The 109,282-nt window shown below is 41.9% G+C and overlaps 8 protein-coding genes and 2 pseudogenes across 13 annotated transcripts; 3 read left to right on the top strand and 7 right to left on the bottom strand.

Annotated features, from left to right (window-relative positions):
* Positions 1-8,675: 8,675 nt before the first annotated feature.
* On the bottom strand, positions 8,676-10,060 carry LOC133917455 (expansin-A13-like). Its single transcript, XM_062361354.1, has 3 exons — positions 9,710-10,060; positions 9,320-9,641; positions 8,676-9,197 (listed from the first exon to the last, which is right to left on the bottom strand). Exons 1-3 carry the CDS (start codon positions 9,843-9,845, stop codon positions 8,885-8,887), a joined length of 771 nt encoding a protein of 256 aa, XP_062217338.1. The 5' UTR covers positions 9,846-10,060; the 3' UTR covers positions 8,676-8,884.
* A 1,844-nt stretch (positions 10,061-11,904) lies between these two features.
* Positions 11,905-18,037, bottom strand: LOC133918770 (chloroplast processing peptidase-like; annotated as a pseudogene).
* Positions 18,038-18,847: 810 nt separating this feature from the next.
* LOC133918768 (uncharacterized) lies at positions 18,848-27,044 on the bottom strand. Of its 4 annotated transcripts, XR_009909837.1 has the most exons (13): positions 26,801-27,044; positions 26,472-26,690; positions 26,177-26,261; positions 24,401-24,476; positions 23,657-23,833; positions 23,191-23,296; positions 22,278-22,387; positions 22,085-22,174; positions 21,919-21,999; positions 20,470-21,279; positions 19,872-20,035; positions 19,431-19,769; positions 18,848-19,315 (listed from the first exon to the last, which is right to left on the bottom strand). XR_009909837.1 is itself a non-coding variant. In XM_062362818.1 (12 exons), exons 1-11 carry the CDS (start codon positions 26,979-26,981, stop codon positions 19,943-19,945), a joined length of 2,028 nt encoding a protein of 675 aa, XP_062218802.1. In that variant the 5' UTR covers positions 26,982-27,044; the 3' UTR covers positions 18,848-19,769; positions 19,894-19,942. The 4 variants fall into 4 exon arrangements, 2 of the variants coding, with proteins under 2 accessions (XP_062218802.1, XP_062218803.1); XR_009909836.1 differs by having other exon boundaries at positions 18,848-19,769; XM_062362818.1 differs by having other exon boundaries at positions 18,848-19,769; positions 19,894-20,035.
* A 29,652-nt stretch (positions 27,045-56,696) lies between these two features.
* On the bottom strand, positions 56,697-61,409 carry LOC133917819 (uncharacterized; annotated as a pseudogene).
* A 3,466-nt stretch (positions 61,410-64,875) lies between these two features.
* LOC133918767 (protein neprosin-like) lies at positions 64,876-67,957 on the bottom strand. The gene is made up of 4 exons (XM_062362817.1): positions 66,431-67,957; positions 66,014-66,067; positions 65,762-65,914; positions 64,876-65,533 (listed from the first exon to the last, which is right to left on the bottom strand). The coding sequence occupies exons 1-4, from the start codon at positions 66,545-66,547 to the stop codon at positions 65,174-65,176; spliced, it is 684 nt and encodes a 227-aa protein (XP_062218801.1). The 5' UTR covers positions 66,548-67,957; the 3' UTR covers positions 64,876-65,173.
* An 829-nt stretch (positions 67,958-68,786) lies between these two features.
* Positions 68,787-71,066, top strand: LOC133918766 (uncharacterized). Its single transcript, XM_062362816.1, has 2 exons — positions 68,787-69,622; positions 69,945-71,066. The coding sequence occupies exons 1-2, from the start codon at positions 68,920-68,922 to the stop codon at positions 69,986-69,988; spliced, it is 747 nt and encodes a 248-aa protein (XP_062218800.1). The 5' UTR covers positions 68,787-68,919; the 3' UTR covers positions 69,989-71,066.
* A 12,804-nt stretch (positions 71,067-83,870) lies between these two features.
* LOC133918765 (protein CfxQ homolog) lies at positions 83,871-88,099 on the top strand. Its single transcript, XM_062362815.1, has 7 exons — positions 83,871-84,163; positions 85,411-85,521; positions 85,623-85,721; positions 85,815-85,925; positions 86,023-86,323; positions 86,695-86,834; positions 87,186-88,099. Exons 1-7 carry the CDS (start codon positions 84,026-84,028, stop codon positions 87,735-87,737), a joined length of 1,452 nt encoding a protein of 483 aa, XP_062218799.1. The 5' UTR covers positions 83,871-84,025; the 3' UTR covers positions 87,738-88,099.
* Positions 88,100-88,682: 583 nt separating this feature from the next.
* LOC133918763 (pentatricopeptide repeat-containing protein At3g16010-like) lies at positions 88,683-92,977 on the bottom strand. 3 transcript variants are annotated; one of them, XM_062362810.1, is made up of 4 exons: positions 92,763-92,977; positions 89,916-91,914; positions 89,559-89,769; positions 88,683-89,322 (listed from the first exon to the last, which is right to left on the bottom strand). In XM_062362810.1, the coding sequence occupies exons 1-2, from the start codon at positions 92,842-92,844 to the stop codon at positions 90,098-90,100; spliced, it is 1,899 nt and encodes a 632-aa protein (XP_062218794.1). In that variant the 5' UTR covers positions 92,845-92,977; the 3' UTR covers positions 88,683-89,322; positions 89,559-89,769; positions 89,916-90,097. The 3 variants fall into 3 exon arrangements, with proteins under 3 accessions (XP_062218794.1, XP_062218795.1, XP_062218797.1); XM_062362811.1 differs by having other exon boundaries at positions 89,620-89,769; XM_062362813.1 differs by lacking the exon at positions 89,559-89,769.
* A 15-nt stretch (positions 92,978-92,992) lies between these two features.
* Positions 92,993-96,560, top strand: LOC133918764 (U1 small nuclear ribonucleoprotein C-1-like). The gene is made up of 5 exons (XM_062362814.1): positions 92,993-93,132; positions 93,467-93,509; positions 94,099-94,140; positions 94,242-94,512; positions 95,982-96,560. Exons 1-5 carry the CDS (start codon positions 93,125-93,127, stop codon positions 96,305-96,307), a joined length of 690 nt encoding a protein of 229 aa, XP_062218798.1. The 5' UTR covers positions 92,993-93,124; the 3' UTR covers positions 96,308-96,560.
* Positions 96,561-97,270: 710 nt separating this feature from the next.
* Positions 97,271-98,337, bottom strand: LOC133917454 (N-(5'-phosphoribosyl)anthranilate isomerase 1, chloroplastic-like). Its single transcript, XM_062361352.1, is given in 4 exon segments — positions 97,271-97,434; positions 97,437-97,495; positions 97,834-97,994; positions 98,092-98,337. Coding segments are annotated over 4 exon segments (615 nt in total). The 5' UTR covers positions 98,323-98,337.
* Between the last annotated feature and the right edge of the window lie 10,945 nt (positions 98,338-109,282).

Below are 109,282 nucleotides of genomic sequence, written 5' to 3'. Positions count from 1 at the left end.
ATCAATGCCATGCATGAGGAACTTAAAAATTTTGAACACAACAAAGTATGAAAGCTTGTCGCATCTCCTCCGGGTCATCGGTACTAAATGGGTTTTCAAAAATAAACAAAGTGAGGTTGGTGTTGTTGTTAGAAACAAAGCTGGACTTGTAGCTCAAGGTTTTACACAGGTAGAAGGGATAGATTTTGAGGAAACTTTTACTCCGGTTGCTAGACTAGAAGCCATTAGAATTCTTTTAGCTTTTGTTGCATCTAAAGGCTTTAGATTATATCAAATGGATATCAAAAGTACTTTTCTAAATGGCTACATAAATGAAGTATATGTTAAGCAACCACCTGGTTTTGAAAATCCTAAATATCAAGATTATATATACAAGATGTCTAAAGCTTTGTATGATTTAAAACTAGCCCCTAAAGCGTGGTATGATAGGCTTAAAATATTTTTGCTTGAAAATGGTTTTGAAAAGGGAAAAGTGGACAAGACTTTGTTTGTGCTCAAGCATGGTAATGATCAACTATTTGTTCAGATTTATGCAGATGATATCATCTTTGGTTGTTCTTCTAATGCTTTGGTGTCCCAGTTTTCAGAAACGATGAGCAGGATTTGAGATGAGTATGATGGGTGAACTAACGTACTTTTTAGAACTTTAAGTCAAACAACCAAAGAAGGTATACACAAGACCAGCTACGACATTTTGAGATGGAAAATAGCAAACCAATCATGACACCTATTGGAGCAACAACGACACTTGATCCTGATAAAGATGGTGAGCCAGTTGATCAAAAAGAATATAGAAGTATGATTAGATCACTTTTATATCTCACTGCTTCAAGGCCAGATATACAATTTGTTGTATGCTTATGTGCACGATTTCAAGCTTCCCCACGTGCTTCACATTGATAAGCTGTCAAACGGATTCTAAGGTATCTTCATGGAACTCAAGATTTTGGCATTTGGCTTTCTGCTTCTTCATCTATTAGCTTTAGAGCTTTTTGTGATGCTGATTTTAGAGGTTGTAGAATTGATAGAAAAAGTACATCTGGTACATGTCATTTCATGGGTAATTCTCTTGTTTCATGGTCATCTAGGAAACAGTCATTTGTTGCTACTGCTGAATCTTAATATGTAGTTGCTACTAGCTGTTATTCATAAACTCTTTGGATAGTTGCTACACTTAAAGATTATGGGGTTAATTTAGAGAGAGTTCCACTTTTTGTGATAACACTAGTGCTATAAGTATTGCTAAAAATCATGTGCAACATTCTCGGACTAAACACATTGATATCATATTTCATTTTCTTAGAGACAATGTTGAAAAAGAAAACATTGAACTTGTTCGTGTGAATACTGAACACCAATTGGTAGACATTTTCACAAAACCTTTAGATTATTCTCGGTTTACTTTCTTCGGGGAGAACTTAGTGTTATTTATCCTATGGGATTATTTTGAGGGGGAGTTCTTATTTCTTGGAACTTGTTGAAGTTTATAAAAATAAAAAAACAATGAAATATGATGAGCATCATATCTGATGCATATGTTACTTTTCAAGCCAGTGCTTATGCTACATAGGAGTTTTTGCACTTTCATATATATATATGTGTGTTTGTGTGTGTGTGTAACTGTATAGTTTTGTCATGACTTTTTAAATCGAATAACAACTTGAATTAAAAATTTTCATGGTTAAACTTTTTTTTTATTACTTTGATCTTTGATAAAAAAAAATGCTATATGTGAAAGAATCAAAGAAATGAAAAGGTGTTGAATAATAGTTGATAGACAAAAGATCAAAGAAGTATGCACTGTTGCACTTTTTCTTTTCGAGACTGTTTATCATTGCACTTTGATATGAACTTGGAAGAAGTCGTGTAAGACCGTAATCATTGTTTTAAGCTTCTAATTATCTTTTTGACATAGACTTAGCATGGTTGGATAGATTAAGGCTGATGGTGCATATAATTTCTTGCAAAAGAATATGAGAAGTTATTGACATCAAAATTGGCATCTTGTTATATGTCTTTTTAATTAAAACAATGATATACTTTTGATATTCATGTTTTTGATAGCATATAAATTGAGGATTTGAGTGATTGAGATTGGGAGACCATGCCTTACAAATAAATCATTAATTATACTTGATAAGTTGTGCTCACACTATATTTTGACATATGTAGACGGGTTGGTGCAAATATTCTTGATAGTGTGGCTTGGTCGAATATTTGTTATATATGTGGATGATTTTTTATGCTCATTGAAATGATTGAAATAACAAGACTTGATTGTCTCTTTTGAATTTTTGATGAAATCATTGCGAAAAGGGGAGAGAAAGTTGCTCATTTGCAAGGGGGGGTGGAGTTTTTTTTTTTTTACTCTTGTTTTTCTCAAAGGAAGATTTTTTTTCTTCAAAGGATTTTTGTTGATCTTTTGATTTCACTTTGCGTTTGATTTTAAAATAAAGCATGTCTGTTAAAAGGTTGCCAATGTTCACATGAGGGTTGCTAATGTTTTCATCAAAGGAGAGATTGTGAGATCATGTGATGAAAAATTGGTTTGATTGATGAAATTGGCAGAGCAAAGTGATTTAGCATAATGACATTTGGTTGATGTTCTTGAGTTGCTAAGATATGCTTGGATAGCATAGTTGGTTTGATACTCTATCATTAATTGGGAATGCTTATGTTAGTGTGTTGGTTTTGCTTGGAGTTTGCGTGGTATTGCGTGAACTAATCTTGAGTCAAGTCAGGAAGGACTTGTGCTTGTACTCGATTGTTATTTGATTCATGTGCAGGTGTTGCTCGAAGGCGAACGTGGTCGATGACGGATCGACAAACTAAGTTCAGGGAGGAACTGAGGTTCGGCGACTAGGTTCAGGAGGAACTGAGGTCGTGGTGATCGAGGATGTCATGCGGGACGTTCGAGCTTAGAAAACAATGCATATGGAGACACGCCTTCATGATGGATGCAGGAGGCGATTTGATCATGAGAGGATGTGAAGACTAATTTGTGTTTAAGTCAAAGCAGGCACGAGGGAGTCGAGTGGTGGCTGGACTTGAGACAAGAGTTAGTGTCGGAGATGGACTCTGAGTTGGTTACGTACATGCATGTATGCATGATTACGTAAGAGTTGTTGGCTAATTAGCTTAATTAGTGAAAGTTGTTTGTGCTCTTGTGATTAGAGAAGGATAGAGACTAGATTGAATACGATAGGGAGTTGTAGTTCGATTTGGCCATGTTTGTGCATGTGACTACCCTATAAATAGAGAGGTCTATTGTATTGGGTAGGATTGCGCAGAACAATGCAGCACAACGCAGCATAGAGTTAGAGAAACTCGAGAGTGACCTATTTTGAGATTTTGTGGAAATCTTTGTTGGATGATTTAGAGAGGCATCTTGTAAACTCATCTATGTAATGAAAATCAAGTTTCTTAAGTTGATGAGTTGCTAATTCAGAATTTTCTCTCTGTTCTATATTTTGCATGACCTGTTTTGGTTTTCAATTAATTTCATGTTTCTATGAAGTTTCATATTGGTTTAATCCATCCAAAACCTTGCTAGAATATCTAGTGTTTGATCTGAAAAAAATTCGAGTGGATTTGGATTGATCTCGAGTAACTTTTTGTTCACTCAACTAAATTTTGATCTACTGGATACTGGTTGATACAGTCTTCTTCGACCAAGAATAACTTTTGATCCACATATCCGATTTACTCCATTGTTCTTGGGTTAGTTTTGTATTTAAATCTAGTTTTTGCTGACCAAAGTTAAGAGCAATCCGACCAGCAGATTTTTCTCTACATCATTTTTACTAGAGCTTGTGCAATCTGTTTCAAGTGGAATACCGAATTTAAATCGAGTTTCGATTTGGGTGAGTTAATCTTTGAATTTGGTTGCCGCAATCATTCAACCCCCGCCCCCCCCCCCTTTATTGGGTACTTTGCGCATATTTGATCCTACAGTGACATTGAGTAGCCAATTAAAATACCAACATCTCTGTCCTAATTGAGATGAATCAATTTTTAGGACATGATGTATATAATCATATTTCTTCCCAAATTAACCAATCTAATCAAAGCTTGGGCTTCAATATTGATCCATGTTATCCTAAATTGAATCATATTTCTAACCTAAATTGGTACACCTTATTAAAAAGATAGATTAAGTAATTAACAAGCGAGAGGTATCTATGCAAATATTTTGTTTAAGCACCAAGTGTGTATTAAAGAATATATGAATCCCTCCATTCTTGCATATATGGTAATAAAACTATATTTTACAAAGCATGGATTGTTGTACATAGAGCGATAATATGAGCATGGATGTCATCCCACATAAAAATATATAAAAGCATAACAGAATGTCCTCGTTACACATGACCTTAGAAAGGATTTACAACAAAGCATAATAAGTAGTTTCTGACATCATGTATAGGTCAAGAACTGAACAGCAAGAACATTTCTTGTATAAATGTGCTCTCAGAAAATGTATAACAATTAGCCTCAAGACTATCATAGTCTTGCTCCCTAATTGTTCTATCAAATACATCAGAGATTAGGCAATGTTTCTAAGCTATCAACTAGTAAATAGAACCTGGACAGAGTTCTCAAAATTTAAAGCCTCATCAAGGACAGTGCTGTTGTGCCAAGCCAAAGCATACAAACTCAGAATAGAAGAGGCAAGTCACTGGCGAGACAAAGATAAAAATGAACAGGAAATTGCAAGATGACAGTAACTACAATTTGGATTAGCAATGTATCTAGCATACTATAGACTCACAACAGCACTAATCCATGGATCAAAAAGCAGGCAACACACTAGAGATCCAATCCATCAAGTGTTTCTTGGTGTACAGGAACAGAACCGAGAATCACACCAATTAGCCCCCAGGTGCTATCAATTTCAACCAAACAAGTAGAGAATTCATAGGCCTAAGCTAGTATACTCAAAGAACATGCCCAATCTCAGCACATCTATTCATCATCAAGCAAAACCGTATATGAACTACTGTTGTCCAAAACATAGAAAGAGGTCACACGAAAGTGGGGTAGAAGGGCGGCCGAGTTCTTACTGGATTCACACTAGCAAAGGGGAGGGAGGTCATCGGGGAGGAGTGTGGCAGGGTTGTTGGCACCAAATTTGATGGTGGCTCATCGATGAAGTGGAGGGCGGCATGGTGCCAAAGGGGAGGGAGGTCACCAAGGAAGAGTGCCAGCGGTGCCGGTGGGCTTGACGATGACAGCAAGAGCAGTGGGGCTCTGAGAGTGGCGGGGACTAGAGGGAGGCAGTGCTCCGAGTGTGGCAACGTGTGGAAGAGAGGGCAGTGGGTCGATGGTAGCCTGGTGCTCAAAGGAGACTTGGGATTGATGGAGGAGGCATGCTGTGGAGGGCGGAGGGTGGTAGGGCTCTGAGAGCAGTGGGAGCTGGAGGGCAACGGGGCTCTGAGGGTGGCTGAGAGGCTCCGGGTGACGAAGAGGCATGGTGGAGTGGGGTGGCGGCGAACCCTAGCGCAAGCGGGTGCTGCGGACAAGTGGGAAATGACTTAGGCAAAATGACACGGAGGAAAGCGGGGACTCAGCCTATATATACATATATGGTCATAGGTGATAGGTGAAGAATGTCACATGTCACCTAATATCTTCAGTCGTCATCTTCTACTTATAATAAGTGATGGATGAATAGTATCATCTGTCACCTTTTACTTATAATAAGTGACGTGTGAAATGTATCACCCGTCACCTTTTACTTATGATCTGCTGAGGAGGAAAATAAGAGCGCCGGACAATCCAATGAAGAGAAAAATATTTTGCTGAACTAAAATTCAAATAACTTGAAACCTAAAATACAAATTTTCATTAATATTACAAATTTAATATATAAAAATTCAAATTTGACATTTAAATTTAAATTCACAGTTTTCGTGCTTTCTTGACATGGAGCCCTTTGTTATAGTCGGAGCGCAGGTATGGAGTTTTCTCGGTCGGCGAAAGGTGTGGCACGATTGCAGTAGCAAGAGGGAGGATTTCATCGAATTGATTGAACTCCTCATCAACGACATTTGCAACTCTGACGATGCGTATTTTTCCAGCAAGAATCACATGATATTTCTTCTTTGTTGTGTCAATCACATAAAAGACTTAGCGAATAACTTTAGCGAGTACGAAGGGTTCAGACTTGTATCCGACATGTTTGAGATCAATGCTAGTGAATCCATACTTGTCATTAGTGACGCCCTTTACCCCATGTACTCAACAACAACGAAACAGGGCTACCTTGAATCTCAAGTAGTTTACCTCCCAGATCTCCTCTATTTGACCGTAGTATGTACCCCTTTGCAAGTCATTGTCATAAGCATCTATATGGATACCTCTGTTCTGGTATATGTTCTTCTCATCTTGGGCAACATTGTAAAATGTGTATCCATTTATATCGTACCATTGATATGTCATAATTGTGTATATAGGGCCTGATGCTATTTTTTTATCAGAGCACTTGTAGGAGTACTCGATTGCCTGATTCGATCTCGAAACCAAGTCGTGAACCTTTGTATATGTTGCCTCATAACCCAAGCTTCGGTCTGCCTTGGATTCTCTTCAAGTAGCATTTACTTGTGCTCATCGACATATGAGCACACTTCGCTCATTTGTTGCAACATAAGGAAATTAGACGGTTTGTATGCCATCGGATCATGAGTTATTATCATCTTCCCCAGAACCCCTATACCTACGAGCATCCCCTCGTGGCGAGACTTAGACACGCCAATTGGGTTATTTGGATCAATATAATCAACAAACCACTCCAATGTATCCTCCATCGAGTAACCACACACGATGCATCCCTCAAGAAATGATTGATTCCCCTTACGTATGACTTGAGAATACTCATATATCTCATATGGAAACATGTGATGTAGGAACACGGGGCCAAAGTAGTGTATCTCCTTCACAAGATGAGCAATGAGATGTACCATGATATTAAAAAAGATGGTGAGAAATACACCTCAAGAATACATAGAGTCTTAAAGTGTCCTTTTTCTAGCTCCTCCAGCGAGTTTGAATCGAGTACCTTTTGTTCAATTGCATTGAAGAAAAAGTACATGCTCAAGATAGCCTCGTAAACCTTAATTGGGAGGATATTCCTTATAGCTACCGCAAACAGTGATATCGTCATTACATGCCAATCATGGGACTTTATCATGGAGAAATTCATTTTCAGCTCTTTTACCGAAACAAGTCTTGCGATGTTGGACGAGTAACTTGAGGAAACTTTCACACTATGCAAGAATTTGCATAATTCTTTTTTCTCTTTCTTAGAGAGAGTGATAGCTGTTGTTGTTAGGTGTTTTCCTTTGTCCGTATCATATGCATGGAGCTCTAGCCTTAACCCATTTCTTCAAGGTCAGCTCATGCATTCTCATAATCTTTTTCTTTCCCTTCATTTGGAGCAATATACCGATCAGACTCTCGCAAATATTCTTCTTTACATGTATGTTGCTGATAAAGTGATGAACATTTAATTTTTTTCTAATACTCTAGCTCGAATAGTATTGATTTCTTGTTCCACATCCCTTTTTGTTCATCATCCTTGGAAGATTGTTTTTGCTTGTAAGGGGCAACATTGATATTCTTAACCTGATTGAGGACATATTCCCTGCCGAAATGCCTGGAGGTAACGTTTTCTCCCTTGTGCCATCGAACTTCTTGTCCATGTTTAGATACGGGTACTTCTTGGGAAGGAAACGTCGATGTCGTTTGTACACTATTTTCTTTGAGTTGTTCAATCTCAAACTGCAAGTGACATCTAAGCAATGGGGGCAAACTTCACCTTTTTTTTTAAGCAACAGAACATCACTATTTTGAACAGATAAGATAAAGGATAAATTAAAATTCAGAATACTGTTCACCGCGGGTACTGTTCATGCAGGGGTTTATTCTTAGGGTACAACCCTACCCACCCACTGAGAGGACGGTAAGTTATGGATCGACTGCTTATCGCCTTCTCAGAGGGCGGTAAGGGCCTAACCGCCCTGTGAGAGGACGGTAGGCGTCTATTTTCGTAAATCTTTTCATCTGGGATACATTTAAATAAATTTTTATGTTAAAAAATATAAAAATAAAAAAACTCTCTACCCAGTTTATCAGGTTTAGACCTAACAGTGCAACCCATCGGCTTAGTCACTCTCTCTCTCCTACGCCTTGTCTCACGCGCCCCGGAGGCCTCGTGCACTTCAAGCCTTCTGGCCCAACCCGCCGCCGCCGCCCCGGCCTGCCGCGCTCTGTCGGCGTCTGAACGTGAAACCAGAGCGCGGCAGCGGCGAGGTCAAAGCGTTGCTTCCGGGCGTGTAGTTGAGCTACATACGTAAAGCTGTGAGAGCTAACCTTCGGAAGTCTCCTCAACTACGGATGTTGCTTTGCAGTGTACGTAGCAGAGTCAACAATTACTATTCAAGCAAGCTAGGTAGATTAACTCAATTATACGTATATATTCTACTTGCTAGTATCAGAAAGAAATTTGCAACTTAAGTTCTCAAATGCTGTATCGATGGAACTTCTAAGCTTCGAATTTTGGGTTATCAAAATCGTTTGGATCAGCAGCATGCATCGGTTATGATGATTAACTCAGCCACTAACGCAAGAACAATTAAATGACAAGAGTTATAAGGAGACCTAATTTAGTACTCAAATTATTTGGGGGTATACCATAATGAAATGAATGGACCGGGTCTCTTTATGTACATCACACACACACAAGCGCGCAACTCACAATTACTACTTATAAAATTTTAAGCAGGCAAGCTCCTATAGAAATGGTAAATCAGCCCTTTTCCATGTCATGACCAACATCTAACATCTTCACGTACGCATGGAATGAATGACGACTTTGCTAGCTCGATCACTTGAACTGCAGGTTGCTCGCAAACGTCTGGCCGAACTTCCAGTTGGGCGGCACGACGTTGGCGAAGACGATCGTCTGGCCGTCGGTGATGGTCACCCTGAAGGACAGGCCCTGGCCGTTGTGGTAGGCGAGCGAGTGCCAGTTCGCGCCCCAGTTGTGCGCCATCGGCATCCAGCCCGCCGACTTGGAGCCCTTGATGTCCATGGCCTTGATCGACCCGGGCCCCGCGACGTTGGTCACCAGCACCAGCTCGAAGTAGTCATGCCCGTTGATGCTGAAACGCACCCCGCCCCTCTTCACGCACGGAACCCTGCAAGTTAACGTAGCAATATTTTGCTGTGAGATCTTGTGCTCAACATGCATGCATGCGGTCGTTGAAATTTACATTCTCGAGACCGTGCAAGTTACATTTCCGAGACCGTGCAATGTTACCTTTTGTAGATGACAGGGATGATGCCGCCGCGGTAGATGCCGATCTTCTCCCATGCCGGCTGCGCCATGTCGAAGTGCGGCCGCGGCGGGTTGCACCACCCGCCGTTGTCGCTGGGGAGGTCCCAGTTGGGCGGGCAGAAGTTGGTGACCGTGATGGTGACCGACACGCCGGGCTTGCACCACGTCCTGTCCGTCTTGCGGTCGCACACGAGCTTGTAGCACTGCCCGCACGACGCGCCGTTGTTGAAGAGCGCCGTGCTCAGCGCCGCCGTGCGCGTGCCGTACCCCTGCGCGTACAGGTTCCCGTACCCGCACGCCCCTCCTGCACGTACGCACTCACTTCACGATCTTTTATAGAGAGAGAGAGAGAGAGAGTTCGCGAGCGCTTACCCATGGTGCCGGAGGCGTCAGCGCCGCCGTAGAACGTGGCGTGCGCCCTCAGCCACTCTGTCTGCTCGGCCGCGGCGACGGCCAGCGCGCAGCCGAGCGCGAGCAGCACCGCCGCGCAGACGTAAGCTCCAGCCATGTATTGGCTTATCACTCAGTTTTCTCTAGCTAGCAGTTGCAGGAGATGGTTGGAATGGTTGTGTGGTCGATGGATATGAACGCCGAGGCAGCCGATACGCATGGCATATATACACACAAACGTAAGCTTACGTGCAGTACGACTTGCAGAAAAGATTGGCGTGTGGCGACTGGGCACAGCAAGGTCCAGCCGGCCATCTCAAGCCAAGCATCGCACATGCACTCGCATGACGTGCGGGTGTAGTAGGGGTAGCGCTGGAGCAGGAGCAGGATCAGAAGGAGACACGCACGCGCTGACATGCGCACACGTATCCACCAATATTTTGCTTGGTTCGCCACTGCTGCTAGAGGTGCAGAGGCGTCCAGCCCAGGTGCTGTGTTGCATAGAGAGGGAGGGACGTACATCACTATAAAAATAATTTTATATATCGGTTTATCACTGTTAGTTTTTTATAAATCTGATAGAATATTACTATCAGTTGTATCAAGGATTGGCATAAAAAGTTATTAAAAAAACTAGATGAAACTTGATTATCATTATCAGCTTTAGCACGAACCGACAATGATATTATAACCGTTGGTTTATATTATGAATCGGTAGTGAAATTTTGACTATCACTGTTGGCTCTAACCACGAATTGGCAGTGATAGTATCACTGCCAGTTCATGACTTGAGCCGATAGTAATAGTATCATTACCAGTTCGTGGCTAGAGCCGGCAGTGATAGTGGATGACAGTTTATTTTAAAAAAATATATAATTTTTCATACGAAATTAGATGATGACAAATTTTATATCAAAATTGTAGTCCTCGATAAGATCTACAACTTTGTAGTTGAAAACTTTTTCATTTGAAATCATTTAGATATCCAAATAATTATTTAAAGTTTCATATAGAAGTAGTCAAAAGGATTGCATATGCTCATGCTATCATTAGGACTTCTATAGTTGGATTGTAAGTACGTATTACGCGAGCTAAGAGATTCTGAGTTCGAGTGTTACGAACTGTACGTGCGCGAAAAATCGCATGACTTGCAACGGCCCGAGCGTGAGGTTCCTCGAAATTTCAATTTTTCTAACCCAAAAACATCGACTCAGCGCTCTAAACCCTGAAACTTTCAACCAGCAGTGATAGTCGGCTATCACTGCCGACTAAAAACTTCAACCAACAGTGATAGTTGACTATCACTATCGGCTGAAACCTTCAGCCAATAATGATAACACCTTTCACAGTGATCCTCGAGTCGATAGTGATAGTTTGAGACTATCATTGTCTCTTATCCATTACCGGTTATAAAACCGACAGTGAATAATGTTTTAAAGCTGACGGTGCAAAAGGGTTTGTAGTAGTGGAAGGAGATAGGGATGAGGCGTGCCCAAGCGCATGCAAAAGGGAAGGACCGGGTGCCTTATCGTGGCCATTTTGATGTGCATAGCGATGCCATAACTGGGTCGTCGCCGTTTCGGGAGGGAATCTGGACGGAAATGGATTTTGAGGTTGGGCACCATCGCAAGCAAACCAGTGGAAGATGCGGGAGTTTGTTAAGCTCTCTCTGCCTGAGTACAGACGTACGTCACCGCGTTCGGATTTGGGAAGGCAAGGCACGTGGATGGGTGGAGCTTGCTGATGGGGATTACGGAGGTTCTTGTTCCTTACAGGGGATTACGGATGCTTGTGTCTAACCTGAATATTTGTAAAGATACCGGTAACAATGTACAAAATGTTCGACTACACTTTTCGCGTAGCATCATTTGTTTCTCACCGGAGGATATAATCCAAGTAATTTCTCTGCGCTGTTTAACCTACAGTAAATCCATCTGTAATACTTGTAAAAGTAATAGTTGTCTAATTATATTACCTATACAGTTATTAATCAGACATCTATATTATGATACCCATCTATAACAAACGCAAAAATACTAACACTTATAAACAGACAGAAATAAAACATATCTATAATAAAATTTAACAACTGTGATAACCCATTGTAAAGTATGGGTTTTTTTTTCCAAGAATGAGCGTGCATGGTTATGATGTGCAAGGGTTACATAATGCTTTGAAATCTCGATTTCAACAATTGAATCATTTCCTTTCCAGTTTCATGCCCTCGTTAGGTCAAGAATCTTCCAATTGACGGAAGATAAATATCAATTTTCCCTAATATACAGCAAGCAAAACCTTGAGGCAAAATGGTTTCTGTGCTTTTTACCATTCCATCCAATTTCAAGGACAACGAAATGTATTCCCCTTTATGATTTCTAATAAAGCTGCCAACAAGTATTCCTATATAGGATTCTACAAAAAGAGGAATACTCTAAATTAGCTCATGTGAAGCTCCAAACTACAAACCACAAACCACAATAACTAAAGGATGAACATCTACTTCGTCAATTTGACATCAATGAGGGAGACTGATTTCGTTTCAGGGACAAAGCAACCTTTGGCAGTACTCCCTATTCGACCAAGAGACCAACACTGAAAGATAGATCTCCCCAATATGTATTTTGATGGAAGATGATGCCTGGAAAGATTGTGCAATTGTGCTAGTCACATCAGTTAAACTCTGAAATGAAATAAGTGACAACATGAGAAAAATCAACAGAAATTTGAATTATATTGACATATTACCACACATGTGAATCATAATTGTTATTTCGATTATCTCCCATTACAAAAATTGAGTTTTCAGGTACTTGCTGCAAGGAAAGATAGCATCAGCATGACTAAGTAGATTAAAAAACATGACAAATATCCATGTCTACTTACTTTATATATCTTGACAATTAACCACATCAAATTTATATATCAGAATAGAGGATAGAGGCATCATTCAAGGGGTCAGATCTACTATGTTTCTTTCCAATTTTATGGTGGGTTTGATAAAACCTTTTTTGCTTTGTTCATAAATAATCGAAAAAATATTTTTTTTAATATAACCTGCTTGTTTTATTCTAATAAGTCTTATATGGAAATGCTGCTGAAGAGAAAATATATCTTATTATCTCTCAACCTATATCGAATTTTAGAAAGCAAAAGGCAAGAATTTTCTTCTTTTTATTTAATGCAGAATAAGTGTTAAAAGTGGGTCTAATAAGTCATAACCTATAAATTCATGTAACAAACAACAACAGATATACAGCCACTGCTTGGTGTCCGTAGTGCAACAAAACATAATTAGTCATACAATTGAATTAGTCGAGTTTTTTTTTTTCTTTTTCTTTTTTTTCTTTTTTTTGCCATAGGAAGTGTTGCAGAATGTGTGTAGTTCATATTACATACATAAACCACACAGAAAAAGCGTACACAATGTTATTTATGCAGGGAGTTCACATGTTGTTCATGAGAGGCTCGGAAATATCTTACCACCGGGTTCATGTAATAAGAAGGTGGCTCAAGAATGAATTCTTCATTTCTAGCCTCACCGTTCACAACTAGTTTTCCTTCATGAACCTGCAACACATCAAGTTGTTGAATTTGAACATAAGCGCAGGGGAAGTGTGAAGGTTAATAAGATTGCAAAGTTGTTTCATATGTGTATTTAAGAATTCTAGTTTTTCAATGGTACATAGAAAATTTATAATTTTGGGGTTGGGGGTTGTTTGGGAGTGGTATTGCTCTAGAGGTGAATTTAGTTCAGGTTTCAGATCCAAATCTCATCTATCCAAACAGAACATTTGAGAAATGTACTGAAATTCACATACAGTAAAGAATACTACCAATGAAACAATAAAAGCAATAGATAAACCAGAAAAACAAATAACGCTCGGAATATTTAGCCACATCCTAACCTGTAAGCGGGAAATATTTGCTTGTTTGGCTTAAAGAGAATAGCGCTACAGAAGATGAATTCATGGACATAAAGAAAATAATTCAGTCTTAACTCAAGGGATATAGCTGTAACACCCTACCTCCAACTGAGCCTAAATATCTGAAAATAGAAAATTTTAGCAGCATTTCCTCTGAAGAGCGGTATAACTGACCACCAGAAACCAATCTCAGGCAGTCATAACAGATATAACCAACATATAAATAACCTTCACGACGCTACCAGCGTCTCACCACAACATATACCAAATCAATCGTCAACCCATCAACAAAGCTCAACTCAATCACCGGGTGACTATCGACTTTGTGGTGAGGGCGTGCGTGCAACTACCCAGATCCAACCCCAATGCACGTCAGCAACTAAACATACCTGTAAAAGATTTAACAGGGGGTGAGACAAGCTCAGCAAGTAACAGCTATGTATATAAACACATCTCACTTTATTTTGAAAGTATTTGGAAATACACATCCTTCTCACATCAACAAGCCAAAAACTCATGGTTTTAAAGAGGTTATCACTTTCAGAATATTTGTCGAGGAAATAACGACAAATTCTAACCCGTTCTTCCACCCAAAATGGCATTCAAATCCCCAGAATTCTGTATTCTCCAACAAAAACATAAAGAGAGATGTATGAATGCCATGATGCAACTCCATTTGAGAGTTGGACGATGCCAACATCTCATGCAACTCCATGTACCGGTACGAATCACGCGCGATGGCAGTGATCGGCCTTTATCACCATATGAAGTGCATAAATGCATATGTATGCATGTGAATTGACGTCAATTCTGTATTTCTTTTTGAATAGCTCAAGATGAAAACCACAACTGATTCATGAAAACAAACTGATTTCATGAAGACAAAGGTACAATCCAGATTAATAAGGAAAGCATTGTTTTAAATAATCAAAAGCAACAACATCCATAAATTAAATGGATTTGAAAATAAAACCATATATTTCAAATCTCTGTTTGCAAAGGAAGTAAGACATGAATATAAACATAGCATAGAACCACACCCCCAAGTTACTTGCCTTTTACCAAAAATGACGAATCCAAAGCAAAATCACGGCCGCCCAGAAGAGGTACCACCTGTACAGGTATGCTATTAGCACTAAAACATATTTAAAACACATAAAATATGAAGCGTCAACCCTACGTCGGAAAACGTCACGTCTACGCCGATCTTTCGGACACTGAACAGAGAACTGTATTACATGAAATGATGCAATATTTCCAATTCAGGGTTGAACTAAAATCCTCATTACTTAGATTTCACTTCGAATAACTGAATGCTGCAACTCGGATGTCGTATCTTCGAGTCAACCACGATTATCAAAATGAATCGATCTATTGATTACATGAAATGATACGACACGAATAACTGAGTTGATTTAATCCAACCACAAACGGCCAGAAAATTACCGAAAATTCGCCTTCAAAAGTTTGACGACAAATTCGACGAAATTCCAAAATTTCCAACTTTTTTCCCTCTTTTTCTTTTTTTTTTTCCTCTTTTTTTTTTCTTTTCTTCTTCTTTTTTTTTCCCTTTTCTTTTCTTCCTTCTTTTCTTTCCTTTCTCTTTCTTCCTTTCTTCCTGGCTTCTCTCTGCTCTGTGTCGCTGGGTGGCTTGGCCGGCTGGGTGCTGCTTCGGCGGACACACAGAGAGAGAGAGGAGCAGCCAGCGCCGGCGGCCGGCAGCGCGCAGCGACCGACGGCGCGGCACGGCAACGCACGGCGCGGGGCGCGTGGACGGCGGCGCAGCGGCAGCGCCGGCGATAGCAGCAGCAGCGGCGACGGCAGGCGCGCGGCGACGCAGCGGCGGCTGCAGGGGCGCGGCGGCCGGCGGCTGGGCTGCGGCGGCCGGCGCGGCGTCGGCAGGAGAGGGAGAGAGAGTTCGCGAGAGAGAGAGAGAGACAAACGAGAGAGAGAGAGACGCACGGCTCACTGCTCGAAGTGTCTGGATGGATCGGATTGAGGACCGATCCATCCAACACTTATCCTTTTTTTTATTTTTTTTTTAAATAACGAACGGTCTAAACTCATTGGGCTCGCTACGGGTCTCAAAGTGCCCGGAACGGATGTATGAATAGCAAAATGGGTTCGTCTCGACGAGATGAACGCAATCACGGTCTCCGATCGGCCATCCGAGCGACGGATTAAAAAGTCAAAATTTTGGTCAACCTCTCTCTCTTTTCTTTTTTTCTTTTTTTTTTTTCAACCTTCAGTATTACAATAGCTGCACACAGAAGAACTGTTTCAGATTTTGAAACAAACCTCAACATCTCCCTCCCTGGCAACTACTCTTTTTGATGAAAACGACATTATCAGTATACCCAACCTCCTGAAAGGGAACATTCTAAAGATTTCGAATCAACAAACAACACATACCATCAAGAAACACTGCACATGTGGGTAACTTGTAAGTGCCTGTAGCACTGGCGGGCTTTTGAAAATTACTATGTCATTTACACATGGCTGTCTAAAGTAGTAGGTAACCTGAGAAATATTCACATGGTCAATTTATGCAATGAAGTGAACGACAACTTTTCTTACTTAGTAAACATCAAATATGATCTCCAAAAAATATAAACAAATAATTAATAAGAACAAAAAAATGAAGGTATCCAGGTGAATTGTAATAGTGGCACATAGTGCACCATGCAAATTTAAATCAACTCGACGCATTATGCAACTTACAAAATACTAAAGACTAAAGTGGATTAGTCTACAAACATGAAAAAAAAAGGTAGATAAAGCCAAGCAATATTATGTTTACAGTGCTTTTAGGTACTGCTTGACAGAACCACACCATCCTGTTAATGATCACCGTCACATGAGATTTAGTTTACACTGATACATGTATAAAACTTAACACAATTGAAGTGGAAGCACTATAATATGGCCCAAGTCTTTGAACTGAATTCATGAATTGTATCCCAAACTAAATGGCTCATATCTGAACTTTAAACTGCTCACATGAGATTTAATTTACACTGATACATGGCGATGATATGTATGTATTCAGTACATGCAGTTTTACTGAGATCCAAATTGAAGAAGCAATATAATATGCAGTTATGCACCACTAATCTGGTATGCAAGATATTCTTGTTCTACTAATTCATATGGAAGTGAATTTGATGAATATTAATTACAGAAACCTCTCGTCATTTCAACCACTACATGTTCGCCAAGAGCAGCATAACACATTTTGCCTTTTTTCCTTTTTCAAGAATATACAACATAAGCTTTGAGTCTGCAATAAGATGAACCTCAAGTGAGCTTATGAAGTCAGGATGAACATAGCATTTAGGATCACATAGTTTCTGGTTGTTATTCCATTCAACAGATCTCTTGCCCAGCATGGAGAAAGCATTTTCTCCCTGCGTGCTGAATGCGCTCTTGTCAATGACAAACTATAACAAATTAGACCATCATATTTCAGAATACAACAGTCGATACACACCAAGTGCTTCTAAAAAGTGGACAACCCAGGTTATCAATCCTTAAGTAAATAAATTGAGCCCAGATCATACAGAAAGTGAAATGGAAAACTTAGGTCTTACCTTTTAGGCTATCAACTCCCAAACCAAAAAGAACCCATAAGCAAACAGGCAGTAAATCGGATTCAAACTAACATATAATCAGAAAGAAAATACTGCCAACAAATCATTGATTCCACTTTCATTAAATTCGCATTACTGATGAATAACAGCATACATGTGTCAAAAAGCACAAATTTATGCGACATATTTAGGCATTTGAATTTTGAGCAACTTGAGTTCCAAGCTGCAAGCCTGCAACCAGAACTCAGCGCACGATGAACACGGAATGAAGAAAGAGGAAATGCACCTTCTCGGCGCACGATGAACACGGAATGGAGAGCGAGGGGATGAACCGCGGCTCGGCGACGAAGGAGCGGAAGGCGAGCTATATGGCCACCGCGGCCAGTACTGTCTTGGCGTCCTCCGTCGTCACGTTCATCCACTCCGGTAGCAGCCCGTTCTTCTTCTCCACTTTCTCCCTCTCCTCCTCGTCCTCCCCACCGCTGCCGCCGCCCCCGCCCCCGCCCCCGCCATCGGGGCCCACCAGCGGCAAGTCGGCCGGCACCGCGGGGGAGCGGACCCTCCGCCGTGCCCGTAGGTGCGGACAAGGCGTGGCTCGGGAGGGGTGCTTTTGGGGAGGGTTTGAGGAGGCTGGCGGTGGCAGGAATCTGGGAGGTGGCGGGGAGGAAGTGGATGGAGGACATGGCTGCAGAGTCCGGTGGGGAGGACGAGGCGGTGGTCCTCCGGCCGCGTGGCTCGCCGGCGTCCGCGTCGGCCGCTGATTTGGGTTGGGGATGGGAGGGAGGGATAACAAAAGGGTGCGATGACATAGATTTTGGGAGAGAGAAGTAGGTTAAGTGGTGTTATATTTGTTTTAAAAAATATTTAATTAATTATATTTGCTCGGATATGTTAAGCTGAGTTTATATTTATTGATTGAATCTGAAGCTATATAAATAAATATAAGAGTTAAATATTATCATTAATTACTTATATAAAAATAATTTTATAACAGTAATAAATAAATCTAATTATAAAAACGAATGCAAAACATACATCTACCAAACTAGGCAGCAAAGAAAAGCTGGACTCGAACCAGACTATAATGTATATTTACTTTCGTCTCGTCGAACTTGACTGGAACAATGTACTTAGATAACCAAACACGGGAACTTAATGGCCGGTGTGGTAGCATGGGTATATGGACCTTCCTGCGGGATGTTCTTTTTTTCTTTTTTTCAAAAAGAAAAACATTGCACCCCTTTTGGAACTGGCAACGGTCAAAAATCTGGGAACATTTTAGTGGCATCTGAACCAATCAGAACGGTACTAGTTATGTATAGCTTGAGTTGTTTAAACTTAAAGATGTAAAAGAACAGGTTTAGAAAGGTTTTTAAGCCGGCTAAATTAATGTGTTTCGAACAAAACATGGATATCATCTTTATATGTTCTACAACGGTGTATCATGCAAATCGAAAGTGCTTCTGAAAAATGGAAAGAAGCCTTACCTATATTACGAAAAGATTTGTCAATTGCGTTGGCGAATTACATATCTGATAATAATATGGTCTTATCTCTAACAAAATATTCTGCCATAATCGTCCCACCCAGACGACCAAGGCAAAACAAATAACTTCCTCAGACAAACACAATAAATGAGAGTATATATAGTACATGCTCTAAAATCTAACTCAGCTATAGAGCGTTATAGAAGGATCAGAACGACAATATAATCCTTCAAAATACAACACACCATACTGGTTTATAAAATTTCATACGCATTGATGTGGTCAAAATGTTCGGTAGGGTAACATATTGGTATCATTCCTCCAGCCCAAGGTGACAAGCTACAAGCTCCGGCAACCTTTGGAAGAAACCACCTTGTATACTGGTAAAAAGATCACTTTCCACTTGTACCAGAGATCAACCCAACAAATAATATCCATGGCATGTCATTGGGACTGGACCCTAATACGTCTTCCCTTATCCAGCATACCCGGTGTCCTGATTACTCATCCTTTTATTAATATACCCTTGTTCACAACAGCTACCTTTAGGTAGTGATGATGAACCCATTGTGCTGCCATCTGCCAGCCCTGCTGATTGAAGTTATCAACATTGACGGCGATGAAGAGTAAACTAAGGAACTCAGGATCGCTATTAATCCAACTGGCCCGTTTAGTGGGATGTATAATTATATATGTTGTGTACCTTCCGTGTGATTATGTAATCCAGTTGTACATGACTAACAAAGTATCTTTATCAGGGTAACCTCTAATTGATGTAATGATTTCCCCCTGCTGTACACAATTCCTTCTCACCAAGCTTGTCTGCCGTGGGGAAGCCTAAGGAAATGTTATCGACTGAACATCCATTTGACACCGATTACAGAAGACTATTGAGCCCTAAGATGGACATCCATCCTCTGCCATTTGAACAAGCTTTTAAGCAGTTTCCATTTGACGTTTGTTCACACAATGTTGTGGCATGCAAAGACTGTTTAGCATCCAAAACTTTGGCATGACTTGGACAGTTTGCATCATTCACCACCTGCAATAGGTTAACATGATAAAGCAATAAAATAAGATAAGCAGAAGCGCACAGATGAAGATAAATTGAGTGATAAAAAATCTTTTGCAAAGGGTATTTTACAAGAAGTTGCTCATGTCCCAACCATGAGTATGCACCCGATGTTACATTTGTCCAAAGTAAAGCTCAAGCAATCATAGATATGAACTGTATCCTCCACCGAGAGGTACTCTTGGACAGAATACTGCTTCTATGGATAGGCTAGGGCAACATCTGAAACCAATACTCTGAAAAGGGAAAATATTAGATCGAGTGCAATGAAAAATTTATCTGAAGGAAAAATTACTGCTATCTTTTATTTAGGGTGAGAGCAAACACAGCTGGTGATTATATTATACAACAAAATCAGCCAGTTCTAGGAAAATGCTACATAGCATCAGTCAAAGCATCACATGCAACTTACTACCAGGCCTCCTGAATCGTAAATTCAGGATGCCACTAATTTCCTATAGAATGCGTGATATACAGTAACTGCCGGTAGTAACTTACTGTACAAGTAGCAGCGATAGGTTGTCTCACTAGGCATGCAGTAGTTAAAATACCATTACTAAACGAGTTAGTGGAAAGGATTAATGGAGAAGACTTCTCTTAAAGATATTGAATTACTAAACCGCATAAATAACTCCGAGTAAAGTCAGGTAAGTCTGAGTGAAATACTTACGGGTATACACATTATGTCACCTTGAGAATTGGATAGTACTGGTAGTGTTCGTCTTGCAGCAGCTGGAATAGATCTAAGGATCTGAAGAGCCTTCTGTGCTGACCGCTGCAAGTATCTGGAGTGCTGCAGGTCATTATCAATCTCCATCTTGCTACTGGAAGCTTTTGAATCATTCAGGTTCACTTCCACTGAACAGATGTTAGAAACTTCAGCAAGGAACAACCAATCTGTATCAACCATGTGCCGAATTTCAAGACTTACATCCTGATTCACAGTACAATACTTGGAAATATATCCTTTATTGTCATGCAAACATATTCCATTGACAACATCTTCCAGAGCTTTCCATGTAATCAAGAATCTTCTCATGAAGTGACATGTTTCACCAGGACAAAATCTCAAAACATTACAATCTGGGAATTTTGTTTTCTCCAGGCCCTGTTCTTCATGTTTATGTTCTTTTGTAATAAACTTATCATATTCTTCTGCTCGCAAGAAACAGAGATTTTTTAATGTAAAATCATCTATTATGTTGAGATCTTTTGCTTTGCTCATAACATCTATGGAAGATTTAGAATACAAAAAAGGTATGCTTGAACACTTCTGTATAACGTGATTAGAGTGTAAACGTGCTTCAAGGACCATCTGATCAATCTCAGGTACTGAAGGTGCCTGCTCTTCATATGAACACTTGTAGGACAACTCAACAGAAGATGAATCCATCAAGTCAACAGAACAACAAACTAGTACTTTTGTACCTTTAGACTTTGGAGCAGCACAAAGGTAACAACCAGCTACAGTAAGGGCAGCCTGCATGAGATCCAAGCATTTCTAAATAAATAGAAAAGATATTCCTTACTGATAGCATAATGGCTGATCATGTAAGCATATATGTTTTATCTTTTATGTATCATGTGCCAGCATATGAGCCAAATAGTGTCTATCCTACTCGTACAGTTCATATATGCAAGCCAGTACATAGACTGATTTGAACTTGATTACAGAAAGTTGCAAAGTAGATGAAAGGTGATTCAGATTTTATAAGGAGAGATCCAAGAGGATCATACATCCAGAAAAGACTAATGTCAATAGTTCCCACCATAAAACACAACTGAAGAAAAACCTTCCTCAATGGTGCACAATTCCTGGCGAATGCATGTGCTGATTGAGCAATACATTGAAGAGAGAGAGAGAGAGAAAAAACAGAACTGCTACAGCCGTAACCAGTTAACAAAAAGCACAGAGATGCAAAGCATGTAAGGTAGGTGACTAACTGAAAGGGTCCAAAAAGGGTCCCCAGGGCTTGTTTTCAAGTTGATTACTCTTCAAATCAAGTGTTTTTATAGGATCTAGCAAAAAAAAAAAATGAAAAAAGCTAAAACTTGCATGTAAGAATTACTCATTTCAGAAGTTTGCAAGACAACACTGAAATAATTAAGTTGAAAGAACCTTGCATGGAATGGTACGGATATAATCCATGAGCAATCGAGCAGATCTACCACGAACTGGCCTGTGCCTTTGTGAAACAAACTGCAATGGAGAAAAACTATCAATTGAACATGTGACAAAAGGTGCTAGTACCAAACAAAAAAAAGGTGTCTAATTTAATATATACCTGCAAGATATATGTTAAATATTGTGCAAGACAAAGATCGTCAACATTTAATGGATCGAGTTTTTCAATGTCAATAACAGCATATCCATACTGCAATCAGTAAAGAAATTTAAGGAGAAAGAGTCAGCCTAACAGATACAATAATCACCTAAGACTAGGAAACTTCACATCTAAGTAGAGAACAAGGTTAGACCTCCAAAATTGTCACAGATTGCTTTACAATCATACTGCAGGCACTATCAATATATGTTCGTGTCAACCGGCATGCATTGATCAGTTTGTGAACTCCTGACAGAAAGGTACCTGATATAAACAAGAGCTTGTCAGATGAATGTACATTCATGCACTCCTACAAGGCACGTGCAAAATATATCTGCAAGCAGGCTAACTGGTGCAGATGTTGATCTCTTTAGAGGCTAACTTCGCACATGCTCCTTCCAGACACAAAAGACGATTGTTTCGGGATGTTTGCAGTCAAATTTTTAAAATTTAGCTATCGATAACCATTTTAATGCTAAGATTGAACATGTAACAGTGACAACCTCTATATACATTTTATCCCGGAAACTAGTTTCTAATTTATAATTTTTCTGTACTCTATATTACAAATATATTAAACAGAAATTAATGGTCAAAGTTGCTTTACAGACCACGCCATTGTTCAAATGATGTACTTTTATCTTAGTTCTTGAATACAAGATTTAACTCAACCCAATAAGTAGTTATTATTCTAATGAATTACTAAACTGTGAGTGGACAATGAGTCAGTTGTTGCAATAACCAGCACAGCATCTAATCACGGATAATCATGAGTGAACATCAGACTCAAACAAAGGGTGAGCTTTAGCTGTGCAAAATATAGCCATGCTAAACCTAGCTCAGCAAATTTGTCAAAAGTCTATGAACTCCACATTTCAAGTTGCAAATATATTTCACATTGTGTAGTTAATTACTTGTTAACTAAAAACAAGCAAAGCTTTGATAAAAAAATCTTTCTCACACGATATACCATTTTTAAATCAAATAGATAACAAACAGATTATGAAAGCAACACAAAAGAACTACAAAAATGAATCAAACATGGCAGCTTAAGTAAAGCTGCTAACCTTCGGTGGATAAATTTCTTAGAGATGCCCGAATTCGGTTTCTAACATACAGCATACTATTATTTGTTGGATCTTCCACCCAGGATTGATTACTCCATTGACATATCTGTGAAAATGACTAACAAATTAAGTAACTGCCACATTAAAGAAAAAAGATCATTCTTAAACAGATTGACAGCAAGAATCGTTGGAGATACACCTCGAAAGTGTCCACAAGAGGATTATGTTTTAAGAAAAGAGGTTAATCCACATAAAGAAGAAGAAAAAATCATTATGATTGAGACATTGTTGAATGTTAGCAACAGCACAATTCATTAAAGACAGGATGTCTAGCTGAACTCCAGAATCAGATGTTCTGATAAAATGTCAGTCTAAAAGAGAGGATTGATTATAAATTTTTCGTTAAATTATCTATCCACTGGTAGCATGCATTACTAATTCCATATATACTGAGGTTTAGGCTTACCTTATACATGTCATCTTTAGAAAAATCAAGCATGGGCCGCACAAGAAGAATGCCATACCGTTGAAAATTATCTCCATCATATTTCAAATTAGGTGCAAACAATTGAGACACAAAGGCTGTGCCAGCAAGCCCTAGAACCCCACTGTTGCGAGATAGTCTGAGAACAAAGAGTTCTGCCTGCATTTACAAGACTGGACTCATTCAGACACAAATAAATACCAAATCAATAAATCATACATAAATATCATGAAATTGAAATGCACATCATGCAAGTATACAGCATATTCATCAATCCCTCAATTTGACATTGCATTGAAAATTGTTACAAATTAAAAGTAAAAGGCTATTCAGTCTTAAATCAAAACCATTAGTTCGTACTTCATAAAATCAGATATACATTTGTTTGCCTAAAAATAAATGGGCAAAAAAGACATGGTAGCAAATAATAACACGACAGTTCCAAAAGCTAGTGTACAAGAGAGCATGTACCGCCAAGTAGGAACTATCACCAACCGACCAGCAATAGGAAATTTTCATCAACTGACAAACAATATTCCCAGTCATCACATATAACAGAACAAGAGAAAATTCATAATATATCTTCGATTACGTAACCTATTATCATTGGATACCACATTTTTTTACTACTGCGAACAAATTCTTATTTGTTAGACCACAATCCAAAAAATGGGGATGGCTTCTCAATTAACAAAAAGCAAGAAACATAAATCCGCCTTAACAGACCTGGTCATCAGAGTGGTGTGCAATAAGCAAGATTCCTATTTGTTGCTTTATACAAATATCCAACAGTTTTCTGTACCTGAATTTATTAACACATGAGACTTCATCAAGCGGAAGATGTTATGCGAATAAATTGACACAAAGAACTGGCACTGCAAAGGTTAGGTAAATAGATGCAAATATTCCACAAAAGCCACAACATTCATTTCTAATCTATCATGTTATGCAAAGTTGAATGTTGCGGCTTTTGTAGAATGTCTAACTCCCAGGTTGTATAGTTTTTTGCTTGGGTTGAAAAGACCTGTTCATTTGTACAAAGAGCAAGAAAATGTTTTGTACAAAAATAGATTGAGGAGTGCACACTAGAGCAGGTGGAACATATCAGGAGTAGAATTAAGGGGATGTTTGGTTGGAAGACACAATTTGTGACATTTGAGCAAACTAGACTTTCTTAGGTTGGTGTTTGGTTCATTGGCAAACTCATGGCATGCCATTCTTTCTTAGCCCTACGCTCCACATGTCATAGACACGATCTTAACAAATTTATTCCACAACTGTCGCAAAGGATTTGTCCAACACAAAATAAGTATGGCATGCCATACTTTGCCACAAAATGTTTGGCGAAGTGTGGTTTCCAACAAATCAGCCCACACTGCGGGGACTTGTTGAGGGTGCAGATCATTTATTTGTACAGATTTTGTGTGAACTCACTAGTACGAAAAATTCGTCTCATCTGTTCTATAAATATCATCACTTTGGGATTGAACCAAAGATGAGATTAACCAAAGTTGCATAAAATTATTTTGAAGTACTAGTTGCTACTACTGAACTATCTGCATAATCGGTCTAGTACCACATGTAAAACTGCTCCACAGTAACTTATCAAGTAAAATACACATGGCTGTTGTTGCACTAACAGTGCATCCAGGACCAGGAGAAACAAGGAACAATGCAAATTTTCATAAACCCAAAACAAACAAACGAATCAATAAAGAAAGGGTTGACTATTGGAAAGTGGGGAGTGGTGGATAACAGGGTGCACATAATGGGACACAAAACAGCCCAATAGGTTTGTTTCCGGAAGAAAGCCCAAGGATGTCCTGTGAGAGATTGTGGGCTGCACTCCCTTCTTCTTAGAGGACTGTGTTAAGCACCGAGTTGGCTGTAAGACTTTTGCGTGTTCTGATTTCTGAAAAATAAAATAAAAGAAGAGAGAGCGCTGGCTACTGGACAAATGCTCAAGACGCAAGCAGCAGCCCAAGTGGCTCTCCAATATCCCAATCAGTGGATAAAAAGTGCCACACCAGGAGGGAATGAACAATTGAACACACAAGTGACTTTAGCATGTTGGTGAATATTGAGTTAAATAGACCTTGATCATATAACACATGGTATGTAATGATGTTTAATCGAGGAATTGGGAAGGAAGATCATCTTATTTTTACAGAAACCAGAATTGTGTGGACTACGGGACCACTGCGGGATCTTTCTACAATAACCACACCACAAAGTTACAAAAATTCTACGAATCCCATGTTTTCTAGCTTCTACGAACATGTATGGATAGCTCAACAAGAACACAAACAATTATGTGCTACATGTCCTTAGCCTTATCCAGCCAATCTTAAAAATTTGATATACATTTCCGATAATACCAGAGCAAACTAAATGTGAGAAAGCTTTCCACATTTAACCACTAATGCCGAGTCAAACCAAGTTAAATTATCCTAGTAGCACTGTGTTAAACAAGGGGCAAAGCATGACAAGGGAGACAAGTACCTCACTTCACGGGCCGCCTCTTGCACATGCCCTTGCTTCGGGCGACCATCTGGCCACTCACATTTAGCAATCTCGCATTGAACACCTACAGCAAAATCATATAACTTCAAAAGCAGCCCAAGGCCAGAGTTGCGACTCCAGTTATAGTCTCAACGCCCTAAATCTTCCAACTCAAACAAGACCTTAAGATTAGTCGCCCATCTTCAGCACCACAACTGCAAGGTGTGCAGGTGCTGCAACAAGACGTTCCACTAATTACACAAAATACTATTCCACGAATTAAGCATAAGATTACCCATGCCACGCACGCGGTCCCGCACTAGCTGCGCCTCCTCAGCGCTCTCGGGCCGTAGCCCGTGGTCGACGACGACCCCCAGGAGTCCGTCCACGAACCGCGAGGCGATAGAGACCTCCTCCCCGGATTTCCTCCCCGACCCACCCTCCGCCGCCTTCTTCCATGCTGCTGCGAGCACACACAGCGCCATGGAATCCGGCCCGCCAGAGACCCCCACCGCTGCAAGCATCCAGGCAGGTAACCAACCAGCCAAGCGGCGTTAGCAGGTACGAATTCGCCGAGGCGAGACTAAACGACGGGGGCGGAGAGGGATGGATGAAGGGGCGGACCGATGCGGTGGTGGGGGTGGATGCCGGCCAGGGCCATGCGGCGGGCGAAGGAGGCGTGGTACGCGGCGAGCGAGGTGGAGAGGGTGGCTGAGGCGGCGGAGGAGGAGCGGCAAAGGAGGAGGCGGCGGAGCGGGAGGCGGGGGGAAGTGGAGGGGCGGAGGGAGAGGAGGAGAAACGGCATCGCCGGAGTTGGGGGAGAAAACGATAACGGCAGGGTTTACGCCCTTGACGACTGAAAATGGGGTTTTTGCTTTTGTTTCTGGGTTAGACGACGGCCGCAAATAAAATAGGCCCATTGGATCGGTCAGTCGCATTTTTTTAAATATACTCACCCAATCATAAATACTTAACTTTTAATCAAGACCCACCAAATTTTTAAAATTTTAACCGTCAGTAACTTCCAAAATATTTAGTTTAAAACATAAAATTCATACGTGTAGTGTCGTGGATTAATCTCTAACAATAATTCCGATGTGTATCAGTCGATAAGCGCGTGAGCAACGCTTATGTTGTGTGTATGTTAATGCGTATGATGAACTCAAGAACATTAGGGTTATCTAAATTCAGGTCTCCTGAAAAATAACAGCTTTACATCATGTGTATTTGGTTATGAATGTTTATGAACTGGTTACCGATGAGTTCCTCTCCCTGTTCTCCTCTTTATATACAAGAGAAAGAGAACTTACAAGTAGACCCCTTTCAGCAGACTCATACCTAATTAAATATTCTTTTCTTAGGCCATCATCACGTAGAGCGTGCGCGTTGTACCTTACGCATGTGGTACTGTGGGGCCCATCCCATCATCTTGGGCGCCTCTACTCTTACCTTACCTTTAGTGTGAATGATCTATCGAAGTGCATAGTCCAATGCTCGTCTGTCTCTGGTCGATGTACTTGCTCGGGCTCAAAGGACGACCATTCGACCACAAAATCGACCAGTGCTTGGGACTTGATAGCCGTTCGGGGGATGAACTAGAGATCAAACTCCCCAAGCTCTACTGCCCACTTTGCTATTCTTCCTGTCGCATCCCTATTGTGGAGAATTCTCTAATCAAGAGCAATGAGATTACCTTGCTTTTGTGGGCTTGAAAGTAGTGTTCGAGCTTGCGAGAGGCCATTAGAATGGTGTATAGCAGCTTCTGAGCCTGTGGGTACCGAGCCTTCGCATTGTGTAGGACCTCACTGACGTAGTACACTGGTCTTTGAAGACCTTCTCACTCGACAACCAGTACCGCGCTCGCGACCTGTGGGGTAGGTACAATATAAAGAAAGAGCTCCTCATCTGGTTGAGGTACGGTTAGTACAGGAGGGGAGGAGAGGTAACTTTTTAGATCTTGGAGGACCGTTTCCGCTTCTGGGGTCCACCGGAAGTGGTCGCTCTTCTTCAGGAGCTCGAAGAGTGGTAACTCCTTCTCTCCCAACCTTGAAATAAACCTGCTTAAAGCTACCACACATCCTGTTAGTTTTTGGATTTCTTTTAGCCTAGTCGGGGATTTCATTTGGTCGATGGTTCTGATCTTGCCAGGGTTTACCTCTATTCCTTGATTGGAAATGAGGAACCCGAGCAGCTTTCCTGATGGGACTCTAAACATGCACTTCTTAGGGTTCATCTTCATGCGATACTTTCGAAGGTTGTCGAACGTTTCATGGAGGTCTGCGACCATGTCATCCTTGGTTCTACTCTTTACGACCACATCATCAACATATGTCTCGATGTTTCTACCAAGCTGTGGTCAAAGAATAAGCTGAATACAATGCTGGTAAGTGGCACCAACACTTTTTAAGGCAAAAAGGCTTTATTACATAGTAAAAGACCCCGAAGGGTGTTACAAAAGCAGTCTTCTCCTCATCTTTCCTATACATGCTAGTCTAGTGGTACCCCGAACAGGCATCTAAGAAGCTTAGAAGATCATTGTTAGTGGTTGAGTCGACAAGCTGGTTGATCTGGGGTAGAGAGAATAGATCTTTTGGGCACACCTTGTTGAGGTCGGTGAATTCGACGCATATCCTCCAATTACCATTATGTTTTTGGACCATGACTGGGTTAGCCAGCCACTCCGAGTACTGTATTTCTCGGATAAAGCCTTCTTCCAAGAGTTTGTCGATCTCCTCACGAAGTGTTTCCTTTTGGTCACCTGTGATTTGACGCGCTTTTTGTTTAACTGGTCGCGCGTCAGGTCATATTGACAACTTGTGCTTGATCACGTCCCTATAGACTCCAGGCATATTAGACGGACTCCATGAAAAGACGTCCACGTTCGCTTGGAGGAAAGTGATGAATGCAAGTTCCTATTTGGGGTCAAGGACGACCCCTATATGGACCGTCTTGATCGGGTCAGAGTTGTCAAGGCATACTGTCTTGAACCGCTCGTCCTGGTTGGAGGCGATGTGAAACTTCATCGGGCGACCACTAGGCGTAGTGTTCTCTGGTTGCGACCCGGGAGTTAGATCGACCATGTCGAGGCTCCTCTTGTCACAGTGCAGGGCCGTCTTTGCGTTGCCAAAGATGGTGATGGCCCCGGTCGGACCAGGGATCTTGATCGCCTGATACGTGTATTGGGTGACAACCATGAACTTGGCCATCGCTGGTCGCCCCAAGATGGCGTTATAAGCGGTCCCAAAGTCCGCCGCATCAAACAAGACCTTTTCGGTCCTGAAGTTACTTGGCGAGCCGAAAGTGACAGGCAGCTCGACCTACCCCAAGGGCCTAGCCAAAGAGCCCGAGGTAATTCCAAAGAAGGGAGAGACGGTTTCAACGCACTCCTTGGGATTTGCAGTGCGTCCAACGCGTCGGTGAAAATGAGGTTGATGGAGCTCCCTCTATCGACCAGTACGTGACCCAGTCGGATGTTCTGCGTTCGACCATAATAGAGTAGCGACTATATCGCTTAACACTCGTGGGGTGGTCGGCCTGACTGAAGGTAAGGGGCACCTCCGACCACTTCAGACATGGGCTTGGGCCCGGCATGGTCGCTCACACCTCTCATACCACCGACTTGTATTCCATGTTTGAGGAATATGTTGGGGCACCCTCGAAGATGTGTTGTACCATGTGATCGGCCTGCTGGTACCCCAGTGCCGACTGGTCAGGGTCGGCACCATCCTCACCATTCTCGTCATGCTTGGATTTACGCTCTCCAAGCTCCTTGTTGATGATGTCCCTCATAACCTTACACTCGGTTAGGTCATGGGCGTCTGTGCTGTGGATCGGGTAGTAGCCACGGGCCTTCCTCCCCTCCTTTTTCTCGAAGCACTGGCGTGGTTGGTCGGTCTGCTTGATCGCTGTGACATCGGACAGTCCTTCCTTTTGTTTGTTCTTCTTTTTCTCCTTCCGGCCGATCCCTTTGGAGGAGGTGGGCTGGTCGGAGGTCAGGCACGACCTGGCATCAATCTGATGCTCTTGGGCCTTGGTGGCATGTGCGTACTTATTTGCGAGCTCAAAGAGCTTTATAGTGCTTCAGATTTCCTTTGTGGCCAGCTTCTCAACCATCTTTTGGTCTCTGATCCCTCTCTTGAATGCTATGACCATGGATTCAACTGTGATATTTGGAATGGTGTTTCGGCGCTCGGTGAAGCGCTAGATGAAGTCTCGCAAGGACTCACCTTGTCGTTGCCTGACCTAATACAGGTCGTCCTAGATCCGGGTCGAGCATATGTCCCCTGAAAGTTGGCTACAAACTGATCGTACATTTCCTCCCAGGAGTGAACCGACTCGCGGGGAAGGTTCATAAGCCAGGACCGGGCTGAAACGGTCAAGGCGGTTGAGAAGTAGTTGGCTATGACTTTCTCGTGGCCTCCCGCAACTTGCACCATGGTGGTGTAGATTTGCATGAACTCCTTGGGGTTAGTCGCGCCATCATACTTTTTGGCTAGGACCAGCCGGAACTTGTCCGGCCAACGCAGCTCTCACAGCCGGGCTGATTGGGTGTTGCATCACATTCCGTAATGGGGAGTCACCCGCTGATGGGCGATGGCGCGTGTTTGGGAAGAGAGAGACAACAGTCATGTGGTCTTGGGGATGGGATGGAGGAATCGGATGCCTCCCTGCGTGGGGAGAGGCGAGTTGTAGGGCTTCTTGCCCTTTTCCTGCTCTCATCGGGCGCGGTCGTCCTACTCTTGGGTGGCTACTTGGCTTTGAATCACGTTGCGGAGGTCGCGTTGGCGCAGAGAGTCGCGCAGGGCAGAGGGTTGGTTGTTCCAACTCGACGGGGGTCTCCGAGCGCTCCCCATTACCGAGCGAGGATGGGATCTTTCCTGTCGTGGGGTCTACCGCGATTCTTGGCGATCATGACCTTCACTAGTCCTAGCAACGGATGTGGTGTTTGCTGCCACGGTTTGTCGTCAGGTGGTCTCAACCAGAAGGGCGACGTCACGCAACCATAGCGCTAGTGGCGAACCCTATGGTACTACTACCGGTGGGTGGCTAAGAAGTGTTCGCACGGTCTATAGATTCTGTGTGGGTGTCATGGCCTCATAGTCGAGCTTCCGGGCGCAAAGTGACGACGCATCACGAGGGGGGAGCCCTCGGCATTTGTGTGGCATGACGGCCTTAGTGACGATGCTGCCAAAGATTGTGTCCTCTGTGGCAGCTCCTCCGGGTGATGTTGTAGTGGTTGGGGCCGTGTCAGAGCGTCCTCGTGTTTGATGCCGGTCTGGTTCCCCTCTGGGCGTGTGATATGGGGATCATTGCCGACACCCGGAACACGGGAGCCTCCGCTACCCCCCATTGCATGAACTGTCATGCAAAGTTCCTGTTGAGCCTCGGAGCCTTCGAACTCTGATTCGGTGTCCCATGCCTGGAGCACACCGGGCTCATCTGGGTCGTATCCTATGATGAATACCTCACGGTGATCGGGGTCCTCGGAACGGGACTCAGCGGTTGCCGTGGATCTAGTCATGGGTAGCCCAATCTAATCTCCAACACTTACTGAAACACAGAAACACACCTCCTACCTGGCGCGTCAACTGTTGTGGGTTAGTCCCTGACAATGATTCCAGGGTGTACCGGTCGATGGATGCGTGAACAATACTTGCGGTGTGCGTATGTTTGTGTGTGTGTGATGAACTCAAGAACATTGAGGTTATCCAGGTTCAGCCTCCCAAAGGATAACAACCCTATGTCCTGTGTATTTGATTATGAATGTCTGTGAACTGGTTATCGACGAGTTTCTCTCCATGTTCTCCTCTTTATATACAAGAGAATGAGAACTTACACGTGAGCCCCTTTCAGTAGGCTCATACCTAGGTAGATATTCTTTTCTCAGGCCATCATCACGCGGAACGTGCGTGTTACACCTTGCACCGGTGGTATTGTGGGGCCCGTCCCATCCTCTTGGACGCCTCCACTCTTACCTTACCTCGGTAGCCTTGCTTGTCCCCTCTCCGTGCGTCGCAAGCTTATCTGCCAAGCCATTCCGTCCCAGCTTTCCGTGAGTCCGCCTGCAAACTCGTCCATTTATCTGGTTGTTCTGCAAACTCTGTCACATCTGTTCCACAAAACCCCACTCCGTAGCATTTAATGCTATGGGACAGAGCACTGCCCATCTGCGCTGGCCACGACTTTATTCGCTGGAGGAGGTGCCTTGGGAAGAAAAATCATTTGAGTAGATATCAATAAATACGATTAGATAGGTTAGGTATGAATGTCCTGCGACTAGCAAGGGTTGATCGCGAGATCATATTATATCACAAGGAGACTAATCGCGGAAGTCTCGCGCTGGTTGTGCGAACCTTGACCCGGTTACGTGAACCTTGACCCGGTCGCGCGATGAGCCAGGGTTTAGGAAATATCCCCTGTCGGTCACCATATCTCCTGTGGGGACCTTTAGCCAGGACGCCCCCTTACTCAATACTCCGATATGTAGATATATTTTGAAAAATACTTTCATAATGTTATATTTTTATTAGATATTATATTTATATTCTAATAGAAAATAGTGATCAAAGTTGTATGTCGAAGACTGTGAAAAATAAAAAATATCATATATTTTTTACGGAGGAAGTATTTATTTTTATATTAATAGGCTCACACAAACAGTACGGCTAGAATCTGTAATATAAATTTTTCGCGGTTCCTCCAGTTTCATTGAATTCATATGATTTTTTCGTGGACTTTTATGATGTTCTTTGATATTTATTTTGTTTTTCTGAGCTATTTCTGTTCAAGAACTCCTAGAAATTCTATCAATTTAAAACCCTCTCGAACAGGATCAAATCAACCCTATTCTTTTACCAAAGGCGGCCAATACTTATTTTGGGTCACACCTCGGACCAACTTGGCCGCCGGCTTGCCTGACCCGTTTGCATGCGCCGAGACGGATGCGTCGACATCGTTGTTGCTGCTTTGTTAACCCCCTACGTTGTCACATGACCGCCATACCTACGTGTCGCAGCCTCGATGCTCTTCTCCATACCACACAGTCGTGCCCGCGGCTTACCTGGCCTGTTTGCGTGCGCAGGGTCGCATGTGAGCACCCACGGTGGCAGACACCCGTGTCGGCGTCCCCCACTGTCGCGGTGTTGCCGCCCTACCGGCGTGTCGTGGTCTCGACGCTGATATCGACGCCACACAGCCATGCCAGCGGCTCGCCTGGCCCATTGGCGTGTGCGCACCGACGGCGCGGACACCCACATCAGCGTCCACCGCCGTCACTCCTCATCCTTTGTTAACATAGGAGCTAAGCTAGGTTTAATTGGTTAAGAGTGCGAAGGTATGTCTAGATTATCTGAGTTTGAGTTTTCTTTTACACGAATTTGAATGTTTATTTTTAAAAAATAGTTATGTATATTTTGGATGTTTTGACGTTTTGTTGGTGTAGAAGTTGGAAGTTGTATTTTTATTATTAAAAAAATCCTTCGTTAACATGAATTTTTAATATGAGTTTCAGTTTTTATAATTTTCATTTGACATGTGCTTTTTATTTAGGTATTTTGCTTCCAAGTTCATTTAGAAATCAAATTGCTAATTTCATTTATTTATTTTACGGCCATTGTCTAAAAAACCGTGAGTATAATGGTTTGTGAAAATTAACCCTGGTATTTGTACTTATATTAGTGGTATAAGTGTATCACAAAACCTTACCCCAACATTAACACAATTTTCTGACATGCAGGTCCGTTTGTAGCCCTAGGTGGCACACATGGCTCATCCACCTCGACCTATCGCACAACCAAGGGCTCAAACGCAACGCATTCGCCGGTTCGTGCGCCGTGACGTTGCGTGGCCCTTCTGCTGCCACCCCTTGCAGCGTGCAGCCCTTGTGCTGCTGCCCCCTCTCCCTGGAGGTATTTTTTTATTTTAATCCTTTTTAAACTAATATTTTAAAAATAGCAAATGTGACACTAAAGTTTTAAGAATTAGTACATCTTATCATGTCAAAGTATATGACGTGACTCATAATCACACCAATGCATGTGACACGATCAAGGTGATCACGTTGACATCCCGTCCCGACGCCTTGTCACATTATCCCTTTTATCACGCTAAGTATATGGCACAACTCACATTTTGATCCGATCATATGAGTCACGACATATACTTTAGCGTGATAAAAGAGGCTAATTTCTAAAAATAATGTCACACGTGTTTTTTGAAAAATATTAGTTTAAAAAGATTAAAATAAAAAATTCCTCTCCCTACCGCCCCAGCCGCAAGCCTGCGTGACCCTCGCTGTCTTGTGCGCTTTGCCGCCAACTTGAACCACCCTCGCCGTTTCCTGAGCAATCACAAGCGGTGAAGGTACACACGGTCTTCACAATCAAGTGGAATTTTGTTGCACCTCTCTGGATAAGATTCATTGGATTGTCGATCATGATGAGTTGTAACTGCATGCGGCGATTAAACGGGGTCCAGTGGTAGGATATGGGGAGTTGCAACCGCATGCATCTTGTAGGGTTGCAAGTTTTGTTTCTTGTTTTAAGCGATAGTACTTCCTGTTGCAGAAGACGATCAGGATATATACATCATCTCACCATTCATTTAGACTACTGGTTCATGTATGCACGAATCCTGCGTACCATATACTTGTATGGTCTTTCTATCTACTCCATAGGTAAATGAATACAAAAGAATTAAACTGCTGGCCGGTTCTTGTATACAAAAATATTGCACAACATTAAGCTAACAGCTTTAATTTTTTTTTCTCATCTTTCTTTAGTTCCTTTCTTTGTGTCCCTCGAACTTTATGTGTTCATTGTACTGAAAACGGAAGTATGTACATGTATTGGATATTTATGCTTAGTTGGTAATATATGCTATTTCAATGCCTGCATTATTGCACCATAAACTATTTAAGCTTACATTTTCGCAAGAAGCATCCATACTAACATTGTTACATTTTCACATATTTGCATCACCCATACATACGTCGATCGTCTACTCAGTACTGTATTGCCATTAAACATGGTTCATTCGTCCGAAATACACTAAACACGGAAGACCAACTGAAACACACAACAACTAACCATATAACACTACTACAGAAATAAGTTTATATGCTGATCCATTACTGATGGTTACTTACGAGCCGGCAGTAATAGAGTATCACTGCCAGTTTGTATCAAGGACTGACACTAAAAAGCCATTTGAAAAAAATCGGCAGTGAAACTTGATTATCACTATCGGTTCGTGGCTAGAGTCAGTAGTGACAGTAGATGACAGCTTATTTTAAAAAAATTATAATTTTTCATACGAAATTGGATGTGAATAAACTTTATATCAAAACTGTAGCTCTCGATGAGATCTACAACTTTGTAGTTGAAAATATTTTCATTTGATGTCATTTATATATCCAAATAATTATTTGAAGTTTCAGACAGAAGATGTCAAAAGAATTGTATATGCTAATGGTATCACTAATACTTCTATGGTGGGATGGTAAGGACATATCGCGCGAGCTGAGAGGTTCCGGGTTCGAGTGTCATGAACTGCATGCACACGAAAAATCGTGTGACTTGTGATTTACACGAGCGTGAGGGTTCCTCAAGTGCAAAATTTGTTTTTTTCAATTTTTTGACCCCAAAAACATCGATTTGGTGTCCGACTATCACTGCCGGCTGAAGCCTTCAGCCGGCAGTGATAACCCCTTCACTACCAGTCCCTCGATCGGCAGTGATAGTCGGGGACTATCACTGCTCGTTGCTCACTGCCGACTGTAAAACCGGCAATAAAACCCTTTTATAGACCGGCAATAAAGGGTTTTTTTATAGTGTGACCAATAAAAATACATGGTGTGCAATGTCGCTCTCCTCGAGCTAGTGAATGATGTGTGCTTCCCTTCCTAGCATGCTGCAAGAAACAAGTTCATTGGCCCTTGGAGGAGTTGGATGATGCCTGCACTACCATATAATAGGTTATCAGTGTCGGTTTAAAATCATCATCAGTGGCGGTTCTTGAATCGGTACTGATTACTCGGCATTGATAGTCACCGACTATCAGTGTCGATTCTGGAATCGACACTGAAAATACTACTAGTGCCGGTTCTTAATTAGAACCCGCATTGATAATCTGTTCCAAAAAGCGATGTTATGAAGAAAAAAATGAATTTGTTTTTGCAACCAGCTAGTGATCGAGACCTGAGTACCCCACACGCACACATTGTCGTCGCATTTTTTCGCGTATGTGCGTTCTGTTGGATTTGAAGCCACGACCTCCTCCCTCACATGTACATTCCTTACCATCTTACCTATCTCTCATTGCTGATAGCACTACGAGATATTTTCCTTTTGACCCCTCATGCTGAAAGTTTATCAAGATTATTTTGGCATCTAAATTACTTCAAATAAAAAAGTTGTAAACTACAAAGTTATAGATCTCATCGAAAGCTATATTTTTCATATAAAGTTTATCTCCATCTGACATCGTATGAAAAAGTTATGAATTTTGAAAAATTAGTTGTCATCAACTATCAGTGCCGGTTCGTATCACGAACCGGCACTGATGAGTCCCTTCATTATCAGTGCCAGTTCCAATCACGAACCAGCATTGATAGTGACTTTTTAGTGTCAGTTCTTAGCGTCTCAGCCATTGTTCACATGTGTGAGTTTAACAACCGGTACTGATACGTCTTCAGTGTCGATTTTTGCACAACCGACACTAATAGGGCACTACTTATGGCATGTTTTGTAGTAGTGCTGGCCCTTTTAACCATCACTAGTACTATGCACGTGCAACACATACAGGTAATTTTTTATATCTACAGTTCTGATATGATTTTATAGCATCAAGAATAAAAATAAACGATACAACAAGTAATATATGTTTTTTTCTCAAAACAAAAGTAATACTATATGGTTAAATAGATAGTCACGTTCAAATATAATATCATAGCTAATTTATCTTTGGAAACATCTAATGCCTAATGCACTTGACAATTTCTCGTACTCGGGAGGAGATGTTATCTTCACATTTGTCCCGTTATGCTTCAGTAGGTCTACCAAAAATTGTTTCGTCAGTTGATAGCCATCCTGTATGTGCAGTGCATGTCAATAACAATGATCAATGTGAATTTGTATACCATTGTGCGTTAGATCAGACTTACTCTATGAATTATTGGTTCTAGTCTTTCTCCATTCCATACGTGCATGAACTCGATAACGAAGAAACCAGAAGTGTTTCTATATAATAATTAATTATTACATTTGCAATTCACAAACGAATCAATTATAGCGAGGTTAGAAATAAGTTACCAATCATGAAACTGAGGAACACCACATGATAGCTTGAGAGGCCATCTCAAGATATCAAAATTCATACCAGGGTTTGCTACTTCCATGTCAAACTGAAAGTTCTGGGCAATCTTTTCATGTTTGGGCTTATAGTTACATAAATTGAATATTTGAACCACGAGGGCATAGGAAGCGAGTCTAGTATAAATATAGTTCTATTATCCATGTCCAGTACGAACATAATGTAGCTACTGATAAGAGCATGTGGTAATATGCACAAGTTAGGTGTTAGGAAAGCGTAAACAATGACACTACAAGCGATACAATCTTAACAACTCGCATTTAGAGCTATGGTAGTATATCCCAGGCCAGCTATCAAATATTTTCGCCAAGCATTGAACGTCAAGATTTCCACAGAGCGACGACAATCGATAGAATTCAGAGACCATATGGGATAATAAATAGAAAATTTATAAATATGAAGAAAAGAGTTAATATGTAAATGTAGGACTTACACAAAACTGTAGATCCATATAGTATCACTCAACAGATGGATCTCGTCGCAAGTGAGCATCTGTACACCCATGTTGAAACAATCGTAGTCCACTAGCTTATGAACATTTAGTGTTTTCTGGAGTTTTCTGAGGCTTAAACTAATGGGATATAGCTTAGAGCTTTGCACCCATTCTTTATTATAAATAAAAAATCTTATGTTAGGTATAACAACATAAGGATAATAAGCAGAAACGAGGATATTATATGTAAAAAGAGAGGTGTACTCCAGAGTCTCGGCATGCTCCATAGACAAGATATATTTGCATAGCTCACCTACTAATTCATCTATGTTTCTTTGCACGATGGCAATGAAAAGAACATATGGTGATGATTGGTCTTTAATTTGATTTGATAAGTTTGACCATTTGGCTCGCTTGACAACATTCTAAAATGACAACATCATTTGAACTTTGTTTTTGTTCATTGTAACATTCGAAACTTGGACATCATTTCCTTGTGTCTAGTTCTGAGTCCAATAGAATCACAGCTATTTTTTTTTCTAAAATTGATCATATCATGCTGTACAGTAGTAATCAAAATTATTGTTTGGATTTTATAAATAAACATGCAAATAAATTTTGTTATCATGCATGAAATACTTGAGATACACTATCATATAGCATATCTCTTGTCCAGTACTCTATGTAATTTAGCATGAACAACCCGCAGGATATGCTACAAATTAAAAAACTTCGTATAATAGTTATTTAATTAATGAAAGGTAATTATTTTAGTAATAAATTATGTTGTATACCCGCCTGTCTGCATTGGCTCATTGAATTGATGCTCTGTAACAGTCCATATTGTAACCTATAGGTCCGATCACTTGTGTCCTTGAAGCTTTTTCAACTGTGATGCAGTATTTATTTATCTCTAGAAGCCTATGAGATGTTACATACAAACTATTAGCATGATATGTACAATAAAAAAAATCTTCTACTTCATAAAATCAAAAAGATATGCTGAAGTAATATATATACTTACAGTAATCGTGAGTTCTTTGCGACCCATTGGTAAGCCCAATGAATCGAGCACACATATCTCATGTTTCTACGCATTGATAACAACAAAGTACCAGTGGCATTCTTCGATGTTAATTGGAATGAAGATCTAAAGTAAAGATTTTTTTTGTAAGTATAAATATTAGACACATATATTAACAGATAATTCATAAATAAGGGCTTAATTGTTATCATGTCACGATTGAGATAATTATCCACCCTTTTTTCAATGATGTCACTGTTAGGATTTATCTCATCCACTACAATGTTACCATCCCACTTAAGAATGCTTGAAATATAAATATTCTCTAGGAAAACCTTTGCACGAGACTTGTACTGGAGATGATATTTCTTCCTAATTAAGTGGATGTATGAACTTATGACCTGTTACATTTTAAAATTTTCACAAATTTAGATTATAGGTTTATGTTTATATGTAACTGCTTCACATAGATGCACTTACGTCACCATTCAAGAATTCCTTTTGATCTAAAATGCACTCGAAATGGTCCTTGTCTATGTAAGCATCGCCAATTTGCACAAGTATTTTCTTTCGAGGTGCGGATTTGATGGATTCAACAATTATAATGTTATAATCGGTGCAAACATAATCTGCAATAAAAGATGGGAATGAATACCTTGCGAGACAACTGTAGTGGTGTGGGTTTTCTTTGGTTTATTGTGACTAATGTATCTAAACTATCAGAGAGCTGCTCCCATAACTCGCGGACCTAATCCTTGGTTAGCACTGAGCTGTAATCCACCTTCACCGTGCAAGCGCATCAAAGATCCGTTCCGTAAACTCCTCAAATCCAACCATTCCTACAACATTAGGTGCAAAAATCCAGACATTTTTTTTTTTACCAAATGGTTCAGCGTTTGAGTGAAATGTAGAGCTCACGGATGCACTGGCCGAACCATGACCGGAGGAGGTAGCCGTTGATGACGAGCCGCTCGGACCTCTTCTCCACCTCGGACTTGCCCTACCATGGCCTGGTTTAGGAACTGAAGGCCCTTGAGCGCGTGCATGGTGGCGGTTATGGTCTTGTATAGTCGATGTCGGTCGCCGTGGAGCAACGCTAACAGAGGGACGGCGCAACGTGTTGCACCTCAGCTCGGCCCGCTCGACCTTCGTCTTCGACGACATGCCACTGGGGTTGGGCTAGGGTTGAGCCCGCGCAGCCTCGTCGGTGTGGCAGCAGACGCAGAGGTGGTGGGGTCAGCGAAGCTCATGGCCCAGCCGCGGTAGTCCACGTGCCGACGCTTGCATGGGGTTGGAGAGGGGAAGACGGAGGCGGAGACTGTGGAGGGGAGAAAGACGGTGATCTGCTTGTCGTGGGTGAAGGTGGAGGCATGAGAGAAGAGGGGGCGTGGCTGCGGGGTTGGGTGCTTGGGGGCGGGCACGAAGGCATCGTCGGCGATCTCGCCCTTCTCCAGTGCGCGGCCCCGGGAGCCCGCGGATGCCAGCCTCGTCTAGTACGCGGCCCCGGGAGCCCGCGGATGCCGGTTTCGTCTGGGTCTCCTCAGCCATGACGTTGGCGCGAAGCAGGGATAGCCGCACGGGAGGAGATGATGGAGGCGCAGGGGACGGGGACGGGAAGGGGGATGGAGAGGAGGATCCGCAAAGCACAGGGGAGGGGGATCCGAGGACTTGCTTGTAGTGGACCTCCATGGTGTAGGAGAGCAGCATGGGCGTGATGTCCCCCGCGTCGGGGCGCGAGACGACGACGACGGAGGCGCACGGAAGATCGTTGAACACCAGTGTCGCGTCGGGCACCTGGAGTGACGCCGACACTGCTGCTGCCAGGACCTCCAGCTGTCGCTCCGGATCCGAGGGTGGCGACCTGGGTGGGGGCACTGGTTCTGATGTGGGATCGGGTCGAGGCAGACAGACAGAAAGATGTGACGCATTGCGGTGGGGAGGGAAGGCCGTAAGATTCGATCCGGAGGGGTTGGATGGGGCACTTGATATCAAACACATTCACGCCTTTATAGTTTAGATTTTACCCTGTGACAGATGTCTTCTTTATTTTCTTCTCCAAAACTGCGACGAGTTGGAAAATAATGAGGTAAGTATGCTCTACATGTCTGAAGAAGCAAATGATGTATAAACTGAAGTACAGATTTGCATGGACGTAATTTTTTGGCAAATTATAATTTACAAGTTCACAAGATATGCCGATGCTTGAACTTTGTATTCAAGGAAAGTGAATTACTTCCCCAAATCAAGAAACATGCAGACCAGATCACAGCTGTGTAGCTAAATGAATCGTTGCAAAAAATGGCCTCACACAAGTGCCCAGCCTATTACTCCATCCGATCATAAATACTTATTGCTTTAATTACAATCCGATTAAACTTTAAAACTTTGTCTGTCAATAGCTTCCAGAATCTTTAGTTTCCAAAAATCATATATGTAGATTTGTCTTAAAAAATAATTTTATAATATTATATTTTTATTAGATATTATAATTGTATTCTAATAAAAAGTAATGGTCAAAGTTACACATCAAAAATCATAAAAAATTAAAAATAACAAGTATTTATAACCTGAGGAGTAATACATAAGTAATATTACTAGTAATCCGGAAAAGACACAACAGGAGTGATGCTGCACAGGAACAAATTTTTGCCAAAGCCAAACACCGACGGGAGTGAATTTGCCCAACACCGCACAGTGAGTACCAATAAATTGAAGCCAAACCAACAGGTAGCGCGGAGATTCACTCACCTATTGTACTGCTGGCCAGCGACGACGACGCAAAGGTGGACAACGGCAGTGGGAAGGAGAGGAGTTGCAGGCGTAGGAGTCTACTACATAGCCGGCGCCTGGATCAACAGGGCTTGTACAAAGAACAAGAGTTCGAGCTGTAATCCAACTCCGACCAAAACAGAGACCCAAATTAACAACTCCAACGAACCACTAATCTCAAATCACACACGTTTCATGCTCAATAGATTGAAAATCCGTTCCGATTTGACCCAAAACTCTAAAATGGAGCACCCAAAAGCACCAAATCCTAAAGGAGGGGACGGCAAGGGGAGCGATGTGGTAAATGAGAGGGAAGGCGAGGTAGCTGCTTGGCCTGCGATACGAGCAGAGACCAGGGAGCGCGAGTGGTGCTGCTAGGGGCAGCGGCAGAAGGGCTACAAGACGGCACGGCGCACGAGCCGACCGATGCGTCGTGTTTGAGCCCTCCTCGGCGTGATCGGTATTAGGACTTAGACTACTCCCAATGAGAGATTTCATATTTATGTTTTTAAGAGTGTCACATAAGCAAGAGTGCATTTAGTTGATGGTTGAAATAGTCATCTACAATGCATTGTTTCATTTTATTGTTTCATATGCAACACATGCAAGAGAGTAACTATTTTGGAAAGAGTGTCTAGTGGCTTCATTAGATGAAACTCCTTTCTTCTTTCTCTTCGTTACTTCTTTGCCACATCACAAAAATGCTGACATGTCGCTCTATTTAATGAGAATGAAACTCCCATTGGGAATGGTCTTAAATATGCCCCTCCATGTCACAATCCAAGGTGGATGAGCCATACGTGCCACCTAGGCCTACAATTGGGACCTGTATGTAAGAAATATTGCTTTAAGTTTGGGGGTGGGGTTTTCTAATATACTTGTACTATAAATATCGGGGTTAATTGTCACAAACCATTATACTTGGGGTTTTTTGAGACAACGACTATAAAACCTTGAGTTTTCTAAAATTTACTCTTTTTTAATTTTCCTAACGAATTTAGTCAAAGATAGCTCCTCGCTCACCTGAAGTTCACATATTTGCGAGGTTTCGACTTCACCTTGGTTGCATCATTTTGCAGGCTACATCCTTCTTTGCCCATCCACGATTTCGTCGGTGCCTCTTGTCACACTACCACACAAACAGTTATATGATATGTCTTAGCTCTGACAGTTTCTTTGGAACCGTGTAAGATAAATTATCTCAAACAGTTCGCATTATGAGCCATATAAGACAAGCTATATGGCTGGAGCCATCTGGGATAAATTTCTCAAACGGCTCCATACTGGAATCGTCCTGAATATTATAGAAGCGTGGGGGATACCGAAGGCCAAGCTTAACTCTCACGATTCCCACTTCCCAACCGTCGATAATAAACGCTCCTCGTGAATCGTGCTGATAGGCTCCGCCCTCTCACCTCCCTCCTCCATTATTAATGCTAGCCGTCATTTCCCCCAAAAAAACCCAATCCACTTCGTCGGAATTGCCTATCTCTACCGCCATCTCCACCGCTCGATTCGTCGTGTGCTGCCCTCTCCCTGCACTCTCCTATGCTTCCTCCTCCCTTTGTGGACTGGTCTCTGACAAACCAGCTCACGTCTGAGGAGGAGAGGAGGTGGAGCTGCTCTCTAGCGAGGAGGAGCGCAATGACCTCTCCTTCTTTGAGGAGGACGAGGAGTGGTACTGGCTTGAGGGCACTTGTCATCGCTAGGGTCCGATGAGGAGGATACTCCTGTTGTGAAGAGGAGGAGATGGTGGCTGAGAGCGGTGACACCAAGGAGGATGTGGCCAAGGGCGGTGGCACCGAGGAGGAGGTTGGTGCCAAGGGCAGTCGCATTGATGACGACACTAGTAGCAGTGACGACGGCGCCGACAACAACGACGAGGAGGAGGCCGGTAGCAGCAACGACGACGATGGTGCCCCATCAGTGAAGAGGGCGTAGCTAAGCTAGAGTGTAGTATAGGCTAGCTAGTATGTAGGTGATGTCATGCACGACGACGCTAATCCAAATTTTAGCAAATTAATTCGGATTTAGCAGCCTTTTGATGAAATCCGGATGGGGTTTTTGTGTAATCCGGTTCTACTTTTGTACTGATATTTCTTTTGTGTAAATTAATGAAAAGATCTGTTAACTTAGCCTAAATTAATTTTCTTGTGTTTAATTTAAATTTCCTTCCATATACGTTTATATATGTGTTTACAAATAAAGATAAGAATGCATTTAAATTGCTAAGTTAAATGAATTTTAATACAACAAGAACATTTAAACACGTCAAAAACTACCAGCCAAGGCAAAGGATCAAAACTACAAATGTATGATTTAAAAGGATCATTGCTGAACTTACAATGCACGCAAGATTAAAAGGATCAAACCTACAGGCAAGGTTAAAAGGAATGTATGATTTAAATTTCTAAATGACTGGATTTAAATTGCTAAGTGAATGTATGATTTAAATTCTCTTCCAAGCATTGTTGTGTTTAATTTTGCTTACGTTTGAGCAGTTAGGTGTTTTGTTTTGATTTCTAAGTGAATGTATGATTTACGTAGTACTAACATGTTAAAGGAATATATCCTAAAACCTGTCATGAAACATAAGCTACCTCAGTTGGTAAGAGGGTTGGGTCACTAGCATGAGGTCCTAAGTTTGAATCCCGGGCGACGCACTAGCGAAAATGGTGAGAAATCGGTGTCATGAGGTCATGAGTTCGAATCTCGGACGATGCACTAGCAAAAAATACTGAGGAAAAAATAGGGAGTGACTTGGGCGATGTCTTAGGTGACCTGGCTATCATCCAAAACTTTTTTAAATTTTTGGGTGCATTGTACTATTATTTACTTCTTTTTTTAGGCACCGGAACTAAGTATTATTAATGGATAACGAATTATCTTAGACGGCTAGTTACCCGTCAAAGATAACCGACTATTATCACTAGCTCTATAACTGTGACAGCTCAGAAACCATCTGAGATGAGATTTTTTGGGTTGCCTGAGATGAGCCTGTACGTGATAGTGTCACCGCTGTAAGTCGTGGCTCCACCTTTTGTAGCTTGGAGGATGTGCCTTGTTCTGCGCGTCTATCTGATGACATAGCCTCGAGCCGCGCAAATGTAAATCTATTGTCCAGTTTTTTAATTTTCCTAACGTATTCAGTCAAACATAGCTCATCGGCCGCCTGAAGTTCACATATTTGCGAGGTTTTGACTTCGCCTTGGTTGCATCATGTTGGAGGCTGCACCCCGTGTTTCCTATCCACGGTTTTGTCGGTGCCTCTTGTCACTGCTGTAAGTCGCGGTTCCACCATTTGTATACTGCAAGCCATGCTTTTTCTTGCACGTCTATATGATGCTATCGCCTCGAGCTGTGCAAAAATCTTGTCACTGCTATAAGTTGTGACTCTACCACCGCATGTCTATCCGATGTTGTGGTCTTGAGCTGCGCAGAAGTAAATCTATTGTCTGATTTTTCAATTTTTCATTTTGTTTTTCAATTTTTTGCCTTTAGGTTGTGTGTTGCTATTTTTACTTATTCCTGCATTTATATGGACTCTTTTTTTAAATATTTTTATATGGATTTTAGGTGTTTATTAATTTGCCCCAGATAGTATGGTAATCAAACTTCTAATTAGTTTGTTGCAATGTTGTTCACGGTTAGCCTAAGGCAATGTTGATTCACCGTGGACATTGTTCCGCTCCACGCACGGTGGAGGCAGCTCACTTGCCGGTGCTTGGGCAACAGAGCAACATGAGATCACACGCAATAGGTTGGGCTGGACGTACAGATAAGAAATAATCAAACAATTTAGTATCCAAGCAATCAGCAAGCCGATATTGCATGATGCACCTGCAAATTAAGAAATTCCAAGCCCTCCTCCTCCACCTTCTCCTATCAGTTTCAGTCCTTCCCCTGCCTTCTGCAGTTCTGCACCTTCTCAATCTCTCCGACCTTCCTCTCCCCTGCTATCCACACGTGTGGAGTGAGACCTGCACAAAATATTTTCGGCCCAATGTGAACCTTCATGACCGTGTGATGGACCTGAAGGTAACAGACAAGCAAACGACCTTTAGTTAGCGCTAAGGTAATAAACCAAAGTCCAAATATCTTCTTATGTTCTCTTCTTCCCAACACAACCATTTTGGTAAATCTTCGTCCAAATAGATTATGAACTTGTTCAAGTAAAAAGATAGCTGCAGTATCTTCTCATCCCTGCTCATGCCTTCATCAGGGACAAAGTCAGAACAGTCAACCGTGTATCGTCGGCAATGCTAGAAGAGGAGACCAAAACTTTAACCAGAAATTATTGAGCCAAACATGAGAACTCTGAGAAGAAACAAGAAACATAGAAGGAAAAAGCGGCAGATTAGAAGAACATCGTATTCTAACATCAGTTTAGCACGAGCTGTTGTGCTCGCAGTGCGCTCGCCGGCGCATATTGGCCGGTGCCCCTGCAGCCTCGCCTGCTCGACGCGCGCCGCTTTGTCCCAGCCGTGCACGCTCGCCTGCTCGGCGGGCACACTCGCCTGCCGGGCCGTCGCTATGCCTATGTTGTACAGGGCTTGCCCTTGGCCGGCTAATTAGGTTGTGAATCTCGGCGGCGCAGCACTATGCAAGAGGCCGCCGATTCGTGCGCGCAGCGGTGACGAGGAGAGTGCGCAGCCGCCAGATACGAGACGGACCGTGCCGGAAGGTGGTGACGGGCAGCGGAGAGGATCAGAAGAAGGGTAACGGCCTACGTTAGTACATTTTGTGAGGGGACGCTCGACGACGCAGGGGAGGCCATTTAACTTATATAAAAATCAATCAAATGCAGGTGTCCTGTTGCATGCTTTTATTTCGCGGCACGTTGATGCATCCCCAACACCAGCTGGGCGCAGCCACAGCGCGCGCGCGCACACACATCAGGGCATCAGGCGACGACGACGGGCTTCATGCGCACGATGACCTCATGCTGCAGCGGAGGAGGCGGCGGCATGACGACGTCGATGGCTTCGAGGGCGGCACGGCGGCGGCACACGATAGCCATCACGACGCCGATGCTGACAATGACGGCCACCGAGACGCCGGCGGCGACCACGGCCACCACGCCGGCCCTGTGACGGTGACGAGGCGCCGGCGGCGGTGCGTCGGGGAGCCCGTCCCCGAGGAACGGCGGAGGCGGGGCCGCGCCATCCGGGTCGGGGTAGGTGTCGTTGTAGGTGGCATTGCTGGTGCGCGTGGCGTCCCGATCGGCGACGCGGAGCGCGGGCTTGACTCCGGAGGCCAGTGCTTCGCTGCTGGCGCTGGTACCGGCGCCCGCGGTGTTGCTTGCGACAAGGAGGGGTAGGGCGAGGAGGAGGACGGTGCGGCAAGCGGCGGACGCCATTGCGGCTTGTTGGAGGGGAGAGCAGAGGAAGCGGCGGACGCCATTGCGGCTTTATGTGTGTCCTCTATTTCAGGCTTTCCTTCAAGCACACACACATTCCAGTTGTCACTGGTGTGCAGAGGGAAGTCATTGCCAATCTTGTTTACTTGAGAGTTTGGCGCCGTTATCTTTTCTGAATTGTGATAGTAGCTACGTCGTTCTGTGATAGTAACTTAATTGGTTGCTTTAGTCAGACTTGATCGCTTTATATGTGTGTTTTCTATTTCAGGCTCACACAGTATATATTTCAGGCTTTCCCTCAAACACACACATTCTAGTTGTTGGTGGTGCGCTAATGAGGTTCGTGCAGTCGTCTCTACGAGGTGAAATAATCGCTAAGTTCCTTTTTTGGTGGGAAATTGCTGAGATGTGTCTCCTTGATACTTCGTGTGGAGGAGGGTTCGCGAACATGCATGCTGTGAGATCATGTATGATGAAAACTTAGATTAATATTGAAATTGGCAAAAGAAAAGTGTTTTAGTATGGTGATGTTAAGATTATGTTAATGCATTGCTATGATATCATATGGATTGATGTGAGTCAAGTTTAGAGAAACCTACACTCAAAATTGGTTGTTTGTTCGTGTAGGTGTGGTCTGTGGGTGAAAGTAGTCGGTGATAGGATCGAAACTAGGTTCGGGAAGAAACCGAGGTCAAGTCGGTTAGGAGACCATACAGGACGTTCGGGTTAGAGAACCATACACATAAATATGATCATACCATGAGACGTGCATAGGAGATGTATATGCTACTGTGTGATAAAGATGGATCACATTATATCACGTGTGATGTACGTGTAGATGTACATATTACATGTGATGGTGAAGATCCATAAAATATGTATGGACTATGCACATTTGGTGGGGTGAGAGCTGTGGCGAAGTGTGTTGCAACATGTATTAACAAGCAATCCTAATGTGGGAGGGTTTGGTCAGGTGGATGCAGAAATAGTGCTTCAGGATCCATTGCGCGTCCAAGGCCTTTTGTTCTTCTTCGCATCTTTTATTTTGGCACAAGTTTTTTTGGTTCTAAAAAAGAAACAGTTTGAAAAGGTTCAATTGTACGCGAAAGCCTGACAGAGCAATGCCGCGTGGAGGTGGAAGGCCTACGGGTCGTCAACTTCTTTTCTCGGAGAAGAAACAATGACGGTATCTGAGGAATAAGCATCGGTTAACTCTATTTAATAGAAATTCTCTATAGCAAATTACTGTGCACCGAGGAGAAAGGGGGATCAATAGGAAGAGGATTCTACCATGAGAGAAGCACAGAGGTCAACCCACTTCAAATATGGAACATGGATTCTGGCAATGTAACGATGTTGGGTCCTCATATCGATTTGGGACCTTCGTGCTCCATGGTTAGAACCTCTAAGGGGCCCCAACGGTTTGGAGTAGGTTGAAAAAAGACATCCAACCTTGGCAAGAACAACGTTCGGCAAAATTTGGTTCAGGTGACTACCAGAGTCATTGATTAAGCAGGTTAGATGGGCTTAGTAGGGCTTGAACCTACAATATCACCGTTATGAGCAGTACGTTTCAACCAATTAAACTATAAGCCCAATCGGATCTCGAATTTTGAAATAAAGGTTCTTGTCTTGTGGGAAACGATGCACAAATTTTTGGAATCCGGTACCAACAGGTATAATCCCCCCAGAACTACATTTTCTTTCAGGTCTTTTAACCAATCAATACGACCTCTCCTGTCTCCCGCTATTGGAGATCCTATTTGCGTGCCAACCCAAGACATGCTTATCGAACTTTATGTATTAACGATCAGAAACCGTCGAGGTATTTGTGATTAGAGGAGGATAGAGACTAGATTGAATACGATAGGGAGTTGTAGTTTGATTCAGTTACGTTTGTGCGTGTGGCTACCCTATAAATAGAGAGGTCTGTTGAATTGGGTAGAGTACAACAGAGCGCAGAACAGGGCAGCACAACGCAGCAGAGAGATAGAGAAACTCGAGAGAGAACTATTTTAGAATTTCGTGGAAATCCTTGTTAGATTCTTTGGAGAGGCATCTTGTAAACTCATCTATGCAATGAAAATCAAGTTTCTAAGTTGATGAGTTGCTAATTCAAAATTTTCTCTATATTCTATATTCTGCATGTTTTGGTTTTCGATTAATCTCATGCTTTTATCAAGTTTCATCTTGGTTTAATCCATCCAATACCTTGCTAGAATATATAGTATTTGATCAGAGAAAATTTCGAGTGGATTTCGTTTCATCTCGAGTAGCTTTTTGTCAACTCGACTAGGTTTTGATCTACTCAATTCTAATTGACATAGTCTACTTCTACTAGGCATAATTCTTGATCCACATATCCGATTTACTCAATTCTTCTGGGCTTAGTTTCGCATTTGAATCTAGTTTCTATTGACCAAAATTGAGAGCAATCTGACCAATTGATCTTTCTATACATTGTTTTTACTAGAGCTTGTGCAATCTGTTTCAAGTGGAATACCGAGTTTAAATCGAGTTTCGATTCGGGTGAGTTAATATTTGAATTTAGTTTTCACAATCATTCACCCCCACTCTGATTTGTATTTTGCGCATATAGAATCCTACAAAGGATACTGCAAAACAGACCTTAAGCATGAACTTAAATCTATCTGGCACCATCTATTCTGGAATGGTTGAACCCATTGACAATCTACAATAATAAGTAGGGGAAAGCTGTAGTATGTCATTTGCACGACCAATTCCATGTTAGTCTGCAGAACAATGACATGGTCGAAATCTAGTTATGTACAAACCCAAAACATAAGAACAAAAGGAAACTGTATGAAAAAAGTTTGTAGAAATTAGAAGAATGGGACCTTTAATGAATGATAGGCGACTTCCTTCTCTCTCCCTCTTCCATGCTCTATAAGGCTATAGCAGCTCCATCCCAGTAGTGCGTCTTGAACTCCATACCCACCCAATCGAAGCCGTGTAAAATCATACCCGAGGACTGGGACTGTGAGGGGCGAGGCGACGCGGGTCGGGGCTAGAGCCGCAAGGAGGAGTCAGGGCGGAGGTAGGAGAGCTCGTGGAGGCCATCATTGGAAACATCGACGAAGAGGTCGTCTGCGAAGCCCGCCATGGAATGCCACGAGGGAAGGTTGGTGTAGCACGTGAGGCCGTCGCTCCTATCACTACTCCATCTGCCGCAGCTCTGTCCCCATCGGTGGACCCTAGAAGAGGTCAAAGGAGAGGATGAAGAGGAACGTGCCAGAGTGGTCGGCGTCGGCATGGACGAAAGGGTTGACGGATAGGAGTGAGTGGAGGATGAAGAGCATTTTCTGCCAGATCTGGTGCATGTTGATGCCAAGCTCCTCGAGGAGCTGCATCTCATCTTTGAAGGAAGCCCCCAAGCCAACGCTGATGGGCCCCGCAAAGAGGGGCGACGCCGAGGAGGATGCGACGGTGATGGATGGAGATGCGCACGAAGGGAAAGGATGAATGACGGATCCAGAGCTATCCACGATAGAGAGCTCCCCTGCCTCTCTGATCCTCCCGTTCCTCACCTGCCACCATCCTGCCTGATGCATAGTGCCGTCATCCGTGCCATGCTAAGACCTGCCGTGAACCCCGCCCGCAGATCCTACCAGGAGCGGAACGAATCTCCCCCATGCAAATCCCGCTCAGGACGCGATCCTTGCGTCGATGGGAGGGGTGTGACGCATGACGAAATTAAGGCTGGCAATGGGTCAGGTCGGGGCCGGTGGAGCGAGAACACACCCGACTTGAAATCTGATACCTCAAACATGACCCAGCCCCGAAATGGTTATTGGGTCTAAAATAAGACCTAGCCCCAGCCCCGTTCGGGGACCCAAGACTCGCCCGCGAGTCCACATGCAGGTGTGGCGGTGAACTGCGCGCAAGCGATAGCGAAGCATGGGAAGGGCGGAGGGCAACGGAGCCGAGGTGGCGACGACAGAGCACGGGAGGGCGGCAGAGCGCAGGCAAGGCAGCGGCAGTGGACTGCGCGCATGCCACAGCGGTGGAGCTGAGGCGGCGACAGAGCGCGTGAGGGCAACGAAGCCGAGGCAGCACGCGGGAGGGCGGTGGTGTAGAATCGGGCTCGACCCAAAGGCCCCGTAGGGCAATTTCAACACCTGCCCCCGCCCCCGCTGGGTCCAAAACCCATGAGGCCTTGACCCGACCTAGCCCGTTGCTAGCCCTAGATGAAATGGGAGATTAAGGGCATGTTTTCCAGAGCTCCAACTCCAAAAATTCTTAGAGCTAGTCATCTCTAACTCCAGAAATTCTTAGAGCTGGAGTTGTGGATAAATAAGGGTATTTGGTTTAGACATCTTGTTCTTATTTTAAACTGAAAAATAGATATTTAAACCACTTTATTTTATCCTACAAACTCTAAATCATGTACAGATCTCGGAGCTGGAGCTTTGTCAAACATGATCTAATTGTATTTTTTTTGGAAGGAGGAACAGGGAGAATCTTTGCACGCTGACCATTTGATCAACTCGAGTGGACGGTGGAGATTGATCGGTCCTGTCACAACTTGTGTATTTTATAGGAGTAGAAAAACAGAACATCGAACAACTATCTACCACCCTGATTATGGAACAAGACTCTACTAATGTTTGCACATACAACCAGCAATCGCAAAGATTTTGGGAAGGGAATATCCAGAGTCCACAATAGAGTAACCATCAATCACCAACATTTCAGGAGAGAATTTTGAAAACGGAATATCCAGAGTCCATAATAGAGTAACCATCAATCACCAACATTTTAGGAGAGAATTTGCAGTACCATAATAGGTAATTGACTATTACAGAGAGGGCAAAAGAGAATTAGGTATTCCTGATTGGCGAACCACTAGAAGAGGATGGATATAATGACGCTGCCCCAGAGCTCAGCCATGACGTAGAATAGGTAGAAGCTCTAGACGCGGAGGATGGCGACGGGTCCGAGGCGATTAGCAAGCACGATGGGGTGGATTGCGTCATGCATGGGGTAGAGCATGTATGTGAAGGCCCTGAAGAAGGTGATGAAGGGGAAGGTGACGATGTAGAAGAGGTCCTCCTTGGAGAGGACATTGGAGAGCTTGGTGTAGAGGAGCCTGAAGTTGAGGGCCATGAGGAGGTTGACGCACATCGTGAGGATGATGGTGGCGAGGTCGGACACCAGGTGTGCCGCCTTCCACCCAACCTGGATCATAGGCGTTTTTTCAGCAGAGGGAGCGGCGCCGACGTGTTATGCAGAGATGCGGGGAGAGGCGGATGCATCTCGTACTCGTTGTCCACGGGCATCGCATTGGTGGGCGCTCACGAGGGAGCGATGGAGGCTGGGAGAGGTCAATGTGGAGGCGGTGACCCGTGCGGAGGCTGAAAGTGAATATAGGCCCCCTATGTGGGTTTTGATGATTGACAACAAATGATTAAAGGACTAATATATTCAATGAGTATTTGAATAGGTAAAAGTCCCATCGAGTGAAGCAACACGACATTGGCGACCCCCACAAATTGAAGAAAGAAGACGGCGAACAGTTTACTCTTTTAAATACTATTTTGTTTTTGAAATTGAGTATAGGACTGCCGTACTATTAAGAGGGGTGCAACACTATGATTTAGTTTTAATCTTAGTGCTCAAAAGGATCTACCTAAGTCTAGAAAGAGATAAGCTCACAACTTGTTTACCGAGTTGATTTCTCTATGTGACATCGGATGTTCCAAAGTATGAATAGGATGTTCCGAATGTCATCGGATGTTTTGAAATTTCAGAAGTCAGGGTTCTTGGTTCGGGCTTTATTTTAAATATTAGATATTTTGATGTTTTAATCGGATGTTTTAAATATTAGAGGTCTTAGTTTGTAATTAAATCTCACCATCGAATGTTCCGATAGTTGGATCGGATGTTCCGATTAGGTCGGAACATTCGGTTTTAGCAAACATAGACCTTTCGGTCTCAATTTAATTTTCTATATCAAATGTTCCGATGTATACATTGGAAAACATTGGATGTTCCGATGTGTTGTTCTTACCAGATCTAGGTTGGTTTTTGAAGTTCAAATATGTCGTTTTGAATTGATTAAATGTTCCAATATTGAGTTCAGAACATTCGATGTGGGCTGAAAAGGTGTCCAACGGCTAGTTTTTGAAGTGGTCTCTTTATATACCCCTTTCGCCCCTCTCACTCCAAGTCTGTGCCCATTTCAAATCTGAGAGCTCTCCAAAGCAAACAGCCCCTATCCTCTCCCAAGAAAGTGTTCCACCTTTAAGAGGGATTTGAAAAAGAGAGTTTGGGTGCTAGAATTCAAAAGTGGATCTTTGAGCACTAAGTGTCATCTCTAAGCTTTGGTGTTTGCATTCTTTTCTCTTGGAGATTGAGGATTCCTAGATGGCTAGGAGTTGCTCACGAGCCATCAACATGTTTGTGGTGAGCCATAAGAAAGTTTGTGAAGGCCAGATTTTGCCTCCATAAGGGAAAAAATACCACAAGGAAGCCGATAAGTTCTTTGTGCAACCTCGGGAGGAAAAGTGTTGAAAGAGACCTGGCTCAAGTGTGATCGAGCTCCTCAACGGAGACGTAGGATCCTCACAAGGACCCGAACTTTGGGAACAACATCATCGGTACTCCGTCCTTTGGTTATTTCTCATATTTGCTTTACTTTATTGCAAGTTCATAAATTGCTTTGTGTTAATCCTAGTGTTTATATCTCATATAGGATTGCATCTTATTACTTGCTTTAGAGTAGATTTAAATTTCATATTTAAATTTCTTTAAGATGAAATTTTAGCTTGTTTAAGGTATTTTTTTAAAAAAGGCCTATTCACCCCCTCTAGGGCGCCATTTCGATCCTTGAGAGGAGGCAGCGACGGCAATGCGGGGTTTCCGGCGGCACATGTGGGGCAGAGGAGATGGAGGTCAAGGTGGTGCAAGGTGATGCAAGAGCAATGTCGGAGAGATCGAGAGATACCGATCGTGGGAGAGGAAGAGAAAGAGGGGTGGAAGACACGTGGGGAGGACCCGTCTACAAGGATATGATTCAACGCGTCTTGAAGGACCCAGACGCAAACATCGCATGGAGCAGATCCGACAGTCTATATTCATTAGTGGCGAGATCCTACGATGGCACTCTATGAATGGTGCGGCTCATGCATTTTGCAAGAATGCCATGGCGTTTAGTATATGTAGATTTCCGGTAAAGAGTGGATAAATTTTGAGTAATAAGTTTATAACTTTTTGGTAGCAAGTTCGTAAATTTCTGGTAACAAATAGAAAATATTCTGGTTATGTTTTAATCAAACAAAATAAACCCCTACAGAAAATGTCAAATTAGGGTGCGGGATTGATATGAATCGACATGATACTCGAATTGGAGTGCCAGATTATGACCTAAACATGCTAGGTCTATGATAATGTACAGCACAAACAAAACATGATTGGGGTATCAAAAGGGGAAAACTCCAAGCCCTAGAGAGGTGTATGTTCGGGGGACTTGATTAAGCAAAATACCTTGTGGTTCTTTGATGACAGATGGATAGGATCACCAGGGACTGGGACACAGTGAATCACAGTGGGTTGGGATGCCGCGAGTAGATATTGATTGTGATGCTAGGTCACACAGCAGATGAGCCCGAGCACGACTGAAATCCACCGGCAACTCCGAAGAAGGGGAGACGAACAACTGATTGGGGAGAATGCGGAGGGGATCGCCGTGAATCGCCAAGGGGTGGATCACAGTGGATTAGATCACTGTGGCTAAAATGGATTAATGCAAGGCAAACAAACTTGTGGCGGAGATTGCACGAAATAAAAACCGCCCCTCACCCATGTCCCACAAACAAAACCAATCAATGCGATTCCTGAAAATTTCAAAACGACGAAAAAACAACAATAATTTTTCAGTTACAATATACGAGTATTATGTTTAAAAAGAGCATTTGGAGTTTTGAAATTAAATTAGAAATATATAATCAGCTTTACGGTAACAAGTTCACAATTTTCCAGAACCAATTTGAATCGTGTTCAGTATTTTTTATTAACAAGTTGAAAATTTTCTGGTAAAAGTATTATATGTTTCCGGTCATAAGTATTATTTTCTATTAACAAGTTCAAAATTTTCCAATTTCAATTTTATATGTTTCCAGTAAATAACAGTAACATATTCCGGTTTCTGTTTGAACATGTTTTCGATTACTATCTGAACAATGTCCGGTTATCAATTTCAAAATTTTCCTATTACTGTTTTGAAGTCTCCGTACGCAGTTGGTCATTTGGTTGCGACATAGCGGATTCTATTGATGTTGCTGCAAGGTGGGGTGGAGTGGGTGGTTAGCGGTGGTGTGGAAGGGGTGGGGGGAGGTGGGGTGTGTGGGTCGGACATGTTGGTTGCCAGCTGGGTCAAACGGGCGATGCTTGGCTGCCCGTATATGGATTATTTTAACGTGCAATGCGTTAAACATTATTTAACGTGCCCGCCAATTTGACCCCGGTCAAATCAGCTAGAGACCGGAAGAAATCCATTCTGACACCCAAAAAACAGGGATAAGAAAAAACCCTTTCTGGAAAACTGACGATCGGAAAAAATCATTCTGTGACAAAAAAAACCCCATTTGAAGACCCTAAAAACTTCTTGTGACCATAAAAAAGTGTAGATCATAAAAAAAAAAAGAATTTTCAGTTGCGGGCGTGAGTGTTGACGCGAAAAGATGCCATGACAAACACTGAGCACCTCGTGTGCAATATCCGACGAGCAGCACTCAGGATACCCCGGTCGTGGTGCTGCATTGTCGGACCTTCGTCATCACCCACGCTTGCGAGGGACCCTGTCGGAGCGCAGATGGCTAACGGCTCGTCCTTGGTCATCAAGATCAAGAACAGGTAGCAATGTAGATTCGAAAAGAGAACGGAACTACAAGAACTAGGCAAAAGATGAAAGGTAATGTAAATTGCGTTTGATCAATTCGTTGATGATTTCAATCGGCCATAACCATCTCATATTTAAAGGGCAGCAGGTCTTAGCCATATAAAATCAGGACTCCTGATACAAACCGAATAAAACTTACAGATATGATTCGGCTATGCTTTCTAATCTCCAATCTTTCTATACATAATATATCTTTCTATTCAACCACATAAATTCCCATATATCTACCTGAGTACCATTGCAATTCGACCTTCTTCGAGTCGACTACGTTCTTGATCCGAACATCTGTCTGTGTCGCCTGGTCACTAGTCGGGGATACTGTTCAGTGGTTGGAGGTTACTGTTCACTGGTCGGAGGTACTGCGCACTGGTCAAAGGTACTGTTCATTAGTCACAGGTATTGTTCATTGGTCGCCCATTAAGCTAATCATCCTTGTAATGGTCATTATAAATACCAAATCTTGTCATTAACACATGCCCCTTATTTTCTTTTTTGGTAAGCAAGTTTTCTTTTTTGGTATAGACAATGCGTTACCTCTTGCTTACCAAAAAATATAATTGAACGATATAACTGGTATAGACAATGCGTTACCTCTTCTATTACCTTTCTTAGGACGATGATCAAAACACCGGCCTTAGATGCTCCTTAGGGCGATGACAAGCAAAACATCGGCCATAAAAAATTTACATCATTTATGTTGTAAGCATCTTGCCATACACTAGAATAGTATTTCTTCAAGTGTCGTCTGTTAATAGCTCTATGCAATTTCTCTCCTTACAAGGTTTCTAATAAATAAGAATTTCCAGAGATAATACTTACAACTTTGTATGGACCTTCTCAGCTCAGAGAGCTCCTACCAAACTTATTGTCTTTTGATCTAATCGGCAGGATAGTCTTCCACACGAGATCCCTAATCTGAAATGACTTTGCTTTCACCTTCTTCTTGTAGGCTTTGGCTACTCTTAATTTGTCCTTTTCAATCTCTCTCAAAGCCTTGAACCTTTCATCCATCACTTCATCAATCCTGTCCATCATTAGGTCATAATAAACTACAGCCGACAGGTTATTCTGCTCGGCCAATCTCAAAGCACCAAGATTCACTTCAATGGGTAATACATCCTCTTGTCCATAAATAAGTTCATACATTGTTACTTTAGTGGCACCATGTCTATATATACGATGTGCCCACAAAACCTTCGATAGAACCTCATGCCATCTCCTAAGGTATTTCTCTATCTTCTTCTTCATAAGCTTAACCAAAATTTTATTATTAGACTCGGCCTAACCATTGGACTGAGCATAATATGAGGATGAATTGATAAGTTTAATTATCAATGATTCGGCAAATTCGCGTACCTGATGTGACATGAATGAAGTACGTTGATCTGTAGTTAAAGTTTACGGAATATCAAATCTATGAACAATATGCTCCAATATAAAACCAATCACCTCTTTATGTGTCATATTCTTGAGAGAAACAGCTTCAACTCAATTTTTAAAGTAATCCGTAGCAACCAAGATGAAGCCGATGACCCTTAGATGATGGGGGATGTATTTGACCAATAAAATTCAAGCTCCACCCTCAGAATGGCCATGGTTTAACAATATGATGCATCATGGTAGCAGGAACCAATTAAATATCACCAAATTTTTGACACACCTCATATCCTTTATAATACCTGAAGCAATCATCAAGCAAAGTAGGCCAATAGAATCCAGCTCTTTTTAATAGCCACTTCATCTTATGTGCTGATTGATGCGTGCCACATATACCCTCATGTATTTCACCCATAGCAACTCTTGCTTGATTCGAATCCAAACATTTAAGAAGCAAACCATCCACAGTTCAGCGATATAAATCATCATTCAACAATATATATTTGAAAGCTTACCACCGAACCTTTCTATCAACACTTTTGTTTGGATCCTTCAAGTAATCAATCAAAGACCTTCTCCAATCCTTAGATTCAACAACGTCAACCTTTTCCCCCGCTAGAGAAGACACAACCGAACCCAAAAATTCATGTTCGGCTATACCATGATCAACACTTTTAAGCATCGGTCTTTCAATCATAAAGAATTTTTCTCTATTAACTTGGAAACCAGATGCCCGTTGTGCTAAATCATTTGCTCCAAAATTATAATATCTAGACACATGATTGATAACAAAATCATCCAAAACAGCAATAATGTCTAGACACTTGTCAAGATAGCTATTTATTATCCATCGAAACTTTGATAATTACCGGAAACTTGCTGCACAACTAGCAACGAATCACCAAAAGCTTCTATGTTCTTTACACCCATGGAACTTAAAATTCATAATTCTAACAAGAGAGATTCATATTCGGCTTGATTATTAGTAAAAAATAATCTAAATGATAAGATATTTAAAAAATAGCACCTCTAGGTGATACAAAAATAATACCAACACCTTGTCCAACCCCACAAGCCGAACAATCAAAATAAAGCTTCTATGATTTTATAGATATATAGCCGACTTTTAAATCATGCTTATCATCAACCCGATAGTCAGCAATAAAATTAGCTACAATTTGGTTTTTCATAGATTTCAAAGATTCATAAGCCAAATCATACTCTATAAGTGCATAAGCCAATTTACCAACTCTACCACTCAAAATTGGTCTTTGCAACATATATTTAACAACATCGGCTTGACATGCTACTATACAAGTGTCAGATAGCAAATAATACATTGACTTTGTGCAAGCATAATACAACAACAAGCATAATTTTTCAATAAAGACATACCTTGTCTCTGCTTCTAAAAAACATCAGCTCAAGTAAGTAATTGCATACTCCTTACCATCAATTTCTTGTATTAAAACAGCATCATTCACACTCTCCCGCAGCAACATATAACAGAAAGGGCAATCCGACTTTAGGTATCCGAAGCACCGGAGGAGTAGACAAATATTTCTTGATTTCATCAAATGCAAACTGCTGTTCTGCTCCCCAAGTGAATTCGGTTTCATTTTTCAACTGAAGTACAGGTGTGAAAGCGCTAATTTTTTCCAACAAATTTGATATAAATCTTCTGAAGTAATTTACCTTACCCAAAAATTTCAGTATATCCCTTTTACATGTAGGTGCTTGAATCTTTTGTATAGTTTCTATTTTATTAGGATCTATTTCTATGACTTTCTCATGTATTATAAAGCCTAAAAATTTCCCAACCGACACACCAAAAATACATTTTAGTGGATTCATTTTCAGACCATACCGACGCATCCTTTCAAAAGCTAAACATAAATCGGCAAAATGAGAATCATTGCAATCTGATTTAACAACTATATCATCAATGTAAACTTCTAGTCTAACACCAAACAAATCATAAAAAATTAAATTTATAGCTCTTTGATAAGTACACCAGAATTTTTTAATCCAAATAACATAACTACCCATTCGAATAAACCAACAAAACCAGGATATCAAAAAGCCATTTTAGATAAATCTTCTTCGGCCATAAAAATTTGATTTTAACCAGCATTACCATCAAGAAAACTAATTATTCTATGTCCTGAAGCATCATTAATTAACATGTCAGCTATAGGCATAGGATATTCATCTTTAGGAGTAGCTTTATTCAAATATCTAAAATCGATGCAAACTCGCAACTTAATGATACTCTTCTTCTCAACCGGGACGATATTGGAGATCCAATCTGCATACCTGCATGGTCAAATAATTTTAGTTTGCAACAATCGGTCTATCTCTTCTTTGATCTGATCACGCATGTTAGGATTAAACCTCCTAGGCAGCTGCTTCAAAGGCCTAAACCCTGCTTTAATAGGCAACTGATATTCCAGCAACTCTCGGTTAAGTCCCGGCATCTCATGATATTCCCACACAAAATAATCAATGTATTCTCTAAGCAACTCAATTACTCTAGCTTTGTAATCAGCTTTTCATATTTTTGTTTACAAACGTCGGCCTTGGTATAGTACCATCTCCTATATCAATCTCTTCTAATGGATCGGCCGACGAGAAACCTTGACCTAACTTATCTAACTCAACTAAATCTTCAATGGCTTCACAAATATCATTCTTATTTGACCGATATTGCTCCATATGTTTTTGTAGTCATTCTAAATTGTTATCCTTACTCATTGATACATTACATTGTTGAGCCGATTGTCACAAGTCAGCCAACCAAATCCATCCTTGGAAACACTAAGAAAATCATAATCCGAAAGATCAAGACCCGATAAGCACTTAGCATTGCCATATCTCCAATACATCGAAACATCAGCCAAAGCAACATGGGCCGAAGTATCAGCATATATGATTTCTACATCACCATCCACCCATTGAATTAAAAACTGGTGCAAGGTAGAAGGAACACAACTATTCTCATGAATCCAATCACATCCAAGAATAACGCTATAGTTACCTTATACTTCAACGACAAAGAAAGCTGTGGATAATGTCTTGCTCTCAATAGTAAGATCCATAGAGATAATACCTTTTGCCTCATTAGAATCACTCGCAAATCCGTTGAGCACCAAATTAGTCTTCATCAACTCATTATTATCTCTACCAAGCTTCTTAAAAATTGAATACGACATCAATTTACTGCATCTCCACCATCAATAAGCTTCTAAAAATTGGCTTCCCATTGATATGGCCTTTCACATATAACAGCTTCAAGTGCCGATCTGTCTCCTTTGGCTCCTCAAAAATAGTCTCTATTGGCCCCAAGTTCAATTAAGCTACTTCACATTCATCCATAGCATGAAATTTTGAAGGTAACATGAAAACCATATTGACATCCATACCTTCGGTTGGTGAAGCATTATTAGTGTGCACCGGCGAATCACCATAATCAATTAACTCCTCATCTTCCTCATCATCTTGCATAGGCGCCGGTGTTGTTGTTGATGAAGGGGCTACTGTAGGAGCTGTTATGACATCTAGCTTTGGTCTACACACTTGCTTCATGGGTTACATTGGCTTAACTTCATTGAAAGTATCATCCCGCAATTTTTCAGCTTATTATTTTATCAATTCTTGCTTGCGCAACCACTGCAATCTTCTCTTTTTTGTGTGAGATAAGCTGGAGGGACACCACCTCGACTGTAGATATTTAGAAAGCACCTTGTTGCTACTTGCTTCATGATCATTAGCCTTTGGAACAACATGTACATTAGTAGGTAAATTTTTAGATTTGACCGATTTATTGCTAATGACAATTGGTCCTTTGCCAAGCTCTTCAGCGACCACTTCCATTGAACCAATCTCAATAATATCAGCAGCAGTGGTCCTCATTTCATCAATATTAGAATCTGAATTTGGAATAGAAACTCCACTCTCCTTGACCCGGTATTCCTTCCTCATATTTTTAGCATGTCTAACACCACTAGACCGATTTGTATGCCCCGATCGGTCATGGACAGCACGTGATATTTTATCAAACATCGGCCTACTTGGTGTTGTCCACCCCGGATAAAACGGAGAAAATTGCATAGGAGGAGGAGACATCCACATATCGTTATAGCCTCAAGTTGGGCAAGGGGGAAAAGGCATCGGAGGAGGCATCCATGGCCATGGCGCCAGCCCAAGTGGTGGGTAATAGCATCAGCACTGTCCTCCTTTGGTTGATGATGATCACGTGCTTCTTGCTTCAAAGGTGATCTTGGCCGCTTGAACCCACTTGGCTGATTCACATGAGTTTGAATAGCCTTATCCTTCTCATATTTAGACAAAACTTGCTTGAAAGTAGGCTTGAGCTTTTCAACTTTGTCACGTCCCTTTGCTTCATTAACCTTCCACTTTCCAACCTCCAGGCTTTTTGGTTTGATCATCTTTGGTTTATCATTGACATACCCCCCCCGGCGGTTGAAGTGTTTACCATGATCTTAATTGATTCTTTGCCTTCTGGAGTTTTCTCAAGTAGCACCTCTCTTAGCAAGTTTTTGTTCTTCCCCAAAGGTTTATGTCTTTTATCACCAACGATTGTGTTCTTCCCTTTGGTTGATTCGGTTTGAGTTGGCCGAATTAGAATGCTCTCGTATTGGAGGTCAACCACATTAACCAGGAATGCTTGCTTGTCTACTTGCATCTCCGCAAATTTCAATCGTCCTTCATTAATGATCGATTGAATCTATCGATGAAAAATATTGCAATCGTTAGTAGCATGAGAATAAGAATTATGCCATTTACAATATAAGCTCGCCTCTTTAATACTTCTAATAGAGGAATTACATGACCATGAGATAGCTTAATTTGTTTATCTTGCAGCAAATAATCAAAAATCCTATCACACTTTGCTACATCAAAAATAAATTTAATTTCTTCTTACCGATTTTTAGAAGGAATCGGCTTACAAGCAAAACAAACGAATGGTTTAGACTTAGAAGATCAAGCCCATTAGGCTACACACACATCAATGTCATCATTGTCCAAATTTTCATATTCATATTCAAGCATGTGAATATTAGGACGATCTATTCTTACTTTATCACTCAATTTCTGAAAATTCCTAGACTCTTTAGCCTGGCTTTCTTATACCAGAGCTCTTTACAAGACTTGACTAACATCCTGAAAATCATAACCTTCTAGCTTTTCCTTAAGATAAGATAATAAACCCGAATAAGCTAGTTCGGCCAAGTTTTTTTTAGAAAGTGTCAAGTTAAAGCATTGGTTTTTTATGTCTCTAAACCTTCTAATAAAATCAGCAGCATGTTCATTGTATTTTTGTTTAATCGATGTTAAATGTGAAAGCCTCAATTCAGTATCGGCACTATAAAAATATTCATGAAATTTTCTTCCAATTGAGACCACACATGTACAGAATTAGGAGTAAGAGATGTAAACCAAGTAAAAACTGTTGCAGATAATGACAAAGAAAATAATATAATTTTTAGCACATCATTGGAACTAGCTTCACCTAATTGTGCAAGAAATTGACCCACATACTCCCTAGTTGTTCTATTATCCTCCCCGGTAAATTTTACAAAATCAGGAACCTTAAAACCACGGGGATATGGTAGTATGTCATAGTGCTTAGGATATGGCTTTTGGTATGCACGAGCTTTTCTCCTAACCTTTAAGCCAAATTGATCTCTTAGCACATTAGCTACTTGTTTTTGCATGATTTCAATGTAATCGACCACAATCCGATTAGGGTTACCTATTAGCTCAAGCGGTGGTGTAGGCGCATTTGGTACATAAGAAGTGATAGGAGGTGGTGTAGTAAAGTTTTGTTTAGGTCTTGGTCTATAAGGGATTCCCAATCCTTGTAGCGGTATAGATGGAACACTATATGCTACGGTTTGATAATAAGATGTTTGCACATTGGGATAACTTTTGGTTTTATGAGCTTGAGCCGAAGTTGAGCATGGTTTCTAGCATATGGTGTTTGATATGGGTTTTGTGTCACATCAGTTTTAATAGCATAAGATGAAACATGATTATGTGCAACACTATCCATGTAATTTCGGCCATCATGAGGAATTGAAGCACTAGGTAATGTATTAACAATAGTAGGAATAATTGGAGTGCTAACATTACTAGTAAAAGGATTTTTCTAATTTTGCTCCTCATGAATTTGTAAAACTAAAGACCGAATCTTTTCAACTAATGTACCATCAACCATCTTTTGAACACCATTAGCCATGGTTGCATCAACAGATTGATCAATTATACTAGCAACTTCTTCATGCGATGGAGATGGTTGAACACTTACATTGGTTGGTACATTAGGGGTTTGGTCGGTGGGCGCACCTTGCCGAGTCTTCACATAACGTAAGAGCAACTGTTGCCGACGCTGTTCCAAGTCGGCTTCGATTGCCAAACGCGCTTCTTCCAGCAACTTGTCGTAGGATGCCATGATGATGTTGTCTTTGTCGATTTTCGAAGTAGATATACCTAGGGTTTAGAATTCGACCAAGAGATAGCTGAAAAACTTTGTCCTCAGTGAAGTTACCAAAAAGTGTGTTGACGCGAAAAGATGCCACACTAAACACTGAGCACCCCGTGTGCAATATCTGACAAGCAGCACTCAGGATATATACCCCACTCGTGGTGTTGTGTCATCGGACCTTCGTCGTCACCCACGCTCGGGACGTACCCTATCGGAGCGCAGATGGTTAGCGGCTCATCCTTGGTCGTCGAGATAAAAAACAAGCAGCAATGTAGATTAGAAAAGAAAATGGGACTACAGGAGCTAGGTAAAAGACGAAAGATAATGTAAATTATGTTTGATCGATTGGTTGATAATTTCAGTCAACCATAACCCTCTTATATTTAAAGGGTGGCAGGTCTTAGCCATATAAGATTAGGACTTTTAATACAAACCGAATAAAAACTTACATAGATGATTCAACTATGCTTTCCAATCTCCAATATTTCTATAACTAATATATCTTTCTATTCAGCCACATAAATTCCCATATATCTACCCAAGTACCCTTTATTGTTGTTCGGCCTTCTTCGAGTCAACTACGTTCTCGATCCGAATATTTGTCCGTGTCGCCTGGTCGCTAGTTGGGGTACTATTCATTGGTCGGAAGTATTATTTACTAGTCAGAGGTACTATACACTGGTCACGTGTATTGTTTATTGGTCACCAATTATTCCTGCAATGGTCACTATAAATGCTAAATCTTGTCATCAACAGTGAGTTTGCTTGGTTTGGTGGCCAAATAGCTTATTTAGCGCGTAGTAGTGATAACGAAAAGCAATGGCGAGAGAGATTTGCCTTGTGACTCCAACTAAAATCATGTTGCCTACTTGACAAGGCTTGCGTTGCACATTATTCGGAAGCCAAGTTAGCATCTTGAGTACACGAGGCTTGGGGCATTTCATTCCCAGGGGCCAACACGATGAGGAGGTATATGCAGCCCGCAAAATTTAACGAAGCAACGCTTGTTATGCGCACAAAGAGAACTTTCAGTAGATCTTCAAAGAGCGCTGAACCCCGTGGGCTTGTGTAAGGACAGAGGTGCATGAACCATTGCAAGAGCCCCACTAATGCTCATTTGTAAATCCTGATGATCATGTTCAACAAGTTCATACCTTCTTTTTTTTACGTCCATATGGTCTTATTAGGCAATAGGCATGCAACAATTTTCGGGGAGATGAAGTTCACGATGACATTATTAGATGCAACTTCCAGGCCCACCATAAAAGAACGAAGCATAAGCAATAGGAGTAACTGAGTAACATTGGCTATTGCTCACAACTGTGGGTAAGTCATCCATGATGGGATTGTTCCTTCCGTCCTGATCAACGAGGCTCAAGTTGGTGAAAGATGCTGCACGGCCCTGGCCGCTATACGGGAGGACACCGTTTCCTATTGGAGGAGATGGGAGCGTCCTGGCAGAGGCCGCGAAGGCACCAAATTTGATTTGGTTTGCATTTTCTGCCATGGACGTGAATAGTGACTTTGGGTAATAGCCAACCGCCGTGGGTACACTGTTGAAACCGTAGTAAATCCACCAGTCCCCACTTGTCTTGTCCTGCCATTTATCAAAATTGAAGCCATGTAAAATGATTTAAGTATTCCCTTTGTCAAAGAATAACCAAGCTCATGGCTTTGACCGTAAAAAAAATTACCATGATTTTGTAAGCATGATCTATAAAATTGCTGAACTCCAAGTAATTTTCGAGAAAGAAATCGTCATCAATAATATTGAATGATTCTAAGATATATTGATGTCTAAAAAAAGAAAGGATGCAACTCTTACCTTAAACACTTTGAGTGTGATATTCTGTAGGTGTCCATTCTTAGCATCAGAAACTGGGCTTATAACAGCACCCGGCGCTACCATAGCACCGTCCGCTGCTATGAAACCAGGACAGTCCATGTTGAAGCACCCAGTTGCTTGATATCCATCTCTCTGTGATATATATGTGCATGGGTGAGTACTATACAAATACATGCATCATCAGATAAAGACCACCTTACAGAACTAATCCAGAACATAAACTTCATGTACCGTCCAATAAGTATGGAAGCGAGGACGAGAGTCTCCATACAGTTCTGGGTAAATCTGTAAAAAAAAAAAGTGAGATACATATTACAACAGCATCACTTAACATGGAAAAAAGGCACGAAAAATCCGGTAATGAAGAGGGTAACAAAACTGAAGATGTAGAAAAACAATCTAGTGGTAGTGCTCTTCCTTTTCGACATTGACAATTAAGGCATAGTTTGCTTTCCGAATTGTTTCATTTAAGCTCCAAGATAAGTCGATAATAATTAACATAGTGTGTGAGAAGGTAATGACAGCCTCTACTCACTTAAAGGGTGCAAATTAGAACTCAGATGTCATTAAAGAATCAAGTTGTTTCTGTTGAACCAAATTATGTATATGAATGGTAATATCTGAATTAATTTGAAAAATGTTGCTTACATGCCATCCAACAATAACCGAATTATAGCTTGATTTCGAACCATCTCCATTATGAGTAACCCAAACTGAAGTTGAACTCCACTGGCCGTGTTTTAGCTCAAGGCCATACACATCCATTGTGGCAAGTAATCCGTAGTATTTTTCATGGGAACCTCCAGAATAACTATGGTGGGTGGCAAACTGCAGAGTGAAAACACTTGCATAAACAGCTAGGATAAATGGGAGCCAAACAGGAAATTGCAACGTTATAAAAGTGCATGGATGCGAAAACCGGCAACAATTTTAAACTAAGGGCAGCTCTTTCTGTTAACAAACATAAATATGTCAGAATAAAAATTAGGAAATTCCCCTAGTGTGGTCTATTTTAAAACAAATAAGGAGGAAACTAAACACCCACATAGCTATCACAATTTCAGGTGAAGTCCTTTTTACAGAAAATTCAATGAGAAAAGGCATTCTAATAGATACAAGAAATAATTCAATACCTGAATATGAACAAAAAAAATTGTGGGACACATAACAACAAATCAAAATTAGTATTAAGTACATTGTAGTGCTTTTTATCTACATCTAGTTGCCAAGTTTATTGCATGGTGTACCCTGAGCAATGATTTACGATATCCACCTCACGGAAAAGGTTTATGATGCTATAGGAAAACAAATCCATGAACTATCTTACATCAGGACATTACTTGAAACTTCCTACTCTGTTATTCTGTTAGTAGCATAATGTCTTAAATTTGACACTGAAATAAAAAGTACCCGATGATTACCATCTGCAAATCCACAATGTATAAACAACGAAAAGACCAAAACTTGGAATCTTTTTTATTTGTAAAAAAGAAATAGGTAGACCTAATCTGTTGGTAGTTGCACAAGAGGATAACCCAATTTCTCAAGCTGTACTACGCTTGCAGTAGTGGGTACTTGAAGCTCCAGAGCTGCTTCCTATTTAAATACCTACTGCTTTCTGCTCGGCTGCTTCAAAAAGTATCCCGAGCGGTAGTTAGTTTGCAAGCGGTAGTGGCACTTCCAAAAACCGCAATCTCTTTAAGTAGCTATATTTATTGATGTTTGGCATTCGTCCTGATCAATATGATTGTATTAAAGGCCATACTAACATTGATTCAATTGTGCTTATTTAGCACGCCATTATGTTGGTTTTGAACATATTGCTTAATTGATAGTTTTGTTTTGGCATGGTGATTAGTATGTTCTGCTCTTGGGCCAGAAGATGCACAATGGATGCTATAACTACACATTATATTTAAATGTCATCTATTTATTTTATATAGTGATCAAGATATAGTAGCACAGTTGCCATGTAGAACACAAATTCATATTGCCGTTATAGTTATGGGCCTCTTGCTTTATATATTTAAACGTGACAAATATTATAGGGAACTCATGATACCGTTGGGCTGTGTTTTGTGTGTGTAAAAGGGCTCAACAGCCCATGTAACAAGAGAATATATATGTAGCCATATCTGGAATGAAGCATCTAGAATTTTTCCCAATCACACATGGTATCAGGGCTGGGCACTGTAGCAACAGAGGCAATCTCTGTCAGAAGCCGGCGATGAGGCTCGCGCGATTGAGGAGGTGGTGGCGTGCGGTGCTTGAGCCGAAGAAGGAGAAGGCGTGGCTTCTCGACGCACGCGGGCATTAGCGACGCTCGGGAGGAGTGGATTGGGTGGTCGATTCTGAGGCCCCGTGTTGCCGAAGTACAGCTCGTCGCCGATCCGCACCCGCGCAAAGCCACTCCACCAAGCCTGCTCTCCTGCTGTGCAGCCCCTCCACGCAGCCTGCTCCGCCTCAGCGAGCTCCTTGAGCTCCACCATGCCTAGTTTGTGGTGTCTGGGAGAAAGAGAGGGGCTGGTGAAGTGCTGGTTTGTTTGTGGGCAAGAGGAGCAGTACTGCTGCAGGCTGTGATTAGAGGAGATTGCCGTTGTTCTCTTGTTGGTAAAGGGCATCTGTGCACTAGTGAAGCATCTGTGCACTGGTGAAGCTGTTGTGTGCAGGAAGGAAGAATCGTGGTCTGGTGTTGTGGCTATAAGTCAGTGAACAAGTTTTTGTGAGGAAATTAAATCATGGTAGAATATCAGGGAATTGAGCAAGTATTTGGAAAATTGGTGGAGTTGCTTACCGCGAAAAAGGATGAGGTATCATCTTCGAGTAAGGAAATTGTGCCACAGGCCGAACCAATTCAGAAATTAGAATTGATGCCAAATGATATTAAGTTGGAAGGCATAAAAAATTACTTGACTCGGTCTAGGAGAGCATTGCGGTTGCTTAAGGCAAAGGGACTTGAACGCTATGTCAATGGAAAAGTATCTGAACCAGTGGACAAGTCAAGTGCAGAATGGGATGCATGAGACGCTACTAACTCTTTGGCGGTTGTATGGTTGTTAAGCTCTATGTCTCCAGTCATAGCTGGGTTTGTGGATACTATCACAAGTGCAACTGAGGTATAGCAGAGTCTATCAAAAATGTATTCTGGAGCTGGTAATGTGATGTTATTGGCTGAAACAGAGGACATGATTAGTGATCTCAAACAGGGGGAGCTGTCTTTGATAGATTATATTGCAGAACTGAAGCGATTGTGGGCTGATGTGGATCACTATGATCCTATTGAGTTACCACATGCTAATTGTGTAGCTTGGGTAAAAAAGTGGTTAGAAAAAAGGAGATTCCTTCAGTTCTTGAGAGGCCTAAACTCAGAATTTGAGGGAAGACGTGCCACTATATTTCATCAAACCACTCTCCTTAGTTTAGAGGAGGCCATAGCTGCCATGGCACAAGAGGAGTTGAGACTAAAGGTGATGAGGGGAACTACCTCCCCTCCATCGCGTCCTGTTTTTGCAGCAACCAGAACTATTGAGGCAAGAAAATATTTTAATTGTGGTGATACAGGACACTTGATTCGTGATTATCCTAAATCATTTAGGCCCAACCGTGGAAGAGGAAGAGGCAGTAGCAAGGGTGCTTTGAGGGGTGGCGGAGGCCGTGGAGGTAAAGGTGGCTACAGAGCCAATGTAGTTGGCATAGAAGAGGAGCATTTCAAAGCAGGTGAGACTTCATCAGTTTTACCTGAAGAATCAAAACAATTGAGAGGAAAAGGTGGAAGCTCTGGAGATCAGGATCAAGAGGTTCACAGTGGTGATTTCATCAACTTTGCCTACGTGAATGAAGGTAAATATGCCCATGCATCTATACCCACACAAATATCACAAAATTGGATTCTAGACTCAAGGGCATCAAAGCACATCACAGGCACATCAAGTGAGTTTGCTTCATATACACAATATCCCCCACACGTAAAGAAACCATACAAACTGCTGATGGTACACCACAACCCATTACAGGTGTTGGTACAGTACAATGCACTCCATCTATTAAATTATCATCAGTTTTGCATGTGCCAGCCTTTCCGGTCAATCTTGTATCATTAAGTGCTTTGGTTGATCAATTGGATTGTCGAATTATTCTTGATCGGGAAATTTTTTTAATTCAGGAGAGACGAACAGGGAGGCATCTTGGGAGTGCAACCAGGCGTAGTGGGTTGTGGTACATGGATCGTGAAGGAACAAATGATGCACTGTGTATATCATCATCACAGGTGATGATGAAGTAGAGATCAAACGCCTAAAGGGAAATCTTAGTAAGGAGTTTGAGGACAAGGATCTCGGTCTGCTCAAGTACTTCCTTAGTATTGAGATTGCTCGATCTTCGAAAGGTATAGTTCTCTCACAGAGGAAGTATGTCCTAGATTTACTTAGTGAGACAGGCATGCTTGGGTGTCAGCCTACATCGACACCTATTGATTCAAAATATAAGAGAAGTGTTGAATCAGGTGATCTAGTGAACAAGGAGAGCTATCAAAGGCTTGCTGGAAGGCTCATCTATTTGTGTCATACAAGGCCTGACATTTCTTATGCCGTGAGCGTTATGAGCAGGTATATGCATGATCCCAGGAGTGGACATTTGGATGCAGTTTATCGAATCCTACGGTATTTAAAGAGTAGTCCTGGAAAAGGGCTTTGCTTCAGGAGCCATGGTCATTTAAATGTGAATGGTTATTGTGATGCTGATTGGGCAAGCTGCCTTGATGATAGGAGATCAACTTCAGGCTATTGCGTTTTTGTTGGAGGGAATTTGGTGTCTTGGAGGAGCAAGAAGCAATCAATTGTATCTCATTCAACTGCTGAAGCAGAATATAGAGCTTTGTCTCTAGTGGTGAGTGAAATGTTATGGGTAAGAAATCTCTTATTAAAGTTGAATATGCTAAGGGAGAGACCTTCGAGAGTTTGGTGTGATAACAAAACAGCTATCAACATTGCTAACAATCCAGTTCAGCACGATAGAACAAAGCATGTGGAGATCGGCTGGTTCTTTATTAAGGAGAAATTAGATGATGGTAAAATGGAGTTAAGTTATGTAAATTCAGGTGGTCAAATAGCAGACTGTTTAACTAAAGATTTAGGAGTAAAAGAATGTAATGTAGCATGTAGCAAGATGGGAATGATAGATATCTATCACCCATCTTGAGAGGGAGTGTTAGGTTGTGTTTTGTGTGTGTAAAAGGGCCCAAGAGCCCATATAACAAGAGAATATATATAGCCATATCCGGAACGAAGCATCAAGAATTTTTCCCAATCCCACAGGTACAAACTAACCATGGTCGGCTAATGGTAGTGTATGATATAGAATAAGATATATGAACATCATAAACTCATTACAATATAATAATTGACAATTATGAGAATACCAACAGTAGTGAAACATACAACATATTACAAATTTATAGTACTATCTTGATAATTTCCACCTTAAGTTTTATGATCGCCAATCCTAGATACTACAAGAACAGGTGAGTAAAGACAAGAAATTGATGTTCATACTAAATTAAGGACAGGAAGTGTAACTCACATATACAACTTCCGCTGAACTAGAATCTTGTCCAAAAATTGTTGTCGGAATGGAGTTTGACTTCAAGCTTGTCAGCTTTTGTTTCGCTAGACCATGTAGCAAATCTTTTGCCAATGAATAATTTTCCTACAAGTAGAAAAGGGAAACACACGGAAATGATTCATATGAAGTGTCTAATCAAGAACATGTCCATGTAGCCCAGCAACATGGCCCATATCACCCGAAAAGAAGCCAGTAGGTGCAAAAGAGGGGTGAGCCAGTGGGGCACTAGTCACAACCATCGAAGGTTAGCCTAACCGCTTGTCCGCCACCGCAATACACGATCTAAATCTAGATGTAATAACGATGTGCTAATATTCGATGGCAGTAGTGTGTGCTCCATAATGGAAAGATGGCGATGAAGGTAAAGAGGATGCCCAAGACTCAAATCTACCACCCTGACCTTGGGTCGACGTGCCGTCAATTTGATCCCTTTGTCACTAATCTCTCCTCCCTCTCTCTAGAAGGCAAGGTAACCTGCTATAGTGAGCCCTCTGAAGTGTCTAAACTCTAAGGTGACATCTTGATAGCAGTTCTTCCTATAACCCCTTAGATCGCACGTAGTTCCTTACCTCCCATCCCCCACCTTTTACAGACTCGCCTTCCCATCACTCCCTACTGTATGACGAACCTCATGCCCCCATCTCCTTGATATATATTTTGTTCCACCTTAGTTATATAGATTCTATAATACTAAAGAAAATATTAATCATCATTTCAGGACACAATACTCAGAAAAATAATATTTGCATCAATAATATCGCACTAAACAAAATAACATTTGCATCAATAATATCGCACTAAACATTTACCTCTTGAACAGTAGGATAAACTCGGATGCCTTTACTCTGATGTGGAAGGAATAAGATAGAGGGAGCAATCGCTAGCAACAGCAACCTGAGTCTAAACATTTTGGGATTTGAGAGCACAAGATACTTTGAACGCCCCTTTATATAGAACCTCTGTGTGTGAGAGAGTCTGAGACAGATAGGCGAGTCATAAAAGTCATCTTGCAGAATTTTTCCAAGGACAAAAATGTATTTACAGGAAAGCACATTTATGTGCTTTAATTATGCATTTGGATCCTTCCAAAAATGCATTTGCATGTCATATATTACCAATAGAACCATACGGAAAGGAAATCGAAGTAAATGCTCCAGATAAACATAGCATGCCCCTACAGGTAAGCGACTGCTAATAAACTTATTGCTCTTCTTGTACAACAGATAATGGCTAGAGATATGGTCCTGAAAATAATAATAGCTAGAGATATACTTATGAAAATAATAATAGCTAGAGATATACTTATGAAAACAATAATAGCTGTAGATATACTATGTTGCCAGTTTACGAAGTAGAAATCTTAATCATTGATGGTGTACTGTGAAAGAAATTCTGTGGGATATTTCTAGAGAACCTTTACAGTACACCATGATACTAGATGGTAGAGAGTATCATTGTTGTGATCCAACCGTCTATTTTAGTAGATATTATTGTAATTATCTTGATACCCTTAGGGGTAATTACGTCATTGACTGATCGGACTTCGGACCTTCACCACCCATCATCGACCGATCGACGGAGGGTGGAAACCCTAATAAATGAAATGAACAGAATAAGTGAAAGCTTATCCGAAGAATAAACTAATATTTTGACCTTTCCTAATTAAACATATAATTTATAAGTTTATCATGGTTTTTTGTTTCCAATCCTACCCTTATGATACCCATGATACTCTTTAATGATACCCATGATACTAATGGGCGATAGAGTATCATTGGGCTAATCTAAACCACCGGAAGAGAAAAATGGACAGTATGCACTCATTTAGGTGTACTGTAAAAGTCCTCTATTTCTAATCCAGCCTCCAATGCCCTTCGAAAGATTTTGTCACATGTACAATTGTGATGGAAGTATCTTATTTTTGACAGGCCCATCTTTTTGGTCTAGCCTCTTGCAACTGCCCAAGATGAACAGCTGCAAACAAAATGACATATAAGCAAAACAAGCATGATATTACTCCACATCAAAATCGCACAGACCCAATGTTAAAGGTTTTTAATCTTTAAGATACCCTGCAATGTTACAATCAGGTAACTTGTCAATATGTAATCGTACAAGGAGCTACCCCAACTCTCAAGGGACAACGATTTCCCATCATAACACTCGCGAGATTACAGACCTATCCGCTAATTGCATGCTTTCAAAGGCTGCTCCTCGATACACTGATGTAGGACAACATTCACCCACATGTGTCTGTCAAGTCGGTCCATAGGTTGAACGTAAACTATGTTTTTAACATGGCGCATATGTTAACTCCTCAAGTGCCACTAGAGATGACAGTTTTACCTGTTTACTCATTTACCTACAGATAAGTACCTTAATAGGATCGGGTATGTTCCATATTTTCTACCCACGGACACATTCGTGGGTGAAAAACACTACCCGACAAGTATATAGGCATGAGTATAGGTAAGGCTTATCCGTACCTGTGGTACCCGTTTACCCATCTGTACATATGATAGGTGGACCCAGTCTGATAGTCCCAAACTCCCTCTCACGAGTCCAACTCTAATCCCTAATCCCTGCGCCCACCGCCACCACATCTGCCCATCACCCATTCACACCAATCCCAAACCCCACCGCCACCCGAGGCCCTTAGCTCCCACTGGCTGACCCGCCCATTTGCCCACTGCCTGACAGCCTGAGAGCCTTGTCGCCCACCGCACAAGTGCCCCGTCGCCTGTTGGCCGTCCGCCTCCCGAGAGCTTCGTCACCAGTCCACCGCCCGAGTGCCACAATGCCCGCTGCCCATATTTATCTGTCGCTTGAGAGCCCCACCTCCCGAGAGGCCGTCTTAGTCCTCAAAGAACCACCGCCCGGGGACGCTCAGCTCAGATCCTCACCGCCTGAGATCTTAGCAGGCAGCACTGGAGAGCGGTGAGCCGGTGACGCGCCCCCCAAATCTCAATCCATCCGACCAGTAAGCAGTTGCTGACTCGCGGTTTAGATCTTGTAGGTTATGCTGAATATAACATTCACTATATGAGTAGTTATGCTAAGAACAACTATATGAAATCTTGCGGCTCACTATATGAGTAGTTCAGACTTGCAATCACTATATGAGATCTCACGGCCATATCACGCAGGTTGTGCTTAGGCGATGCTTTTTTATATGGCGGGTAAACGAGTATGCCCGCGGGTGATGGGTTTGTTCTCGGCTCTTCACCCGTGGGTGCTTATAGGTATGCCCACGAGAAAAAAAAAATGGCGAGTATATAGATATAGGGGAGCACTACCGTGTCCATCGCGTTCGATTGCCATCCCTAAGTGCCACGAGCTAGTCATCACCATGTGGTTCATCACATAACCACCTAGGTACAGCGCACACGATGGCAGCTTGATAACGTTCCCAGCCCAATCTACTGTTCCACGGTTGACCAATTGCTGCCACAAGTGATCATCCAGCTTTAACCTTAACTTGTAGCTATTGGTGATTGAGGAAACTGAGCATACCTCGGTTGAGGATGGATATACTCTAGATCATCTAAGTTTGAATTTTTTTTATGTAAATTTAAGTGTTTATTTGTTTTTAAAAAATACTTGTGTGTATCTGGACATATCTTGTTGGTACAGAGGCCAGAGGTTGGACTTCTATTATTAAAAAAAAGCTATTAATGATTGATTATTAATTGAAATAAGGTTCTGGGTCATTAAATTCGGCTACGGCAGTTTTGGATGGCAATTTCATGCATAACAGTAGTTTGGTGCGTCTAATATATTCAGTTGTGATGCCAGGCAATAGTAGCTAGAACACAGCTTAGAGCGAGTTCGAGCGGAGCGTGCGGCTTAGAGCGAGTTTTTTTTTTTATATTTTCTAATTTAAATAATTAATAAATAGACTCTAGATTAAAAGATTTATAATGATGTTGTTTTTTGATCATGGGATAAAAAAGGCTCTTTTAGTGTTAAGTCTACTTATAATTGGTTAGCTAAAGATATCCCTCACTACCTTTTAAACATATTTGGACCGCCAAAATTTCACTGCAAAACCTGTAGAGCAAAAGATCAACTCCTCCTCACCTGCAAAACCTGTAGAGCAGCTGAGTACGAAGGTACTCACAAGACTTAATCCATAATGGGCAATTTATAATTAGTCCGACTCCAAGGATCATGCATTTTGATGTTAGCAAGAAAACGATCACATAGTTAAATAAAATTTATATGCAAAAGCAACTTGACACATACATGTGTGAGCACCTAAACTTAACTAACAATAATACCACTATACCTATAAAAATCAACTGTACATAATTGTAACTGGAACCATAACAAACATATATGTAACACGAACCATCTCCACCATAATCAACCATAATCTACAACAGAACTCTACGATGGTTCGCATGGATAGAAGGCATGCTCATGACCGAGAATGCGGTATTTCGAAATATTATTACACCCTACAGGGGATACTCCTTTGCCCACACAACACGAGGATCATTCGGCTTGTGCCACATGCTAAAGTGCACACAAGGGGTACTCGTGACAACCTTTCCCAATAATCTCCAACCATTTGACACATGCATCGCTCGACACGGAGGTATCTAGAACTACTCCCGGAGCAAACTAGACACCTCTTCCAAGCCCGCTCGCTCACACCGTCAATGTTCAGGCCCAAATGATCACAGCTACAAAGGTATTCAGCTCGCCTTACCATTAGATCGGCATGTGGTGAGTACGGTGAGTGCTTAAGCCAACGGCGGCCAACGATCGGTGCTTAACCGATGCAAAGCGGTCTATGGTATCCGGGCTCCTTCCCCGAACTACCCCGGGAATCTCCTCCAGGGCAGATGATACCCTAACACCGCTCACATCTCGTCTCATGCTCACCACTCATCAACTCATCATCAATATCACTGTGTAAGTAATTATTAAGCCTATGCTCACGAACGATGAAACATTTCATCGCTCAACTTCTACCGTAAACCTATGCAATACTAAGTAACTCATATCACATTTTAAGTTAGACATTAACATGATTATGCCTGGGCTACAAGAATACTGATTAACAATAATTGAAGGAAAAAATGCATCTACATAGGTTCTACCCACCGTATTCCGACATCGACTCAAACTCATGCATACTTATATAAAGCATATTTATCAATTTATACCATAAGAGATCCAAAGTATAAGGATAAGTAAGCTTAGATGCTTGCCTTACTACTTTGGAGTTTGCTTTATGCTACCTGCGCAACACTCGCAAAATTCGGGGAAATGAGCATCATCTTCAATCACCGTCGGGTCACGCGCTGATTCTTCGCTCACTAGAGAAGAACGCATGCAATGATGAGTATGATTGAAGTGCAACAATGAATACCACAATATGCATAACAACATGCTAGATGTGCAAGACACACGAATTAATGTCACACTAAGCGACCTAACGAAGTTAGAAAAATATCAGGAGGCCAGAGTATCCGAGTTGACTCGGAGTATCCCGGTTCCAGGGCCTCCGGGCCATCCTCCGGGTGAGGGTTCTCGGTTAGCCATTTTCAATTTAACCCGGAACTTTCGGGTTGGTCCGGACTATCCGGGTTGTGCTGGACACTCCGGGAGAGGCTCCGGGCGAGGGTGCTTTGTTAATTTTGCCAGTTTAACCTGTAACCTCCGGGCATACCCGAACTATCCGAGTTGGGTAGACTTAGACATTCTCAAATATTTCTCCTCGATCAATTTGACTCGCATGATAAATCTATGCTACATAAACATGTATATGCCCTATCTAAAGAATTCTAGACCCAACTTGCACCCTAAACCCTAACAATTTTTTAGTATAATTCAACGGGGTTTCTGTTACCCGGATTATCCGGGTCTAGGGTGAGTATCCGGGCTGCCCAGAAAAGTTATTCTCGAGAGGATTTTTGGGTCGATTCGATTTGTGAGCCTCTCCAAGTATAAGGGAAACATGCTAGAGATAGTTCAAGGAGTCTAGAACTCACTCATCAACCTAGTAACATGACTTCATAGCTCAAATTAGTCCAAAATCCCAATTTAGCTCTAAAACTCAACACCTAAAGAACTCGAGAACGGCTCGAATCCTCCATGAAAATAAAAATGAATTGGATGGATGAGTAGCTTAGGAGCTAAGGAATGCTTGGATACCACATGCATACCTTGATCTTGCTCCAAGAGAGAGAAATCGAAGGAGGAGTGCGAGAGAGGTGTGTGCTCCATTGTGCTTGTCCGGTTGGAGGAGAGGGAGGGAGGGAGCAGGTGGGAGAGTGTGAGAGAGGGAGTGGGCTGCTGCACATAGAGAGGTGGGGGTGGTTGGCCCACATGTGGGGTTCACATATTAAAGAAAGTGGTCTGTTTTAACTGCGAATTTCATTAATTCCTCTCCCGAATTCATTTATCTCATCCAATTGACTTTAGGCGAATTAGCATTCCAAAATAAAATTATACAAAATTAAACATAATGCTTAAGAAGCATGATTATGCTTAATTGTGTAATTAAGGATTTGGGACGTGACAGAAGACGTCGGTGGTGTCCGTGTTTATCTGTTTTGCTGGATCTTCTGGATGAGTGTAGAACAAGAGCTTGTAAGTTTTTCTGATTCAAAGATCAAACACTCTTTTTTGCAGGATCTCATGGACAAGGACGGTCTCCCGTTGGCTTGTAAGTTTTTCTGATTTAGGAGTTAGACCGCCTGATCGGCAGCTCTAATGCCGATCAGATGGTCGGGGCTAGAACAATTTAGGATTTGTAGTCCTCTTCATGCTGCTAGTTAATTTTGCCTCTTCGTTCATATGGTGAGTATCAAATCGATTGGGAGGGAATGAGAATTGCCTCTCGCGCAGTATCAGGGATATGGGTGGCCGAGGGATAACAACCACGAAGCCACAAGTCCTAACTCGGGTCAGGCGCTGGTTGCCACCGAAGGGCTTGTCATGCTAAGGGCTGTCCTAGGCACCACAAGCCTAACTACGAACGGTACAAAAAACCTTGGTCCCCTCTGGAAATAATGGACATTTAGAGCCTACTCACCACATGAACACATGGAAGATTTATATGAAAGTAGATCATTATATTACAAAATGACCACCCGAGTAATGCCTGGGTGCTGGTTCTGATAATCTGTTTAGTGTCCCCAGGATCTGAAAACGTGCGGTAGTAGTTCAAACCAAACGATACAAAGAAGGGAGCAGGTTGCGGACAGATACAAGTTTGCAAGGTCTTGGAGCTCCTCTGTGGTCTTCTGGGCACCAGCGAAGCCTTCAGAGACTGCCGGGATAAGGTTGATATTGGGGAAGTGCTCGCTGACACAAGCAAGGGTAAGGTAGGCGATGGAGACTCTGACCTCGAATAGGTGGTCGCCCACGGTCTCACGAACTTGAACGCCGGTGAACTGAAGGAGCGAGTCGAAGGGCGTAAATGTTCGGCTAAGGCAATTGTAGAAATATGCCCACCACTGGTCACTTTCTCTTGTCATCCACTCCAGGTTCCTCAGCAACGCAAGCAGCTCCTCCCGACAGGCTGGTCGAAGAAACAGATCGCAAAACACGCAGGAGTCAGTTGGTCAAGTTTTACTAGGCTAGCATGAGACTACATGTGGCTTTGCCTGTGGAATGGTCGGCACACCTCGAAGATCGCTCTGCAAGGTCTCTCCCTCGACCGCGAAGCCGTCCAATAGCATTTAATGCTACAGGACAGGTCACCCCATCTTCTCGCCTGCCCACAACTATCCTCGCCGAAAGTGGGTGCCTAGGAAACAAAAAACACCTAAGTGGGTGGCATTAAATGTGATTAGACTGGTTAGATGAGTATCTGCCCTGCAACCAGCAAGAGCTAATCATAGAGTCTCCTTCGGTGACCAGGGGACTGGCCACACGAGCCCCGTCTTGGTCGCGCGGTGAGGCCGTAGTCTTGAAAATATCTATTACCGGCTGTCATTTGGTGGCGTGGGGTCTGCCTGACAGGACACCCCCTTACCCATTACACCGACATGGTCATTCCTGCTACATGCCCTACGATGAAAGGTTTCTCACTTATGTAGTGTTCATGGGTGGAGATCTTCATTTAAGGGGGGAGCGTAGCGATCGAAGTCAATGATAGTACCGGTCCATACTTCCAAACAAAAAAGGGATTGCACTCTCCAATTCTATTCAACATCGTCCCTGATATATTAGCAGTCCTTATTAAGAGAGCTAAAATGGATGAGCAAATTGGTGTAGTACTACCACACCTTGTTGAGGATGGCTTATCCATTCTCCAATATGACGATAACACAATCCTCTTTATGAAACATGATTTGGAAAAGGCCAAAAATATGAAACTCTTGCTTTGTGAATTTGAGCAGCTTTCTGGTCTGAAGATCAACATCCACAAGAGTGAACTATTTTGTTTTGGTTCGGTTCAGAACAACGTAGAACAATACGTGGAATTGTTTGGATGTGCTATGGGAGAACTCCCTTTGCGCTACCGAGGGATTCTGATCCATTTTCGAAAGCTCAAGAATACGGACCGGATATGAGTTGAGGAGCATTTGAAAAGAGATTGAATAGCTGGATGGACAAGTATCTATCTGCAGGCGGTAGCCTTGTCCTTCTTAACTCAGATCTCAATACCTCCCGATATACATGATGTCTTTCTTCCTAATTCCACGTATGATACTTAAAATATTGGACTACTTTCGCTCCAGATTCTACTGACAAAGTGACAATCATAAAAAGAAGTATCATCTGGCAAAATGGAGTGTCATGTGCCAACCTAAACATCAGGGTAGTCTAGGGATACAAAACCTCGATGCACAAATATGTAAATGGCTCTATAAACTACTGACTGAAGAAGGGATCTGGCAAGACTTATTGTGAAATAAATATCTGGGATCAAAACCTCTTTCACAAGTTAACTGGAAATCAGGTGACTCTCATTTCTGGGCTGGTTTGATGAAGGTGAAGCGATATTTGTTTCGCTTTGGTGCCTTCAATATCAAAGACGCCTCGCAAATTAGGTTCTAGGAGGATGACTGGTTGGGGAATTCGCCTTTGCACGACTAATATCGAAGTTTGTATAACATAGTGTGAAACAAATAAGACACAATTGCTAATATGCTATAATCCTACCCTCTGAATGTCTCATTCTGATGGGATCTGATTGGCCCTAAATTGATAGCTTGGAATGAGCTGCTTCCATGCCTTATTGACATCTCTCTATCTCAAGAGCCTGACGATTTTTGCTAGAATTTGAATCAATCTGAAAAATTCTCTGTGAACCCTCTTTATCGGACTCTTATATATAGTGATGCACCTAGAATGAACAAGCAAATGTGGAAATTAAAAACACCCTTAAAAGTCAAAATTTTCGTATGGTACTTATGTAAAGGGGTATTACTTACTAAAGATAATTTAATGAAAAGACAATAATAAGGAAGTCAAAAGTGTTGCATTTGTTAAAAAATCAGACGATTAAACATATCTTTTTTTATTATCGTTTTGCCTGCTCTGCATAGTTTATCGTTCAACTAGCTTCGAACCTTTACCCACCGCGTAGCGTACCAAACATGTTTGGAAATTAGCTCCATAGTCTTAGTAAACAATGGAAACATTTTTGTTGGTGTTATGGTTATACAGAAATGATATTGTCTTTGATAAGACGAAAATTAATTCTCTTTTACAAGTTATTTATACATATACGTGCTAGCTTCGTACTTGATAAGTGCTGTAGCGATAGGAGCATCGAGAGATGGTGGTAGCAGCGTGCACGCATTGGAGCCGGGCAGTCAGGAGTTCTTCAGTTTTGGATAGCAGTCCAGGCTTTAGATTGATGCCTCCCCACATAGTAGTGCATTGAGTTTTTTCTTCTTTCTTAGTACATGTTTAATGGATTTTGTTTCTTTATACTTTCTCTTTTTTTGCTGTGTCATACGTGTCATCCGTGTCCTGTAGAGGCTAAAAGTGAATTTTTATACAGTTATATTATTTTAATATAATGATAAGAATCAATAACGTTTCTATTATAAGAAAAAAAAAAGCAGCGAGTGCACTCACTGTCACTGTCTCCTCGCAAGGGCTGGGCCCGTGCCCGTCATCCTCCCTTGCCTTTCCGGTGGCGGTGGGCTGCCTGGATGGCTGGATGTGCAGCGTGGCTAGAGGCCAGAGCTGGCTGGCAACGCGCGAGTAGCCGCATCCATCCAACCGCAGACAGCTATGCGACGCGGCGCCCCACGTGCATCCTGCGCTGAGCCGAGCTCACAATCCGGCCCCTCGCCCCCTCGCCGAGTACGGAAGGAAATTCTGTGAGACCCGGTCTCACAGAAAGACCCTTATCTCTGCGTGACACGTATCCTGTACTTCTCTCACATATATTCAATTAGACCGTTGGATCCAGAATGAACGGTGTAGATCAGAGTCTCACGGAAGCCTTTCTGCAGAGGGTCTCATATAATTTTTTTCCGCCGAGTACGGGTCCTCGCGAGTCAAAGCGCACAACTTAAGATATGTTGGTTTTAGTTAAGATATGTTTGTTTTAGTTAGTAGTAGTAGATTATAATTTATAATATGTAAGTTGAAATAAATATATTTTTATTATAATTCAGTTTGTAAAAATTTAGTACTCCGGTTGTAACAATACGATAATCTGAATTTTACTAACTTCTGCAGGTTATATAATCTAACTTTTACAATTCAGTTTTTTAATTTAACTTCTTATAATTTAAAATCTATAAGCTATTTTTCACAATCTTCATCTGAAACGAATAAACCTTTATGCTCAGTTTGCTTCAGCTTATAATTGCTTGATTGTGATTCACAATATGCAAGCTGAAATAAACACTCTAATCACAATCCAACTTGTAATAATATAGTCTCTAGATTGTAAAAATCCAGTAATTTAGATTAATTTAGATTTCACCAATTTTTACATATTGTATAATCCAACATCTTACGGTTTAGAATCTACTAACGTAAAACAAATGTGTCCTTCGACTATCCAGTCCAATCAATCCTATCGCAGCAGCAGATCTAATCCTTTCCTTCTTTGGCACCACTGACGACAACTATTTCTGGCATATACTTGCATGTGCACACCCCTACGGGTAGAGAGTGATCTTATCTATCCTAGCAAACCATATTTCAAGCACTCCGATTCTCCAAGTAGATTTCTAGTTTCTAAAAAGATTTGTTGATACCTACATTGTTTCATCACACATATAATGTCAGAGTCCGCAGCGTTGCAATCATAAAAGATGCATGATGGAAAAGAAACAAAACTCGGACTTTGTTCATCTATGTCGGATTTTGGGGCCACTCAAGTCCAGGCTCGGTCCTGATATTTCGGTGGTCCAGGACAAGATTAAAAATAGAGCTCTATTATTAAATATAAATTGTTTAGATCTAATTTTTTCAGTTTGCTTTTGAGCCGATATACACAATATACATATACATATGGGACCTTTGGATTTTGGGGGCCTGAGGCGGTCGCACCGCTCGACTTCCCTCCGGACCAGCCCTGCTCAAGTCTATACCACTACTCGTTGCAATTTTATCATCTGTTATGCCAACCAAAATCGTGCTTCTGGTCCATTTTTGCTACTCTTTCGTCACTAAGCTTATGTCATTTGCCATTTTGCTGTGGTAAAAAACTTCTAACCCTTGAAGAAAAATACAAACGATTTGGAGATGGTCATGAACAATAATTAAAGTTTGTAGTAAATATTAAAAAATCTTGCAAATCTCAGATGTTCTTAAAAAAATTAGGAATCACTTTCGGACAAATTTTTTGAAGTTATGTCAAAGTTTATGAAAATTTGTACTAGGAGAAAATTTACAATGTGTGAAATCTTAAACAATTTCTAAATTTTTGTTCAAAGATATCCCTGCATTTAATTTATTTTTGGCATTTTTTGTTTTATTGGGTATTTTTCATGTTTGCTCTTAATATTTTGTGATACAAGTATCACTTCCTATTTCCACACAACCATATATACATGTAACCTTTTCCCATTTCACCCTAAACCATTATTTAGGTAGTGGTGAAAATCACAAGATCAGTTTACTTCTTTTAGAGGAATGCTAAATAATGTTAACTTGATTAAGCTACCATTTTGGTGTTTATCAATACACCAAATTGGGTTCAAATATTTTTTGGCATGGGTTCAAAAGTTACTTTCGTTGCAAAGGAAATAAAACTCAAATAGCAAAGCGCGAAACACTTGGCCAAAATCTAGTTTGCACCCGAGGTGCAAGGGCATTGAGGCCAAAGAAAAGGAACATGTAAAATCATTAGTTTTGCATGCGGCTATAAGGGGAAAAGCAAGGAAAATGATTTTTTTCTCCTCAACAATAGAACCAGATAATCCGGGATACATGCCAAAAAATAAAAGCAAGAAACATACTAAAATTAAACGAAATTCGATGCGAAAAAAGCCACTACTTTTAAAGGGCACAAACAGCGAAAGGACTGGTCCCCGTCGCCGTCGGGTCCTCCTCACGGCCTCGCCATCCTTTCTTCCTCCTCCTCGACGGCTCCTCCTCACACACACACGCGGGGAGAGCGCTCAGCTCACGCGGGCGCACACACGGAGGTGGAGGTCCGCAGGGGAGGGAGGGAGGTTGCGGGAGGAGATGCCGGGGAGCCAGAACGGGCGGCCGCGGCCAGCCAAGGCCGAGACCATCCACGGCCTCGCGCGCGCCGGCGACCTCGCCGGCGTCCAGAGGAAGCTGCGGGAGAGCCCCGCTCTCCTCAATGACAAGAACCCCGTGGTGCGTGCGCCTTCCTGCTTCTTTGCTAGGGAAAAAATGCGATCTTTGGTCGGTTTTGCGGTTCTTGATGCCTGCAGCGAGGGAAGAGCGTTAGATTCGTGTGGAAGTGATCTTTTTGGGTGTAGGAATGTGGATTTGCTCGGATTATGTGGTCGCGGCTTAGTTTTCTTGAGCCGGTTCTTGGATTTTACCCCGGCATTGAAGTGTTTCTTTGCTGTTTCGTTTTGTCCCTTTTGATGCTTTCTGAGCGAAATAATAACGATGCATTATATTGTTTTTGTTTGTTTGTTTCAATTTGTTGTGGTTTTAATTCTTCAGTGTACTATCCTGCATTCCTGCTTGCTTAAAAAAAATTCCCCTATTTGGGAACTCCCTCTCTTGCTCCATTTGATGCTCGAGATTTGCTCGTCTTGTTTGTTTCGATCCTTGCAGTCAAGATTAAGTTGCCATGTATGATGTAATTATGCTTTGCTTTGATTCTCCTTTGGGAAATCGCTGTGGCCGTTTCAGACGGGTCGCTTTCATATCTTCTTTATCGTATTGCATTTCGAGGTGATTTAGACGTTTCTATTTGGCGAACAGATTAGATTTGATATCCTGTGCCGTGTTACTGCAGTCTTGATTCGCGAATCTTAATTACTTTGCTAAATAAACTAGCGAAGGATCGAATAATGAACATTTCAACGCTTTCTTGTTGCAATTCCACCTTCTTAAGACCGATGTTCTCTCCAAATTCCTCTAAATGTTGTTTTGAAATCGCTCTGTAAAATTTGGACAATTCATTTTATCTGCGTTTCATCATTGGTTTCTTGCTGGACGACAGGATTCAGTCATGTGCAAAATTTTATACCTACAAATCATACCAGAGTGCTAGAATTTTCGATTGCATTTTCTTTTTTTTTAAAGGTGAGCCTCACGAATTATTGCTGATCGTTTGCATTCATGGCTTTCATGCATATCTTTAACCAGCTTTTATAATCATCATTCCCGAAATTACCATACCTTTTGTTATGATCAAATCATCTTAGATCAACCTCGGTCTCATGTCTTTCATTTCTACGCCTTTGAAAAACATTTACTGAAAAGAATGCTAAGGTGGACAGCATGAATTTTGGTTAGTTCCCTAGAAATTGTAGCTTTAATTGCCTTACCTACACAACTAGTCATTTACAGTGAAAAAATGCTATATATAAGTACATAACGTTGTGCTATCTTGCTTACCTTCTCTTTGAAAATAAAACATGCAGATGTGTCAAACACCGCTTCATGTTGCTGCTGGCTACAATAATACTGAAATAGTCAAATTCTTGCTTAATTGGCAAGGTACAGAAACGGTTGATCTGGAGGCAAAGAACATGGTACTTGAGTTGCCACATTTCTTTTACATCTGATTGGGTCCTCCACACTTCTTTCATGCATCGAGCTTAATATACGAATTAATTATTTCATTGTTTGACAGTATGGAGAGACTCCTCTGCATATGGCAGTGAAAAATAGTTCTTGTGAATCAACAAATCTACTCCTTGAACGTGGTGCACACATAGAAGCCAAAGCCAATGTAAGATCTACCTATTTTGTTTCATTTTCTTTGAGATTGTTTTATTTTATAGTGCATGCACAAATTTATTATGATCAACTCATGCTGATGCAGAACGGCATGACACCATTGCATTTAGCTGTCTGGCATGCACTTCAAAGTGGACATTGCGGTACTATCAGCGTGTTATTAAGCTACAACGCAGATTGCTTTGCAAAAGATGATGTACTACTTGATTCACAGTAATGGTTTTAAATTACTTATTTACAATCATATTAAAATTTACAATGTAGTTAGTATTGCTATCATATCTTGGCAACAGGAAGGCAAAATGCCCTTAAATCATATTCCTGGAGGAGCTGGTAGAGAGAAGCTGCTGAAGCTCCTCAGTCGTCACATGGAAGAGCAAAGAAAACGGAAAGCTTTCATGTCATGCCGCGAAGGGAAAGCAATGGCGGAGTTTGAAGAGGCGATATCACAAATTGTTGGATTGCAAGAGTTAAAAATGCAATTACGTCGATGGGCAAGGGGAATGCTTTTTGATGAGAAGCGACGGGCCATGGGCTTAGAGATTGCTAACAGAAGAGCTCCCCATATGGCATTTCTTGGCAATCCAGGAACTGGTAAATTTTTTTGAAAGAAGTCACCTCTTTTACCAGTGTTTAGTTTGATAATCAAAAAGCAATCCATGGTTTATCATTATGGTAGTACTTGCATAATGTTGTCCATCAGTGAATTAGGTTTGTATGGTACAAATGGAACTAGCTCTGCGTTACTGAACATCTTGTAGGGGGCTTTTGCTTAAAATATGAGCTGAAAGCATTTGCCTTGAAGTTTGGCGAAACATGCCCTTAAGATCCTATGGGCTTCATAATTTTGACTACAGCTTATTGCTGTAATATATTTATAGAATACACTATAATGCACAAGTGTTAGGTCTGTATTTGCTGGAACCATCAATACTCTGTTTATAATATTTCAACATCTAATGTAGGTAAAACTATGGTTGCTCGAATCCTTGGAAAGCTCCTTCATATGGTTGGAATTCTCCCTACTGACAAAGTAACTGAAGTTCAGCGAACTGATCTCGTTGGAGAATTTGTCGGGCATACTGGACCAAAGACTAGGAGGAAGGTATTTATCCTTTCTGCTCAATTGTAACGTCTCAGCTTTCTTCCTGATGTAACTACCTTGACATACAAAAATCTCTATGCTTGATGTAGGAACTACAGAATTAGAACGCCAAATTAATTATTTTGGGTGTTACAGCCTTACAGGAGTTGATTATTTAAGATATTTCTTTTTTTTTACAGAAGAAGTTAGTAATTTGATCCTTTTACTTTACAAATGTTTGTTTCGTTCAGAAAGGATCTTTCAATTGCACAATTGTCAATCTGAAGAAAACTGTGAAACGAAATTTTGAACTTGATTCTCATTGTTCTTTAGCTTAACTAATTCATTGTTACCATAATCATGTCTCAACAGATACAGGATGCTGAGGGAGGCATTCTTTTCGTGGATGAAGCTTACAGGTTGATACCAATGCAAAAATCGGATGACAAGGATTATGGTTTAGAAGCCTTGGAGGAGATAATGTCTGTAATGGACAGTGGCAAGATAGTTGTGATATTTGCTGGGTACTGTGAGCCAATGAAGCGTGTCATCACCTCAAATGATGGCTTCTGCAGGAGGGTCACGAAATTCTTCTATTTTGACGATTTCAGCACGACAGAATTAGCAGAGATCTTATATATGAAGATGAAGAGCCCAAGCGAGAGTAGTTTACTTTACGGGTTCAAGCTGCACCTAAGCTGCTGCATCGAGGCCATTGGAGAGCTGATTGCCAGAGAGACCACCGAAGAGCAGCGGAAACAGATGAATGGAGGCCTTGTAGACACGCTGCTTGTCAATGCCCGCGAAAACCTGGATTTACGCCTTGATTTCAACTGCAATGATGTTGATACTATGATCACGATCACATTGGAAGACCTTGAAGCAGGCCTTCGACAGATCTCCAGGCAACGTCAGTTGCAGTGACTTGCAAATTCGAGATATTTCTTCTTTGATGAGATTAGGCTGGTCTCCAAAGACAAAGTTATAGCCTTACAGGGCAAGGAATTTGATGAAAACGACGGGATCCCATACTTCAACATTTTTGGCTATTCGTTCTGTTATGTTCATTGCTAGATTGATGCCCTCCTACAATAGCAGTGTAGCACTAATGCATATGTAGTTCGCCGATTTCCCGTATCATTTCCCAGTGAGGTATATATATAACATGTGTATATACATTATTTGCAACATGAATCATTCTTTGAGAGTTCCAAGTTGGTGTTTACTGCTGTGTAGAGATCTTCGGCACACGTTTTGATATCTTAAAAAATCTGCAATTTGTTCTATTACTAACAGAAACATATGGCAGGTTGCGCTTGCCGTGACTACAGCACTGCAAGCCGAAGTGCCTGAAGCCAAACCTTATCTGGTCTGCTACATCAGTAACGCATCGTAGCTGTACAAACCTTGATTTCTGCCTTTCCAGTCTCTAGGAGATGAAGATAATTGAAACGCTGAAGGAAATTATCTACATGCCAAATGAACAAGAATAATGTTAACTTCAACCGGAAATAATTCAGTTCGTAATCATCATGATGTTTACACCACCAGATTCCTTATGAGAATTCATTCACACTACCTTCGTCTCCAATTAGCTGGTCCAGGTGTGGCCATGTGTTAAAGCAAATGCAAAAGCATGGCAAATAATGACATTCACTTCCTAAAAAGCAATAATAATTTTCACATGCCTTTTTCATGTGCGGAGAGCTGTGATGAAGTGCATAAGCATATACACATAATCATTTTTCAACAAATGCGTATTGTTTTTAGAGAATGGCAAGGACCACATACAGGCGACAGTCAAGCACAGTTCACACAACAATCTCAAGGACCACAAAATGCTCTATCAGGGCATCTCCAAGCGATAGGTGCTAAATAAAAAGTTGTTCCCTTTCCATGCTGGAGCGAAGATATATCAAAACTTAAGCATCGATGCTTGCGGAGTGGTTGAGCTTAGAAGCTCTCCACTAAGATAACACGATCTTTACAAGAGGCATTACAAGCACATGCATGGTGTTATGTATCATAAGGCTACAACAGCGAAAGAAATACATTCATGGTACTATTTATATCAGATTTGGACCATATCTCGATTCCGGACTTCGGTTTACCAAAAGGAAGCCTGGATGCTGTTATTGAACTATGCAGAGTCTTTGCTGGTTATACAAGGTGCAACGTACTCTTGTCTCTCATAAGGTTTTTCATTAAATATGCAGCTTCACATGGCTCCAGAGAAACGCTAATCCCAAACTTGTCTTCTTGCTCTAAATTCTCATTTGGTGGAATCTTGCTTTACATGCTAGTAGCAGAAGCCAGATCTGCACTTTGAAACCTACATAGCTTGACCCAGGAACCCTCCATTTCCAATGGAACACAAGTGCTGCCATGAAGCTAGGCTGTCCATACGGAAGCCCCATCTGAGTAGTAACTGAAAATATTCAAGTTGTTTTCACCAGTGCCAAGATCAAAAAGCCACCATAATTTATTCACGTCAAAATCCAGGAAGTTCCTATGAAGAGAAGTATGTTATAAGATTCGAACTACTCTTGAAAAGTTATCAAATTACCATATCTATAGCATAAAGGAAAAGAAAAAAGAAGATTATATATTAGGGGGGCTGTAACTTATAAATTCTTGTAAAGCTGGGCATACATAAAGGAGAAATGAACAACGGAAAGGCCAAAATTTTCCTTAGGCCTTGGACTAATTTAGGCTGAGCTGAAAGAGAAGTCTTAATTGGCCTACCTTTTCTTTCATTATAATACAATACTTGAAAAATATGAGAGTTGCACGAACTAACACAGACCAGAACTTCAGGAATCCACCAGATGGGAACGTGGGTTGCTGAAGAAAGATCTCTCAAGGCACACAGTAGTTAAGCTTGTGCTTCAATGGTCTCAAAACTTCTAGCAACAAATTCTCGGATGCTTTGCATTTTTAAGCACGGAAGTTATTGCTGGAATCATTCATACAAGGAAATAGTAAACATTTTGAAGTATACTGTATTAGAGGAAGAAAGAGATGCTCCAATATAAACAGGATGGGACAATAAGGGAATTATGTTCACTTGTTAACAAAATAGTGAAATACACAGTTACATACCTCATAGTTTGTTCAATTGCTACAGTTCACCTGAGTTGTGCATGAGCACAGATTTTGATCTATGCCAAACAGACAAAATTCAATTGGAAGAATCTTTTTTAAAAAATTTAAGCCTGGATTAGGGTGCCTTATGTAGAACACAAACAGGACCCATCTATAGCCCGCCAGTGAACTTTGTCAGTTTATTCATGATCAACCTTTCCAATCGCCTCAAGTATAGATGAATATGTAATGAGATCATACTGAAATCCCAATGCATTCATCTCTTTCATCAGCTTAGCTGCCTCCTCAAACATGCCAGCATGACTCAAGGCACCAAGAACAGTATTATAAGAGACAGCATCTGGTTTTACTGCAGAGTGTTTCATGTTCAAAAGCATCTCCATTGCACGATGAGGTCCTCCTGTTTTAGCCAACCCATTCAAGATAACATTGTATGAATTGATATCAGGAATACACCCATGCTCTTGCATTCTTCTCATTGTAGTAAGAGCTTCATCAAGCATGCCTGTTCTTGCTAATCCAGACATAAGAGCATTGTAAGCATAAACATTAGGAGTGCAACCGAGTTTGTTCATCTCATCAAACATATTTATAGCATCATCAAGCCGTCCAGCCTTTCCTAAGTGTTTTATCATAACTGCATACACTCGAGCACTGGAGGAGCCACAATTTTCTTTTAGTTCCTGAAAAAGTTCACATGCAAGATCATAGCGCTTAGCTTTTCCAAGTGCATCAATCAGGCTGCAATACGCTGCTGGACATGGAGGGAAGCCCTTTTCGTCCATCTCCTCCAGTAGCATCATGGCCTTTTCTATCCTGTTGGTTTTGCAGAATCCGTCAATCAGAATGGAAAATGTAAATGAACTGGGGGAGATTCCACTTCCCTTCATTCTCTCAAACCACGATGGAACCTCAGAAGCACGAGATTTTGATTCAAAAAGTGCTTTTATAATAGTATTGTACGTCACCACATTAGGGATGCACCGCAACATTCCCATCTCCTGAAACAACTTCATAGCATCATCCAAACGACCAGCCTTGCCTAAGAAATTTATCATATTATTCATAACAACTGTGTCTGGTCTGCAGCCTTCTCTCTGCATTTCATGGAAGAAGTGATATGCTTCGTCAATTCTCCCAGCTTTACCAAGGCCTCTGATCAACTCTGTGTATGTAAACACATCTGGTTGGCAATACTGATACTTCATCTCTTCAAACAAACTTAACGCTCCATGAACATCATCCAGTTTGAAGAACAAAGCTATTAACATGGTATATATCTTAGCAGTTGGCTGCATTCCGTTCTCCTTCATCTCATTCAACAACTGAATTGCTGAATCACGGCGATTGAGTTTGCAGAAAGCAGAAATGAGTGCGCTGTATGTCACAGTGTCAGGGAAGCAATGGCCCTCATTGCTCATCTCATTGTATAGTTCATGGACTTTCTCATATTGCCCCTCATGCATCAACATGATTATCATGCTATTATAGGCCTGAGCAGTTGGCTGACACTTCCGTGCCTTGATTTGGTAAAAGATTGCAATCGCCTTGCTGATCATCTTAGCATTCCCTAGCATACGAATTACATCTGACAGCTCTGTTGGGGTGACAACACAAATGGGGTTCCGTACCATTTCTTGGATCATCTTCCACATCTCACCATACTGCTCTACTATCTCCAAACAGTGTATCAAGGCCATGTAAGTGGATGTGTCATGCTCATAATTCCTCCTCTTTGCAGCCCATCTGAAGAATTGCATCTTCACATTGACCCCAACATCTGTTTTCATAACCTCCCGTACTAACCAGTGATCAACTCTAAGCATTAGAACCTCCAGTGCCTTCTCAGCATCAGGTCCCCACTTGAATATCTTCAGGATCCTAATGAACCTCTCATCCAAGACACGCACAGAATTCGTGTACCTTGGCACAATAGCTGCTATTGCCCCCTCACTCCGACTAGCTGGAGGGCGGAACATTTGAACAATCTCACTTTCTGAATGCCAACAAGTCAAGATTGTTCAAACAAAGAAAAAAGAAAACATCAGTGAAAAATGTGGCATATATTGATATTTTCATAAATGTGATCTTTTCTATTAGGAAGGACACCAGCGACTCAAATTAGGAAGGAAAATGTCCAAAGAACGTTGCAAGGAATTTTTTCATTGCAGCTACTGCTAGAAGTGACTTAAATCATGTGAAACAAGTTAGATTTCACATTTCACAACAGAATCTCAACAGAAATATTATTGCCTCAACATCCCATCAAAAGATGATTTGAACCTCTCTTTTTTCCTTTTTTTGGCACTAATAGAACACAGGTTGGGAATTCCCATGAATTCTAACGGTCAAAACAATACAAACTAGAATACTATTTTCCTAGAATATATACTACCTAATCAGCATTCAGTAACGCTCCATTTGGCATTACGGTAACTTCTGAGAAGCACTTAATTTTTTCTCTACTTTTGGATAAAGCAGTTAGTTCAAAGCATCGGTATTGGTGGCACATCAGCAAAATCTTACAAGAACAAGTAAATATTCGCGATCTAGATTCCACATGACATCACAAGAATCGCAAACTAGCCCTAATTCACAGGCAAGATACAAAGCTGCATCTTTCCCAACCCATATCCACATCCTTTCGAACTCCATAGCTCCACTACACGTTGGTTTGACTTTAGCCTAAGCTCTAGAGATCAAGCCGCACTCAATCAACCGAGTCTCCATGCGAAATCTAAGACACACACACACACCCATACACTGATAGCCAGGGTACTGACATTCTTCGCACGTTCTTGGAAGAGAGCAAACCCAAAATAGAGGAAGAAAGGCGCGCATCACCTGTTTGCTTGAGCCTCCGCGCGAGGCACGGCGACGAGGAGATCCCGCGGACCGCGAGGAAGCATGAGGCGCGGCGCGCCATCTCCGGCCGCCGGCGGCAGCGGTGGCGGCGGTCGAGGAAGGAAGTATGGGTAGGCTGCGTGGACACAGTTCACTGAGTGGTGGGCCCCATTAGGACTAGGCTTTCGGGATGGGCTCACTTTTGTCCGGCTCGGCCCATAAAGGGTCCTCGAATTCTCGAGCAGCTCGTAACGACGAGGGTTTAGGCAGTGGCAAGGACAGCCGATTCCGGTGGTCTGCTCCGACTCCGTTCGCGACCGAGGCGTGATCCCCTTCAACCGTCGCCGCACTCCGCCGCCACGATGCCTCGGTGAGTGTTTCCCTCTCTTGGCTTATCTCGCGGCGTCGATAGGTGATACATCGGCCGTGGCGCGATTGGGGATGAGGGCGTTGTGGGGGGCTGTAGATTTGAAACCCTAGCTCAGTCGCTCCCTGCGTTGGGAAGAAGGCTGTGTGATTTTTCTGATTAGCTCTAAGATCTCGTGGGTAGATCGTACGATCTGGTAAGGTCAGGGGATTCTGGCAGCGAAGCGAAGGAGAGGTCTCTCTTTGCTCAGCCTGCCTGGGTGCTCTCATGTTGAATACGTTCTCTTTAATTTTACCTTCTCGCGTATTCTTAGTTCTCCCTTGTTCTTGCCTTGCAGGTATTATTGTGACTACTGCGACACCTACCTGACCCATGACTCGGTTAGTGTCGCTCCCTCCCCTCTTTAATGTTTCTAAGGCTGGACATGAGGGCTATTTCTTTAATTTCATTCTAGGTTCGTTTTGAATACATGCTACTGAGTATAAGCTCTTGTTGGCATAATCTGATGAGAAGTTTCCTATAATGGCTACCCATTATCTGGTTTTGGAGGATGTTAGAATATATTCATGCCTATATTGGCTACTTCCAACACCCTTTTGTGCCACTTACTTTCATGTTTATTCATCATGGTGGAATGGCGGCACAATTCAATTTTTTGACCAATTGCATAGTGTGGTCCTTGATATAATGGATGCTCAACTGAGACAGCAGGAGACTGGTGTGTCCTCCTTTGCATAACAAGTATACCGATTACACACTTGGGAGCCACCTATTTTGGTACAGATTGCAATGAAATATTTACAAACTGCAACCCTCTTGCCTTGCTAAATATCAATAGGTCTTCTTATTTTTAGGCTGTCAAATAGCATAGCAATGGCTTGAACAAAGTTAGTTTTTGCTACTGTGTGTTCTATCCTATATTTTTTATAGTTGATATGTGAGTTAACTACTTCATAAAAAACGGTGCAGCCATCTGTCCGTAAGCAACACAACGCGGGATACAAACATAAGGTATTCATTCTATTATTTTTTATCTATATAATTCCAGTTTTTTCTTGGTGTCTATAAATCCATAAGATGTTGCTGAACATCCCATGTTTTAAACTTTTTAGGCAAATGTTCGAAACTACTATCAGCAATTTGAGGAGCAGCAAACTCAAAGTTTAATTGATCAAAGAATCAAGGAACATCTGGGACAAGCTGCAGCTTTCCAAGTTGGTGCCCCTTTCAACCAACATATTCTCTCATTCCCAGGAGGCGTGCCTCGTCCTCGTCTTCCGATTCTACCCACACCCATGATGCCACATGGTGTCCCTCAAGCACCTGGTGCACTGCTGATGCCAGGAGTAAGGCCTCCTATTTTACCAGCTCCTGGTGTTCCAGGTAAACAGAACTATTGCTTTCATCGTTGTTCATGATTACTAGTATCTATTATGACAGCTTACAATAAGTTTTTATGGCCTGTAATTTCTAATTTATGCTCCTTCCCTGAGATATGTATTGCTTCCTTTCATTGAAGCTGAAAGAGTTACGGGTATGCATGCCTGAAAGCTTAACTGGGCATGTCGAAAGATGCATATCATGTGGGGGAACGCTAGTTATTTTTTTATGGCCTGATTATGGTTAACCAGCATGTGTCTACACTTTGTTTCAGTGCACTAATTGGTCTGATGTTGCTTAGTGGGGCACTGGTGCTTACGAGCATGTTCATCTGCATACCACATACTGGTTAATTACATGATTTGGGTGATTTTGACCATAGCAATTGATATCTTCTTGGATTTCATTTGTTTTGGACATATCCTGATATGTAGTTACACAAGTAACTTTAAGGGAACTCTGAATGACCCTCAACTGCCTCGGTGCTAATCAGGAAGAAACAAACCCCCTTTTTTGCAAGAAAACAAATTAGTGCAAACTGTTCTGTATCTGTACAGAATTTTTAGAAATGCTTGAAATATAGATACATGACCCACGATTTCTCTTATTTTCCTTTTCTATTGCAGCAGTTGAACCTGCAATTTTCTGCCGATTATATATCTGAATTGAGGAAATAAGAGTTTTTTATTTTCCAAGTTTATCTCAAATATCATTACAGTTTTTCTAGATTGATAAATGGATTATGTTTCTATAGTTATGCAGGTAAGTTGGTGTGTTACGATATACTGCATCCTATCATGGATTTGTTGATTAGATCGACTGAGTATTATATCTACTACTCATGAACAATATACTACTGTCATGAACAATATACTGCTGTTATATCCTGCATACCTTTTATTTTTGTCCTTTATCAATTATTGAAATATTGTACACCCTCCGTTCAAAAATACAAGGCGTATTTTATTTTGGCAAAGTCAAACTTTGTATATTTTGATCAACACTTGGTCAAATTATAAGTATGCTTAGTGTGTAAAATTTATACAATTAGATTCACATTTCAAAATGTTTTTACACTACATTGGTTTTGTAGCTATAAATGATATATTTTGTGAGAAAATAATGGTTAAATTCTAATTTTGAAGACCGTGTCACAATAAAATACACCTTGTATTCTTGAACGGAGGGAGTAGTTTACTAGGTGATAACTGAAAGCTGCAAAAGGAAGTCTAGATCTAGTATTCATACGAAATAGCACACTACTAGAATTATATGGTATTGAGATTAAAAGTTGAAGAGCGGTATTATATAGCTTGATATTGTCACTTTACTCAGCTGCACATTAGGATGGTGTACATGCTCTCTAGAAGAGTTCTATTTACACTTTTCAGTAAAAGGCCTTCTGATACATTTCATTTATTGAAACCAATTAATGATCATTTTATGTAACTGTCTTTTCAAATATTTGTCAGGTTATCCTGGTGCTCCACCAAACATGCCGCAACCAGGCGCCCCACCTGGTTCCATGCCTATGCAGATGGCACCTCTCCCAAGGCCTCCGACACTACAACCTCCAACATCTGGAGCCCCAGTCGCCCCAATTCCCAACAGCGGGGCACCTCCATCCATGTACCAAACAAATCCACCACCTGCAGGCCCAACTTCTGGGGCACCTCCAGCCATGTACCAAACAAATCCACCGCCACCTGCAGGCCCAACTTCTGGTGCTCCTCCGGCTCCACCGACTGCTCCACAGCCTGCATTTTCCTACGCACAACCATCTGAAGGCACCCACTGATTCTGCCCTTCAGGCGTGTTTACTTGGAAGCATATGAAGTATGCATGGAAAGGTTGCTCCTTTGAAAGTTGATGCTGCTATCATGTAACTGTGGTCATTTCTGTATGTCTGTCACTTGAATTTGAGGGATCGTTGAGAAAAGTTTCCTGAAAGTTTATTAGGCGCAGTTGAGGACAGTATTCTAGTTGATGTAAGTTAACATTGTAATCGACCGAAGTCCATATTAATTTAAGAAGACACTTGGGAGTCAAAATTGGGGGTTGCCTCTGTTATAGAAATCATACTGCATCTATATGTTGTAACTCACCATCGTTCGTTTTCGAGATGATTTGCTTCATGTACTTTTTACCGTCAAATGTGCACTTAATGACAGTTGTTATTTTACTATTTTTCCCCCATGTCCATACTAGCAAGTTCATGAGGTGCCTTATGCCAAGTAATGCTTGTGAAATATTTTGGCAACCATGGTGCGTGGTATAGCCCTGTTTGTTGCTTGATCAACACCTCCTGAATGATGGCACAGGCGTTTGCAAATAGGCCGTGCAATTTCAGTTATTCATACATTCCTGACATCTTAACAAAACATAACACGGTCATATTATGAATTAAGAAAATTCCCCAACTGTGAGTACCTAAAAGTTACAGGATTTTTATAAATATGTTAGAAGAGACGGCGCTCCTTACGCTTTGGGCAACACAAGGAAGATCGCAACGAACAACTATAGCCATACTGTATTGCTGCATAAAATTCGATGCATGTAAAATCAACTTGTTACATTACAAACACATACAAACGGTGATACATATAACACTAACTCTTCAGAAATCCGATCACTATTTTGCCTCCAACCTCAAAGGTAATTTATCATTGTCATGTTGAAAAAGCTTTCAACGTGAATTTGCTACATTCTCCACAAGGTGAGAAAATGAAATGAAAATTGAACTCTACACAACCAAACAACATTATGATCTGCAACTCACGGATTTTACATTACTTATGAAGGAACAAATCCTATTGGTGTCTTTTCGGATGCCATCTGGAGCACATAAGCTGCTGCTAACATCAATTCCATTTGGTTTCAGAGCAGAAAAGGCTTCACAAACATTATCTGCATGAAGTCCTCCAGCCATCCATTCTTGCTTTTGACAGATGGCATTTGGAACTTCTGCCAGTTGAATCCCTTTCCACTGTAAATGAAAAAGGGTTGTGTTTGTCAGATATCTTTTGCATAAGAAGGGGACATTAGCCAGCGTATGATCCCAGAAAAATTCTACTAAGAATAGACTGAGGCATGCCAAGATACTACTTTAAAGAAGTAATGCAATATAATCTGAATGCTGAACTCAATAAGTATTCACACCACGAACACTTGAATGATCAATTGACTCAGAACTTTTATCTTTTTGGTGTTAATTGCAATCCTACCATTTCCTCATACTAAGGAACAAGCAGAGCAAATTTTAGCACATGGAGAAACAAAAATTATTTACTTTGGATTCAAGAAGCAATAAGAGCAAAATCTAACCTTCCACCTTTTACATTGTCCAGTAAAAACCAATCAAGTTCATATTCCATATCAGGAGGAGCGTTGATTAGTTTTCCATTGCCATCAGCATTTAGTACAAAAATGATACAATTATTCTTTGAAATAGTATGAATCAATGCACGAGATTCATCTCCATGGAGCTGCATATGGGAAATTCTGGAAAAGCGTAAATGATAATCATAACCAAAATAGCATAGCAGAGCACAACACAGAAAACGACATTTTTCTAAGTCAAACCTGGATTAAGTTAAGGTCACATGAATCAGACACTCGTAAGAATGTCTCTTCATCATCATCCACAAAGACACCAACTGATTCAGCACCATAAGATTGTGCAACTATTGATATTTCTTTTGCCTCTGATAATGAGACGGAGCGTTTAGAGTTAGGGAACAGTATCATGCCGATAAGTTTAGCTCCTGCCTCTACAACCATTTCTGCATCTCTAGCCGATGTGATGCCACACATTTTGACTACAGGCTGGATCCTTTTAACACCTCCATGACTTGGTGATGAACATACGATAATATTGGATTGATGGCTAGTTTGGTTTAATCCCAAGCATGACATTTTTAATACGATAATATTGGATTGATGGCTAGTTTGGTTTAATCCCAAGCATGGCATTTTTACTAGGGGAAATCTTTGAAGTCCTGGGTGGGAAAAGACAGTATAAATGGCAGTGTTAAATAAAGAGAGTGAATCGACAATGTTCATACAGATTACAGAACCTAATGGTTGCCGACATATCTTAGTAAACACTAACAGATGTCACCACATACCAGAGATGAAGAGAAGGATTTAATTGCAAGGTTGTTAATTAGAAAAAAATATGTAGTTTTTCAGAAATGAAAGTAATAAAGCTAACTTGAAAAAAGATAATCAAGGCCGGTTCATAAGTACTCAGTGGATTTGATCGAACAACATAATTTGCTTGCACTACAAACGTTCACCCAGTTCATCTTAAATAATGGTCAGATACAACAGTACAAGTCTACAACAATAACTCTAGGCTTGCATTCTCTTCCAAATGTGCTCCTCTTAGTTTTTTGGGATGACTTGTTGCAGTTCTTTTCAAGCACCAATCTCATAGAATAATAAATTACATGAAGTTTCCATTTGTACCAAATACAGCATGCAGAAAATAAAAAAAAACATTTTTATCGGGAAAAAACATTATTGATCGAGTAACAGAACATGATTATAAATGCTCACCATTGTTACTTAGTAAAGGAATCTGTTGATCTTGTCTTGCAAAAATTGGCGACTTCATTACTGTGAAGGCATAAATGAGGGGGAAAGGGGTTAGCATATTGTAATTTGGTCATTTGGTCGACCCGGAATGTATAAGTTCAGAACTCAAAACTAAATAGATAGTAACATGGAGTTACAAATTTGCAGTCCTCTTCTCTTGGAAGAGGCGAAATGTAGATTATAATGGGTAAGCAACCTAGACAGTCACCCACTGCCCAGGCCAGAAGAGAAAGGAAGAGGTAAACAAAACAACTTTCGACATCGAACATTCCTAAAATTTGCTACAAAAATTTCTGGAAAATGAACTGCACCTCCAAACCATGGATGACGGATTGATGGGATGAATTGGATTAGTAGGGCACCACTCGCAACACAAATCCATACCCCACTGAACGAAGAGAGAGAGAGAAAAGAAAAGAGAAGAGTTGGAGCTGAATGTTCCTGAGTCACAACAAAAGGCAAAAATTCAAAAATAGATAAGATATGGCATCGTATTTATCAAAATAAATAATATATCGATGTATTTACAAATTTAGCATTTGTATTCGACACTTTATTCAACAGAAACCTGATTTTGGTACACGAGGCATCAAAAAAGGGTGGGCCCGACTATTTTCGATATCTGAGGTGCTGAATATGGTACTATGCACCGTATTTGACACCTGAGTTGCTAAAAACGGCCTATATTCGAATACAGGCATGTGCTTGTGTCGGTAGCGGTCTTGTCGCCCATCGCTGTTGTCTGCGCCTTGTCACCCTTCGCGCAGCCCACGCGCAGCTGTCCCTAGGCGTCGTGTTTTGCTATATAATAGCAGCGGGCTACAGTTAAGAGCAGTAGCGCGAGAAGAGAGGAGGGGAGCAGCAGCGCGAGCAGAGGAGAAGCAGTGCGAGCCAAGGAGTAGCAGCGTGAGGAGAGGAGAAGCAGTGCGAGGTGAGGAGGAGCAATAGTAGGAGAGAAGTAACCCGAGGAGCAGCAGCACGAGTTACAGTAAGTACTTAGATTAATAACAGTAATTAGATTAAGTAGATTACTTAATCCGTTCAATTATATTAATTTGATTAATTGGAGTACTTAGATTATTTGCTTCGTTTGATTATATAAATTAGAGTATATACTTAAATTAATCAGAGTTATTAGAGCTATACGATTAATCAAATTAATTAGTTTTATTCAATTAATTTGATTAATTCAATTAGTTTGATCAATTAGCTTAATCACTTAGTTTTAGTGGAACCGTGGAAGATAGTGTGCAACAGCTGCAAATATGCATAGTGGTGGGCCCTACATGGCCATGGGTGCCTCCCCTCCTGGGGGCACTTTGTGCAAGTGGTGGTGTAGGGTGATGGTGTAGTGCATGCATGCTATCCATAGGTGTATGTCAGTGCAAAGAGAGAAAAATTGAAAAAAGGAAGGAAAAAGGAAAAGGAAATAAATTTTAGAAAGATTCAAAAAATTTGGATTGGATAGAAAGATTTGATTACAATAAATTATGAAATTGAAAATTTGCAAAGTGAATTCTAGGAAAAAAGCATTAATACTTATTAAATATTTAATCACAATAGTTGTATATTAATACTTAGGTAATATTTATTAAATATTTTAATTCAATCATGAAGATTAATAATTTCATTTGAATTCAATATTGATGATTTAATTAGAATTACTAATTTACTAACATGTTTTTAATTAGTTGTGTATCTGAAAGTGCATCTAGCCCTTATGTGTGATTTTGGTAATTAATGAAATACTTATAGACTAACAATGGTGTTGAGTTTGTTAGTAGGTTTTTCTATAGGTAATGCATTGAGAGATGTGTATGAGCTCTAGGTGAATGGGGAGATTGAAAATGCATCAAGATGAATAAGCTCGGGTAAGTGATGCTCGGGTAAGTGATGATAATACTTATGGACTAATAATTGTGTTAAGAATTGTTATTAGGTTAGTTCATAAGAGATGCATAAGTGATTAATCATGAATTTCTTGAGAAATGCCATGAGAACAAAAGAAATGTATCGTTGTCATTGAGCTCTTAATGATGCTCATAAGGTGAAGGAAAAGCTCAATAAAATTGGTAATAAACTTGAAAACTAAGTTACTTGTGGAGATTAAGTAACTAAAGGTATGACATTATCAATAGAGTTATGGACGAACCCCATGTGCTATGTGCTTAAGAATGAGTAGGGTTAGGTTCTATATGAAGATTGACAATATACATGAAGGCTAATAAGTTACGTGTGGAAATCAAGTAACTTAAGATACAAAAGTTATCAATATTTTGTGCTTGAGAGTCAGTTGGGGTTAGGATACATAAGAAGGCATATGTTGAATTGAAATTATATATGCCAAGAGTAAAGAACAAGAGTGGACTCCATATTTGATAAAGTGAATTCTTGAAGATGTCGAATACAAAGTGGTTTTCTATGGTAAGACAATGAAGGGCAAGCAAGACTCGGCTACGATGGACGATCCGGTGGTGAAGCGCAAGCATATGGCTTGGCATCGAAGGACCAAGACAGTGGTGAAGAGCGAGTGAAGGCTTTGCGCCAATGGACCGTGTGAGGCCATGATAAGCTATGAGTGATTCACATCAATCATATGAAGAATCAAGAAGAGATGGAGTGAAGAATCTATGAAAGTTGGCAACCCTCAAGGTTTGAATGAAAGAAGCGGTACCTGAAAGTTATTCAATGGCTCAAAGTGGTTCAAACGAATTTTATCATTTGAATTTGAGTATAGTTATGCCGCATTATTTAGAGAGATTCAATGTAGAGCTAATTATCGTGTCTCAGTGCTCAAGAATTTCTAACCAAACCCAAGTGAGAGTTCTTTTTAGAAATCCCGGTGTAGAAAGTGTGGAAGTATCCGAATTTGGTTTCGGAATGTTCCTAATGTGATCTAATGTGTTTGAGATCATGAATTCAGTTGGGATGTATAGTCCTCTGAATAAGCTTTCCATAGAGTCCAAAATCGTCGAAATCGAACTTTGAGATCAAAAGTTATCGTCGTTTTTAGAGGACCAGCTGTGCTGAACCCGGATACTCCGGGTTGACCCGGATTCTCTGGGTTGTCCGGAGTCTCCGGGTGAGGTTCTAACGGTAAGTCTCGGTTTGGGGCTGTTTAGTTCACCCGGAGTCTCTGGGTTCAGTTCTGGCCAGGGTTCTCGGTTAAGCGTTCTTGTGCCAACTAGGAGTCTGCGGATTGACCTGGAGACTTCGGGTCAGTAAAAAAAGTGCAGTAATGGCTAGTTTTTGGGGGTTGGGTATTTATACCCCCTCACCCCCATCCTTTGGAGCAGCTGCAAGGGTGTGAAAGAAAAATCTTTTAGAGCCAAAAGAACTCCTCCCCACTCCATTTTAGTGAGAGATTTGAGAAGAAAAGTGAGTTGGGTTAAGAGATTGGAAGATTGAGTGCAAGTGAGCTAAAATCCATTCTTGAGCACTTGAGTTCATCAGCAAGAAGTTCATGAAGCATTTGTTACTCTTGGAGGCGAAGCCTCCTAGCTGGCTAGGTGTTGCCCGGTGAGCTCCCGTGCGTGTGGTGAGCTGCGGGAAAGTTTGTGAAGGTCGATCTCGCCTCCGCAAGGGAAGAGATAAAGCTAGTGGATCGAGGAAAGCGGTTGAAAGAGACCCAGCTCGTTGGAGCTTCCTCAATGGAGATGTAGGATTCATGGTGGTGAATCCAAACTTCGGGAAACAAACCTTTGTCTCCACTTCGGTTTGTTTACATTTGAGTTCTTGCCCAATATTTGTGTATATTGCTTGATCTACTCGTTTGTGTGTTTCTGATTGTAGATTCTCCATGGATCTACTTGAAATCATAAATTGGAACACACGACTTCATTTGGTTTGAGCTAGAACTCTTTAGGCACTATTTAATTTCAGTTTCGAGCTCGTTTCTATATAGACCCCAGAGATTCTGGATTTACTCGGAGGTTCCGAAACTATACAACTCGGAGTATCCGGATTAACCCGGATACTCAGGTGAACATTGTTTTCATGGTTTTTCAATTAATATTTTCTTGCATATCTTTTGCTAGAATGAATACTTTTTGTTCACCTTAGGATTGTAACTTTCACACTTATTTACGGTGTTTGTGCACTCGTTGAGTCTAGCATATTTAGGTTTTTCACTTGTGAAAAATCCGTTAGTTTATATTCCACTGCAAGTTTAGGCCAACGGTAAAAGGGGACGAATTTTTAGAAAAATGCCTATTCACCCCCCTCTAGGAGACATCATTTCCCTTTCAGTGTGCTCGCTCTTCTACACCTCTATCTCGGAGGAGATCCTCTCCATCATCCTCACTCCTGACGCCTCTGCTCGTGCCATCTAGTCCAACATCGAAGGCATGTTCCTCGACATGGCACCTCATGCGACAGCAGCAGCACCACTAGTAGGATCTCTCACTGCATCACTAGGCACGCTCCATCTAGGCACACATCTTCCCTCATTACACGGGGCGCCCTCCCCTCCAGGTGTGCGTCCACACATGCCGCATGGGGTTCCCTCCTCGCCAGGAATGCACGGATCCATCATGATCCCGCAGGTGCATGGATCCTCACCGGTCGCATCCCCCACTACTGCCTTCACCTCTGCAGCAACTACTTTAGGCGCGCACGTGACGCATGAATCTGCCTCACCCTCTCTGGAGCCCACCTCCTCTCCCACATCTGTAGCAACTAAAGGATGCGTGCCCGCCTCTACAACAGCTAGATTCGGTGCCCCTCATGGAAGTGGTGCAGCTAGTAGCGACAACGGGACTCACGAGGATGTAGGAGTTGTTGGCTTCCCTATGTGACCTGTCACCTAGGTCTACTCACATCGGACACACCCTGCTCCCTCTGCTCTGGCTTTTGTGACTGTGGCTCCTGACTCGGTCCCCGTAGCGATTACTGTAGCATCCATTGCCAACAATAGTGCTCCTCCAGGCACCCTCCAATTTCCAGTGCAACACATAACCCCGATGGTGAACAAGCACCTGATGCAAACCGGTAGCAAGGATGGCATCCGAGTGTCCTGGGACTACCTCATCCTCCATGCTTCAACAATGAGCACCATCTCTCCCCTATCGAATACCTACCATGGAGCCCTCACTGATCCACATTGGCGTGGGACCATGGTGGAATAGTTCAATGCTTTGACCACCAATCGAACTTAGGATATCATTCTCCCTCCTCCGAACATGAACATCATTACTGGCAAATGGTCTACCACCACAAACTTAACTCCGATGTCTCCTTGTCTCAGTATAAGGTGCGATGAGTTCTACAAGGCTTCTCATAGCAGCCTGGCCTTGACTACGATGAGACATTCAGCCTCGTTGCCAAGCCATCCACTATTCAAACAGTACTCTCCCTCACCATCTGTAGCGATTGGCTTGTCCACCAACTGGATGTCAAAAATGCATTCTTAGATGACATCCTCACCGAGACCATGTACTGTCATCAGCCGTCCAACTTCATTGACTCCATGCACCCAGACCATGTGTGTCGCCTTAACAAGTCGCTCTATGAGCTCAAGCAGACACCACATGTTTGGTATAGTCACTTTCAAGCCTTCATCCTCACTGTTGGCTTCCACAGCTCCAAGTGCGACACGTCCCCTGTCATCTACAACGACGGCTCCGAGGTCATCTACCTGCTGTTGTTCATCGATGACATCATCCTCATAGCCTCCACATCTCTTCTTCACCGAGTCATTGCATCTCTTTAGTGTGAATTCTCAATGACCGGCCTGGGTGCCCTACACTGCTTCCTCGGCACCATTGTTCATCGCTCACACCGTGGCATCTTCCTCTCTCAAGAGAAGTACACTGCTGAGATCTTGGAGCATGCCAAGATGACTCAATGAAATCCATGCGCCACCCCCATTGAGGTCCGCTCCAAGTTGTCATGTAGAACCGGTGATCCAGTGTCTAATCCTACACTTTATCGAAGCCTTGCTGGTACCTACCCTCACTCTCCCTGACATCACCCATGCGGTGCAATAGGTATGCCTCCATATGCATGATCTTTGGGAACAACATTTCTCCCTCATCAAAAGAATCTTGAGGTACGTCAAAGGCACATTGGGAAATGGACTTCAACTGTCCTGTGGCTCCACCAGTGACCTCATCGTCTACTCTGACGCTGACCGGGCTGGTTACCCAGACACACGTCACTCCACCTCTAGCTTCTATATCTTCCTCGGTGACAACCTGATCTCATGGTCCTCCAAATGTCGGCACACAGTGTCTCACTCTAGCGCTGAAGCCGAGTACCATGGAGTGGCCAATGTTGTTGCTGAGGCATGCTGGCTACAACAATTTCTCGCCAAACTTTGTCGACCTCTCAAGAAGGCCACCATTGTCTATTGCGACAACATCAGCGCCGTGTATCTCTCCACAAATCATGTGTAACACCAACACACCAAACATGTGGAGATAGATGTACAATTCATTCGTGAGCACGTTGCTCTCGGTGACATTTGTGTCCTTCATGTCCCAAACTCCCTACAGTATGCGGATATTTTCATGAAGGGACTACCGACTACCATTTTCACCGACTTTCAGTCCAATCTCAATGTCTGCTCCTATCTCGGTTTGACACTTGGGGGTAGGGGGCTATTGGAAAATATCTTCCAGATATGAACATTATGGCGTGAGATGGCAAGATAATTCTGCCATCAAGCTGATATGGTTATCATGGCTTAATTGCAAATTGATTCTACCATTAATTGTGCCCATTGTTAGCTACATTGATTCTACTGTAATTAGGTGTAATTACCTACCAAAATTTGTGTGTCCTGTACTATACTAGTTAAATTCCCGTGCATTGTAACGGGACAAAAAAATTCACAAGATGATATAGTTAGTTGGGTGACCTTGATCCACAAAGCATTAGATGCACACTACATATGACAAGCCAGTGAAATTAAAACCATGTTGTATCCCAACAATAAATATACCATATACTCCTTAATCTAGGTGCTTTATTAGTTTTACTTGTTCAACACTGGTATGTTTTGAGGGTCCTTTATTAGTTATTGTAGAAATTAGAGCCTATTGCACTCCTGATAAAAAAAAGTTAAATGGTGTAGGTGTAGTACCTATTTAACATTAGGACAAGCATTTCCTAGAAACATCAGCTAATGTTGGAACACTAACCTTTTACTGAGTTATGAATATTTATTGCAATACGCTACACTTGCTAACATGGCTGATAGAAACTCACTACCTGATAATCCTTGTGGAAGCAGAGCCTAAGTTCTTGAATTGAACCATTCCTGCAAACAAGTGATGGCATTGCCCCAAATGCATACTCAATGACAGCAACAATATGCCCAATGGCGAAATTTCTGCCACTTGTAGTCCAAATATGTGCTTTGCTTACAACTTTCTACATGACAATAGCAAGAACTATAGTAACTTTGTGACAAAATGTTAAAATCTCAGATGCGTTGTGCAAGGATGTTGTCATGCTGAGACAAGGGATTGTTATTCATAACATCCTGGGATCTACATGGTATGTAAGATACTCTCTACTAACGGTAACATTTTATTTGGTGTAAGGATAAAGTTTTATGGAGAAGTAGTCATATTCATCTTGTATTTCAAGGTAACCGCAAGTTCCATGAGTTCTTGTAAAAAGAAAGGAAAGAGAGTAGAAAATTAGATGTAGATCTATAGTGAAACTAAACCATATGATACATAATTATTAGATTTTGGAGATAGTTTTACATCACCTACTACACAATGAAACATATATAAGTTAACTTCATGGAATTAGGAAGTAATGAAACTGAACAGAATGTGTGCCAATAAGTCAGATTTGCATACCCTGGCCCACTGGTGAAGATCCGGTAAATCATCAGCACATGCACACAAACAAAAGGAGCCCTGCAGTCAGCACTAATCACATGCATCACCTCATGCACCCAAAATGGCCCCCTTACACCGAAGCAGGTCGAAGAAGAACCGCAGTACAAGGACGCACAATACTTCTTGAGAATTGGTACAACACATTAAGATCTGTGGCAAAGCAAAACAAAGCACACTAACATGATCTCTATACTTGCATTGGTTTTGGGACATCTTGTCCCAAAGCAAATTTGTGGATAAATGAGCACCTTATTGATGGTGAACATGGTGGGTCTGCAGCATGATGACCAATCACCATGATTGTACTATGGCCAGAGCCCATCTATTGAAACAGAATTAAGTTCATGAAATGGCTATCACCACTACTTGGATGCAACTGTCTTAGCCTAAATACTTTTGGTGTCAATGTGCAACCACACTCCATACACATGGTTTATAGTTGCAATGGAAGCTATCATCTGTGCATTACAATAAATTAAGTTCAGAAGTTTATGTCTGATGGGAACCAATGGCTGCTCGAAACAACAAATCAGGTAGGTAAACGATTTGGATGCTGTGCATTGTTCCTACTTATCAATTCAAAATGTCTATCACATGAGGAACTAACATAATAATTGATCAATAATTGCAATGTACACTTTTTGGTCCCGAGTCCTGACAGATATTGTCGGTGACACAGGAACTAGGGGTCCCAGAGTCCCGAGGCCAGATCAGCAGTGTGCCACGTGGCGCCCTCCCGCGGGATCGCCTCCACGAGGTGCGAGAAGACTAAGTCCCGGGAGAGGGTGCTCGGGACCATGAACAGTGGTCCTCGAGTACCCGAGTTCCCCGATGACCCGAGAAGACCAAGTGCCGGGAAGAGAGTGCTCAGGGCCATGAACAGTGGCCCCCGGGCACTCAAGTCCCCCGACGACCAGAAAAGCCAAGTACCGGGAAGGGGGTGCTCGAGGCTGCGAACAGTGGCCCCCGAGCACCCGAGTACCCCGAGGACCCGAATAGCCAATTCTGGGAGAGAGTGCTCGGGGCCGTGAACAGTGGCCCATGAGCACTCGGTTCCTTGAGGACCAAGAAAGGGCATATCCGGGAGAGAGTACTCAGGGCTGTGAACAGTGACCCCCGAGCACTCGGTTCCCCGACGGCCTAAGAAGTCCTTCGCCGGTGGCCCCCACAGAGGTCCAACGGTGAGGTGTCAACTGGTGGAAGGTCTGATGCTGTATTTAAGAGGGCGCGTGGCCTATCACCTCCAACTGCTCCTGCCACGCTCGCTGTCAGTCCCTGCCACGGCCTAGCAGGGAGACGTGGGGATATTTAATGCACGGGTCCCATCGTGGGACATCCGGTATGCCTCGGGATAGCATCACGAAGCCCAAAGCGCCTCGCCTGCCGCCCTGCTGTGTCAGGTGTATAAGACAGAGCGGGCATGCTGGGCCGTTCGGTGGCTGCCCGGTGGGCCCTCTCCGCGGCGCCCGTTGCAAAATGGCATGATGACGAACAAGACTAGACGGGGGCGTGTTTTCAACCCTCCCCGTCACTTCGCGCAGCAGCCCATGATGGTTGCTTTCCATTTATGGCGCCTTGGAACTCGCGCCCTCCCTTTCTGGGCACGCTACCGCCCCGGCGGGTATTTAAGGTGGGGCGGGCTCCTCGGTGAAGAGGACGAGTGGACAGAGACGGCAAAGTTAGAAGCAAGCCAAGGAAGAAGACAGAGGTTCAGTACAAGCACAGAAGCTGAGATCACCGAAGAGCAAGGAGCCCGAAGCTCTAGGCTAGACAAATATTCTTGTAACCAGCAACATCCCTGAGAGACATTCGCAGAGCATTTATAGCACACACACAGGAGTAGGTGTTACGCTCAGTGCGGCCCAATCCTGTCTAAAAGACCTCCTGTGCATTTACTACTTCTGCATCTGATCATTCCCTTCCACCTGCATCGCATTTACGCCTATTCATTTCACCCGCAAAACAGATTCAGAATCATCCCCCCTGCTGAATCTCAAAGGGGGTCCCTCCGGATCCCTGCTTAAGGAGTTCACCCTTCGACAGCTGGCGCGCCAGGTAGGGGGGTTGCATCCCTGAATTTGTTTTGTTTTCCTGCAGAAAAAATGGTAGGTGGCCATCGTCTCCGACGTACCGGCTCCAGCTCCAGTGAAGAAATGGAGCCCCTCACACAGGAGGCCCCAGTCGCTGCTGCTCCTTAGCAGGAGCCCCGGTCCACCCACACGGCACTCCCTTCTCATGGCGCCCATGGCGATGGGCCAGGCAGGGCCGTCGCTGCCGTTGCGAGCGCACTGCCTAATCCTCAGCAAGCGGCAGAAACT

Source organism: Phragmites australis, chromosome 5 (genome assembly GCF_958298935.1).
Source record: "Phragmites australis chromosome 5, lpPhrAust1.1, whole genome shotgun sequence".
Classification (NCBI taxonomy): domain Eukaryota; kingdom Viridiplantae; phylum Streptophyta; class Magnoliopsida; order Poales; family Poaceae; genus Phragmites; species Phragmites australis.
Note: the sequence above shows the minus strand (reverse complement) of the source record. Positions and strands in the feature narration are given on the sequence as shown.

Excerpts from the sequence above, each read along its gene's own strand:
- LOC133918766 (XM_062362816.1), top strand. The coding sequence starts at position 68,920 with ATGTATTCTGGAGCTGGTAATGTGATGTTATTGGCTGAAACAGAGGAC. Across the intron at positions 69,623-69,944 it reads CTTTGCCTACGTGAATGAAG|GAGAGACGAACAGGGAGGCA; the intron begins GTAAATATGCCC and ends TTTTTAATTCAG.
- LOC133917455 (XM_062361354.1), bottom strand. The coding sequence starts at position 9,845 with ATGGCTGGAGCTTACGTCTGCGCGGCGGTGCTGCTCGCGCTCGGCTGC. Across the intron at positions 9,642-9,709 it reads TGACGCCTCCGGCACCATGG|GAGGGGCGTGCGGGTACGGG; the intron begins GTAAGCGCTCGC and ends GCGTACGTGCAG. Across the intron at positions 9,198-9,319 it reads ATCCCTGTCATCTACAAAAG|GGTTCCGTGCGTGAAGAGGG; the intron begins GTAACATTGCAC and ends GTTAACTTGCAG.
- LOC133918768 (XM_062362818.1), bottom strand. The coding sequence starts at position 26,981 with ATGCCGTTTCTCCTCCTCTCCCTCCGCCCCTCCACTTCCCCCCGCCTC. Across the intron at positions 26,691-26,800 it reads CCACCCCCACCACCGCATCG|CGGTGGGGGTCTCTGGCGGG; the intron begins GTCCGCCCCTTC and ends GGATGCTTGCAG. Across the intron at positions 22,000-22,084 it reads ATTTAACATATATCTTGCAG|TTTGTTTCACAAAGGCACAG; the intron begins GTATATATTAAA and ends TCTCCATTGCAG.
- LOC133918764 (XM_062362814.1), top strand. Across the intron at positions 94,141-94,241 it reads ACGCGGGATACAAACATAAG|GCAAATGTTCGAAACTACTA; the intron begins GTATTCATTCTA and ends TAAACTTTTTAG. Across the intron at positions 94,513-95,981 it reads ACCAGCTCCTGGTGTTCCAG|GTTATCCTGGTGCTCCACCA; the intron begins GTAAACAGAACT and ends AATATTTGTCAG.
- LOC133918765 (XM_062362815.1), top strand. The coding sequence starts at position 84,026 with ATGCCGGGGAGCCAGAACGGGCGGCCGCGGCCAGCCAAGGCCGAGACC. Across the intron at positions 84,164-85,410 it reads TCAATGACAAGAACCCCGTG|ATGTGTCAAACACCGCTTCA; the intron begins GTGCGTGCGCCT and ends TAAAACATGCAG. Across the intron at positions 86,835-87,185 it reads GACCAAAGACTAGGAGGAAG|ATACAGGATGCTGAGGGAGG; the intron begins GTATTTATCCTT and ends ATGTCTCAACAG.
- LOC133918763 (XM_062362810.1), bottom strand. The coding sequence starts at position 92,844 with ATGGCGCGCCGCGCCTCATGCTTCCTCGCGGTCCGCGGGATCTCCTCG. Across the intron at positions 91,915-92,762 it reads GCGGAGGCTCAAGCAAACAG|AAAGTGAGATTGTTCAAATG; the intron begins GTGATGCGCGCC and ends GTTGGCATTCAG.
- LOC133918767 (XM_062362817.1), bottom strand. The coding sequence starts at position 66,547 with ATGGATGTGTATGGCCTTGAGCTAAAACACGGCCAGTGGAGTTCAACT. Across the intron at positions 66,068-66,430 it reads CGGTTATTGTTGGATGGCAT|ATTTACCCAGAACTGTATGG; the intron begins GTAAGCAACATT and ends TTTTTTTTACAG. Across the intron at positions 65,915-66,013 it reads GCTTCCATACTTATTGGACG|AGAGATGGATATCAAGCAAC; the intron begins GTACATGAAGTT and ends TATATATCACAG.